Here is a 144179-nt window from a genome sequence, read left to right as displayed (position 1 = left end):
ATGCAAGTCCTTCAGTTCACGTGAAAAGTGTACAGGAGTCCTCTCGGCAGCACGGTGTGGGTTGGGAAGCTCAGAGTGGGACCATCTCAGTGGAGCAGCATTGGTTGGGAAGCCTGGAGTGGGACACTCTAGGAAGTGCAGCATGGGTTGGGAAGCCGAGAGTGAGATTCCCGAGGAGGTGCAGTGTGAGTTGCGAAGCCTGGAGCAGGACGCTCCAGCAGGTGTGATGTGGGTAGAGAAGCCTGGAGCAAGACACTGTACAAGCTGAAGTGTGCACTGGGAAGCCTGGAAAGGGACACTCTCAGCAGCATGCTGTCACATTGGTGAAGGAAAGTTTGTAGTCTTTTTCTAAGTTCTCTTTTCTTTATTTTAATTTTAAGATGGTGTGAATGGCACTAATACACAGCAACAGTATACACTTTGCACTGTTTTTCATATTGAAATCCACATGACAATAAATGTTACAATTTCTCAATCCAGAGCAGCTCTCTGACTGATTCATTAAAATTTGCAGCTGACAGGAATTGCTGAAAGAAAAATCAGATGACTTTCTTCAGGCTTAAAGTACTGTTTACTGCAGAGAACAGACAGACAGCTCTTGATCTGGTGCAGATCTGATGGTTTCTATGTCTCATTCCCACTCTCAAACTTGCTGAGCTCCCTGTGAGCTATTCACATTGTTATTGCAAGGCAGAAGGATTTTGTTATAAACAACTAACCACAGGTTCACAGAACAAACAGCTACATGTTGTTGGTTAGAACTCCACTATTACCAACCCTCCAACCTCATCCCCTCCCTCCCACCTCAAATCCCTCTTTCTCTCTCTCCATCCTCCTCTTCCACATGCTCTGTGAACACTCTCTCACTACTGTCCCAAAAGGCAGTTGTGTCAACTACACTTACAATGAGGGTCAGGTTACTTGATTTCAGAAGGTCCAGGAATCCCTCAACAATTCTTGATTTCTAAAGCAGTTAATTTTCCATTTCAGTCCACACTCAAAAATACAAAACATAAAAAATTGTACATTCCTTGACAGCTTGTGTCTCGAGAGGGAGATCAGGAAGACTGATCTTAGATCTCTACATGATCTCTCAGACACTCATGACGGGCTATTGGAGAACAGCTTAGTGTGGCTCATCTCCAATTAGCCCTCATGGTGACCAGCAACTGATCCTTCAGCAGTGGAAAAAAAACACTCAAATTACTAAATGAGACGTACTGGTCCAACTTGTTTTATGTAATTCAGAATCAGGGTTGAGTCTGACCGGGATGTTCATGTCCAAATGTTCCTGATTTTGTTCCTGATTTTCTCTCTTGGATCTAATTCTCTCTGTGAACTATATTCCTTTTCCACTCAGCTGTACTGTCGGCTGCCCGCAGCTATGATTCGAACACTGTATGGCAAATTAGTCACCTTGGTGGAAATAGAAACATTTCAAGACTAATTCCTGCCTCTGTCTAATCAGCATTCAGTCATCTCTCATTTCACAATGATTACTGAACACAATATTTATCATTTCCTTCTTATTACAGAATATGAAAGATTCTCCCACAGATTCTGACTCAATCTACATGGTAAATATCTAGCACTGCAATTAACATTCGGGTTTACAACATTCACCCTGTTCCCAAAGAGTCCTCTTTCTGCATTTCCATTGGTCCCATAATCTGACTGACATTTCTATCCACCAATCAAAATGAGTGGAAATGCGCTCAGTGCCTAGCAAACCGAAATGTCCACCCTGCTGAATTCCCAACTCAATTACTGAGATCCTCCTGTTCTCCACTCTTTGACCTCATTGATTTTCAATCCCAGAATCAGACCACCAGATACCAAGCCTCACCTGGACCCTCCAAGTTCAAGTCTCATCCTCTGCCACTTGCCCATTGGCTCTCTGCTATCCTTTCTTCACTCATACCCAGTCCATGGTCTCCTCAGTCACTGCCTACCTCAAGATCCAGCTGTGCTCAGCACTGCAATCCACAATTCACAGAAAGGAAATGTTTTTCCATTTATATCACTCCTCTCAGAACCCCAACATGGCCTGGGAGCCTTCACAATGACTGAAGTGTTTTGAAGTGTGGTCACTCTGATCAGAAAGAGAGGAACTGATTTAAACACAGCAAGGTCACTGGGAGAACAATGCTGCTTTAGAATATATGAACATATGAAATAGGAGCAAGTGCAAAGCTGACAACTTCTTCAAGCTGCTCCACCATTTGACACAGTCCTGGCGGATAATCTACCCCAATTCCACTTCCCCACCTACTCCTCATTTCCCAGAAATTCTCAGAGAAACCGAAGGTCTATCCCTTCCAACCTGAAATGCACTCAGCGATGGAACATTGTCAATTCTTTTGCAGAGAGAATTCCAGATTAACTACTTGAGTTTCTATCAAAAAGATCATTTACTTTCCTGCTCGGGAAGACAGGATTTCAGTTTGACATCTCATTGAAAAGCCTGTCCTGCTGACAGTGCTGCCCTGTCTCTGTACTGCACTGAGGGAGCAGCCTGGTTGGTACGATCAAATCTCAAGACTTGGCTTTCAATCCAAAATCTCCAGTCTCAAAATCAAATAGTTTTCCACTGAGCTGACACTAATGAATGAAGGAGGCTGTTAATATGAATCTGGTTCCAGGGAGGGAAATCCCTTTTGCCCATAAGCAGTAAATATTGTTTGAATTTGAAATAATTCTAAATAAGTCATCATTGTGTCCACGTTTTAGAGAATGTTTTAACATTTCTCTTTTTCCTGTTAGGCACTGCAGCAATGGGATCACTCTATTTACAGTGAGCTGAAAGGTATGTTTCTAGTTTTGCCTCCAACAGGATAGTTTACCGGGTGCAACAATGTTTATGCTATCTCTGAGAACATGAGAATCTGGGTGTGGGGATTGTGTTATTCATGAGTCTAAAGCTACTATTATGTACACTGCTTCAGAAACGGAGGAGACTCCTGACCTTCCTCAGGCTTGTCGATGTCAGGACTAACATTAGTGACTGGGTTACACAGAGCAGGATTATTTCCAGTACAGTCCCATGCTTCATGTGATCTGATAGAAGATGGAGTCAGAGATCGTTGTACTCTCAGGTCACAGGCTGTGATGCAGTGATGATGTCATCACATGTACAATCATAGAATCATTCAGTACAAAAGAGATCCTTCAGCCCATCGAGTCTGTTCCATCAATCATTACACTAAACTTCCGCGAGTTCAAATTTCAACCACTATGTTCACAGCCTTGAATATTATGACATTGCAGTTGCTTATCCAAGTTATTTCTGAAGGTTGAGGTTTCCCACCTCAACTACTCTCCCAGGCAGTGAATTCCATATTCCTGCCACTCTCTGGGTGACAAGACCTTTCTTCAAATCCCCTCTCATCCTCCAGCCTTTCATAGATTCATTGAATCATACAGCACAGAACCAGACCTTTCGGTCCAACTTGTCCATGCTGACCACTTTCCCAGTTGAAACTAGTCCAATTTGCATGTGTTTGACCTATATCCAATGAAATCTTTCCTGTTCATGTCCCAGTCCAAATGTCTTTTAAATGTTGCAATTATACCTGTATCTCCCATTTCCTCTGGCAGTTCATTCCATTATGAACCACCCTCCGTGTGAATATATTGTTCCTCAGTTCCCTTTTAAATCTTGCTCCTGTCACTTTAAAAATGTGTGCCCTAGTTTTGCATCCCTTACCCGCAGGAAATGATCTTTGCTCTTCACTCTATCTATGTTCCTCCTGAGTTTTAAGGTCACTCCCTCAACCTCTAATGCTCCAGTGATAAAAGTCTCAGCCTGTCCAGCCTCTCCTTTTGAGCTCCCCAAGCTCCCTCTGTCCCTCTGAGCTTCCTCGTGTCCTGTCATTCATTGAGTCCTCCATATCTCATAAAGCTCCCCTGACCCACTGACTGTGAGACTGAACACAAGAACCAATGTAGTGGAATTAAAAACCCAGCCTAATGGTGACCATTGAAAACTGGTCGATGGTCATCAATAACTTCCCAGGTAATGAACATATCTCTCAGGGAGGGAAACCTGTCCCTGGGCGGGTCTATATGTGACTCCAGACCCACAGCAATGTGATTGAGTCTAAACAATCCTCTGAAATGGCACTAACAAGACAGTCAGTTCAAGGGGCAATTCGGGAATGGGTAGTGAATGCTGGCCCAGTCAGTGACATCCACATCCCATGAACGAATAAAAAAATAAAGCATCACTCAACATGGCCCTGAGTTTATTGTATTCATTTTGCAAATGAGGGTATGGTTGGCTGCACCAGCTTTTGCAAAAGTGGGTACTGCAGATGCTGGAGATCAGAGTCAAGTTGAGAGTGGTGCTGGAAAAACATAGCAGGTCAGACAGCATCCGAGGAGCAGGAACATCGATATTTCAGGCAAAAGCTCTTCATCAGGAATGAGACAGGGAGCCTCCAGAGTGGAGAGATAAATGGTGTCATGAACTGACAGTGGGCAGTGAGTACAGTGTGGTCATAGGCTATTATTGGTCATGTCTGAGACACACACACACACTCGCTCACTCTCATAGCACCAAAGCATTTTAATAGAATCCCTACAGTGTGGGAACAGACCCTTCAGCCCAACAAGTCCACAATGAAGCTCCAAAGACTAACCCACCCAGACTCATTCCTCTACCCTATTATCCTATATTTATCCCTGACTAATGCACCTAGCCTACAAATCCCTGAACAAAATGGGCAATTGAGCATGGCCAATTCACCTAACCTACACATCTTTGAACTGTGGGAGGGAATTGGAGAAACTGGAGACACAGGAAACTCCACAGACAGTTGTCTGAGCCTGGAATCAAACCCAGTTCCCTGGTGCTGGTGTTGTGACCAACTGCAGCCTTGACTGACATTGTCTCTGGGATACATACATTCCCCACCAGCTGGTGAGACAAGCTGGAAGCTTCCAGGCAGGAATCTCTAAGTTATCTCCTGGATAAACCTATTACATGTGAAATTATCTTTTGTTGCTGCATTTCATGAAAAATTAATTTTGGAAATCAATAATGTTTTTAATTTTATTTGACAAGCCCTCAAGAAACTCCTGAAACCTAAACTACAGAATCAATCCTTCTGTGCAATACTGGAGTCCGGGAAAATAAGGATTATTCCCAGACTATGCACACTTATTGATAGATATTGTAAACAGTTGAGACCTCCGCACTGACCCTACAACAATCTCTGATTCTTACCCTGTCTGGCCTAATTTGACTTCAGAAACAGAGTTTAATTTCATTATTTTTTGTCTTCTCTCTGGGCACTTTGGAACAACCAATAAATGCTGGCTATCCATTAATGCCCAATATGTGAACAAGTGAAAGGTTAGTTTCACTAGTTACAGCCTGAAAATGACTCATTTATCACAGCTGTTTGTTGTTGTAAATCCATCCTCTATTCATGAAAAAAATTATCCTCCCTTTAATGTGAGCTGTTATTGGACAGCATAACCTCTGATGTGCTTTAGAAATAAAAATGTACCACATCGACAGATTGTTCTTTCTCAACATTGATTGTTATTTTGTCAACGAGCTGATGAATGAACCTTTTCACTTCCACAAAATCTCAATACAGAATGCTTGTCTGCACTGAGATTTCAAAGTCCCGTGCTATAACAGCCTTGGTAATCAATTTGAACAAATGTTTGGTGAACTCCTTATTGTTTTCTCCTGGCTTTGAAGTGATGTTGCAGGAGGTGGAGTTCCCATGTACCTGCTGCCCTTGTACTTCTACAAGTGGTTGTGAGTTTAGAAGATGCTGCCTGAGGACATGTGGTGAATTTCTGCAGTGATCTTGTCAAGGGTAAACATTACTGTTACTGAGGGTTGGTGGTGGAGAGAGGTGATGTTTGAAGGCATGGTACCATTCAAGTGGTTGCTTTGTACTGGATGGTATCAAGCTATTTTAACTGTTGTTGGGAAGCTTTAAGAAATCATTTGTGATGTAGATCACATGTTCACATTGCAATGAGTGACCAGTTCCTCCCAACCTCTGCAACTGAACAGCATTACAGTCTGTGTGCACTGTCCTGTGTCTGTAACTGTAAAAAACCTCACCCCTTGTGTACCTTTTTCATTGAAAATAATAAGTGTATTTTTAAAAAATTATCAATGTCCATATTGGATACAAATCTCTCCCTTCGCGACATAAGGAATATTTTTGATTCATTTTATTTTAAACCACCACCAAATGTTGTGTGTAATTAATTAAACTGCAATGAGGCAGGTTTAATCAGACCAACATCAACACTCTCAAGGACTGATTAAAAAACCCAGATCAAATGGAGTGTCGCTCAGTGACCCTGAACCAGCCCCTCCTCCGATTGCACATAGAGCTAAAGGTCAGACTTTGGGGAAATAATGTCAGTGAGCCCTCAAATTAGCATCTTCGTCACTGTTTATGAGTATATCTGGAATTTTCTGTTCTTACATAATTCCCTTACAACTTCCAATTATTTCAAATGTGCCTCATTTCTAAGGGGTGGGGTTTACAACACCATGCCACTATTTAAAGTGTGATGGGACACGTTGTTTAAAATATAGGCTCTGCACAGTACCATCTATCCTAGCTCCTAAGGTAAAACACAGAACATAGAACATTACAATATAGTACAGGCCATTCGGCCCTCGATGTTGCACCAACCTGTGGAACCAACCTGAAGCCCATCGAACCTACACTATTCCATGAACATCCATATGTTTATCCAATAACTATTTAAATGCCCTGAAAGTTGGCGAGTCTACTACTGTTGTAAACAGGGCATTCCACGCTCTTAATCTGAGTAAAGAAACTACCTCTGACATCAGTCTTCTGTCTATCACCCCTCAATTTAAAGCAATGTCCCCTCATGTTAGCCAATACCATCTGTGGAAAAAGGGTCTCCCTGTCCACCCTCTGATTATCTTATATGTATGAATTAAATCACATCTCAACCTTCTCTCTAATAAAAACAGCCTCGAGTCCCTCACCCTTAGCCTTGTGTCATAAGATCTTTCCATTATGCCAGGCAACATTCTAGTAAATCTCCTCTGAACCCTTTGCAAAGTATCCATATCCTTCCTATAATGCTGTGACCAGATCTGTAATCAATATTCCAAGTGTGGCCGCACCAGAGTTTTGTTCAGTTTCAATATGACCTTATGGCTCTGAAACTCAAACCATCTATCAATAAAAGCTAACACACCACATGCCTTCTTAACAATCCAATCATCCTGGGTGGCAACTTACAGGGATCTATGTACATGGACACCGAGGTCTCTCTGCTCATCTACACTATCAAGAATCTTACCATTTGCCCAGTACACTTTATTCCCCTTGCTCCTTCCAAAGTAAATAATCTCACACTTCTCAGTATTAAACTCCATTTGCCACCTCTCAGCCCAGCTCTGCAGCATATCCATATCCCTCTGTGACCTGCAACATCCTTCGGTAGTATCCACAACTCCACCGACCTTAGTGTCATCCGCAAATTTACTCACCCTTCCTTCTATGCCCTCATCCAGGTCATTTATAAAAATGACAAAAAGCAATGTCCCCAAAGCAGATTCTTGTGGTACACCACTAGTAACTGAACACAAGGGTGAACATTTCCCATCCAACACCATCCTCTATCTTCTTTCAGCACAGCAATTTCTGATCCAAACTGCTAAATTACACTCAATCCCAGGCCTCCATATTTTCTGCAATAGCCTACCATGGGAAACCTGATCAAACACCTTACTGACATCCATATACACCACACCAACCATTTTACCATCACCCACACTGTTTGGTCACCTTCTCAAAGAACTCAATAAGTTTTGTGAAGCACGACCTACCCATCACAAAATCGTATTGACCATCCCTAATCAAATTATTCCTTTCTAGATGATTATAAATCTGATTTGTTAGAATATTTTCTAACACTTGACCAACAAGTGAAGTAAGACTCACTGGTCTATAATTATCAGGGTTGTCTCTACTCACATTCTGGAAAAGGAGTCAACATTTGCTCTCCTCCAGTCTTCTGGCACTATTCTTACAGACAATGATGACATAACTATCAAAACCAAAGGCTTTGCAATCTCCTCCTTGGCTTCCCAGAGAATCCTAGGATAAATCCCATTCGACCCAGAGGACTTATCTATTTTCACACTTTCTAGAATTGCTCACACCTCCTCCTTGTGAACCTTAATCCCATCTGGTCTAATAGCCTGTTTTTCAGTATTCTTCTTGACAACATTGGTATTCGCACTGGAAAAAGACAATGAAAAATACTCATTTAGTGCTTCCTCTATCTCCTCAGACTCCATGCACAATTTTCCACTTCTACCTTTGATTGGCCCTATAATCGAAGGACGAAGCAATGAAGCTAAGCATGAAGTGTCTTTTTTCCCGCCCTGTCTACATGTGATGCGAACTTCAAAGAATCCTGTACCAGCATCCCGGAGGTCCTCAGCTGAACAAACATTCCTCACATCCACTTTCCTGGAAATTGATCATGAAGTTATCAGCCTCAGTCTTAAACATACATAAACTCTGCTCCTACAGCTCACTGGAGCAAGGAGCCCAAAGGCTCACAATTCTGTGAGAGAAGAAATCCATCCTCATCTCAGTCTGAAACTGGTGCCCCTTAATTCTGAGACTGTGATCTCTGATCTGAGACTCTCCCATGAGGGGAAACATCATCTCAGCATTTACTCTGCTAAGCCCCTTAAGAATCCTATACGCTTCATAGGGATCACCTCTCATTCTTCTAAATTCAAGTGCCTGGAATCCCAACCTGTTCAGCCTTTGCTCAAATGACAATCCCTCCATACCAGGGATCATCCTCGTGAACCTTCTCTGAACTGCATCCAACGAGATAATATCTTTCTTTAAATAAGGTGAACCAAACTGCTGACAGTACACATGATGTAATCCCACCAGCACCTTGTACAATTGCAGTGAGACTTCCCTACACTTTCACTTCAACTCCCTTGAAATACGGGCCAACATTCCTGAGTTTAGTGCACAAGTTTACCCAATCTCTTTGTGTTGCAGCTTTCTGCAATTTCTCTCCATTTAAATAATATTCTATTCTTTTATTTTCCATTCCAAATTAAACATTTGGACACATTATACTCCATTTACCAGGTTTTGCACACTTTTTAAATGATCAATATCTCTGTAAACTGTTTGCGTGTCTCTCACAAACTGCATTTTCACCTACTTTTGTGTCATCTTCAAATATTCCTACAGTACACTGGCCCCCTTTCTCCTGTTGTAATAAATTGTGGTCCTAGCACTGGAATCCCAATGGTCACCCTGTAAAAGAACCCCTTATCCCTTTTTGTTGTTTCCTGCCCATCAGCCATTTCTCTGGCCACAATAATATGCTCCCTCCAATATTCTTGGCTCTTATCAAATGAATTAAACTTTTATGAGTAACCTCACCAAATGCCTCCTGGAAGAACAAACACAACAGATTTACTGGTTCCTCTATCTCCACTCTGTGTGAGACTTTCTTGAAAAACTCAAATAAATTAGTCAAACACAATGTCCATTTCATGAAGCCACACTGACTATGCTTGATTAGATTATGATTTTCTGAATGTTCTGCTATTAATCCTTAATATATTTAAGTGATTTTTTTCCTCCATCTGGGAGGAAGGGATTGTCCTGATTGGAGTTAATAATGAAAAGAAGATTTGAAGCATCTCAGTTTCTTTGGGCCTTGACAGGGTGAATATGGCGAGAAGGTTGTTTCCTTTTGTGGGAGAGTTTGGGACCAGAGGGCAAAAGTTCATAGGAATTGGTCTGTGATTTAAGATAGAAATGAGGAGGAATTTCATCTCTCAGAGGAAGTGAATCTGAGGAGTTCTTTACCACAGAGGGCTGTTGAGACTGAGTCCTGAAGTAACTCTCAGTCTGATAGCGACAGAGTTTTAATCAGGAATGGAATCCAGAGTTATGGGGAAAAGGCAGGAAAGTAGAGATGGGGACTATCAGAGCAGCCATAGAACATAGAACATAGAAAGATACAGCGCAGTACAGGCCCTTCGGCCCTCGATGTTGCGCCGACCGAATCCTACCTAACCTACACTAGCCCAATAACTTCCAAATGCCTATCCAATGCCCGCTTAAATGACCATAAAGAAGGAGAGTTCACCACTGCTACTGGCAGGGCATTCCATGAACTCACAACCCGCTGTGTAAAGAATCTACCCCTAACATCTGTCCTATACCTACCACCCCTTAATTTAAAGCTGTATCTCACTGAATGGCAGAACCAACCCGATGAGCTGAATGGCCTAATTCTGCTCCTATACCCTTTGGTCTGAAGGCCCTGTTGTGGTATTTAATATGCTATTGGATGGTTATTTAAGTATAAACAATGTGCAGGATGGAGGGGAAAAGGCAAACATTGGCCCTAAGTTAAAGTGATCAGAGAGCACGTGCAAACACAATGTGCCCAATGGTTTCCTTCTTCATCAGACTATTCCTGTGATTTCTGGAATAGTGAGATTTCACTCTGTGCTGCAATTGTTGCTTCCTCTTTTCTATTTCCTGGGCTCAGTTTTCAGCTGGTATTTAGAAAAGACAACCTTCTCTCAGCCGAATTGTCAAAACCACATTTCCTGCAGCCGGACTCTCTCTTTGTTCTGTAGATGGTGAAATCCCCAGTTTGTTCTACCGCATTGTCTGTCCATTTTAACAGGGGGACACTCTACAAGCTCAGTGAGTGTGAGGGAGCAGCTTGAGAATTGAAAATTAATGTAAGTGTCAGCATGGGTCCGTTGGTGGAACTCACTCTGAATCACAAAGCTGTAAATGCACTAAGTTTGGAAAAATAAGAGGTTGTCTTTCAATCCACCCCAATGAGACCCACAGACTAATCCAATTCACCCCAAGTACACACCTTAATGCGCAGCATGTCCCTCAATCCCATTCTCCCTGTAAATGAACGACAGAAAAGGATGGGAGGAACGCTCCATTTTCCGGTCTGTGTTCCCAGCCTGTGGAGCTCTGTGTCAGCTGCATGAAATAATCCACAGACAGTGACAAATTCTCCTTGTGACTCTCCCCTCTAGTTCTCAATGTTCAAACTTATAGAATTCTCACAAACTCCACAGCAGCACAAACCACAGAAAGGTTATTTATAACAAGTTAAACTTTTCCAAAGCAAACACTTACCCAAAGCAATACAGAGGGACAGGGTCACAGAAAATAGAGTTCCACTGATCATCTCAACAGACCAGCTACCCTGTTTATCCACAGAGTTTTTTGTACATCCAGTTAATATATCAAAATACAAAATGTCCCAGCCAAATGCAGCTTCTTTAATCTCTCGTGTCTCAGAAGTTAAAGAAATTAAACTGTCAAGAGGAAGTTCAGCACAGTTCTCTAGTTTCTGTTGGGAGACTGCAATTTGAACACATTCCTTATTCCATTTCTTGTGAGTTTCTTGCTTTCACATCATTTCAATTCAGATTTAATATTTTTGCTGTGAACACTAAGGTACCTTCAGAAGGCATTTGATAAGGTGAGCTGTGAGAAAAACGTGGAGATGCTGCAGTGTGATTTGGACAGTCTGAGTGAGTGAGCAATGTTTCTGTTTAAGTTCTTTTTAACCCTTTGGTGAACAGACATTACTGAGTGGGCTTTCCATGAAGTGAATCTGATAATATTTGCTGTTGTTTATTTGTTGTCAGTGAATTTAACCGTTGAATTAAACAGCGACAGTTACAATCACTGTAACAATTACAACGACAATGCCTCCTAACACCAGATTATTTACAAACACATTAAAGGTTTTATGACAACATGTGCAAGTTAAAATTCCACATCACTGTGACTCTCTGGAAATCAAGCCCACTATTCCAGGAGTTGTCGCAGTGGGGAAAGATTTATTTAAACATTCCAAAGTCCTCAATTTGCCTGACCATGAAACTCAGGGCAAACACAGACCGGGCTACTGAAGTGAACAAGATAAACTTAAACTGATTACAAACTGCTTGATTTCACCTATGCAGAGTGGAAACTCAGTTTTTAGATTACTTACAATGTGGAAACAGGCCCTTCGACCCAACAAGTTCACACCGACCCGCCGAAGCACAACCCACCCAGACCCATTCCCCTACATTTACCCCTTCATCTAACACTACAGGCAATTTAGCATGGCCAATTCACCTAACCTGCACATTTTTGGACTGTGGGAGGAAACCGGAGCACCCAGAGGAAACCCACGCAGACACAGAGAGAATGTGCAAACTCCATACAGACAGTCACCTGAGACAGGAATTGAACCCGGGTCTCTGGCGCTGTGAGGCAGCAGTGCTAACCACTGTGCCACCATGCCACCCACTGTGCCATCGTGCAGCCCACCAGTTTATAACTGGATTTACCATTTCTGAATTTCTCCTCTCTCATCTGAAGGCAGTCATACAAGACAGAGCTGACATGGCTGTTAAGGGAAGAAAAGGAATGTAAAAATCAGGGAAACACAGTTCAGTCGCATCAATGTGGATCAGGAATTGCTTGCCTTCACATCATTTCAATTCAGATTTTATATTTTTGCTGTGAACACTGAGGTACATTCAGAAGGCTTTTGATAAGCAGCCACAGAAGAGATTAACATGTAAAATTAAAACCCATTGAGATTGGGATATTGCAATGAAATGGACTGAGAACTGATTAGCAAACAGGTGACAAAGAATCAGAATAATTGGGTCAATTTCTGAGTGACAGACCGCGATTAGTAGCATACCACAGGGATCAGTATTTGGATTCTATGCCTTCACAATATAAATTTATGATTTAGGAAAGTGAACTGAATTTAATGTCTCCAAGTTTGCAGGTGACAGAAAGTTGAGTGGAGGGTGAGCTGTGAGAAAAACATAGAGATGCTGCAGTGTGGTCTGGACAGTCTGAGTGAGTGGGGAAATGCATGACAGATAAAGTATAATGTGAAGAAAGATGACTGAAAGCAAAGAGTAGGAGTAAAAGTGTATCTCACATGAAGACCGACTGTTCCTTGTGGTGTACTGCATGGTTCAGTTCAACAGCTCGAGAAATGGTTTGGATGTGGGGCCCAGTTGGAATGGTTCCAAACTTTCTGATGATACAAAAAGTAGGTAAGATTGGAAGCTGTGAGGAAGATGTAAGGAGGCATCAAGTGGCCAGGTTCAGTGAATGGGAAAGGACAAGGCAGATGGAATATAACGTGAATAGATGTGAAGATAGCGACTTCATCAAAGGAAACAGAAAGGCAGAATATTTTAAAATAGTGACAGTTTGGGAATTGTTGGCATCCAAAGCGATCTGGGTTTCTGTGTTTAGGACTCACTAAAAGTCAGTGTGAGGCTGCAGCAGTCACTAAGGAAGGCAAATATCAGTCTTCACCACAAGGGAGTTGAGTCCAGGGGTGAGGAAGTCTTGCTGCAGTTGGACAAAGTATTGGGGAGACCACAGCTGGATTGTGGACAGTTTGTCCCCAAATGTAAGGAAGCACAGACTTACCATTGAGGGAGTTGTATGGAGGGTCAGCAGAGTAATCCCTGGGATGGTGGGTTTGTTGGATAGGAGAGAGTGAGGAAACTGGCCTGTACGCTCTCGAGTTTGAAAAATCAGAGGCGATTAAATTGAAACTTTCAACATGCTTCAAGGATACAACAGTGTGGATGTTGGTGGCAATGTTTCCCTTGGCTGGTGAGTCAAGATCCATGGGGCATTATCACAGGAAAGTAAGTCGTCCAATTGAGACTGAGATAAGGAGGAATTTCTTCATCCAGAAGGTGGGGAAATCTGTGGAATTCACTATCCCAGGGATGTGGGACCTCAGTCATTGAGTATGTTCAAGAAAGGAACTGAAAGATTTTGAGAGACCAATGAATCATGGATGTGGAGATAATGAAGGAAAGTGGCATTGAGGAAAATGACCAGTCAGGATTGAATTGATGGGTTGAATGGTTTACTCCAATTCATATGTTCCTCTGATTTTGTTTCTTGGACGAAAGGAATGAATGAAGGTTATAAGAAGGGAAGTAACCAGGGCGGGGGTGAGGAAGGGTTTAGATTAAAACAAGGACATCAGAGGTGGAGGTGGGAGTGTCATTGGACAGAACAGGAGCTGCAGAGGGTTGTGGGAAATGATGATCAAAGACCTGAGAGCTGAGAGTTTGCAATTTCCTGGATATGTTGCTCACATCTTAATGAGTTACACTGGAGCCCAATTTAAACTTTAATTGAAATGACTTTGTCATACAAATCAAACACAGTTCAGTTTGCCTTGATTTTAATTTCAGCTCCTATTAATTGTTCTGATCCCAGCTGATGTTGTTCCTGGTCATGTCTGACACAGAGTGAAGACTGTACTGATTGATTTTATTTTGTTGTGCTTTATTTGCTATGTTGGTCATTCACTGAAATTAAAGCCCGGAATGCTTGGTGCTCTGATTTTTCATCCCAAAGGGACCATGTTGGACCTGTACTCACCCCATTAACATTTTTGAACACCTCCCACTGTTCTGCTGCAGACTCACCATCAGCAAGCTGTTCCCAGTGTACTTTGGCCAGATTTAGCTTTATTTTTTTAAAAATCTGCTATAACCCTGTGAACAAGCAACCATGAGCCCAAAATTAGACATTCTGAATTGACCACTGTCGGAGAAATCAGACCTGACAGAAAAGTGGCCAAACTAAATTAACCAGCAGCCAGCAGCTGTCGGCTTCAGAGAACAGCAGAAGCCAAGGTCAAACCAGTCACAAAGGTTCTAGAGGAACCCATTACAACCAGACCAAGAGCTGTGTATTGGAGGAATATCGATCAGACTCTCAGGCAACTTGACTGACTGAGTGTGTGGAGAAAGTGAGAACTTACTGAATGTGTGCACATTACACCTCCCAGCACTGCAACAGTGAAGGAGTTGACAAATCCCATTGGATAACTTAAACCCAGCTTATGACCTTGAATGGCCAAAGGCCACAAAAATGTTTGGAAGGTCAAGGCCAAGAGGGGCGACAAAAGCACACGTCTTGACTCCACCACCTCATGAGGACACACAGAAACTTCAGTGAGGACACAGAGTAACCTCAGTGATGATTCAGTGAAAACTCAGTGAGGATTCAATGATGCTTCAGTGAAGACTCAGTGAATACTTTCAGTGAAGATGCACAGCAACACTCATGGCAGAAGATGATGAGGCAACCCAAGATGACCCAGGAGAAGATTTGCCCTGACCTGTGAAACCAGTTTTGTGGAAGAGAGCCAGCAATACATCAGAGAGAAAGGATATTCCAATGGGCAAGATCAAACACATGGATCATTATGGGTGATATCCTTTCTCAGATGGAGAGCTAAGTAAATGTTGGGAAATGGTTACATGGTGTTTTTAATAAGAAGCATTGTGTGAATGAAATTGTGTTGAACCACAAACTGATTTCTGTATCCCCTTTGTCCACTTCACCACCAAGAACATTTGGGTAAAGTGTTCTCAAAATAGAAATAGGCCAAAGCATGGACAACACCTCAATCCAGAACCCATTTTTGCGGACAACACTTTACCCAAATGCTCTTGTTGGTGAAGCGGACAAGAGGGATACAGAAAACAGTTTGTGATTTCAGAACAAACGGAAACCATTTGGTGTTGTGGTTCCTGGCATGACAATGCTCCCCCACTGTCACCTCAAACAGCTGTCCACCTCCGCTCCACCAGATTAGGTCCTGCACTGCATCCTCCCAGGTTGGACCTTTGACACAGCAATATAAAAAGCTCTCCTGTATACATTTTAAGAAATATGTTTCTCTAAAACCTTTATACTACTGTTATCCTAACTATTGTTGCAGCAGTTGAAATTCCCTGATATAATTATCAATTTATTACACACCTCAGTGAATTGAGGACATGTCGGCTCTTCTGTTGTCCACTGATTGTTGGGCATTGACAGTCCCAGTGTGTGGCTGTTCTTCTACCCACAAATCCTCATTTGAAAACCATTCTAAGATATTGTCCCTCCTTACTGCAGTATTGGACTCCTTAACACAACATAACATAACGCCACCTCCTCTTTGGCACCTTCCCCTTTCATGCCCAAAGATCCTGTGCCCCAGAATATTGAGTTGCCAGTCCTGCCCCTCACTCAACCATGTCCCTGTGTTTGCAATACCATGTGTCAATCCATGCCTTGAACCCATCTCTCTTACCCACCTTACTCTGAGCATAAACATACAGGCCATCCAGCCTGCCTTCCTCCCTTAAAACCCAACATAGCTGAACTCGATCTGCCTTTATTCCTTCACTAAAGTAGGCTGTGTCCCTACATACTTTATCCCCTCCCTCTGGGGAACTACTTTAAATTCCTCCCAAAGCACAAGCAAACCGACCCACACAGGGGTGTTGGTCCCATTCTGGTTCAGCTTCAGAGTGTCACATGAATGGTTTCCTTATGATTCAATGCTTCTACCAAATTGTTACACAGTGTAAACAGACTGATCAAAGGATTGTCTTCTCAGACACAAGTATTTCTGATGCAGTGAATAAACCCACTTCCTCCGCCCTGGCCTACTGAACCATAGAACAGGAGGCTATCAGCAGAAGTAATGTCCTTCTGAGAGAGGTTTTCATTACAAGGTGGTTTGGAATACAACAATAAAAAAGCCCTTTCCAACTGAGCACTGTGCGTGTATGAGCTCATTGAATTATATCAAAGATGAGATCCAGACAAAAGCCATTCAGCCCAATCAGTCGATGCTGGTATTTGTGCTGTTTTTCACCATGTGACCATCCTTCTGCAGATAAGCATCAGCAGCATAACTGTCCACTCTTCCCCTTTATTTGCCTTCCTAATTTCCCCTCAAGTGAACCTGCGCTATTCACTTCAACCACTCCCTGGGATAATGAGTTCTACTTTCCACTCCCTGGGATAATAAGTTACAGATTCTCAAATCTCTCTTTGGAAAGAGGTTTCTTCACAATTCCCAATTGGATTTGTGACAAAGTTTTCACCTCCCACATCACCCTAACTCACTATGTATTCATGTGTTATCAACAATTGCCTTGCAATAACAGCAACAGAAACGACAAATTGCGAAGGAAGAAAGGGAATGGGGGAGCAAAAGGCAGAAGAAGAACAGGAAGGCAGTGCAGATGTCTCCTGCAGTCATCTCTCTCCAAAACTGGTGTACCAGTTTGGATACTGGTGGGGAGATGGCTCACCAGGGCAACGCAACAGTCACCAGGTTCATGACACCGTGGCTGGCTCTGCTGTTCAGAAGGGAGGGAAAAACAGTGGAACAGCTATAGTCATAAAGGATTCAATTGTAAGGGGAGTAGATAGGCAGCTCTGTAGTCAAAAACGAGATTCCTGAATGATATGTTGTCTCCCTGGTGCACGGGTCACGGATGTCTCGAATCAGCTACAGATCATTCTCAAGAGGGAGGGTGAACAGCCAATTGCTGTGGTGCATATAGGCACAATATAGGTTAAAAAAAATAGGATGAGGTCCTACAAGCAAAATTTAGCGAGTTTGGAAACAAGTTAAAAAAGTAGGACCTCAGAAGTAGTAATCTCAGGATTGCTACCAGTGCTGGGTGCTAGTCACAGTAGGAATGATAGAATAAGCAGGATGAATGTGTAGCTTGAGAGATGGAGGAAGGGGTTCAAAGTTTTGAGACATTGAGATCAGTTCTGGGGGAGGTGGATCTATTACAAATTGAATGGTCTCCATCTGGGCTGGAGTGGAACCAATGTCTTTGGTGGCACTTTTGCTAACGCTATTGGAGGGCATTTCAATTGATGTGGCAGAAGGATGGGAACCAAATGAGGTTCGAGTATAGTAAGGAAGGAGTCGGCAGGGAGCAGATGATGAATGCAAAGGAACTGGTGGTCTCAGGTGCATTTGTTTTAATGCAAGAAGGGTAGCACGTAAGGCAGATGAACTTGGGCATGGATTAGTACTTGGACATATGATCTTATTGCTATTGCTGAGACTTGTTTGAGGGAAGGGCATGTTCAGCAATGCAATATCCCAGGATATCCATGCTTCAGGTGGGATAGAGAGGGAGGTTAAAGAGTTGGAAGCGTTGCATTACAGGTCAAAGAAAATATCAAAGATGTGCTGAAGGAGAGCACTATGGAAGACTCGAGTAGTGAGGCATTATGGGCAGAGCTCAGAAATAAGAAGAATGCAGTTACAATGTTGGGGCTGTACTGCAGACCGCCCAACATCGAACATGACATAGAGGTACAAACATGGAAATAGACCATGCAAAGATGTGGGAGCAACAGGGTGGTAGTGATAGGACATTTTTAATTTTCCCTACATTGTCCGGGATTCACTTAGTATTAGTATCCACTTAGATGGAGCAGAATTTGTAAGGAGCATTCAGGAGGGTTTTCTAGAGCAGTATGTGAATAACCCAACTCGAGAATGGGCCATACTGAACCTGGTGTTGGGAAATGAGCCCGGCCAGATGGTTGAAGTTTCAGTAGCGGATTGCTTCAGGAATAGTGATCACAATTCAATAAGTTTTAGAATACTCATAGACAAAGACGAGAGTGATCCGAAAGGAAGAGTGGTAAATTGAGGGAAGGCCAACTATAGCAAAGTTCGGAGGAGCTGGGGAATGTAGATTGTGAGCAGCTGTTTGAAGGCAAGTCCACATTCGTTATGTGGGAGGGTTTTAAAGAGAGGTTGATTCGAGTTCAGGAGAAGTATATTCTTGTGAAAGTGAGGGATCGAAATGGCAAGATTGGGGAAACATGAATGACAGGTGAAATTGTGAGACTAGCTAAGAGGAAAAATGATGTGTACATAAGGTGTAGGCTACTGAAGACAGTCAAAGCTTTGGAAGAATATCAGGAATGTAGGGCCAATCTGAAATGAAGAATCAAAAGGACTAAAAGGGGTCATGAGATATCTTGAGCAAACAGGGTTAAGGAAAATCCTGAAGCCTTTTTTTCAAAGATAAGAAGCAGAAGGATAATATTAAAAAGGGTTGGGCCACTCAAGGACAACGGAGGAAAATTATGCATGGAGTCAGAAAAACTGGATGAGATTCTTAATGAGTAATTTGCATTGGTATTTACTGAGGAGAGGGACATGACAGATTTTGAGGTTAGGGATAGATCTTTGAGTACTCTAGGTCAAGTCGGCAAAAGGAGGCAGGAAGCTTTGGGTATTCTAAAAGGCATTAAGGTAGACAAGGTCCAGATGGGATTAATCCCGGTTTACTGAGTGATGCAAGAGAGGAAATAGCTGGGGCTTTAACAGATATCTTTGCAGCATTCTTGAACACAGGTGAGGTCCCTGAGGACTGGAGAATTGCTAATGTTGTCCCCTTGCTAAAGAAGGGTAGCGGGGATATTCCAGGTAATTATAGACCAGTGATCCTGATGTCAGTGGTAGGGAAGCTGCTGAGGAAGACATTGAGGGGTAGGATCTATTTCCATTTGAAAGAAACTGGGCTTATCAGTAATGGGCAGCATGGTTTTGTGCAGGGAAGGTCCTGTCTTACAAACCTAATAGAATTATTTGAGGAGGTGACAAAGTTAATTGATGGAGGAAGGGCTGTAGATGTCATAAACATGGACTTTAGAAAGGCACTTGATAAGGTTCCCCATGGTAGGCTGATGAAGAAGGTGAAGTCGCATGGGGTCCAGGGTGTTCCAGCTCAATGAATAGAGAACAGGCAGGGCAACAGGAGACAGAGAGTGGTAATGGAAGGGAGTTTCTCAAAATGGAGACCTGTGACCAGTGATGTTCCACAGGAATCTGTGCTGGGACCAGCATTGTTTGTGATGTATATAAATGCATTGGAGGAAGTTATCGTTTGCCTGAATAGTTTGCAGATTACACCAAGATTGGTAGAGTAGCAGATAATGAAAGGGACTGTCAGAGAATACAGCAGAATATAGATAGATTGGAGAGATGGGCAGAGTAATGGCAGATGGAATTCAATCCAGACAAATGCAAGGTGATGCATTTCGAAAGATCCAATTCAAGAGCAAACTACACAGTAAATGGAAAAGTCCTGGGGAAAATTGGAATACAGAGAGATCTGGGTGTTCAGGTCCATTGTTCCCTGAAGGTGGAAATGCAGGTCAGTAAAGTGGTCAAGAAGGCATATGGCATGCTTTCCTTCATTGACAGGGTATTGAGTACAAGAGTTGGCAGGTAATGTTACAGTTGTATAGGGCTTTGGTTCTGCCACATTTGGAATACTGCATGAAGCTCTGGTTGCCACGTTACCAAAAGGATGTGGATGCTTTGGAGAGGGTGCAAAGGAGCTTCACTAGGTTGTTGACTGGTATAGAGAGTGCTAGCTATGAAGAGAGGTTGAATAGATTAGGATTATTTTAATTAGCAAGATGGATTTTGAGGCGGGGGGGACCTGATTGAGGTCTCCAAAATCATGAGAGGTAAAGACAGGGTGGATAGCAAGAACCTTTTTCCCAAAGTACGGAACCCAATTACTACGGGTCGTGAGTTCAAAGTGAGAGGGGAAAGGTTTAAGGGAGATGTGCATGGAAAGTTCTTTACATGGAGGGTGGTGGGAGCCTGGAACGTGTTGCCAACGGAGGTGGTAGAGGCAGGAACGATAGCGTTATTTAAGATAAATCTGGACAAGTACATGAATGGGCACAGAGCAAAGGGATACAGATCTTTCAAAAATAAGCAGCAGCTTTAGATAGAGGATCTGGATCCGCACAGGCTTAGATGGCCGAAGGGCCAGTTCCTGTGCTGTAATTTTCTTTGTTCTTTGTTCGCTGTTCATTGAAGCCACTTGTTTGAGAGGAGCTGCTGCCCTTGAGACATGTAACCAATGTCAGGTTCAGGGGGCTATGGCATGCTGGCAGTGTCCCTAACTGTAGACCACAAGGTCAGGGATCAAATCCCACTCTGTGGTACAGCACACCCCCACAAGAAATAATTTCATGTAGAACATAAAGAACAGTACAGCACAGGAACAGGCCATTGAGCCCACCGTGTCTGTACTGGTCATGATGCCATTCTAAACATTTTCATCTGCCTGAACATGCTCCATATCTCTCTATTCCCTGCCTGTGTATATGTCTGTCTAAATGCCTCTCAAATGTTGTTATTGTATCTATTTCAACCATTTCCTCTGGTAGCTTGTTCCAGACATCTACCATCCTCTGTGTAAAAACTTTGCCTCACACATCTCCTTTAGCATTCCCCCTCTCACCTTTAACCTATAACCCTCAGATTTCACATGTCCAACCTAGGAATGAGATTTCAACAATCCATTCTATCCCTGCCTCTCATAATTTTATAAACATCTGTCAGGTCGTCTCTCAACCTGTGACACTTCAGTGAGAACAATCCAAGTTTGTCCAGTGTTTCCTTATAGGCTAATTATTTCCAATCCAGTCAACACCGAAGATTTTCATGCAGTTTGCAAACTTTTCCAAATACATCAGTGATGCTGTTTCCCCTCGATGCACTTTGGTTGAGAGATGCTTGACAACCTCTAATAAAGTAGTCAGACACGATTTCCCTTTCATGAAGCCTTGCTGAGTCTGCTTGATAAGATTACAATTTTCAAATGTTCTGCTATTACTTCCTTCGTAACTAATTCCAACAGATTTCCAACAATAAATGCTCAGCTAACTGCACTTTAGGTATGTGCATTTTCCTCCCTCCCTTTGGGCTGAGAAATGGCAGATGGAGTTCAACCTGGATAAATGTGAAATGATGCATTTAGGAAGATTGAACTTGAATGCTAAATATAGGATTAGAGGCAAGATTCTTGGAGGAACAGAGGGATCTGGGTGTGCAAGTACATGGATCCCTCAAAGTTGCCACCCAAATGGATAGGCTTGTTAAGAAAGCATATAATGTTTTGGCTATCATTAACAGGGGGATCAAGTTTAAGAGCTGCAAGATTTTGCTGCAGCTCTACAAGTCCCTGGTAAGACCACACTTGGAATATTTGTCCAGTTCTGGTCACCCTACTATAGGAAAGATACAGAGGCTTTGGAGAGGGTGCAAAGAAGATTTACCAAGATGTTGCCTGGACTGAAGGGCTTGCCTTATGAAGAAAGGTTAAATAAGCTCGGACTTTTCTCTCTGGAGAGAAGGAGGAAGAGAGGAGATCTGATCGAGGTGTACAAAATAATGAGTGGAATAGATAGAGTCAATAGCCAGAGACTTATCCCCAGGGCAGGATTGACTGGTACAAGGAGTCATAGTTTGAAGATATTAGGAGGAAGATATAAAGGAGATGTCAGAGGTATATTATGTACGCGGAGCGTTGTGAATGCATGAAATGCGTTGCCAGCGGTGGTGATGGAAGCAGAGCGACTGCTGGACATGCACATGGATAGCAGTGCGTTGAGGGGTGCATAGGTTAAGTTACTATATTTTACATTAGGATTAAATCTCGGCACAACATCATGGGCCAAAGGGCCTGTTCTGTGTTGTACTTTTCTATGTTCTATGTTCTTTTCTATGAGTATGGCTGGCATATTGGCAGCTTTCAAATCCTCTTGTACTTCTCCAGAATGAAAGGAATTTTGGGAAATTCAAACGAATACATCTGCTATTTCTGTGGCTCCCTCTTTTAGAATCTTTGGGTGCAAGTCATCAGGGCCAGGGGACTGATCTGCCTGTCGCCCCAATAGTTTGTCTGACATGACTGCTTCAGTGACAGTGATGGACTTAATCTCTGCCCAATATCCTTTAGTTTTAATGGAATGTTTGAAGTATCTTCCACAGCCATTCACAAGGTTGCAGTAAATGTGTGAATTCTCATGGTTTAAGTGAATGAGCATGAGGAACTTGCACTGAATAAATAATTAGTACCACTGTTGAAATAAAACTCACTGAGTCATGAGAAAATTTAGCCAGTCATATCGTCCCTCAGAAGAGAGCAGCTGTTGGCTTACTGTCACTGCTTCTCCTTTACTGACACTTTAACTTCTTTAACCCCTGAGAAATGAGAGATTAAAGAATCTGGGAAACTTTGTCTTTTGATGTCTTAACTGGATGTGTCATAAACTGGATAAACAAAGTTGTCACTCTGTTGAGATGATCAGTGGAACTCTATTTGCTGTGACCCTGTCCCTCTGTGTTACTTTGGGTAAGTGTTTGCTTTGGAGAAGTTTAACTTGTTGTAAAATAACTTTCCATGGTGCTGCTGTAACATTTGTGTGAATTCTATAAGTTTGAACATTGAAAACTGGAGGGGAGTGTCACAAGGAGAATTTATCACTGTCTGGAGGTTGTTTGGTGCAGCTGACACAGAGCTCCACAGGCTGGGAACACAGACCAGAAAATGGAGAGTTCCTCCCATCTTTTTCTGTCATTCATTGACCATGAGGATGGAACTGAGGGACAGGGTTGCACATTACAGTGTGTATTTTGGGTAGGTTGGATTAGTCTGTGTGTTAACTGGTTCTTGCTGGGGTGGTTTTGAAAGACTGGTGAACTTACAGCTTTGTGATTCAGAGTGAGTTTCATCAATGGACTCATGCTGACACTCACATCAGTTCTCTATAATCAATAATATTTAATTAGTTCCCTTAAAACATCTCCAGGAGTTCACAAACTGTGAACCAGTTTGAAGTTCAGTATCTGTGACAGCACCGAATCCTGGGTCTGCTCCAAAGTGGGAACATTTCTGAAGGTGAATGTGCTGAATGCCAGCTCATGTTTTGTGTGATGGTGTTAATTGAAGGAAGGACGTTGATGGTCAGGAGACGGAGAGTATCTCCTGCTCTTTTTCACATTGTGTTTTATGATTTTTAAATCTTCAAACTGGAATCCTGAGACTCCACGCAACATCTGATGGAAACAAAGACAGAGTGCAATCTTCTCTCTGTTGCTGCTGTGTGTAGTCCCTCCTGCCAGATGATCTGTTGCCATGGTGCCACACTCATCTGTCTTGGACAATTTGCCTGAGATAGGGGTTGCCTTTCCTGAACACCAGCTGCAAACTGAGTCCAGGAAACAGAAAAGGGGAAGCAATATTTGCTGCGCAGAGTGGAAACTCACTGTTACCACAGTCACAGGAATGTTCTGATGAAGAAGGAAGCCATTGGCCACATTGTTTCAGCATTGGCTCTCGCAGAACGTTTACTTGAACCGCAGGAAATGGGTGAGATAATATACAAATATTTCACATCAATACTTAACGTGGAGAAGAATATGGAAACTGGAGAACTTGGGTAAACAACTCGTGAAATCTTAAAAAGTGTCTGAACGACAGAAGAGGAGGTGCTGAAAATCTCAAAATGCAGAATGTTGGATAAATCCTTTGAATCTGATCAGGTATACCCCAGAACTTTGGAGGAAGCAAAGAAAGTAATTGTTGGGCCCTTTGCTGTGATATTTGCATCATCAAGAGCCATGAGTGAGGTGCTGGAATGTAGTACCAGTGTTTAAGAAAGGTGGTTAGGAAAAGCCAGTGAACTAACAGAGCTACAAGTTAGCCAGGAAAGATCAAAACAGAGAGCTAAGAAGCACCAGGAAGGGAAGCGAGACGTCATTGGTGGATAGGATCAAGGAAAACCCTTGAGGCTTTCTATAAGTATGTCAGGAATAAAAGAATGACTGGAGTAAGATCAAGGATAGCAGTGGGAAGTTCCGCATGGAGCCAGAGGAGATAGGAGAAGAGCTAAATGAATATTTTTCGTCTGTATTCACACTAGAAAAAGACAATGTTGTTGAGGAAAATACTGAGATACAGGCTATTAGTCGCGATGGGATTGAGGTTCACAAGGAGGAGTTGTTAGCAATTCTGGAAAATGTGAAAATAGATAAGTTCCCTGGGCTGAATGGGATTTATCCTAGGAATCTCTAGGAAGCCAGAGAGGAGATTGCCAAGTCTTTGGCTTTGATCTTTATGTCGTCATTGTCTACAGGAATAGTGCCTGATGACTGAAGGATAGCAAAAATTCTCCCCTTGTTCAAGAATGGGAGTAGAGACAACCCTTGTCATTGTAGACATGACAGCCTTTCTGGAATTGTTGGTAAAGGTTATAAAAGATAGGATTTATAATCATCTAGAGAGGAATAAGTTGATTTGGGATAGTCAACATGATTTTGTGAAGGGTAGGTAGTGCTTACAAACCTTATTGAGTTCTTTGAGAAGGTGACTAATCAGGTGGATGAGGTTAAAGCCATTGATCTGGTGCACATAGATTTCAGTAAGGCTTTTGTAAGGTACCCACAGTTGGCTATTGCCTAAAATACGGAGGCATGGGATTGAGGGTGATTTAGTTCAGAAATTGGCTAGCTTAAAGAAGAAAGAGGGTGGTGGTTAATAGGAAATGTTCATTCTGGAGTTCATTTACTAGTGATGTACTGCAAGGATCTGTGTTGGGACCACTGCTGTTTGCCATGTTTATGAATGACCTGGAAGAGAGTTTAGAAGGATGGGTTAGTAAATTGGTGTATGACACTTAGGTCAGTCGAATTGTGGATCGTGTCAAACGCTGTTGTAGGTTAAAAATGGACATAGATTAGCTGCAGAGCTGGGCTGAGAGGTGGCAAATGGAGTTTCATGCAGAAAAGTGCAAGGTTGGAGGGTTGGAATATAAAAGCACAAGAAGAACTTATGCCCGAAACGTCGAATCTCCTGTTCTTTGGATGCTGCCTGACCTGCTGTGCTTTTCCAGCAACACATTTTCTGCTCTGATAATCCCCAATTTGACTTTCCTGTCCTTTCCCTGTATCTCTAGATTTACATTCTGTTTAAAAATCTGTCTTTCTCAACTTCATCAAACTGAATGGTGCAGCCTCAGTACCCCCATGTGGTGGAGTTCCCTTCTCAGTGAGGAAATTCTTTCTCCTCTCTACCTTCAGTATACATCCCCTTATTCTGAGATTCTGTCCACTGCTCCCAGACTCTCTAACAGTGGAAATTTTTTTTTTGCCTCTCAAGTCCTCAGGGAATCTTTTATGTTTCAATACTGTTGCCTCACATTTTTTCAATATTTCAGTGAGAACAAGCTCAATCAAGATAACCTCTCCTCATAAGACAGTCCCTCCATACCAGCTACCAGCCCAGTGATCGTTCTCCAGACAGCCTCCAATACCAGGACATCTTTCCTCAGATAAGGAACAAGAACTGTTCCACATTATTCCAGTTGTGGTCTAACTAGGGGTTTGTACAGTTTGGGCAAAACCTTCATAATTTTATTCTCCATTTTCTTTGAAATAAAGGTAAAAACAATGACTGCAGATGCTGGAAACCAGATTCTGGATTAGTGGTGCTGGAAAAGCACAGCAGTTCAGGAAGCATCGAGGAGCAGGAAAATCAACGTTTCGGGCAAAAGCCCTGTATCAGGAATACAGTCAGAGTGACTGAAGGGTGGAGAGATAAATGAGAGGAGGGTGGGGGTGGGGAGAAAGTAGCATAAAGTATAATGGGTGGATGGGGATGGGATGAGGGTGATAGGTCAGAGAGGAGGGTGGAGTGGATAGGTGGAAAAGAAGATAGGCAATAGGACAGGTCATGGGGACAGTGCTGAGCTGGAAGTCTAGAACTGGGCTGAAGTGGGGGAAGGGGAATTGAGGAAACTGGTGAAGTCCAGTTTGGGAACAAAGTGGTTAAAGATGCCCTCCAACGCATTCCATCCAAGGCCTAAAGGAGCCTTCCACATCCATCAAAGTTTAACATGCACAACCAACAATATAATTTATTGTATCCGTTGCTCCCGATGCAGTCTCCTCTACATTGGGGAGACTGGATGCCTCCTAGCACAGCGCTTTAGGGAACATCTCTGGGACACCCGCACCAATCAACCACACCGCCCTGTGGCCCAACACTTCAACTCCCCCTCCCACTCTGCCGAGGACATGGAGGTCCTGGGCCTCCTTCACCGTCGCTCCCTCACCACCCGACGCCTGGAGGAAGAACACTTCCTCTTCCACCTCGGAACACTTCAACCCCAGGGCATCAATGTGGACTTCACCAGTTTCCTCATTTTCCCTTCCCCCACCTCAGCCCAGTTCCAAACTTCCAGCTCAGCACTGTCCCCATGACCTGTCCTACCTGCCTATTTTCTTTTCCACCTATCCACTTCACCCTCCTCTCTGACCTATCACCTTCATCCCATCCCCATCCACCTTGTACTCTTTGCTACCTTCCCCCACCCTCCTCCCTGACCTATCACTTTAATCCCCACCCCCACTCATCTATTGTACTCTATGCTACTTTCTCCCCACCCCCACCCCCACCCTCCTCTCATTTATCTCTCCACCCTTCAGGCACTCTGCCTGTATTGCCCAAAACGTCGATTTTCTGCTCCTCGGATGCTGCCTGAACTGCTGTGCTTTCCCAGCACCACTAATCCAGATTTTGAAATAAAGGCCTACTCTCCATTTGCCTTCCTTCTCACCAACAGAAAGTTGATGGTAATATTTTGTGATTCATGAATGAGGACTCCCAAATCCTTCCATTCTGAAGCTTTCTGCAGTCTTTCCTATTTCAATAATATTCAGCTCCTCTGTTCTTCCAGACAAAGTGTATGGATCACATTTCTTCACATTATACTCCATCTGCCAAGTTTTTGCTTCCTCACTTCCAGTGTCAACATCCCTGGGCAGACTCTTTGTCATTACTTACATTCCCACCTATTGTTGTGTTATCCACATACTTGGTGACAATACATTCACATTCCTCATCCAAAACATAAATAAATACAGTAAGTAATTCTGGCCCCAGCACTGATTCCTGTGACACTCCAGTAGCTGCAGGTTACCATCCTGAAAATGTCCCCCTTATCCTCACTCTCTGTCTTCTTTTTCTAAGCTAATTTTCTATCCATTCCTGTAGACTACTGTCAACACCATGGGCTCTTTTTACTAGCCTAATGTGTGAGACTTTATCAAATACTGACTGAAAATCCCTCGATATTACATCCACTGCTTCCTCTTTGACAAAAGGCCAAATACTGCAGATGATGGAAACCTGAAGCAAACATGGAGAATGTTGGAGGAACTCAGCAGGCCTGGCAGTATCTGTAGTGAGAGAAACAGAGTGAACATTTTATGCCTAATCTGAATCTTCTTTACAAATTAACGCTAACCTATAAACCGTTATTTAAGTTATTTTGTCCTGAATACTCTGTGCATTCAAGAGCCCTGAACATTATTTCCCCTGGTGACCTCATTCACTTCTGTTTTTCTGTGTTTGCATCCTCTGTCTGATCCTGTCCCACTCTAGTTAAAGTTGTGCAAACAGCTACCCTATAATACTGCTGTCTCCTCTTGCTTTGACAGCCTCTGGATCCTTTCTCCCAAACATTGCTCCCTTCTAATTAATTTATAGCTCTCTCTATAGGCCTAGTTATTTGATTCACCAGGATACTGGTCCCAGCATGGTTCAAGTGAAGCCCATCCCGTTTATCCCAGTACTGGTGCCAGTGACCCATTTCATCCAGACCAAACTCTGAGTCACATACTGAAATGCTTGATGTATTTACCCAGTGCCAGTTTCCCTGCAGCTCAGGCAGTAATCCAAGAATTCTTACCTTGGAGATTCTGTGTTATAATTTAGCTCCAAACTGTTCAAAGTCTTTCAGTGAAACCTTCTTTCTTGTGTTCCCAGTGTCATTGGTCCCAACATGGACAACGATGACCTGATCTTGCTCCTCCCTTTTAAGGTTCTTCTCCAGCCCTGAGGAGATATCCTCTCCCCAGGCTGTGGGAAGACAGCATATCCTTTGGGAACAATGCCCATGTCTGTAGGGAGCAGGACCTACACTCCCCCATTACACTGCATCCTCCCACAATGACATTGCTATTTCCTATCCCCACTTGAAACACACCCAGCCCCAAGGTATCATGGTCAGTTTGCTAATTCTCCCTACAGACTGCACTCTTGCCCACACAGCTTGCAGGAACCTGATAACTGCCAGATAATTGCAGCAGCTCAGGCTTAGTGTGGTGTCATGGAAAAGCCAGGTTGTACAGTGTGTCAATCCTGTTCACACACCGGCCCCACACCTTCCCCATCATCACTCACCCATCATACCCCCCCATCATCACTCACTCATCACCCCACCCCCATCATCAATCACCCATCGTCCCCACCTATCCCATTATCACTCACCCACCATCCCCACCCTACTCCTATCATCACCCACCCATCAACCCCACCCCACCCCCATCATCACTCACCCATTGACTCCACCACGCCCCCATCATCACTCACCCATCATCCCCACCTACATCCCATCATCACTCACCCATCATCCCCACCCCACCCCCATCATCACTCACCCATCAACCCCACCCCACCCCCATCATCACTCATCCATCATTCCTACCCCCAACATCACTCATCCATGATCCCCATCTCCACTCCCATCATCACTCACCATCAGTCCCACCTCACCCCCATCATCACTCACCCATCATCCCCGCCCCACCTGCACCATCACTCACCCATCATCCCCACACCACGCCCAACATCACTCATCCAGCAGCCCCACCTTCGGAGATCTCTCTGCTGATTGAATGGATGCTTCTTGATCATTCCTGATTTACTATCTCTCCATCATTATTCTTTGTAATGGATTGGTTGTGATTCATGGACATGGACCAATGTTTCCCATCAGAGTATCTACAGGGACAAAATGTGGTGTAGTAGAGTTAGGAGATGTACGCTTCTAAGGTCTAAATCTGCGAATAAATATCAGATGGAGTAGAGATTGTCTCCAGTGTTTATGGCTTTGCAGATTAAAGTATTGTTGTTGTACCTTTATTTTTCTGATCACTGTTCTCTGGAATTGAATCTTTCAACCTCTGCATCTCGCAAACTCTCTTTCCTTCTTTAAAGGTTTCTTAAAATCCAGTTAATGAACTATTCATTGATTTTATTGTCAGTGTTTGAGGGACAGTCAAAGAATCACTGGACAAAAGCAGAAAATGCTGGGGTTCTGATAAAGAGTCATCAGACTCGAAATGTCAACTCTTTTTTTTCCCACAGATGCTGCCAGACCTGTAAAGGTTTTCCAGCAATTTCTGTTTATGTTTCAGATCTCCAGTATCTGCAGTTATTTCTTTAATCAAAGAATCAATGGGATGGATTAGAGGTCAAACAATGAATTCCTTTCATAGAGATTAGGGACATGGATGAGACAATAGATGTTCCCATAGTACATTCACCTTTCTGTGAAGTGCTGGCCTTGCTTTTATTTGCCTTCTGTTTCCGAGCTCCAGATTTCTGAATCTGTTTGTGGGAACTGCTGCCTCATCCATTTCCTGTTAGTTTGGTTCTGTCTGCTCCATCACGTTTTAGCTCAGCTTCGAATTTCATAATTTCATCTTCCACGACAGGAAACGGTTCTTCTGCTGTCTGTGAATCTGTTCCTGTTTTCTCTCTCTCATTGTTCGAATCCTGAGGCTGTCTTTTTGTCTGTCTTGTGTTTCTTCACATTCATTGAATGGTTATGACAAGGCAACAACAGAGAGAGGTGAGGGTTTCATTTCCCATTCCAGTAAACCCTGTCCACAATAGCTCCAGCTGTCTGTACAAGGGTTAACTGTCGTTTATGTTTCATCTTCTGTACTTTGCTGAATGAAAGCTGTTTCTCATTACCTAGTGGAAATTGTCCTGTGAGATAGTTGGAACCTGAAAGGGTTAACTCACATCACAAGATAAGCTCCACCATCAAGATAGAAAGGACAGTTCCTGAGAGAAGCTAACCAATTCTAAGTTCTTAGTTCAGTGGGATGGTCTTTATTGTGAAACAGTAACTTGTCCTTTTAAGTCCAGCCTGAGGTCTCCCAGAGACTCTCATGTCACTCAGATGGAATGTAACTCACTGTTCAGTATGATGTCATAAACCAACTCTGTTTATCAAGGCCGAGCCACTATTCTGCCAAAGAGTTCATGGGGTATCCTTCCCCACTTGCTCTCTGTACCTGAGAGGAATATCATGAAGAATGATTGTTGACACTGAATCTACACCAGCATCCCTGTTTTCACTCTACCTCTCTTCTTAAATAGTGGGGTTTCATTCACTATCCCCTAATCTATAGGGAATGTTCCAGAGACTGTAGAATCTTGGAAGATGACCACCGATGCATCCATTATTTCCAGGGCGACTTTCTTAAGTGTTCTGGGATTACTAAACCCTGGGGATTTATCGGCCTTCCATCTCATCAATTTCACCAATGCCATTTCTTGACCAATTTTGATTTCTTTAATTTCCTCCCTCTCACTAAAGCCTGCACACCTCATTGTTTCTGGAATGTACTTTACATCCTTCTTTGTGAACACAAAGCCAAATCCCTCTGTTCCTGACTGTAAGAGATTGACATTTATCTTCACTAATTTTTTTCTCATCATCAGAAGTAACACGATTCCAGGTTATTGTCCAATAGGTCACAAGTTCTTCACCTGAAGGTAAAGGACCAGTGCACTGAAAGCTAGTTATTTCAAGTAGACCCGTTGGACTGGAACTTGGTGTTGTGTGTGACTTTTGACATTGTGCACCCCAGTCTAACACTGGCACCCCCACAATCTTTTTCTCGTCACATTCCAACAGAAACCTTTACAGTCAGTTTGTATGTTCCCCTCAAGCTTACTCTGTTGCATTGCTTTCTCTTCCTGAATCAATCATTAATCAGTCACTACTTGGCTCTGTTGTCTTTTGGTGGAATTTGTTTGCCTCTTCCTGTTTATTTGCTGAGGCTGGAGAGACTGTATCTCTGTTGATCGTTGGGGAAATCTGTCCCTTTAAATGCTGCCTGGCTGCCTTTTCTATTGCAGCAGACCCTTCCCAGTTCCAATCCTCACATCTGCTGTGGATTGTCAGGAAGCCTTTCCCACTATGAATCATCCAGGGAAGAGGATTGCAGTGTGTGGCAAGTCAGCTTGTGTCAGACAGCGGTTCAACAGTGTGAGCTCAACATGTCACTGTTATAGCAACATCTGTATTGCTGTTCTCAGCACACAGTGACTGATAGTCAGGATATCAATCAGGAACAAACCATTACAACTGGTTCAATCTGACAACCTGTTCCCTCTCTTTAATGCTGGGACAGTCCCTTTAATTCCTCGCGGAAGTTTAGAAATATCAGACTGCGATTTGTTTATTGTTTTTTTTATTTTGAAGGTGCAAACGCCCCAGTCCTTCTCCAGTCTCCGATCCTGGAACGTGTCACTGAGGGTCACACTGTCCAGTTACAGTGCACCATGAGGAATGCTGCAGTGACAAACACCGATGTTTACTGGTACCGGGAGCAAGCAGGAAGGAGAGAGTGGATTTTGAGACATTCTACATTGAATTACGTACAGCGGTACTCAGGGTTCACTGAGCGATTCCAGTCTTCCAGAGACTCCTCCGGTAGCAACTTCATTCTGACCATCACAAATGTGCAGCCCAGTGACAATGGAGCCTATTACTGCTCAGTCTGGGGAAGTGTCCTTGGTGGAGGAAGCCTGCTCATTGTAGACAGTAAGTAGAGTTTACACAACAATCACCTCCAGTATTAACCTCTTGACCAGTGAATGAATTGGAGGTCACTTTGTGATCAGGAAGGTTGAGGAGGTGATGGAGAGTGATCTCGGGGATGGATTCACTGAGGGGAGGAAGCTGAGCTGAGGTTCAATGTTGCTGGGCAGCGGATGGTGGGAAGGTGATGTTTTGTGACAACGGGAGAAGGGTTTTGTGGGAAATGTGGAGCTTTATCCTGGAGAACGAGTGATATTAATTCCATTTGACTCACAGGAGTGTCAGTGCCATCGGGCTGGATGTGCAAAGTCAGGGAGATTGCTCTGTGAGGTGCAAGATCTGCAGGGGAAATCTCCCAGGGATTGGGAATGAACCATAGAGCAACAAAGGGTCACACACATCTCTCTCCATTCCAGAGCCGATTGGTTCAATCCAGGTTAAAAGGAACCACTCCACATCGATAATGGGGTAAGGGGAGGGGCTTGCTCTCCATGACTTCCACAGCTGAGACTGGGATTGAAGCTGGGATGTTGTCATTATTCTACATTATACTCCAGCCATCCAGACAACCTGAGTAGGGAAGAGGTCGGAGTTACCTAGATCTTTGTGTTGAATGTTGCTGACAGCCTGGTTTCAGACCCCATCCTGGCTCAGGTAATTCCTGGGGTTTTTTCTTCTACTTGTCACATTAGGGGAGAGTGGTCAGTCAATAGCAGGTCAGATGTAATGCAGAGAGATGTGAGGATACTCTATTGGATGAAGAAATAAGAGCAGTGCAGACAATTTTATTTAAAATTGCAATTCTAACAGATGTGCAGGAGCAGACAGAGGTGGAAGGATATTCCTTAGTTGAAAGAAAGTATCAACTTTATAAGAACTGCCCTTTAGAATTCTGTGTCAAAAGAGAACACTGAACAGAAACCCGTAGCGGAACAACATGAAAATGTATGGACTATGAGAAACTGGAATCTGGAACTGCTTGGCCTTTTCTTGGCTGAAGACCATTTATCACATGATCACTTGAATCTGAAAGATCAATATGTTGTAGTTTATAAATTTCAAATTAATTTTGAATCATTTGAGGATGTTAAGAACAGATAAGAAATGGGTTTATCACATTCTCTGAACTGTCAGTTTTTGAATGCAGTTGAGTGTGTTGCTGGAAAAGCACAGCAGATCAGGCAGCATTGAGGAGCAGGAAAATCAACGTTTCGGGCACTAGCCTTCATCAGGAATTATGTCCAAAACATTGATTCTCCTATTCCTTGGATGCTGCCTGACCTGCCGTGCTTTTCCAGTACCACACTCTCGACTCTGAGCTTCAGCATCTGCAGTCCTCACTTTCTCCTACTGGTTCTGAATGCAGCCTAGCAACAGTTTCTGACCTTCCGTTACTGTGTGTTTTCACAGACTGAAAGGACAGCAACTGAACCAAAATTGTTCAGCTGACCAAAAGCAATAAAACAGACCCTTCTCTTCTGATAAAAAGAGAAAACTTCAAGCGGGACCAGCTGTACAGTTTCTCCCTCTCAGTCAGTAAAAGATAAAGACAAAGCTGTGAAGGTCCCTTCATGAAGGATATTTAAAGGTAAAGTTTCCAATATCAAGGTTTCAAACTATTTCCCATTGGAATCTGAAATATGGTCTGACGATCTCCCATCAATGTATAACTTTCAGGAATCAGCATCATTGACAAGAAATTACAGGAACTCTGAGAAGCTAGCACATTCCCCCTTATGGATTTCTTTGTCCCACTGGAACGGTCTTTCTTTAAGATGTTTTGTTTAAAAACAGCCCAAACTATTTCTGCAGAGCCATGTTGCCTTGTCTGTAAATGAATGTATGTTTGAGATTAGTGAGGTATGGTTTAATCCCAAACTGAAATGTCATTGCTTATCACATTTTGTTCTTGCTTTCAGTATTTCTCTTGCTCAAAATGAATAAGTTATTCTTGAGGTCATTAACCAACTTGTGTTTTTTTTTTAAAAAAAACTTTGTTTCGGAAGACAAAGAGAGACAAATTGGCCACAAAGTTTTATACAATAAAGAATCCAAGCCCAATTTCCATCTGTGATCAATACTAACATCAACTGAGACCATAATCAAAGTGGTTGGAGCTGTTCTCCTTGGAGAAGGAAAAGCTGAGAGGAAATTTGATCAAAATGCCCACTTCCATTGTAATTGAAGATCACAGCCAATATATCGAGTAAAAAGTGAGGTCTGCAGATGCTGGAGATCAGAGCTGAAAATGTGTTGCTGGTTAAAGCACAGCAGGTTAGGCAGCATCCAAGGAACAGGAAATTCGACGTTTCGGGCCAGAGACCTTCATCAGGAATGAGGAGAGGGTGCCAGGCAGGCTAAGGTAAAAGGTAGGGAGGAGGGAGTTGGGGGAGGGGCGATGGAGATGTGATAGGTGGAAGGAGGTCAAGGTGAGGGTGATAGGCCGGAGTGGGGTGGGGTGGAGAGGTCAGGAAGAGGATTGCAGGTTAGGAGGGCGGTGCTGAGTTCAAGGGAATCGACTGAGACAAGGTGGGGGGGAGGGGAAATGAGGAAACTGGAGAAATCCGAGTTCATCCCTTGTGGTTGGAAGGTTCCCAGGCGGAAGATGAGGCGCTCTTCCTCCAACCGTCATGTTGTTATGTTCTGGCGATGGAGGAGTCCAAGGACCTGCATGTCTTCGGTGGAGTGGGAGGGGGAGTTAAAGTGTGAGCCACGGGGTGGTTGGGTTGGTTGGTCCGGGCGTCCCAGAGGTGTTCCCTGAAGCGTTCTGCAAGTAGGCGGCCCGCCTCCCTTGCAGCACGCTTCAGGACTCCTCTATATTGGGGAGACGGGCCGCCTACTTGCAGAACGCTTCAGGGAACACCTCTGGGACGCCCGGACCAACCAACCCAACCACCCCGTGGCTCACACTTTAACTCTCCCTCCCACTCCACCGAAGACATGCAGGTCCTTGGACTCCTCCATCGCCAGAACATAACAACATGACGGTTGGAGGAAGAGCACCTCATCTTCCGCCTGGGAACCCTTCAACTACAAGGGATGAACTCAGATTTCTCCAGTTTCCTCATTTCCCCTCCCCCCACCTTGTCTCAGTCGATTCCCTTGAACTCAGCACCGCCCTCCTAACCAGCAATCCTCTTCCTGACCTCTCCGTCCCACACACTCCGGCCTATCACCCTCACCTTGACCTCCTTCCACCTATCACATCTCCATCGCCCCTCCCCCAAGTCCCTCCTCCCTACCTTTTTATCTTAGCCTGCCTGGCACCCTCTCCTCATTCCTGATGAAGGGCTCTGGCCCGAAACGTCGAATTTCCTGTTCCTTGGATGCTGCCTAACCTGCTGTGCTTTAACCAGCAACACATTTTCAGCACAGCCAATATATCCTTAGTCTGGGGGGATAGAGGAATTGGGTGGGACAGAGTTTTGGAATTTGGTGCAAGGCATGTGGGTTTGAGAAACTGGATTCTGGATCTCTGAGCAGCTCCTGGCTATGCAATGACATTGGGTCAGTTGGTAATTAGGATAAACCCAGGGCCAGGGACACCCAGTCCCACTGGATATTCGGGGGCATTGTGTACAGTGGGAGGATTATGAGTAGTCAATCTCGGGGAAAAGTGATCATTCCGAGGAAAACAGTGAGCAGGATGGGGAGAGAATGAGGGATCTTCACATAAGAATCTGCAGTATCTGAGCAATGAGTGGGTCACCAGATGGGGCTGAGATCAGGGAGAAGGGACTGGATGACGTGAGGAGTTCGGAGCCTCTCGTGGGGACAGGAAGTGGGGAGAGCCTGAGGCTGAGATGCGTAATCAACAGCTGTCCTTTATTCAGGCAACGTCACTCTACACTCTGACCCAGCTGTTCCTCTTTATTTATTTACACTAATTGTTATGAAAGTTATTTAATTATTCAGGCATAGTTTGTTTGATCTGTTCCAACTCCACTGGTTCAATCTTATTTTTAGATTAGATTCCCTAATCTGATCAGGCCCTTCCGCTCAACCAGTCCACACCGACCCTCGAAGAGTAACCCATCCAGACCCATTTCCCTCTGACTAATGCACCTAACACTGTAGGCAATTTAGCATTGCCAATTCACTTGGCCTGCACATCTTTGGATAGTGGGTGGAAACCGGAGCACCCGGAGGAAACCCACGCAGACACGGGGAAAATGTGCAAACTCCACAGACAGTTGCCTGAGGCCAGAATCGAACCTGGGACCCTGGTGCTGTGAGGCAGCAGTGCTAGCCACTGAGCCACTGTGCTGCCCATCAACCTTATTCTGGTTCCCTATTTGTTACGCCTGAACTGTCCCTTTAAACAACTGGCAGTACATTGTAAACTGAAGATTTGATTCTTAAATTCTTGATGCTTTTTCCCCGAAAGGTGCATCTGGTCCAGTCCTTCTCCAGTCTCCGATGGTGAGACATGTCACCAAGGATCACACTGCCCAGTTACAGTGCACCATGAGGGACGCCTCAGTGGCACAGACCGATGTTCACTGGTACAGACAAGAACCAGGGAGTCATGTGAACCTGTTTTTAACACATTACAGAAATGGTTACATAAGACGGAGCCAAGGTTTCAATAATCGATTCCAGCCTTCCAGACACCATTCCAATAACAGCTTCATTCTGACCATCACAAACGTACAGCCCAATGACACTGGAGTCTATTACTGCTCAGTTTGGGGAAGTGTCCTTGGTGGAGGAAGTCTGGTCATTGTAAACCGTAAGTAGAGTTTCCTCTCCTCACAATCTCCTTCACTAATAACCTCTTGCCCAGTGAATGAATTGGAGATCAGTTTGTGATCAAGAAGATTGAGGAGGTGATAGAGAGTGATCGCCGGGATGGATTCACCGTGGGGAGGAAGCTGAGCTCAGGTTCAGTCATGCCCAAAGTTGCCCCTCTGTAGTTAAGCTTCGGGGAGTATCTTTGGGAGTTAATGCCATTTGGCTGCAGAGCAGAAGAGGATGTTTCATCTTCACTGTGTCCTCATGGGCCCCACGGTGGCTCAGTGGTTAGCACTGCTGCTGCACAGTGCCAGGGACCCAGATTCAATTCCAGCCTCGGGCAACTGTGTGGCGTTTGAACATTCTTCTCATGTCTGCGTGGGTTTCCTGCGAGTGCTCCGGTTTCCTCCCACAATTCAAAGATGTGTAGTTTAGGTGTATTGGCCATGCCAAGTTGCCCATAGTGTTCTGGGATGTGTAGGTTAAGTGCATTAGTTCAGGTAAATGTAGCGTAATAGGTTCCGCTAATGGGTCTGGGTGGGCTACTCTCCAGAAAATTGGTGTGGATGTGTTGGACTGAATGGATTCTATTCTATTCTGTTCTATTCTATTCATGTTGGGCAGATATTTGGAGAGAGTGGAAACAGCCTTGAGATGGTTGGAGGAGATAGAGGGACAATGCAGTGATGGGGGAGATGGAAAGGTTGAGCATGTTTCTGAGGGTGAAATGGTGATGGCAAGGTGCTCGGGAATGGTGCCCTAGGCACAGCACAGAGATGCTCAGAATCTGGAGGAGAGACCACTGGTGTTGGGAGGAACCATCAGAGGGGGACCCTGAGAGAGCAGTGCCGGGAACTGCAATGTGTTCTGAGACTTTCCAACAGAAGGTAAACTCAATATTTTTCAAATGAGTGGAGACCTGAGAGAGTAAGTGGATAGAGAGAGAATGAGACCCACAGTCACACTGAGATCGGTTGTGATGTCAATCAATGGAGACTCTGTGCTGGGACTGAGAGTGAATCTGGATTCCAGGATCTGGAACAGGGAGTGGATACAAGCTGGTTCCCCATTACAAGAGGCAAGAGGCAGTTGGATGGATGGTCTGGATTGTGGGGGCAGAGAGACTTTGTGTGGCGCTGCTGATTGGCCTGGGAAGGAGCATTGTTGAAGTGAGGGGTTCTGTGCTCATATTACCCTCATACAGGCAGTTGACTATTTGGATACATTTTCTGATAGTTCATTGAGTTTGTTAAGTAGCAGTTCCTTTTATATGGTATATTAGCAGCTTAGCTAAAGAAGGGTCACCAACCGTGACAAAGGGAGATAATTTACAGGGTCCAGACAGCAAACAGGATGTGAGTACACAGTGTTTCAGTCTCTTTGGTGCAGGTGGAGGGTAGCATCCAGAGAACATAGAGTCATAGAGATGTATAGCATGGAAACAGACCCTTCAGTCCAACCCGTCCATGCCGACCAAATATCCAAACCCAATCTAGTCCCACCTGACTGCACCTGGCCCATATCCCTCCAAACCCTTCCTATTCATACACCCTCCAAATGCCTTTTAAATGTTGCAATTGTACCAGCCTCCACCACTTCCTCTAGTAGCTCATTCTATACACGTACACTCTCTGTGTGAAAATGTTGCCCCGTAGGTCTCTTTCATATCTTTCCACTCTCACCTTAAACCTATGCCCTCTTGTTCTGGACTCCCAAACCCCAGGGAAAAGACTTTGCCTATTTACCCTATCCATGCACCTCATAATTTTGTAAACCTCTATAAGGTCACCCCTCAGCCTCCAATGCTCCAGAGAAAACAGCCTCAGATTGTTCAGCCTCTCCCTATAGCTCAGATCCTCCAACCCTGGCAACATCTTAGTAAATCTTTTCTGGACCCTTTCAAGTTTCACAACATCTTTGCGATAGGATGATCAGAATTGCACACAATATTTGAACAGTAGCCTAATCAATGTCCTGTATAGCCGCAACATGACCTCCCAACTCCTATACTCCATGCGCTGACCAATAAAGGAAAGCATACCAAATGTCTTCTTCACTATCTTATCTACCTGCAACTCCACTTTCAAGGAGTTATAAACCTGCACTCCAAGGTCTCTTTGTTCAGTAACACTCTCTAGGACCTTACCATTAAGTGTCTAAATCCTGCTAAGATTTGCTTTGCCAAAATGCAGCACCTCGCATTTATCTGAATTAAACTCCATCTGCCACTTCTCAGCCCATTGACCCATCTGATCAAGATCCTGTTGTAATCTGAGGTAACCTGCTTCGCTGTCCACTACACCTCCAATTTTGGTGTCATCTACAAACTTACTAACTGCACCTCTTATGCTCGCATCCAAATCATTTATGTAAATGACAAAAAGTGGAGGACTCAGCACCGATCCTTGTGGCACTCCACTGGTCACAGGCCTCCAGTCTGAAAAACAACCCTCCACCACCTCCCTCTGTCTTTGAGCCAGTTGTGTATCCAAATGGCTAGTTCTCCCTGTATTCGGTGAGATCTAACCTTGCTAATCAGTCTCCCATGCGGAACCTTGTCAAACGCCTTACTGAAGTCCATATAGATCACATCTACTGCTCTGCCCTCATCAATCCTCTTTGTTACTGCCTCAAAAAACTCAATCAAGTTTGTGAGACATGATTTCCCACGCACAAAACCATGTTGACTACCCCTAACCAGTCCTCACCTTTCCAAATACATGTACGTCCTGTCCCTCAGGATTCCCTCCAACAACTTGCCCACCACCAAGGTCAGGCTCACTGGTCTATAGTTCCCTGGCTTGTCATTACCACCCTTCTTAAACAGTGGTACCACATTCGCCAACCTCCAGTCTCTGGCACCTTACCTGTGACTATCGATGAAACAAATATCTCAGCAAGAAGCCCAGCAATCACTTCTCTTGCTTCCCACAGAAGTCTAGGATACACCTGATCGGGTCCTGGGGATTTATCCACCTTTACCCATTTCAAGACATCCAGCACTTCCTCCTCTGTAATATGGACATTTTGCAAGATGTCACCGTTTGGAAAAGTCCGGCATAAGATCAGGCCCTTCAGCCCATCAACTCTGTTCAGTCATGATGCCATTCTAAATTAATCCTTCCCAGTAAATGTTTCTGACTAAATACCTCTTAAACATTGCTATTGAATCTATTTAAACCATCTCCCCTGGCAGTGCAGTCCAGGCACCTACCACACTCTATGTAAAAACCTTTCCTCACACATCTTCTTTACACTTTCCCCACCCAACCTTAAAACTGCACCCCCTAGTATTTGACAATTACATCCTGGAAGAAACACTCTGACTATCCATTCTAGCCACGTCTCTCGTAATTTTGTAATTTCATCCCTCAGCCTTTGATTGTTTCACAAACACAATCTAAGTTTGTCCACCCTCTCCTTATAGATTAATACACTCCAATCCAGGCAACATCCTAGTAATCCTCTTTTGCACCCTCTCTAATGTCTCCTCATCTTTCCAATAGTGTGGTGACTAGAACATCACACAGTACTCCAAATGTGGCTGAAATAAAGTGCTATACAGCTGCAACATGACGTGCCAATTTTTATACTCAACAGCCCAACCAAAGAAAACAATAATGCCATATGCATTCTTTAGCACCTTATTCATTTGTAATGCCACTTTCTAGGAGCTATGGACTTGCATCTTAAGATCCCTTTGTATATTAATTCTTGTAAGGGACTTGCCATTCACTGTATGCTTTCCTGTGGCATATGACCTCTCAAAATGACTCACTTCACACTTGTCCAGATGAAACTCCATCTGCCATTTCTCCACCCAACGTTCCAACTGATCAATATCCCGCTGTATCCTTTGACAACCTTCCTCACCTTCCACAACTCCACCAATTTTTGTGTCATCTGCAAATTTACTGAAACATAGAAAATAGGAGCAGGAGTAGGACATTTGGCCCTTCAAGCCTTCACCATCATTCAATACAATTATTGGCTGATCATGCAATTCCTGGATCCCATTTCTGCCCTCTCTACATACCCTCTGATCCACAAGGGACCATGTTCAGCTCCCGGGAGAAAGTGAGGACTGCAGATGCTGGAGATCAGAGTCAAGGGTGTGGTGCTGGAAAGGACAGCAGGTCAGATAGCATCAGAGGAGCAGGAGAATTGACGTTTCGGGCCCGAGCCCTTCATCATGTCCAGCTCCCTCTTGAATATATCGAATGAACTGGCCCCAACAGCTTCCTGTGGGAGAGAATTCCACAGGTTCACAACTCTGAAGAAATTCTTCCTCATCTCAGTCTGGAGTGGTTTACCCTTTATTCTTAAACTGTGTCCCCTAGTTCAGGACTTCCCCAACATTGGGTATATTCTTCCCACATCTAGCCTGCCCAGTCCCATCAGGATATTATATGTTTCTATGAGATCCTCCTTCACTTATCTAAATTCCTTTGAATACAATCCCAGTCATTCTAGTCTTTCCTCATATGTCAGTCATGCCATCAGTCTGGTGAAACTTTTGCCGAATTCTCTCAAGAATGTCCTTCCTCGGACTACGAGAACAAAACTGCACACGACACTCGAGGCATAGCCTCACCAAGGCCCTGTATAACTGCAGCAAGACATCCTTACGCTGATACTCCAGTCCTCTCACTATGAAGGCCAGCACGCCATTAGCTTTCCTCACCACTTGCTGCACCTGCATGCCAACCTTCAGCGATTGTTCCACCATGACACCTAGGTCTCGTTGCACGTCACCTTTTCTGAAACTGTCACAATTCAGATAATAATCTGCCTTCCTGTTTTGTGACCAAAATGAATAACTTCACACTTATCCACATTATATTTCATTTGTCAAATATTTGGCACTCTGTCCAAGTCACCCTGCAATCTCTTAGCATATGTCCCACAGCTCACGTTGTCACCCTGCTTAATGTCATCTGCAAATATGGGTAAATGGCATTCATTTAATTCATTCAAATGGTTATTGTATATTGTGAACAGCTGGGGTCCCAGCACTGTATCTTGCTGTACTTCACTCGTCACTGCCTGCCACTCTGAAAAGGACCTTTGTATTCCAACTCTCTGCTTCCTGTCTGCCAATCAGTTCTCTACCAATGTCAATACTTCACTTCCAATACCATGAACCTTAAGTTTCCTTCCTAATATCTTGTGTGGGACTTTGTCAAAGTCTTTTGAAAGCCCAAATATGCAACATCTACTGCTTTACCCTTATCCACTCTACTGGTCACATGTTCAAAAAAAGTCCAGAAGATTTGTCAAGCCTGATTTCCCTTTAGTGAATCCATGCTGATTAGGACTGATTCTGTCACCACTTTCCAAATGCTTCAGTTATTACATCATTAGTTATTGACTCCAGCATTTTTCCCACCACTAATGTCAGGCAAACCAGCCTATAATTCCCCATTTTCTCTCTCGCTCCTTTTTTAAAGAATGGGGTTACATTAGCTACCCTCCAGTCCAGTGGACCTTCCAGGGTCTACAGAATGCTGAAAAACGATCAGGTTATTTCTAGGGCCACTTCCTTAAGTACTCTGGGATGCAGATCATCAGGGCATGGGGACTTATCAGGTTTTAATTCCATCAATTTCCCCAATACCATTTCCTGACAAATAAGGATTTCCTTCAATTTCTCCTTTATGGTTGACCCTCTGTCTCTGAGCATTTCTTGAAGAAAGATCAAAAGTATCTGATCAACCATCAAATGAAAAACAAAGGAATTATGGCTGCTGCAAATCCAAAACAAAAACAGAAGTTGATGGAAAAGCTCAGCAGGTTTGGCAGCATCCTTCAAACTGTTATGAGGCAGAATCACAGACCTGAAACATTAACTCTGATTTCTCTGCTCAGATGCTGCCAAAACCTGCCGAGTTTTTCCAGCAAATTCAGTTCTGGTATTGTTCAACTGGTCTCCCATCTCTTTGTTGTTCATTATGAATCCATCCAATTCTCACAGTAAGGGATCTACATTTGTCTTCACCAGTCTTTTGTTGTTTCCACATCTATCAAAGATTTTGCTGTCGGTTTTTACGTTTTCCACAAGCTTACTTTCTTATTCTATTTTCCCTATCTGAATTAAAGCCTTTGTCCTCCTCTGCTGAATTTTAAATTTCTCCCAGTACTCAGGTTTGCTGCTTTTTTCTGGTGAAGACAAATATAGATCCCTTACTGTGTGACTCAGATGGATCTCTTAAATATCCTTGGACAGCTTATCCTAGGTCATGCATGCCTCAAACATGCACACTCATAATAACTGCTGTTTCCTTACTGCATGCATCTCTAATTTACTGTTTGATTCAGTCCCCAATTTCACAATTACTATTTGGTGGGCTGTACACAACTCCCACGAACTTATTTTTCCCTTTGGTGTTCCCCTGCTCCACCCATACAGATTGCACAGGTCCAGTCTAATGTGCTCCCTTACTGTTATTTTAGTCTCTTCCTTAACTAGTAACACTATCACACCTCCCTTTCCTTTCCATCTATATTTCCTGAAAATTCAATAAACATGGACATTGAGTTCCCATTTTGGTCACCCTGGAGTCAGCTCTCTGTGATCCCAATTATGTCATATCCATTTGTAACTGTTTAAGCTATTAATCCATCCACCTTATTACATATGCTTCTCACAATGAGATATAAAGTTTTCAGGTTTGTATATTTTTGATATTTATAGTCCTTTTAGAATCATTGTGAGAAATGGCCCTTTCTGATATTTGTCTTTCATTTCTCTGCTATCCACTTGCACTTTCCCCCTTACTGTCCTTTGTTTTTGTCCACTCTATACTTCCCTCTGATTTCATGCGTTAGTTCCCATCCCCCTGCCATATTAGATTAAACTCTCCTCTACAGCACAAGCAAACACTCCCCTGAGGACATTTCTTCCAGTCCTGCCCAGATACAGACTGTCTGGTTTGTACTGGTGCTAACTGCACCTGAACCAGTTCCAATATCCCAGGAATTTAAATCCCTCTCTCTTGCACTATCTTTCAAGCCACACATGCACCTTGGCTATCCTACCATTCGTAAAAATAATTACCTCGTGTCAATAGTAGCAATCCTGAGATTACTACCTTTTGAGATCCGACTTGTTAGTTAAACTCCCAGCTCCCTAACTTCAGCTTATGGGACCTCATCCTGTCTTTTTCTTTACTGATACAATTGGTACGTACATGCCCTCCCACAGCTGGCTGTTCATCCTCCCTGTCCAGAATGTTCTGCAGCTGTTCTGAGACATCCTTGACCATTGGACCAGGGAAGCAACGTGCTCTCGTTTACAGCCGCAGAAACACCTATCTGTTCCCATTGAATCCCCAATTACTACAGCTCTAACACTCTTTTCCCTGCCCTCCTGGTGCAGCAGAGCCAGCCATGGTGCTATGAAGCCAGCTGCTGCCACCTTCCCCTCGTGAGCCATCTCCCCCAACAGTATCCAAAATAGTTATGCCTGATACGGAGGGAGATGACTACAGGGGACCCCTGCACTGCCATCCAACTCTTCCTCTATCTGTTGGTCACCCATTCCTTATCTTCCTTAGTAATTTTTATCTGCAGTGTGACCAACTTAAAAATCATAGATTCATAGAGATGTACAGCATGAAAACAGACCCTTCAGTCCAATTCGTTCATGCCGACCAAATGTACTAAACTAATCTAGCCCCATTTGCCAGCACTGGCCTATATCCCTATACACCCTTCCTATTCATATACCCATCCAAGTGCCTTGTAATTGTACCAGCCTCCATGACTTCCTCTGGCAGCTCATTCCAAACACGCTCTACTCCCTATGTGAAAAAGGTCCCTTTTATAACTTTCCCCTCTCACCCTAAACCTATGCCATCTAATTCTGGACTCCCTCATGCAATGGAAAGGACAATGTCTATTTATCCTATCTATACCCCTCATGATTTTATAAACTTCTATAAGGTCCCTCTTCAGCCTCTGGCACTCCAGGGAAAACAGCCTCAGCCTGTTCAGCCTCTCCCTTTTGCTGAAATCCTCCAACTCTGGCAACATCCTTGTAAATCTTTTCTGAACCCTTTCAGGTTTCACAACATCTTTCTGACAGGAAGGAGACCAGAATTGCATGTAATATTCCAAAAGTGGTCTAACCAATGGCCTGTACAGCTGCAACATGACCTCCCAACTCCGATACTCAATGCTCTGACCAATAAACAAAAGCACATCAAATACCTTCTTCACAATCCTATCTACCTGCGACTCCATTTTCAAGAAGCTATGAATCTGTATTCTAAGGTCTCTTTGTTCAGCAACACTCCCCAGGACCTTACCATTAAGTGTATTAGTCCTACTAAGATTTGCTTTTCCAAAATGCAACACCTCACATTTATCTGAATTAAACTCCATCTACCACTCCTCAGCCTATTGGCCCACCTGAACAAGATCATGTTGTACTCTGAGGTCACCTTCTTCACTGTCCACTTCACCTCCAACTTTGGTGTCATCTTACTGAATGTGCTATCCACGATTCCCTCAGCCTCATGGATGCTCCAAAGTGAATCCAGCCACAGCTCCAGAGCTGTCAAATGGTCAGGCAGGAGTTGCAGCTGGACACACTTCCTGCACGTGAAGGAGTCAGGGACATCGGAACGATCCCTGAGTTCCTGCATTGCACAGGAGGAGCATGACATGGGTCTTGAATCTCCTGCCATGGCTTAACATTTCAGTTAACAACAGGAGCACAGTGAAGAGAAGATGAGAGAGAAGAAAAACTGTTCACCAAACACTCACTTCCCCTCACGGGTATATGTCCTTCTGCTCCTCCTTTACTCTCAGGTCTTCAGCAGCTGCAGGTGTTTGATCCTCCTCCAACTGCCTTACCTCACTGCTGCTCATCCTCCTCACTGAGGCCCAGTATTGATGTAAACCTACACTTCAACCTCCAGCAGCAATTCACCCACAAAGCAGCCCTTCTCAAAATAATCACTCCGCTAAAGCTTGCCTTCCTTGTATTTACTCCTGGACGATTCCTCCCAGAATCCTTCTCAGCAGTGCCCTCTGTTGGATGCCCTTACACAGTCCTTCAGTACTCCCCTCCTCAATGGCAGTGGCTGAAATGACTCCTCCCAGAATCCTTCTCAGCAGTAACCTCTTGTCAGACGAGTGCATTTTATCCAAATAATTTGCATATATAACAAGCAACAGAGATTCCACCACTCATCCTTGCAGAATATGACTGATCACACAACTACAGATAGTAAAACACCACTCCACAGTAACCCTCTGTCTTCTGTGACCAAGGCAATTTTGTAACCAATCTGCCAACTCACCATGGATCCAATGTAATTTAATCTTCTGCACCTGCCTCCCATGAGAGACCTTGTCAAATGCTTTAGTGATGTTCATGTAGATAACACCCACTGTCTGATCTTCATCAGTCATGTTTGTCACTTCCTCAAATAAGTACACATCATGTTCTATATACAAAGCCATACTGACTCCTATCCCCAATAAGTTCATGCTTTTCCAAAGGCAAAAAAATTATTAAAAATATTCTCCAATTATTTCCCTACCACTGATGTAAAGCTCACCAGCCTATAATTTCCTAGATTATCCCTTTATCCTTCTTAAACAATGGAACAATATTAACTATTCTCCAGGCTTCTGGGACTTCACATGTGGCGAACGAGGATTCAAAGATCTCTTTCAGGCCCCAGCAATGTCTTCTCTTTCCTCCTATACTACCTTGGGACAATTCCATCATACCCTGGGGACTGACCTACATAAATATTTTTCAAGAATATCAAGTATGCCTCCCTGATTTTTCCAGCATGTTTCCTTCTCCTTTGTGAATATCAATGCAAATTAAGGACCACACCCACATCTTCTGACTCCATGCATACATTACCTCCGTTGCCCTTGAGTGAACCTTCCCTTTCATTAGCCACGTTCTTATGCCCAATTAATGTGTAAAATACCTTGGGTTTCTTCTTAATCTGGGGAGAAAGTGAGGACTGCAGATGCTGGAGATCAGAGCTGAAAATGTGTTGCTGGAAAAGTGCAGCAGGTCAGGCAGCATCCAAAGATCAGGAGACTCGATGTTTCGGACATGAGCCCTTCTTCAGGAATGAGGAAAGTGTGCCAAGTAGGCTAAGATGAAAGATAGGGAGGAGGGACTTGGGGGAGGGGCGTTGGAAATGCAATAGGTGGAAAGAGGTGAAGGTGAGGGTGATAGGCCGGAGAGGGGGTGGGGCAAAGAGGTCAGGAAGAAACTTGCAGGTCAGGAAGGCGGTGCTGAGTTCAAGGGTTGGGATTGAGACAAGGTGGGGGGAGGGGAAATGAGGAAGCTGGAGAAATCTGAATTCATCCCTTGTGGTTGGAGGGTTCCTAGGTGGAAGATGAGGTGCTCTTCCTCCAGCCATTGTGTTGCCATGGTCTGGTGATGGAGGAGGCCAAGGACCTGCATGTCCTTGGTGGGGTGGGAGAGGACGTTGAAGTGTTGAGCCACGGGGTGGTTGGGTTGGTTGGTGCGGGTGTCCCAGAGGTGTTCTCTGAAACGTTCCGCAAGTAGTTGGCCTGTCTCCCCAATGTAGAGGAGGCCACACCAGGTGCAGCGGAATCAATAAATGATGTGTGTGGAGATGCAGGTGAATTTGTGGCAGATATGGAAGGATCCCTTAGGGCCTTGGAGGGAAGTGAGGGGGGAGGTGTGGGCGCAAGTTTTGCATTTCTTGCGGTTGCAGGGGAAGGTGCTGGGAGTGGAGGTTGGGTTGGTGGGGGGTGTGGACCTGACGAGGGAGTCGCGGAGGAAGTGGTCTTTTCAGAATGTTGATAGGGGAAGGGAGGGAAATATATCCCTGGTGGTGGTGTCCGTTTGGAGGTGGCGGAAATGACGACAGATGATACAATGCATATGGAGGTTGTTGGGGTGGTAGGTGAGGACCAGTGGGGTTCTGTCCTGATGGCTATTGGCGGGGCGGGGTTCAAGGGTGGAGGAGCAGGAAGTGGAGGAGATGCGGTGGAGAGCATCATCGACCATGTCTGAGGGGAAATTGCAGTCTTTGAAGAAGGAGACCATCTAGGTTGTTCAGTATTGGAACTGGTCCTCCTGGGAGCAGGTGCAGCATAGGTGAAGGAATTGGGAATATGGAATGGCGTTTTTACAGGGGGCAGGGTGGGAGGAGGTGTAGTCAAGGTAGCTGTGGGTGTCAGTCAGTTTATAGTAAATGTCCATGTTTATTCCATTGCCCGAGATAGAAATGGAGAGGTCTAGGAAGGGGAGGGAGGAGTCTGAGATGGTCCAGGTAAATTTGTGGTCGGAGTGGAAGATGTTAGTAAAGTGGATGAACTGTTCAACCTCCTCGTGGGAGCATGAGGCAGCGCCGATACAGTCATCAATGTAGCGGAGGAAAAGGTGGGGTTTGGTGCCAGTGTAGCTGCGGAAGATGGACTGTTCCACATATCCTACAAAGAGGCAGGCATAGCTGGGGCCCATGCGGGTGCCCATGGCTACTCCTTTGGTTTGGAGTAAGTGGGAGGATTGGAAAGAGAAGTTGTTCAGAGTGAGGACCTGTTCAGTCAGTCGATGGAGGGTGTCAGTGGAAGGGTACTGGTTGGTACGCCGGGAAATGAAGAAGCCCGAGATAGAAATGGAGAGGTCTAGGAAGGTGAGGGAGGAGTCTGAGACGGTCCTCGAGTGCCACGGGCATTTCATGGTCACTTTGGGCCCTACTTTATTCCACATTTAAGTTATTTCTTGCTTCCTTTATATTCCTCAAGGGCCTTACCTGATTACAGTTTCCTAAACCCTACAGTTTCAATCACATGACCAGTCCAAAATCCAGCACAGCTTCTTTACACGTTGGACTGTCAACATTGTTTCAAGAAACCCTCCTGTTTGCACTGAACAAATTCAGTCCGATCAAAGTCCCTTTCACTAAGGTGAATCCACATCAAAGCTACAGATGTTAAAATCACCCACTGAACCAACCCCCTGTTTTTAGATTGAGAAATAGAGGTAGAGTCATCCAACCTAGAAACACAGTTTGGTCCAATTCATCTATGCTGACCAGACATCTCAATCCAACCTTGTCCCATTTGCCAGCATTTTTCCCATAAACCTTTAAATGCATCCTATTCATATACTAATCCAGATTCCTTTTGTTATGACAGAGGGTAAACCTCTCTGCTAATTTAAACAGCAATACTGAAAAGATTCACCCTGTGCTGTAATCTGTTTGCATTTTTGAGGGAAAGAACTATCCCAGAGGTCACTATTTAAAGTAAAAATTAAAACCTTTATTCTTTTTAAGTCCAACAGAGAATATTAAAAGCAACAACTATTTGCAATCACTTTCTCTTAAACCTATCTTCTACTTCCCACTCTCCAATACTGGTCAAAATCAGGTGGGTTTTGATGTTCTGCTGCACAAACTCCAGGAACCTTTCAGAGAGCTCTTGATCTAGTAGCCTCCATTTACTTGTCTTTTGGCAGTTCTCTCTCTAACTGTTCAAAATGTCCAGTTTTATACCCCAAAACATCAGATCATTTTATTGGTTTTAATCTTATCAAAATACAAAATCCAATGATTGGAATATGATATCTTGGGGCATAATTTAAACTGATTGGCTAAATTTGAATTTTTTTATTTTGTTTCATGGCAACCCAGATGCTGCGAGCTGTCTCAATCAAGTATTACATTGTTAACTTGTTCCGGATCTCAGTGTTTTGTCCTTGCTAGCTTTTCAACTCTCTTGAAGGTATAGAACCTTTACACCTTCATAACACTTTTAAATGTTGTAATTGTACCCACCTCCACCAATTCTTCTGACAGCTCATTCCATATGCACACCACCATCTGCATGGAAAAGTCACCTTTCAGGGCCTTGTTGAAAATCTTTTCCCTCTCACTTTAAATCTATTCCCTCCAGTTTTGAACACCCTATTAAAAAGATCTTAGCTATTCACCCTATACATTATCCTCATGATTTTATAAAGCTCCATACAATCACCTGTCAATCTCCAACTCTCTAAGGAAAACAACCCCAGCCTATTCATCCTCTCTCTTAGCTCAAACCCTTTCATCCCAGCTACATCCTCATAAATCTTTTCCACAACTTCTCAAGTTTAACACCATCCTTCATATAGAAGGATAATCAAAATTTAATGCAGTATTCTAAAAGTGGCCTCACCAATGTATTGTACTGCCATAACATGACATCCCAACTCCTGTACTCCATGTCATATTCTGAAATGTACACCTGGCTGATCTTGTCATAATCACGACATCCTTTCCCTTCTATGTCCAGGAACGTAGGCATGTTCTTTCTCTTGTAGCATCTTCTGGGATGTTTTCAGGTCTGTTTCCTCTGATTCAGACTTGGATACCAGCAGTAGATACCAGAGCACAGCCCACCTCATGTGTCTGGACTGTCTCAGAGGAAATTCATCCTCTTCTTCAGAAAGTAACGTCATCAAGGCTGCAAAATCTACTGTGTCCATCTCGGAGTCCAAGCTTTCTTCAATAGTAGGAGCGGGGAACCCATAGGTTCTGGATGCTGTACCTGATGTTCTGAGGGGCTGAGTATGTTTTGCTCACACACTGTTTGCGAATTTGCTGCTTTCATGTGGTCCACTTGCTTGTTCAGGACTGCCTCAATGACCCGAACTTAGTATGTCGCGGGAAAATCTCAGCAGGTCTGGCAGCATCAGTGAAAAGAGAAATCAGAATTCATATTTCGTGTGCATTTATATAAATTATTTGGATGCGAACATAGGAGGTATAGTTATTAAGTTTGCAAATGACACCAAAACTGGAGGTGTAGTGGACAGCGAAGAAGTACAATGAGATCTTGATCAGATGGGCCAATGGGCTGAGGAGTGGCAGATGGAGTTTAATTTAAATAAATGCAAGGTATTGCATTTTGGAAAAGCAAATCAAAGCAGGACTTGTACACTTAATGGTAAGGTCCTAGGGAGTGTTGCTGAACAAAGAGATTTTGTGGTACAGGTTCATAGTTCCTTGAAATTAGAATTGCTAGTGGATAGGATAGTGAAGAAGGCATTTGGTATGCTTTCCTTTATTTGTCAAAGCATTGCGTATAGGAGTTGGGAGGTCATGTTGTGGCTGTACAGGTCATTGGATAGGTCACTTTTGGAATGTTGTGTGCAATTCTGGTCTCTTTCCTGTCAGAAGGACTTTATGAAACTTGAAAGGTTTCAGAAAAGATTTACAAGGATGTTGCCAGGTTGGAGGGTTGAGCTACAGGGAGAGGCTAGATAGGCTAGGGGTGTTTTCTCTGCAGTATCGGAGGCTGAGGGGTGACCTTATAGAGGTTTATAAAATCATGAGGGTCATGGATAGAATAAAAACATTTTTTTTTCTCAGGGAACAGAGAGTCCAAAACTAGAGGGTATAGTTTGAGGGAGAGAAGGGAAAGATATAAAAGTGATATAAGGGGCAACTTTTTTATGCAAAGAGCTGCCAGAGGAAGTGGTGGAGACTGGTACAATTACAGCATTTAAAAGGCATCTGAATGGGTGTATGAATTGGAAGGGTTTGGAGGCAAATGAGCCAAGTCCTGGCAAATGTACATCTCCATGACTCTATCACCATTTTTCAGAACTAATGACAGCTTGGAAAAGGATGTTTTTTATACACAAGATATGGTGGGAGAAGGGCAAGAGTAAATAATAGGTGCAGATAGAACCCAGTCAGAGAAAAAAAGTTTGTTGGACAGACAAAGAAGTAGTTAAAGGTCAGTCTTGGGGAATGAGCAGCCACTGACGGGACAATTAGTGACCGACAATGGGTAATGTGGATGGTAGCAACCCATACAATGACAAGGCCTGGTGTGTGAGGGAAGGCATAAGCATGGAGAAAGCTACCTCAAACACTAAAATTGTTAAGCTCGATATTGAGTCCAGGTGGCTGTGGAGTTCCCAAGCGGAAAAAAAGGTGCTGCTCTTCGCAGTATAAACAGCAAGCGAGAGACAGAGCGAAGCAATCCCACAGCCAATAGGTCAGATCGAAGCTTTGCAGTCCTGCCACATCCACGTGACAATGGTGCTCGACAATTAAGTAACTCACTGGAGGAGGAGGAACTTCCACAAAAATCCCCATCCTCAATGATGGAAAAACCAACACATCAGTGCAAAAGATAAGGCAGAAGCTTTTGTAGTCAGAAGTGCCGAGTGCATGATCCAGCTCGGACTCCTCCAGCTGTCCCCAGCCAAACTTCAGCCAATTCGATTCACTTCACGTGATATCAAGAAATGGTTGGAAATACTGGATATTGCAAAGGATATGGGCCCTGACAACATTCCAGCAATAGTACTGAAGACATGTGCTCCAGAACTTGCTGCTCCCCTCACCCAGCTGTTCCATTAAGATTACAACACTGGCACCTACCCAACAATGTGGAAAATTGTCCACATATTGCCTGTTTATAAAAAGCAGGACAAATCCAACCTGGCCAATTACTGCCCCATCAGTTTACTCTCGATCATCAGTAAAGTTGGAGGGCTTCATCAACAGGGCTATCAAGCAGCACCTGCTCAGTGATGCCCAGTTTGGGTTCTGCCAGGGCCACTCAGCTCCTGACCCCATTAAAGTTTTGTTTCACACATGGACAAAAGAGCTGACTTCCAGAAGTGGGGTGGAAGTGATAGCCCTTGACATCAAAGCTGCAGTTGATCAAGTGTGGCATCAAAGATCCTCAGCAAAACTAGAATCAATGAATTTCTGGGGGCAAACTCTCTGCTAGTTGGAGTCATACACAAAGGAAGATGGTCGCGGTTATTAGAGGTCAGTCAGCTCAGCTCCAGGGCATCTCTGCAGGAGTTCCTCAGGGTAGTGTTCTTGGCCCAAACATCTTCAGCTGCTTCATCAATGACCTTTCCTCCATCTTAAATTTAGAAGTGGGGATGTTTGCCGATGATTGTACAATATTCAGCACTTTTTGGAACTGCTCAGATACTGAAGCTGTCCATGTTAAATTGCAACAAGATCTGGACAATATCCAAGCGTGGGCTGAAACGTAGCAAGTAACATTTGCATCACAAAAGTGACCATCACAAATAGGAGACAAGCTAACCACTACCCCCTTTGCATTCAACAACGTTACCATTACTAAATCCCCCATTATCAATATCCTGGGAATTATCATTGACCAGAAACTCATCTGGATTTACCACATAAACTCAGTGGCTACAAGATCGGGTCTGAAGCTCCGAGTACTGTGGCGAGTAACCCACCTCTTGACTCCTCAACGTCTGTCCACCAACCACAAGATACAAGTCAGGAGGGTGATGGGATACTTTCCACTGAATGAGTGCAATCCCAACAACACTCAAGAAACTTGACACCATCCAGGATATACCAGCCCCCTTGATTGGCACTACACCCACTCCCTCCACCACCAGTGATCAGTAGCAGCAGTGTGTACTATCCAAAAGATGTACTGCAGGAACTCACCATCTTCCAAACCCGTGACTATTTTCATCTAGGAGGACATTGGTAGTAGATGTATGAGAGCATCACCATCTTCAGGTTCCCCTCCAAGACACTCACCATTCTGAATTGGAAATTTATCACCATTCCTTTATGTCATTGGGTCAAAACGTTGGAAATACCCCCCAAATGACATTGTGAGTCAACCCACAGAAGGTGGACTGAAGAAGGCGGCTCACCTCCACCTTCTCAAGGGCAATTACGGACAAGCAATAAATGCTGGGCACAGCCAGCGATGATCACCTCACACAATGAATAAAATTTTTTTAAAAACCTGACATTGCATCAACCATGCCTCTTACCCATGCAATGATCCTGAGATTCTAAATGGGTACATTTCCTCAGCATCCACCCAGGAGAAAGATATGGAAGATAGGGAGATCTGTGTGAAATGTACTAATATGCTGATATGCAAAATGTCTTCATTGTGGAAGCAGGCCATTCAGACCATTAAGTCCACGTTAACTCTGAAGAGTGACCCACTCAGACCCACCTCATCCTATTATTCTGCATTTCCCATTGCCATTAACTAGGACAGACCAATCAAAACATTCTTAAGCAGGCAGTCCCAGACCATAACTTTGCAATTTGTTTCAGTAAGTGCACAGTGAAAATTACCCCGAGTAAGTTAGTTTGGTTCATGACTGGTATTTAAAACGGACAAAACTTTATTCACAAAATTACACAATGAAACACAAAGAACAGAATAGAGAACCCCTACAGAACTCAGTCTATCCAAACTAGGCTCAGTTATGCTGTCCTGAATATACACAACAGTCCCAATAAGCAAACTCCCTTTAAAACCCAGTATAAATGGAACATATGCTTACAGGTTAAAGTTGAAGGAAAGAGAGAGAGAGAGGAAGGAAATTGAGACACGTCAAAGAAACCCACACAGACACAGGGAGAATATGCAAACTCCACACAGACAGTTCCCCGAGGCTGGAATCAAACCTGGGTCCCTGAGGCTGTGAGGCAACAAAGACAGTCACTAAGCCATCATACTGCCCGTTGCCACAGCACTTTGAGATCAAGAAAGAAATGCTGGATCTCTTCATGAGCATTAAAGTGCATAGATCTGCAGGGCCCGATGTTATTTATACCAAGTAACTGAGAGAAACAAGGGAGGAGATTGCTGGGACCTTCACCAAGATTTTTGTATCATTGCTAGCCACTGGAGAGGTCCCAGAGGACTGGTGAGTAGCTAATGTTGTTCCTCTATTCAAGAATGGAAATAGGAATAATCCAGGAAACTACAGACCAGTGAGTCCTACATCGGTGGTTGGGAAGATATTGGAGAGGATTTAATTCAAGCACATTTGGAAAAACATGACCCAGTTACGGACAGTCAGTATGGCTTTGTGCAGAGCAGATCATACCTTACTAACTTGACTGAATTTTTCAGGAGGTGATGAAGGTGATCGATGAGGGTAGAGCAGTGGACGTTGAGTAAGTGGATTGTAGTAAGGCTTTTAACAAAGTCCCTCATGGTAAGCTCATCCAGAAGATTAAATTGCATGGAATCCACAGTGACTTGGCTGTGTGGGTTCAGAATTGGCTAGCCCATAGAAGGCAGAGTGTCATGGGAGAAGGTTGTTTTTCCGGTTGGAGGTCCATGACCAGTGGTGTTCTGCAGGGATCCATCCTGGGACCTCTGCTCTTTATAATATTCATAAATGACTGGGATGAAAATGTCGATGGGAAGTTTAGTAAGTTTGCAGATGATACAAAGACCTTTGGAGTTGTAGACAGTATAAACGATTGTCAAAAGATACCACGGGTTATAGATCAGTTGCAGAAAAAGGCAGACAAATGGCAGATGGAGTTTAATTTATATAAATATAAGGTGTTATACGTTGGGAGATCAAATGTTCAGAAAAGATATAGTTAATGGCAGAACCCTGAACAGCACTGATGTACAGAGGGATCTTGGGGTTTAATTCCATAGCTCCCTGAAAGGCATTATGCAAGTAGAGGGTGGTAAGGAAGGTATATGTAATGCTTACCTTTATTGGTCAGAGAATGAAATACAAAAGTCAGAATGTCATGTTCCAGCTTTATAAAAATTTGATTTGGCCACACTTAGCGTATTATGTGCAATTCTAGTTGCCCCATTCCAGGAAGGATATGGAGGATTTGGAGAAGGTGCAGAAGGGGTTTACCAGGATGCTGCTTGAATTAGATGGTATGAGCTATAAGGAGAAACTCAGAAAACTTGGAATGTTTTCTGTGGAGCAGTGATGGCTGAAGTGAAACTTGATAGATATTGTATAAGATCATGGGATGGATTGATAGTGTTGACAATCAGAATCTTTATTCCAGAATTTAAATCTCTAAAACTAGGGAGTGTGCATTTAATGTGAGACGGGTAATGTTCAAAGGAGATGTGAGGGGTTGGTTTTTCACACAGAGACTGGTAGGAGTGTGGAACATACTGCCAGGGGTGGAGGTAGAAGCAGATCCAATAAGGTGTTTAAGAGATTTTTAGATAAGTACATGAATATACCACACACGGAGGAATATTGACAAAGGACAAGTAGAAGGAATTTGTTTCATTTAATGTCATTTTTGACACAACATTGTGGGCTGAAGGGGTCATTCCTGTGCTGTACTGTTCAATGGTCTATGTATTATGTTCTATGTTTTACCCAGGGCCATTTCTGTGGTCCTAGTACCCAGTCCTTGTTCCCTGAAGTAAACTCTCGTTCTCGCTGAGTGGAGTTTTGAGTCCAACATTGGTGTTTCTGATGTTATTTCACCCTCCCTCCCAGGTCTGGGAATATCAGGTTTAACCTGTTACGAAGTCTTCTTTCCTTCAACATCTCTGCTGGAGCCATCCCTGTCAGTGCAGGAAGGATAGTCTGAAAATTAAATAGGAGCCCAGGACCGTTTGGTATCAAGTATAAGTTGACAGCTGTTTCTTTAAGCCTGGCTTCAAAGTTTGGACTGCTCTTTCTGTCAGAGAATTAGATGATGGGACATGGAGCTGTCCATGCATGCCATGTGCCATTTGACTTTAGGAAATACCTTAATCCTCTGCTAGTAAATGATGGATCATTATCTCTGATCAGCACCTTAGGGAGACCATGTATTTCACCAGATACTCACAACCTTTTTACCATTGGCCCCACGTTTGACAATTGTGGCCGATGCATGTCCAATCATTTTGAGTGGTGTCCACACTGACTGAAAATACAGATCCTGTGAAAGGATTGACATAGTCGATGTGGAACTAGGACCAGGGTTCACCCAGCCAATCCCATGAATATGAGGGAGCTGCTCGCGGGAATATTTGTCCATGCTGGCACTCTGGGCACTGCTCACTAATGCGGCTGTGTCTCCATCCAATCCTGGCCACCAGACATTACCTTCCACCACATTTCCATTTTGGACACCCCTGGATGGCCCTGGTGAGTTCAGCCAGTATCTGGCGGTGACCTTTGCTCAGTGCAATCACTCCTGCTCCCGACAGTAATCTGCCATCCTCTACGGTAATCAGGACTCAGCCGGTCCGGAAAGATTTCAGTTCAGGTTGTGATGACCCTTTAACTTCCCCCAACAACACCAGCTGTTTAGTTTCACCAGGATCGGATCTTTTCGTGTCCACAGTCAGCTCTGGTCAGCGGTGACCAGAAGGATATCCAGAACGTTTATAATTAGAACAGACTCTTCCAATGACAGCATCACCGGTGGATTAATCTGCCAGCAGGAGGTGGCTCAAGGGATCACATTTACCACTTGGCCTTCTGGATAGTTTTCTGTCACCAAGTGCCCCTTTATTTACACATGTTTAGTACGTGACACTGATCCAGCTCCCTCAGAACCAACCCTCAGAGTGAACAGAACCTCTGACACTCCTGTTTATTTTTTTATTTTTTATTTTTTTCTGTTTTACCCCCACACTACCGCCTAATTGTGGTTGTGTTTATTTTTCCCCAGCACCCATGCTGTGTCTGTGTGCAGGTGTGAGACACAGTGAAAGACACAAGGTGCACGAATCTTTATTCAGTTTCTACCACCAGGAAGAAAGGAAACATCTAAGTGGCCAATGACAAGCAGTGCCCTTCACATCAAAAGGCAATATTGCATGATCAAACAGTTGTTCCTGTTTCCATCTGTCAGCCAGGGCCTCCTGATTGGACCAGATTAACAGCCCCAATCAGGGAACTCACATTCTATAAGGTCTACCTGGCTGACCTCATTGCAACCACCACACAGGGTCCTACCATTTAGTGGATTCACAGTAGTTTCTCCAGTTTACTCATTTCCCCTCCCCCCCATCTTGTCTCAGTCAAATCCCTCGAACTCAGCACCACCTTCCTAACCTGCAATCTTCTTCCTGACCTCTCCGCCCCCACCCCCACTCTGGCCTATCACCCTCATCTTGACCTCCTTCCACCTATCGCATTTCCAACCCCCTCCCCTAAGTCCCTCCTCCCTACCTTTTATCTTAGCCTGCTGGACGCACTTTCCTCATTCCTGAAGATGGGCTCATGCCCGAAACATCGATTCTCCTGCTCTTTGGATGCTGCCTGACCTGCTTTTCCAACAACACATTTTTAGCACCTACCATTAAGTGTATAGGTACTGCCCTGGTTTGCCTTACCAATGTGCAATGCCTCACATTTATCTGAAATGAACTCCAATTAAGAAACCCTTGCACCACTGGCCCATCTGATCAAGATTCTAAGATAATGATCTTCACTGTTTACTATGACATCTATTTTGGTGTCATCTGCAAACCTACCAACCATACCTCCTACATTCACATTCAAATCATTTATATAAATGATGAAAAGTGGATCCAGCACCAATTCTTGTAGAACATTGCTAGGCACAGGCCTCCACCACCACCCTCTGTCTCCTCCTTTCCAGACAAGTTTGTAACAATTTACAAGCTCCCCCAGATCCCATGTGATGTCACTTTATGAACCAATCAACCATGCAGATCCTTCCTCAGTATGAGCTGGCTGTGAATTTACTCCATTAAAGGTCTGCGTTTTGTTCCTCAGTGAGAGACGTCATCACAAATCCTCCCTCTGAATTATCTTCAACTTCCAGGAGAGTTTTAGCTCCCCTTTCATTTGTTTGTAGTGTCACATCAACCTTTACTGATGGATTTTCTTTATCTATTGCTCAGGTTCCCACACATGATGGATAGATCCAAGAAACCTGTTCCTGAAGGTGTTCTGTTTCTTGAACATGAGAACCAGGAGCAGGAGTAGGCCATCTGGCCCTTTGAGCCTGCTCTGCCATTCAATATGATCATTGTTGATTATTTCATGGTCTCCGCTCCACTTGCCTGTCCCCTTACCATAACCCTTAATTCCATTACTGTTCAAAAATCTATCGATCTTAGCTTTAAAAACATTCAATGAGGAAACCTCAACTACTACACTGGGCAGGGAATTCCACAGATTCACAACGCTCTGGGTAAAGAATTTCCTCCTCGATTCCGTCCTAAATCTGTTCCCCATTATTTTGTGGGTATGCCCACTTTTCTTAGTTTCACCCACCAATGGAAACATTCTCTCTATTTCTATTCTATCACTTGCCTTCATAATCTTATGTTTCAATAAGATTCCCCCCTCATTCATCTGAATTCCAATGTACATAATCCCAGTCTACTCAGTCTCTCCTCATAAGCCACCCCCCTCAATTCCAGGATCAATGTAGTGAACCTGCTCTGCACCCCCTCCCATCCCAGTACATCCTTTAAACTCTTTTGGACATTTTATATTTGTGGGTGAAGCTACGAGCTTTCGTCCAGTCAAGCCACTTCCCAGAAGTGAGTCTACATTTATGAGACCACGGAGGGAGCTATGTGGGTGTTGGGGATGGGGGGGGTGGGGGCATGTGATGGGGAATTATTTGTGAGAATAGTGGGAGAAAATGAAAGGGAAACGTGGAAGTGATCCGGGGATTGAAAGCGATATGAATAATATCATGGAGAGTTGGGGGAGAATGGAGTGTGAAGTGACACCAATGAAAAGGACCATGCTCCAGGGATAAATGTTAGAAAGAGAAGTGTTGAGAATCAGGCTAATGAAGATAATTATTTGGGATAAACATTCTGCCAGCCCTTTCCTGACTTTGGGAAAAGGGAGTGTGTGAGACGGATGGCAGGATTGGGGCCGTTGCTGATATACAGTATTTGCATCATTGCTTACCACGGGTGAGGTTCCGGAAGACTGGAGGATAGCAAGTGTTGTGTCCTTGTTCAAGAAGGGCTGCAAAGAAAAATCTGGGAACTATTGACCAGTTAAGCCTAACATCTATGGTAAACAAGTTACTTGAGAAGATTCCGATGGATAAGGTGTATATATATATCTAGAAAGACAGGGTTTGATTTAGAGTAGTCAACATGGACTTGTGAGTGCGAGATCAAACCTCACAAAATGTTAGAGTTCTTTGATGAAGTGACCAGGAAGGTTGATGCAGGCAGGGCAATAGATGTAATCCATATAGATTTCAGTAAAGCCTTCGATAATGTTCCAAAAGATAGACTAGGGGGATATGGCAAATTGGATACACAATTGGTTTAATGGTGGGAAGGAGACTGTAATAGTGGAAGGATGCTTGTTGGATTGGAGACCTGTGACGAGTGGAGTGCCTCAGGGGTCGGTCTAGGCCCATTATTGCTTGTTATCTACCTCAATGATTTGGATGAGAATGTACATGGCATGTTTAGTAAGTTGCAGATGACAGTTCAGGTACACAGTCCTCTGAAAGTGGAATCACACCTAGACAGGGAAGTGAACAAGGCTGTTGGCACACTGGCCTTCATCAGTCAGGGCATTGAGTAGATAAGTTGAGAAGTTATGTTGCAGTTATCCAGGACATTGGTGAGGCCTCACTTGGAGTATTATGTTCAATTTTGGTCACCTTGCTCTCGGAAGGATGTTATTAAACTAGAAAGAGTGCAGAAAAAATTTACAAGGAAGTTGCCAGGGCTCAAGGGACTGATTTATAAGGTGAGAAGATTTTTCTTTAGAGCATAGGAGACTGAGGGGGGATCTTTCGAAGTATATAAGCATGCATGGATATTTTGGTTGGCATGGACCAGTTTGGGCCGAAGGAACTGTCTCCGAGCTGTAGGACCTTATGACTCAATGATTCTATGATTGATTTGGACAAGGTACCTGGGAGCAGGAGTATGAAGTGTGTTAGGACACAATGTAAACCTCTCTGCCAACTTAAACCAACAATGCTGAAAGGATTCACCCCGTGCTGTAATCTGTTAAAATTCGAGAGGCAAAGAACTATCACAGAGGTAAGTATTTGAAGTAAAAATTAATAACATTACCTTTTAAGTCCAACATAGAATATTAAAACGAACAAATATTTACAACCTCTTTCTCTTAAACCTATCTTTTGCTTCCCACTCTCTAATACTTGTCGATATCAGGTCGGTTTTACCTCCCACTCGACAATAATTGTCCAATAAAAAATTTACAAAACAATAATCAGGTTTTAAAACCAGTCAGCTTTGTTGAGTTACCCCTGTAGATTTTCCTCTGTAGATTCTCTGTCCAGGTCGGTTTCAATGTTTTGCAGTGCAAACACCTTCCCCACACAAGTATGTCTCAGTTCTTAAACTAGCTGCCTACATCTCTTGGTCTTTTGGCAGTTCACTCTAACTGTTCAAAATATCCAGTTTTATACCCAAACCATCAGATCATTTCATTGGTTTTAATATTATCAAAATACTAAATTCAAACCTGATTGGAGTTTGGTATCTTGGGACATAATTTAAACTAATTGTTCGAATTTGAATTTGATTTTGTCTCATGGCAGCCCAGCTCCTGCTATTTGTGCTGACCATGTGTTAAATTGTTACCTTGTTCAGAACACTTGGTGCTCTGTCAGGCAGACCTTGCTAGCTTTTCAACTCTCTTATGGATACAGTATCGCTACACCTTCAAAACAAGTGTGTGTGTGTGTGTGTGTGTGAAAAGCTGGACCCAGGGTCTCTGAGCAGCCTCTGGGCACAGTCCGGCACAGGTCAGTTAGTAGTCAGGTGATTACCAGTGCCAATGAATACTCAAGGGTTCTGTGTACATGGCAGTGAAAGAATTTTGAGGCTTGAGGGTCAGGATCTGAGGAGAGCAGTGTCTATAATGATCATGAGACTGGATATTTTAATAAGATATGACAGTAAAATACAGGAATAGAAGTAGGCCATTTGGCCCATCTAGCCTACTCCACTAGTCAATGTGCTGTAGGTCAATCCACAATGCCCTGAGGGAGGGAATTCCGGGATTTAGAACATAGAAACGTATAGCACGTAACAGGCCCTTCAGCCCATGATGTCGTGCCGAGGATCAATCCTCATGTAAAATAAAATAACCAAACCAAGCACCCCTCAATTCACTGCTGTCCATGTGCATGTTCAGCAGTAGCTTAAATGTCCCCAATCACTCTGCTTCCATCACTACTGGGAGGTAAAACCGACCTGATATCGACAAGTATTAGAGAGTGGGAAGGAAAAGATAGGTTTAAGAGAAAGAGGTTGTAAATAGTTGTTAGTTTTAATATTCTCTGTTGGACTTAAAAGATAATGTTATTAATTTTTACTTCAAATACTTACCTCTGTGATAGTTCTTTGCCTCTCGAATTTTAACAGATTACAGCACGGGGTGAATCCTTTCAGCATTGTTGGTTTAAGTTGGCAGAGAGGTTTACATTGTGTCCTAACACACTTCATACACCAGCTCCCAGGTACCTTATCCAAATCAATCATAGAATCATTGAGTCATAAGGTCCTACAGCTCGGAGACAGTTCCTTCGGCCCAAACTGGTCCATGCCAACCAAAATATCCATGCATGCTTATACACTTCGAAAGATCCCCCCTCAGTCTCCTATGCATTCACAACTCTCTGCAGAAAGAACTTACCTCTGACGTTCCCTCTATACTTTTCTCCTAATATCTTAAAATTATGATCCCCTGTGCCAGTCAATCCTGCCCTGGGGATAAGTCTCTGGCTGTTGACTCTATCCATGTCTCCCATTACCTTGTCTCCCTCGATCAGGTCACCTCTTTTCCTCCTTCTCTCCAGAGAGAAAAGTCAGAGCTTAGTCAACCTGTCTTCATAAGACAAGCCCTCCAGTCCAGGCAGCATCCAGGTAAACCTTCTTTGCACCCTCTCCAAAACCTCTGTATCTTTCCTATAGTAGGCGACCAGAACTGGACACAATATTCCAAGTCTCACCAGGGACTTGTAGAACTGCAGCTCTTAAACTCAATCCCCCATTAATGAAAGCCAAAACACCATATGATTTCTTAACAACCCTAGTCACTTGGATGGCAACTTTGAAGTAACTATGTACTTGAACACCAAGATCCCTCTGTTCCTCTACACTGCCAAGAATCCTGTCTTTAATCCTATATTGAGCATTTGAGTTTGACCTTCCAAAATGCATCACTTCACATTTATCCAGGTTGAACTCCATCTGCCATTTCTGTGACATGGCTAAGAAATGGCCCTAGCTGTCTGTAGTCACTTTTCAGATCCTCAATCCCTTTCCTGGCTATATCATTGGTGCCAATATGTACCACAATTGCTGGCTGCTCACCCTCCCCCTTCAGAATCCTGTAAAACTGATCGGCGACATCCCAATCGGAATTAACCCAGTCAATCGTGGTCGATTTTGACATAGTGACCATTACAGATGAAGTAACTCCACAGAAGTTGGTATCTCATCACCAAGTCACCCTTCATTTACATGTGCAGAGTCTTTGACACTGATCCATCTCCCTCAGGGCCAGCTCTCAGAGTGATCATATGATGATGATGCTTATTTAGCAAGGTTTTGTTGTTCTTGGAGCTGTTTTTCGCAGACATCGTAAAGACACAAATTCTGAAAAGTCTGGGTTTGGATGGGTTTTAGGGACAGTTTAATTAAAGTGAACAGATGCTGCCTCAGTCAAGAGGCTTTTACATTTTAAAATATAAACACTCGTACAATGCGTAGGGAGTGGCCAATTCTCCCAGCTCAGCTTGCTCTGGTTTGGTTTGATTTGGTTTTGGCAGTCTGGCTATTCACTGAAAGCAGTCAGGCAGTTCTAAAACCTGCTGGACCCAAAGAAGCAGGTCCATGCGGATCCTCTCTCTGAATTCTCTCCAGTCAGACACTGTGTTGATTTTACCTTTTGTGTCAAGAGGTGTTTATGGAGATTATTGCAAATATTTGGAACAGCATCATTAAGTTGGGATGATCTGCTGAGTTTTTGGATAGGTTAAGTTATTGATTATTCTGTTTTCTTTTGTTTGTGTTTCATTCATTTTGTTTTGTTTCAGACTACTTGGTTTGACAAACTGCATCCCTCCAGGAATATCCATGTTACACCTACTTAAAACAAGGAGCAAGGTTAGGGTCTGGCCCACTTTCTTGAAATGTTTTGAGAGGGTCTGGTCTCATAGCAGATTGGGAGTCCTTTGCTGGATTTGTTCTTTCTTTCCGATTTGGGATTAGGTTTGTTGGACTTAAAGGTGGAAAGTGGGAGTTGTTAGTGTTCTTTGATCCAGACGTTGAATTCGGTTGGTTGAAACAGTGCTTGGGTTAGCAATGGCTCTTTCAGTCACCAAGAGTTTTCTAGGTTTGGCAGAAGTCACCTTGGGGGTTTTACAAAATGGGGTTAAGGCCAAGCTGCTGGAGTTAGCAGACAAGCTTGGGTTGGAGCTAACTCCTTTCCTGAGGATAGGAGACATAATTACATCAATAACTCAGCATTTACATTTGCTGGAAACACCATATGAATCTTTAAGGATGGCTAAAATTTAATTGAAAATGAAACAGTTTGAATTTTGATGAAAAGCAGAGGCAAGAAAAAAAGAATGAATCACATTAGCAAAATAATAAGCAAAAAATGGATCACATTATTGAACAAAAAGAAAAAGAAAAGAGAAAAAGAGAGAGGAAAGGAGATAGAAAGAGAGAGGGAAAAGCAAGACATTGCAAGAGAAAGAGAGAGAGAAGAGAGAGAAATGAGAGAGAGGAAAGGAGGAAAGAGAGGGGGTTTGATCTTCAGAAATTGGCACTGAGCCTGGAAAGTCAGCTGAAAAGGATGGAGCTGTAGGCTGAAGGTAAGCTGAGTGAGGAAGAGAGTGAGGATGAGCAAACTCATGGTAGCTAAAGGCCTGGTGAGAAACTGTTTAAATTTATTCAACAAATGTGATGGCCAATGACCATATGGCTTTTGTTGATCAAAACAAAACTTGTAGTTAGAGTGAGTGAGGTATTTGTGCCAGAAGCCAATAGGCAATGTTTCAGGAATGTAAGGAGGGAACATACAAACAAAGTACTTTTGAGAGGTGGATAAGGGCATTAAACACTGAGCAAATGTATGACTCTCTTCAATTATTTTGGAGGAGTTTAAAAATTCACTTCCTGAGGTAGTGAGAACTCATGTGGAAGAGCAGAGAGTTATAAAGGCAAGATAACCGCTGAAGTGGCTGATGATTATGAGTTGGTTTGTAAATCAAAGTTTGGCTTCAAAACCTTTTTTAATCCATGAAATTGGGGATAGAAATTGGGGAAAAGAGAAATCCTTGCATAGAAAGGGAAAGGTCGATCTTGGTGATGATCATAGGGATAACTTACCGCAGGTTAAAAATGAAATCCTTGAAGGGGAATGATAAATTAAAAAGCTTCAGTGTTTTAACTGCAATAAAGTAAGCCACATAAAATCACAGTGTCGCTGGGTTAGGAAAAGCACTGGGAAGCCAGATAGAGGAAAACTGGATAAGCCAGTGATTTTTTTTTGAATTGGTAATGGAAAGCACAGTGGAGGCTGGAAAGCTGCACCAGAATGTACAAGCTGGTCGGAGGTTGGTTAAGGAGGAAGTGCCAGATCTTCTTAAACCATATACCTGCGAAGATAAAATTTACCCACATAGGCCAGGAGCAGCAGGTAAAGACATTACAACATTAAGAGATACAGAATTGTCTCAAGCTGTGATGCTGAAAAATGAGGATATATATGTACTTCTGAAGGGCTGTTACCAGAAAATGTGCTAGCAGTGGGAATTCAAGGTGAGACAAGAAATGTTCAATCTTGTAAAGTGATCTTAGATTGTCCGGTGAAGAATAGGTAAGTCATGGTGGAAGTACTGGACTAAACTCTCAGCTCTAGGAATACAATTTGTCCCTGCTAATGATATAGCTGGGTCACAGGTCAGAGTGCTATCTATGGTAATTGGACAGACGGTAGAAACTCAGACAATTGAATGACTGCAGGATTTTTCCTGACTGTTTGGAAATGAGGTCACAAAGTCACCAGTTGATACAGAGGGAGCAAAGATTTCAGAGAAGAAACTTGAAGTGGAATTAGCAGAGACCCTGTTTGTTCAGATGGTGGACACAAACTGAGAGCAGATGGATGATAATGCAGACATCTTTAGCTCAGATAAATGAACTGAATTACAGCAGAAAGATGAACATTTAGAGCAATTGTATCAAAAGGCATAAACAGAAAAATAATTTGAATGTATCCTTGAATGTTATGATCTTAAAAATGATGTCTTATTGAGGAAATGGATACCATCACGTATTCAGGCAGATGCGAAATGGGCAGATGTTCAAGTCATATTGCCACTTGGTTATAGAACGGAAGTGTTGTGAGCAGCACACGAGTTGCTACTAGAGGGACATTATGGAGTGAGAAAACGTCAAGTTAACATCCAAAATATTTTTACTGGCCTGGACTGTACAAGGATCTCATTGAATTTTGTCAGGCATGTCATAAAGGTTCCTGATGAATGGTTTTTGCCCAAAACGTCAATTCTCTTGCTCCTCAGATGCTGCCTGACCTGTTGTGTTTTTCCAGAACCAGACTCTCAACTCTGATCTCCAGCATCTGCAGTCCTCACTTTCTCCTATGTCATATATGTCAGGTAATCGGAAAACCACATACAATAATAAAACCCTCGCCTTTAATACCTATTCCTGCATTTGAGGAAACTTTTCCAAGAGTCTTAATTGATTGCATAAGAACCCTACCTAAAACAAAAAGTGGGAATCAGTATTTGATAACAATAATGGGTGTGTCTTCTCGATTTCCAGAGGCTATTTTATTTCACAGTATCAGAGCTAAAAGGATTGTGGAGGAATTATTAAAATGTTTCATTAGTTACGGACTTCCCACAGAGATGCAATCAGATCAGGGGTCAAACCTCATGTCTCATTTACTCAAGGAAGTTATGGACAGCTGAAGACTAAAACAATTCAAATTTACTGCATACCATCCTGCGTACCAAATCTAATATGGCCACGTCCCTTGTTGGCCTGTCTACATACTGTGTCTAGAAACCCTCCTGCATACATTGGACAGAAACAGACCCATCTAAAGCACTTGAACTATAGTAATCTCAGTCAATATTGGAAAGTTAAAGTCCCCATGATAACTATCTTGTCACTTTTGTTCCTATCGAGGATCATCTTTGATATCCTTTCCTCTATGTCTCTGGAACTATTTGGAGGCCAACAGAAAACTCCCAACAGGGTAACCTCTCCTTTCCTGTTTTTCAGGCCTTACTACCTCAGCAGAGGAGTCCTCAAATGTCCTCTTTGCAATCATAATACTGTCCTTGACACACAGTGCCACACCAACCCCTCTTTTATGATTTTCTCTGTTCTTTGTGAAACATCTCAATCCCTGAACCTACACAAACCATTCCTGTCCCTACTCAATCCATGTCTGTAAAATGGCCACAACATCAAAAGCCCAGGTAACAACCCATGCTGCAAGTTCTTTTTCTGGGTGTTCCTGGCATTGAAGTAAACACACAGCAAACCAACTCCTTGCCTGCCAGTAGCTAATTGGATCTTGAAATCTTAGTTCTCACTTCACCCTCCAGTCCACTCAAACAACAAATTTGGTTCTCATTTCCCTGTTGAATGACTTTAAGCCCACCTGAAATGCGTTAGCAAATTTCTCCTCCAGAATATTTGTACACCTTTGTTTCGGGTGAAAACCATCCTCTTTGTAGAGGTCGCAAATATGACAGAAAGAGCCCCAATTATCCAGGAAACCAAAACCCTCCCTCCTGTATCATCCCTGTATACACGTGTTCAACTCCTCTCACTCTCCCTATGTCTTGCCTTGCTAGCATGTGGCACATTCAACAAATCAGAGACAACAATTCTGTTTGTTCTAGCTCTAAGCTTTCACCCTAGCTCCCTGAATTTCTGGCTTAAATCCCCATTTCTCTTCCTACCTACGTCACAGTGTCTATGTAGACCACAAATTGGGGCTGATCCCCTCCCCTGCAAGAATCCTGAAAATACAATCAGGGACATCACGGACCCTGGCACCTGGAAGGCAACACACCAAACGTGATTCAGTCTTGTTACTACAGAACCTCTTATCTATTCCCTTAACTATCAAGTCCCCAATGACTACTGCTCTGCTCCTCTTCCCCCTTCCCTTCTGAGCAACAGAGACATACTCTGTGCCAAACTCCTGTGCCGCATTGCTTACCCCTCATACGTCATCCTCTCAACAGTATACAAAACTATATACTTATTGTTGAGGGGAAGGGCCACAAGGGATCCCTGCGCTGCCTGCAATTCTTTTTCCATCCCCTGATGGTAACCCATCTCCCTTCTTCTTTTACCTGAAGTGTGACTACCTCCCTGTAACTCCTCTCAATAACCCACTCCACATCCCAAATGATCAAAAATGAATTCAGCTCCAGCTCCAGTTTCTTAACACAATCAACGAGGAGCTGGAGTTGGATGCTGTTCCGCAGATGAAGTCAGCAGGGACAGTAGTGGTGACCCTTACCTCCCCCATTCTGCAGGAGGAACATTCAACCGCCCTAACCTCCATTCCCATTATTCTAAATTTTCAGCGAGATTACTGGAAAAACTAAAAATAAAGAAACCAGTCACGTCACCAATTGGTGCACGCAACATTTTCTTTGGTTAGAGGCACAGTACAGGTGGGAGACACTGTCTGAGTAGTGTTTTGGGTAAAGCAACCACCCAAGTATAAAGCCTCACTTACCCAGCAGACCCGTGTCTGCTCCTGCTCAGTGTACGCTCCACCTATACGTGAGGTAAACCTTTATACTTTTTAAAATTTACCTTCTGTCAGGCCTTTGGTCCTCACTGTCACTCCTCCCATTCCAACTGCTGCCGATAAAAAAGATGACCTGGTGATTTTTAGTCACACTTGGAAGGAACATTTGCAACATTGATCAGAATTGTTCGATCGATTTCAGAAGGCAGGCTTGGTGACAAACATAGCCAAAAGTCAATTTGCCAAAGGCCAAGTCACCTTCTAGGCCATGTTATTGGACATGGACAAAGAGCTCCATGGGATGGAAAACACAAGGTAAATGGAGATTTTACCATACCATCAACAAAAATAGTAGTGCTATGATTCCAACATTGAAAATTATCACAAATTCATACTAAATTTAGCATTGTGGCTGTTCCACCCACTGAATTGTTAAAGAAAGACAAGAAGTGGGCAGCACGGTGGCACAGTGGTTAGCACCCCTGCCTCACAGGGCCGGAGACCTGGGTTCAATTCCCGCCTCAGGCGATTTTCTGGCAATCCAAGAATGTGCAGGTTCGGTGATTTGGATATGCTAAATTGCCTGTAGTGGTAAATGTAGGGGAATGGGTCTGGGTGAGTGGTGGGTCGGTGTGGGCTTGTTGGGCTGAAGGGCCTGTTTCCACACTGTAAGTAATCTGTAGGTTTCAGTGGACTCTTTGCTTATTGATAGTTCATTTTATTAAGGGGAAAAGGTGATACACAACGCTCTCTGATTTGATTTGGTTTTAGCAGTCTGGCTATCCACTGAAAGCAGCCAGGCAGTTGTAAAACCTGCTGGACCAAAAGAAGCAGGTCCATGCTGATCCTCTCTCTGACATCTCTCCTGCATTTGATTTTACCTTTTGTTTGATTTTTGATGTGTTTGATATTACCTTTTGTGCCAAGAGTGTTTATGGGAATTGTTGCAAATATTCAGAACAACATCATGAAGTTGGGATGATCTGCTGGGTTTTCAGATAGGTTACGTTATTCTGTATTCTGTTCTCTTTTGTTTGTGTTTCATTCAGTAATCTAATAAATTAATTTTATTTTGTTTAAAACTACATGGTTTGACCAACTGTATCCCTCCTGGAATATTCATGTTATACCTGCTTAAAGCAATGAGCAAATTTAGGGTCTGAACCACTTTCGTGAAATGTTTTGAGGGGGTCTGACTTTGTCCATAGCAAGCAGAACGTCTGATACTCCTGTTCTTTACTGTAAGCCAGGGCTCCCTGATTGGACCAGGTTAACAGTCCCAATCAGGGAACTCACGTCCTGTGACATCCACCTGGCTGACTTCATTACAGTCACTACAAAGAAACAATGATGCATTCTAAGACAGGGTGATGAGTGTTTTGGAGGGTAGCTTTCCGAGGGTGGTGTTCTCATCTATTTGCTGCTCTTATCCTTCCAGATGGAAATGAACCTGAGTTTTGATCCTGCTGTAGAAAATGGGCATGTCCAAAATGTTGATCAGATTCTGACAAAAGTTCAGAGACATAGTTTAACACTGTTTTTTATAGTTATTTCTGTTAATGTTGATGGATTTTTTAATCTGAATCAGTCACAGATGCATCTCAATTGTTCAGTGTAACTACGTGTTCTCTCTATTTAACTCAAAACTCCTACCACCCTTTCAGATCCTTTCAATACGCCAGAACAGAGAATCTGCTCTTGTGGGAATAAATGTATTGTTATTTTTCTTTAAAGGTATCACTGGTCCAGTCCTTCTCCAGTCTCCGAGCCTGGAACTTGTTGCCAAGGGTCACACTGCCCGGTTACAGTGTACCATGAGAAACGTCACAGTGACACACACTGATGTTCACTGGTACAGACTGTCCCCAAAGCAAATTATGGAACGTGTTTTAACACATCCAGGAAATGGTTCCACACAATGGAGCCCAGGTTTCACGAAGCAATTCCAGTCTTCCAGAGACTCCTCCAGTAACAGCTTCACTCTGACCATCACAAACATGCAGCCCAGTGATACTGGGGTCTATTACTGCTCAGTCTGGGGAAGGATCTATGGGAGAGGAAGCCAAATCAATATCACCAGTAAGTAGAGTTTACATGACAATCTCCTCCAGTAATAACCTCTTACCCAATGAATGAATTGGATATCAAGAAGATTGAGAAGGTGATGGACAGTGATCTCAGGAATAGATTCTCTGTGGGGAAGAAGCTGAGCTCAGGTTCATCAATTTATTTAATTGTTTTGTGAGATGTGGGTGTCACTGGCTGGGCCAGCACTTATTGCCCATCCTTAATTGCCCTTGAGAAGGTGGTGCTGAGCTGCCTTCTTGAACCACTGCAGTGACCCATTGGTTGCCATTCCTGGGTTGTGGTCGTGCTCCTACACGGTCTATTAAGACCCTGCTAAACGGTTCTTCAAAAGCTGCGATCAGAATTAAAGGTGAAGCTTTAATTGAGGGTTGGAGATTCCCCAAGTCCCGACATGGAGCATCTTGTCTGCTAAAATTTAACATCTTTATATAATCCTGACCAATAAAAGCGCTTTAATATATTAGATTATTGTTCCTCATCCTTAAATGAGCTGCCATTGGTATTTCATGAGCTAGTTTGCAAAATTTCATTCTGTGACCACCTGACAGACCATTGTCTATTGCTCATCTCCTGGTATTTGGGATGGTCTTTATTTCCTTACTAATACATTGTGCTTCAAACAATAACAGTCAGAGACTCCTTCTGATTCCATTTCGGGGGATAAAAACAAAAACTGCTGGAAAATCTCAGCATTTGTTGAGAGAAATCAGAATTAATATTGTGGGTCCAGTGACCCTTGTACAGAACTAATGGCACCAAGGAAAATGATGGTTTTTATACAGAAGATGGGGTGGGGAGGATGGTGAGGGTAAATGATAGATGTAGATAGAGCCCAGTGTGAGAGAAGGACTGTTGGACACACAAAGGAGTGGGTAATGGTCAGTCTGGAGGAATGAACAGCTGCTGACGGAGCAATTAGTAACTGACAATGGGTAGTGTGCTGTAGCTGACTGTATAATGACAAGGCCTGGTGTATAGAGGAAGGGGAAAGCATGGAGTAAGGTGCTCAGTCTCTAAAATTGTTTAACTCAATATTAATTTCAGAAGGCTTCAGGGTAACCAAGTGGAAAATGAGGTGCTGTTGTTCCAGTTTGCTCTGAGCTTCACAAGAGCACTGCAGCAAGACTGAGACAGAGATGTTGGCCAGGGAACACGATGGTGTGTTGGAGTGGCAAACACCTGGGAGGTTAGGATCATTTTTGCAGACATAATGGAGGTGTTCTGAGAAGGGGCACCCAATCTGTGTTTCATTTCCCAAATGAAGAGGAGACCACATTATGATGAGTGAATAAAGTTTGTCTCATCACAGAATACTCAGAGGTCTGGATAGAGTGGAGTTGGAGAAGATGTTTGTTGGAGAGAGTACGATCCAGGGCACAGCCTTACAGTGAAGGGATGATCAATAACAGCTGAGATGAAGAGGGATTTCTTCAGACGAAAGGTGGTAAATCTGTGGAACTCATTGCTGCAGAGAGCTGTAGAGGTCAAGTCATTGTGTATATTCAAGACAAAGATAGATAGGCTCTTATGAGCAAATGAATCAATGGGGAGAGAGCAGGAGAATGGGATTGGAACTTATCAGCCATGATCGAATGACAGAGCAGACATGATGGGCTGAATGGACCAATTCTGCTTCTATATCCTGCAGTCTTATGGTCTATAATGTCATATATATTTTGAATAATTAACCCCACTGGTTCACTCTGATCCTCTTACCATCTCTTTCTCATTAACTCTAAGTTGGAGTCCTTCAGAAAGTTCAAATGAGTTTTAATTTATTCAGATGTTTTCTCTTAAAGGTACAAATGTCCCAGTCCTTCACCAGTCTCTGTGGCTAGAACGTGTCACTGAGGGTCACACTGCTCGGTTACAGTGCACCATGAGGAACACTGCAGTGACACACACCAATGTTCACTGGGACCGGCAGCAACCAGAAAATAAGACGGCATGGGTTTTAACACATGACATGAGGAACATTATACAATTGAGCCCAGAATTTACTGACAGATTCCAGTCTTCCAGAGACCCCTCCAATAACAGCTTCATTCTGACCATAACTAACACACAGCCCAATGACTTTGGGGTCTATTACTGTAAAGTGTGGGGAGATATCTGTGGGAATGGAACCCAACTGACGGTAACAGGTAAGTTTTGTTTACCTTAGAATAATCTGATACAGTAATCATTTCCACATGGACTTATTGGAGAGAAGAATGTGTTAAATTCCTCTGGTAAAGAGTAAGCAGAGAGCTCGATATAAACATAGAACAATTCTCGGCTTTTACTCACAGATAGAATAAACTGTTTCTTCTCTTGGACCAGTTCCTCAATCTCAAACTCTTTCTCTTCTGTCTGTCTTTCTGCTTCTCCGTCTCGTTTATTCTCAGTGTTGGATTCTCCTGTCTCTGTCTGGCTTTGTTTCATTCACTCTTATGATGGGGCCAACACTAGCCGGGCTGGTACTTGTCCATCATGAATGGCCCTTGAGAAGAAATGTTTTCTCTGCCACAGGAAGCAGCTTTGGCCAAAACATTGAATGTCTTCAAGGGAGAGTTAGATATAGTTCTGAGGGCTGAAGGGTTCAAAGCGTAAGGGGAGAACATGGGAACAATGGACTGAGTGAGATGATCAGCCATGATTGTGTTGAAAGGCAGTGCAGGCACAATGGGCTGAATGGCCTACTCCAGGTTATATCTCGTATGTTTTGAGAAGGTCATGGTGAGCTGCTTTCCTGAGCTAAAAATTTTACACAAGTTATACACAGTATTTCTAAGTTAGGATGGGGAGTGCCTGGAGGAGAACCTGAAAGAGATGCTGCCTCATGTACCTGCTGCCTTTGTCTTTTCAGATGAGATAGGCTGTGGATTCAGAAGCTGCTGTTGGTGGAGTCTTGGTGAGTTACAGAGGGGCATCTTGTAGATGGTACACACTGTCCATCAGTGTAAAAGGGAGTGAATGTTGAAGGTGTTAGTTGTGGTGCCAATCAGGTGGGCTGCTTTCTTCTGGATGGCATGAAGCTTCTTGAGTGTTGTTGGAGCTGCACCCATCCAGGCAAGTTGTTCCATCACCCTCCTGATTTCTGCTTTGTCGATAGATGGTAGACAGGTTATGGGAGTCAGAGTGTGAGTTACTCACCTTGACTTGCTCTTGTAGCCACAGTATTTGTGAACTGCTCCAGTTAATGGACAGGTTAGTGTGGGTGTTGTTGGAGCTGCACCCATCCAGGCAAGTTGTTCCATCATCCTCCTGATTTCTGCTTTGTCGATAGATGGTAGGCATGCTGTGGGAGGCAGAGTGTGAGCTATCCACCTCGACCTGCTGTTGTAGCCACATTATTTGTTACACTGCTCCAGTTAATGGACATGTTAGTGTGGATGCCCAGGATGTAGTTCATCAGGGAATTGTTTTCCATTTTTCTGACGGGGTGTGGGCATCACTGGCAAGGCCAGTATTTGTTCCTCATCCCTAATTGCCCTCAAACTGAGTTACTTGCCTGTTCATTTCAGAGGGCAGTAAGAACAAACCACATTGCTGTGTGTCTGGAGTCACATGTGGGCCAGACCAGGTAAGGATGGCAGATTTCCTTTCCTGAAGGACATTAGAAAACCCAATGGGTTTTTACAACAATTGATGGGAACATCATGAATTAAGGTGATATATTTCCAGCACTCACTTAGCCTGTAATTGTTATGTATTATTGTCTTATGACTTATGACATTCAATGAAGAAATGTTCTTGTCTTGTTTGGGGAAGCTGTTTCCCATGAGAGGTCTGGGTGGTATAAGGGGTGACTCTGTAATTATCTAACACTGTGTTCATGTGTTAATGTCCTTTTTGTTCCACAAATCTGGACGACACAAGTTTCTGGACAACAGTAGATGCTTTATTATCAGACAACCGGCAAGAGATTCTTAATGCGACCAGAAGTAATCCTTTATCAATTTGTGGTGACACTTCTCTATGAATCTCGGCTCCACACACAAAGGCAGTAATTTTTAACAGAATTAAACAAACGGTCTATAAGTCACATGGCTGATTTTCATTACATTATTTAAGATAGGCAATTAATATGTTACAATGCCCAGTTATTGTCGATGTCCTGTGATAATGAGTGGATAGAATATAGGGACTGATTATTATATTCTTCATCAATGGGTGTTGATGGGAAGAGATTAAAACAGGAGGGCTTTACTTATTCTCAATGTGGGATTCACATACCTATGTTAATCGAGAGAAGAAGCAAGATAATGGGAGCAGAAGGCAGTTAATAGAGTTATAGCCAAGGATGTCAGTCTTGTCCAGAGAGGACAAATACCTTTGCCAAAGGCTGCAAGTGGATTCCACATGTATGGTTCCAGAGGATTCAGTTCTCTGAGAGTCAGCCAGCTCCCTTCTGAGACATCCTGTCTCATTTTGTGAAAGGCCAGACATGCAATTGATTCTTCAGTAAGTCCTCTTAGCAATGGAATGTTTAAACTTTGAGTCATGAAAATATATGCCATGAAAAACAAGTAAAAGATGGAACTGATCACTCTGTAACTTTCTAACTTCCACACACGTAGTGAAGGGTTTGGTGCCAAGGCTGCACACAGGAGATCACCAATATTCCATCAGCCTATATTTATCTTTAATTGGAGAGTTTAACAGAATACAAAGGGAGTTGTTTTGTAGAAACTTGTTGTATTACACATACATTCACTTCCATGAGTCAGTTCCACATTAAAACGGATCTGTTTCTCAAAGTCATTTAAACTAAAGGTTAAACTGGGCTCCAGTGGAACTCAGTAAGATGTGAGTAAGTAATTTGGGAAATTTCAAACATACAGTCCTCAAGTCTTTAGGCTGTTGTTTCCCACAACCCCCTGCAGCTCCTGTTCTGCTCAATGACACTCCCACTTCCACCTCTGATGTCCTTGTCCTGAGCTAAACCCTTCCTCATCCCAACCGGATTACTCTCCTTACGACTTTCATTAGTCCAGGAGGCACAGACAGAGGGACATAGGAACAGGAGGAGACCATTTAGCCCATCATGCCTGCTCTACCACACAATCAAATGATGGATGATCTGATATTAATCTCAACTGTACGTTCCTACATATCTCTGGTCACCTTTCACCCCCGGGTCATCAAGAATCTCCCTCCCTCTGCCTTAAAAAAACATTTCAAGATTCTACATCCACTGTCTTTTGATGAAGGGAATTCCAAAGACTCACAGCCCACTGAGAAAAACATTTCCTCATCTCTGTCTTCAACCTGCAATCCCTTATTTTTAAACTCTGACCCTAGTTCTAGATTCTCCCTGAAGAGGAACCCAGTCAAGTCCTGTCAGGATCTTACAGGTTTCAATGAAGGCCCCTCTGAGCCCAATGGGATCCAGAGTGAACACATCTGGAAGAAGGGTTTGCAACTCAAGGAAGTTTGGATCTGAGTTGAGGAACTGGAGTCTGAGCTGCAGGAAAGGGGAAAGTTCCCTGGAAACATTTCTCCTGAGGGTGTTCCCACCTCAGGGATTTGGGCATTGGAGATGAGTCATGGATCAGGGACAGGAGGCTGTGACTGCAGGTGGGGATGTTATGGGTCCCAGGCCTTTCTAACAGTGAGCCCAATGTCACAGGTTTGTATTTGGGACCTGACTCCAAGGATTCCCTGACCCTGGGATAATAACCCAGGTCAGGAATGAAAGGGAAAGTCGGAGGTTTTGATCAGATGGGTATCACTTTGCCCATTGCTGACTCAATTCCAGGCAAGTGCAATCAGGGTCTATCAGGCTTAGAGATAAAATCAGAGAATCACAGAAACATTCCAGTGTAGAAGGAGACCATTCAGCCCATCCTGTCTGCACTGACTCTTCAAATGAGCATCATTCCTGACTGCCAATGTCCTGCTCTCTTCCCACAACCTTGCACAATGTTAGGATACAGAATCGAATGGAGCAACAGTGAATCTGAGAAGGTGTTCTCAGGGAGAATCGATTGCAGGCTGTTAGAAACTTTCGACTTTATTCTTTTGGTTTTCTGTGAGAATGAAACTTTTTAAATGGCTGCTCTGTCTCTTCCAATCAATCAGCTGTGAGCATCGTGAAATTCTCCTCTCAATAATTTATTCACAAAATGAATCACAACAGCAAATTGGAAAGCATTCAGTGATTGACATGTTTCAAATCATTCCCTCTCAAATTACAAACAGCAATATCCACACAGGAAGCTTCGGTTCATCCTCTGCAAATCATCATTTAAACAGGAGGAGATTTTATAAAATATTACAAATCCAGTAACCTTATTTTTTTATCTTCAAAATGAACAGATCCATTGGCTGATCCAATCCTAATTCAGGATCCAGTGGTCAGCAAGGTAGCAGAGGGTGAAACTGCCGAGTTCCAGTGTGCCATGTACAATGCCAGTGTGATTGACACTGATGTCCACTGGCACTACCAGCGACCTGGCAGCAACAGGGAGTGGGTGATAAGCCACTTTGTGAATGGCACCCTCACCAAGGCCCAGGGTTTCCACGATCGGGTTCAGCTTTCCAGGAATGTCAGCAGGAACAGTTACATTCTGAGCCTTGTGAATGTGACACTCAATGATACTGCTGTGTACAGCTGCAGTGTGTGGAGCTACATCTATGGAGCAGGGAGCCAGCTCAATGTAACTGGTAAGTCAATGTGAGGGAACACTGGTGTGGCCAGGGAAAGGAGCACCCGGCTGCTGTGCTTCATCAGTGGAAGGGCAGAATGGTCATCAAGGCCAGATATTCCCAAGGCTGGATGGGGAATTGCAGGGGTGGTGTTCCCATGTAGCTACTGCCCTTGTCCTTCTCGATGGAGGAGGTTGTGAATTTTGAAGATGCTATCTGAGGATCTTTGCTGATTATCTGCAGTGTATCTTACAGATCATGTGTAGCAGGGAGTCAGTGGTGGAGGGAGTGGATGTTTGTGGATGTGGTGTCAGTCAGATGGGCTGCTTTGTCCTGGGTGATGTTAAGCTTCTTGAGTGTTGTTGGAGTTGTCCTCATCCAGGCAAAGTGGGGAATATTCCGTCACATTCCTGACTTATGTCTTGTTGATAGTGGGCAAGCTTTGGGGAGTCAGAAGGGGTGGTGCCTATCCTGAGGAGCTCAAACTTAATGTTTTTGACAATCTTGAACATTTGTCAGACTGAAGTGACTGTGTGTGTGACATTCTGATATTTTACAGAAGAATCTTCCCATGGTATTCCCTGGACTTCAGATCCCATTTTAATCATTGGCACCATTCTGGGCTTTGCTGTCTTAATCTGCATTGTCCTGCTCACATTTTACCTTTGGAAACAAAACCTGTGCTCATCAGTAAAGGACTCCACACAAGGGTAAATGTCATTTCTTCTTGGGTTTGATTCTGTCACTGCACAGTTATTGTTTTCGACATTGGGGGTGATTGTTTTTAGTGAGTGCTGATATTCCCACTGCAGCGTACAGATCTATTGTAAATCATGAGTCAGTGACTGTCGAGACCATGCCACACATCCAGATGCCCAATCATTGCCAGTTTGCTCCATCTCCGGTATAACACGTCCTTCAGTGCCAGGACATAGGTTCCTGCTGTTGACAGTCAGAAAGCTTTGAATGGGTCAGGCATGGGGGACATGGTGGCTCAGCAGTTAATGCTGCTGCCTCACAGTGCTAGGGACCTGGGTTTGATTCCTACCCCAGGTGAATGTCAACCTGGAGTTTTCATATTCTCTCGATGTCTGTGTGGGTTTCCTCTGAGCTCCGGTTTCCTCCCACAGTCCCAAGATGTGCAGGTTAGGTGAATTGGCCATGCTAAATTTCCCATACTGTTCAGTGATGCTTAGGTTAGCTGCATTAGTCAGGGGTAAATGTTGAGTAATACGGTTGGGGAATGGGTCTGGGCGGGTTACTCTTTGGAGGGTTGGCTTGGACTTGTTGGGCCTAATGGCCTGTTCCACACTAGTGATTCTATGATTCAATAATTCATTAGACATCACATGCAAGACCCCCAGTAGGTACCGGATCATTACCTACTGAGGCCAGAGTCAGGGTCTGCCTTAGAGCTGGGGGTCATTGGCAGTACAACGCCTCCTGCTGGGAAGACCAAGGGCATTCCAGACAACTCTGCCCAACAGCCTTTGCTGGCCTTTCACCTCCACATCACATTTACTTCCACACAGCTCAAATCACATTTTCCTTTCCTGTTCCCCCATCCATTCAATCCTCTTTATTCTCACACCCCTCTCCAATCAAATTCTGAATGTTGACATTTTTTATTCGTTCACAAGATGAGGAAGTCACTGGCTAGGTCAGCATTTATTGCTCATCCCTCATTCCCCAGAGGGCAGTTAAGAGTCAACCACATTGCTGTGGCACTGAGGTCACATGTACGCCAGACCAGGTAAGGACGGCAGATTTCCTTCCCTGAAGGATATTAGTGAACCAGATGGGTTTTTCCAACAATCAACAATGGATTCTTGGTTATGATTGGATACTTAATTCCAGATTTTGTTGCATTTAATTTTCACCATCTGCCATTGTGGTATTAGAACCCTGGTTCCCAGAACATGACCTGGGTCTCGGATGAACAGTCCAGCAATAAAACCACTAAACCATCACATTGATCCTACACCTGCCATTAGTCTGGATTGACTCCCAGGGCCTCCCCACCCTCTGGATGAATGGATTGCCTAAGTGTCTGGACTCAAAATTTTCTGTTGTATTTTGTATCCATGATGCCTTGTTCTTCATTCCCTCAATTGTCTGCTGCCATCTCATTCATTGCCCTTTGAAAGAATTTTTAAGACTTTGATTGCAGCCTTACAGTCTGTGTCCTTCCAAATGATATAACGACATTCTGAAGTCTTTATTCAGATTTGCATGTGCTTATTCCAGGCAGCATCCTAGTGAATTGGAGCAGTTTTCTCTCTCAGTATTTTCTCAGTCTGAAGCAACGTGGAAGTGCAACAAATTTCTTGAAGAAATCTCTCCCTTCCACAGTTGGAAACAACAACAACTTTGCCAACATTCCCAGAATTCCCTGTGACTTTGTTCAAATTCTTTCACTTGTTGTTCACACAAATTCTGCTCTTTTAACAAATGTTCAAAGTTGTGAGGTCATCCTTTCACCTCAAAGCTAGTCTCAAATGTTCACGATGAAAAGTGTAAAATCCATTAGCCTCGAGAGTGTGAAGATTATAATGTTGTTCTATGGTAAATGTGCAATAAATCTAATATGTAGCTTTTATTTAGGAGCCCTGTTGAAGACCAGAATGCTGTGTATGAAAATGTAAATGGTAAGCAAACTAATTCCATCATTACCACAATATTTGGCTGGTATTTCTCTCTGTTTCAAATTTCCCTTTTAGAGTCAGATTCCTGATGTGATTAATAAGTAAATGGTTACAGCAGGTCAGGTCTGATGAACACAATTAACCATGAAAGGTGGTGAACCCACAGCCAACAGAATGAAAGTGGTAGGTTCCCCCTGGGCTTTTAGCTGCAGCTTGAACCTGCCCCACAGGACGGCAATGCTGTAAAGGGCGACCCCGAAAATGCTTGGAATTTCAGACACCAGAAACAGACTTCTGTAGTCCACCAGCCAACAGAGACAGACCTTTTGACATCTGTTATACTCCATTCAGAACCATTCTTTATTGAATATCTTTTGAAAATCTAAATAAAACACATTACCAGTTCTAGCTAAAAACAATGACTGCAGATGCTGAAAACCAGAGTCTGGATTAGTGGTGTTGGAAGAGCACAGCCGTTCAGGCAGCATCCAAGGAGCAGTACAATCGACGTTTCGGGCAAAAGCCCTTCATCAGGAATACAGGCAGAGAGCCTGAAGGGTGGAGCTAATGTCCATCCATTCTAGTGGGACTTCCTGTTAAAACTGTAATGAATTAGACACAGTTTTCCTTTCATGAAGCCATGCGAACTCAACTTGATTAGATTCTGCTTGACCAGATTAAATCACAGAATATTAATGTATTCTGAAGCCAGATGGTGGGACAGAAAGTGAGGTGAGAGAAATTGAGGACTACAAATGCTGGAGATCAGAATCAAAGAGTGTAGTGCTGGAAAAGCACAGCAGGTCAGGCAACATCCGAGGAGCAGGAGAGTTAACGTTTCATGTATAAGCCTTTCATCAGGAATGAGGCTTGTGGACAGGGCGTCTGAGAGATAAATGCGAGGGAGGTGAGGTTGGGAGTAAGGTAGCTGGGAATGCAATAGATAGATGAAGATGGGGTGTGAAGGTAACAGGTTTGAGAGGAGGGTGGAGCAGATAAGTGAGAAGGAAGATGGACAGGTAGGACCATTCAAAATGGTGGTGCTGAGTTGGAAAGTTGGGTCTGGGATACAGTGGGGGAGAGGAAATGTAGAATCAGTGAAATCCATATTGATTCTGTGTGGTTGGAGGATCCCAAAACATTCTTCCTCCAGATATCAGGTCATTAGGTTTTGGCAATGGAGGAGTCCCAGGACCTGCATGTACTTTGGTGGGATTGGTCAGTATGGGTGTCCCAGAGCTGTTCTCTGAAATGATCTGAAATTTGGTGTCCTATCTCCTCGAAGTAGAAGACACCACATTGGGTGCAATGGATGAAGTAGATGATGTGCTTGGAAGTACAGGTAAATCTCTGTCAGATATGGAAGGATCCTTTGGGGCCTTGAACGGAGGTGGGGTACAAGGAGTAGGTACAGATTTTGCACTTCTTGAAATAGCAGGGGAAGTTGCTGGGAGGGGAGGATTGATTGGTGGGGGCCATGCACCTAACAAGGGAGTTGTGGAGGGAATGATGTCTCAGAGTTGCAGACAGTGGTGGGGAGGGAAATGTAACTCTGGTTGGGTCTGTTTGTGAGTGGCGGAAATAGCAGAGCATGATTTGGTGGGGTGGAAGGTGAGGACCAGGGAGGTTCTGTCCTTGTTGCAATTGGAGGGATGGGGTTCAAGGGCAGTGGTGCGGGAAGTAAAGGAGATGTGTTGGAGGGCATCATCAACCATGTGGAATAGGAAATTCCAGTCTTTCAAGAAGGAGGCCATCTGGCATGTTCTACGGTGGACTTGTCCCTCTTAGCACCAGATACAGTGGAAGTGAGGAATTGTGAATAAGGGATAGTGATTTTACTGGAGGCTGTCTGGGAGGAGGTGTAGTCCAGGTAGCTGTGAGAGGTGGTGGGCTTGTAGGAATGGAGATGGGAAAGTCCAGGAAAATGAAGGAGATGTCTAAGATGGTCCACAGGAACTTGAGGTCAGGTGCAAGGTGTTGGTGAAATTGATGAACTTTTCAATCTCCTCATGGGAGCACAAGGTTGCACCAATACAGTCATTGATGTAGTGAAGGAAAAAGTGGGGAATGGTACCGGTGTAACTGCCGAAGATGGACTGTTCCATGTAGCTGATGAAAAGGCAGGCATTGTTGGGGCCAATGTGGGTGCCTATGGCTACCCCTTTAGTTTGGAGGTAGTGGAAGGATTGGAAGGAGAAGTTGTTGAGAGTGAGGACCAGTTCAGCCAGGCGATGAGGGTGTCAGTGAAAGGCTACTGGTTGGGTTGGCATGAGAAGAGGAAACAGCTGGTTTGAAGTCTTAATCAGGGCAGATAGATGGCATGGTGCAGATAAGGTGTTGGGGGCCAGGGGAATGAAAATGGTGGAGGAGGTGGAGTGCATGAGTGGTGCCCCGAATGTAGATGGAGTGTTCCTGGACTAAGGGAAACAGGACGGTGTGAATGCATGCAGATACAAGCTCAATGGGGCAGAAGCAGGCTGAGAGAATAGATCAACCATGGCCGTCAGGTTTGTGGCAGCCGCAACAACTTCTGCCCCCACCGACGCAATTCACCTGAACACAGCTGACGACATGGTCCATGTTATGCATTACGTCAATTCCAGCCCTGCAGTTGCTGCCACCACCACAACCACAACTATTACAGTGAACAATGACATCATGTCTGCCTCCGCTGCCACACAGACAGCACCCACTGCCAACTATGCTCCTTCTGAGATCGCCAGCCAGACAACCTCCTCCGTGATCACTACAAGATCCACCGCAGATGAAACCAACACGAGTTCCAACGAAAACGTCACTTCCACCCCCGTTGTAGCCAGCACCGCAACCACGTCTGCCCCCACCTGAACACCGCTGACAACATCGCCTTTGTCACGTGTTACATCACTTCTGTCCCCGCGGTTCCCACTGGCAGCACTTCGGCACCCCTCACCCCCAACGTTATCGTTACTTCTGTTGGTGACATCATCTTCGATCACACAACCAAGCCCAATTCCAATACAGTCTCTACCCCTCCTTCCAGCTCCAGCCATACACCAGGTCCTAGATCCCACCCCAGCCATGTTTTCACCATTCCCCAGACCACCCCCTCAGTGAGGATGAACAATCAGTCCTCAGTAAAGGCCTCATCTTCATCCCCCTATGCTCCCGGATCAATGGGTTGGACACTCATCGTGACATCGAACATTTCTTCCACAACCTCTGTCTCCAGACCCACTTTTTCAATCAGGACTCCCACCCACTCTCTGAGGACCCCTTGTCTTGCCTCCAACACACCCCATCCACCTGGACATCCTGTACTGGTCTCTTACCCACCCTTGGTCTCTTCATTGACAACTGCCACTGGCCATTGGCAGCCACAACATGTCCACCCCCATCACCCACTCCAACCTCTCACCATCACAATGCACAGCCCTTCACTCTCACTGCTCCAACCTCAACTCACCATCAAACCTGCAGACATGGGGGTGGGAGTGGTGTTGGGGGGGGGGGGCGGGGGGGCGCGGGCGGGAGGGGGGTTGTTGAGGTGCGCAATTGTAGTTTGACACACCAAACTCTGCACCGCTGAAGCCAAGCACCAACTCACGGGCACCTGCTCCTACTGCCCCCTCGACCACGACCTCACCTCCCATCACCAGACCATCATTTCTCTGACCATGCACAACCTCATCATCTCTGGGGATCTTGCATCCACAGCCTCCAATCTCATTGCCTGTGAACCCCACACTGCCTGGCTCTACCTCCTACCCAAAATTCACAAACCTGACTGCCCCAGTCAACTCATTATCTCAGCCTGCTCCTGTCCCACTGAACTTATCTCTACGTACCTTGACACTGTCCTGTCCCCCTTAGACCAGGAAATCCCCACCTACATTCAGGACAGCACCCATGCCCTCCACCTCCTCCACGATTGTTGTTTCCCTGGCCTTCAATGCCTTATTTTCACCATGACATCCAGACCCTGTACATATCTATCTGCCATGACAAAGGCCTCCAAGCCCTCCATTCCTTCCTCTCACACTGACCCAACCAGTATCCAACCAGCTGGCCTCCCTCTTCAAAGGCCAAAATTTCCCCTCTCACATGATTGATGATATCCTCTTCTCCATCTTCTACTGCCCTCTCAATCACGACCTTCTCCACTGCCTACACTTCTGCCCTTGAAACCCCACCCCTCTGATCACAATAAGGACAGAACCTCCCCTGATCCTCACCTTCCACTTGACCAATCTCCAGATACACCGCATCATTCCCTGCCTTTTCCACCACTTACAAATAGACCCTTACAAATATTTCCATCCCCACCATTATCTGCATTTCGGTGCATCTCTCCCCGACTATCTTGTCAGGTCCATGCACCCCAACAAACCACCCTCCTCTCCCAGCATCTTTCACTGCCAAACCAATAAGTGCAAAACCTGTGCCCACACCTCCCCCCTCACCTTAGCCCAAGACCCCAAAGGATCCTTCCACATAGGACAGAAATTTACCTGTACTTCCACAAATGTTATTTACTGCATCTCTTGCACCTAATGTGGTCTGCCCTGAATGCTTCAGAGAACATCTCTGGGGCACCCACACTAAACAACCCCACCACCCCAAATACTTTAACTCCCCTTCCCACTCCACCAAGGACATGCAGGTCCTGGCCTCCTCCATCACCAAACCCTAGCCACCCAGCGCATGCAGGAAGAATGCCTTATCTTCCACCTTGGAACCTTCCAACCACAAAGGATCAATGTAGATTTCACAAGTTTCCCCATTTCCCCTCCCTCAGCCTTCCAATGGGCATTGCCCTCTTGAACAGTCCTACCCATCCATCTGGCTTCCCACCTATCTGCTCCACCCTCCTCTCCAAGTTATCACTTTTACCACCATATTCATCTACCTTTCGCATTCCCAGCTCCTTTCACCCCAACCCCACTGGCCTTCCATTTATCTCTCAGCCTCCTTGGCCCACAAGCCTCATTTCTGATTAAGGACTTATTCTTGAAACATCAATTCTCCTACTCTTTGGATGCTGTCTAACCGGCTGTACTTTTCCTGCTCCACACTCTTCGAGAAAGCCAGGTGCCAGTCTTTTCCATCTCCTTCTGTAGTTTCCTTCATTAAAAGCAATATACTTTTCTTATTTCATTCCCCAATCCACAATAAAGACAATTATAAAGATGTGGTCTTTATGGGGAATGTTCTCCACAACATCCCAGCTGCCTATTTGTGATATTTGATTATTTGTCTCACAGACTCACTGACAGCAGCTGGTGACCAGTGTCTCCCTGGAAGTTACAGAAACCCTCCTTCAACAGGACACAGACGGGTGAGCTTCACTGTTCTTCACTGTACATGTTTTTGGAAAAGGAAGGAACTGGTGTCATGTTCAACTTATGATTCCAAATCAATTTCTCCTACACAGTCAACCATTTGTCTTAAGCCCTTTGTTACACATCACTGGGGTAACACGCTGGAAATGGAGGCCACCTATTAATGGACTAGTCACAAACTTTAACAATTTTTCCAAACCACATGCAAGTCCCTCATTTTCCTATCCTTTAGACGCAGGGTGACAAAATGCACAGACCAGATTTCTCTCCTTCACACGAGTTCCTATTTCTTACACAGCAATAGAATCTAGTTACTGGGAAACAATGACATATAATCTTCCAGTTAAAACTCATACCCTCAAATAAACTCCCTCTTTCACACACACAGACTGACAAAGACAGATTTAAAAAAAAACATTGGTATTATGGACCGAGGGAAAGATTGGGTCCACATGGATTTCTAACTTGATTCTTGTGCTACTCAGGTGCTATTTCTGAATCTTCCTTCTTCAGATGCTTTTGCTTATTTACAGGAGGCACGGGGGAACAGATTCACACTGACAGCAGCTCCCAGACTGATTCACACTGACAGTGGCCCCCTGACTGATTCACACAGACAGCAGCTCCCTGACTGATTCACACAGACAGCAGCTCCCTGACTGATTCACACTGACAGCAGCTCCCAGACTGATTCACACTGACAGTGGCCCCCTGACTGATTCACACAGACAGCAGCTCCCTGACTGACTCACACTGACACCAGCTCCCTGCCTGATTCACACTGACACCAGCTCTCTGACTGATTCACACTGACAGCAGCTCCCTGACTGACTCACACTGACACCAGCTCCCTGACTGATTCACACTGACAGCAGCTCCCTGACTGATTCACACTGACACCAGCTCCCTGACTGATTCACACTGACAGCAGCTCCCTGACTGATTCACACTGACAGCAGCTCCCAGACTGATTCACACTGACAGTGGCCCCCTGACTGATTCACACTGACAGTGGCCCCCTGACTGATTCACACTGACAGCAGCTCCCAGACTGATTCACACTGACAGTGGCCCCCTGACTGATTCACACTGACAGCAGCTCCCTGACTGATTCACACTGACAGTGGCCCCCTGACTGATTCACACTGACAGCAGCTCCCTGACTGATTCACACTGACAGTGGCCCCCTGACTGATTCACACTGACAACAGCTCCCAGACTGATTCACATAGACACCAGCTCCCTGATTGATTCACACTGACAGCAGCTCCCTGACTGATTCACACTGACAGCAGCTCCCAGACTGATTCACACTGACAGTGGCCCCCTGACTGATTCACACTGACACCAGCTCCCTGACTGATTCACACTGACAGTGGCCCCCTGACTGATTCACACTGACAGCAGCTCCCAGACTGATTCACACTGACAGTGGCCCCCTGACTGATTCACACTGACAGCAGCTCCCTGACTGATTCACACTGACAGTGGCCCCCTGACTGATTCACACTGACAGCAGCTCCCTGACTGATTCACACTGACACCAGCTCCCTGACTGACTCACACTGACAGCAGCTCCCTGACTGACTCACACTGACACCAGCTCCCTGACTGATTCACATTGACAGCAGCTCCCTGACTGATTCACACTGACAGCAGCTCCCTGACTGACTCACACTGACACCAGCTCCCTGACTGACTCACACTGACACCAGCTCCCTGACTGATTCACATTGACAGCAGCTCCCTGACTGATTCACACTGACAGCAGCTCCCTGACTGATTCACACTGACACCAGCTCCCTGACTGACTCACACTGACACCAGCTCCCTGACTGATTCACACTGACACCAGCTCCCTGACTGACTCACACTGACACCAGCTCCCTGACTGACTCACACTGACACCAGCTCCCTGACTGACTCACACTGACACCAGCTCCCTGACTGATTCACACTGACACCAGCTCCCTGACTGATTCACACTAATTCACACAGTGTACACTCTGGTGAGAACCCTTCATTTTCCTCCTGCCTTACTTTTCAGATATTACCTTCTGAGGATGATATGCATAAACCCACATGATGTGCTACTGCCTGGTCCCACACCAGCTGCACAATGAGAAAGTGGAATCTCTTGTAATTGCTGCAAATTCTTCAGTTCACATGAAAAGCGTGCAAGTACTGGAGTCCTCTCGGCAGCATGGTGTAATGGGGAAGCCCAGGATGGGACTCTCCAGGAGGTGCAGCATGGGTTGGGAATACCAGAACGGAATACTCTGGGAGTCATGGTGTGGGTTGGGAAGCCTGAAACAGAACACTGTACGGGGTGCAATGTGGGTTGGGAAGCCCAGAGTGGGATACTTTAGGGTGTGCAGTGTGGTTTAGGAAACCCAGAGTGGGACATTCCAGGGGGTGAAGTGTGGGTTGGGTAGTCTGGAGCGGGAACACTCTAGGGGGAGCAGTGTGGGTGGAGAAGCCCGGAGTGGGATGCTCTAGTGGGTGCAGTGTGAGTGGGGAAGCCCTGAGCAGGACACTCTTGGGGGTGTAGTGTGAGTTGGGAATCCTGGAGGGGATACTCTAGGAGGTGCAGGGTGGGTTGGGAAGCCTGGAGTGGGACATTCTAGGGAGTGCAGGGTGGGTTGGGAAACCTGGAGTGAGACACTCTAGGGGCTGTAGTGTGGGTTGGGAAGCCCTGAACAGGACACTCTTGGGGGTGCAGTGTGGGTTAGGAAGCCTGGAGAGAGACACTGTCAGGGGTGCAGTGTGGGATGCTGTAGCATGCTGTAGCATTAGTGAAGCAAAGTTTGTGGTCTTTTTTAAGTTCTCTTTTCTTTATTTTTATTTGACGTTAATGTGAACAGCACTTATGTATAGCAATGGTACACACATTTCACTGTATTTTATATTGGCATACATGTAACAATAAATTTCACAATTTCTCAACCCATAGCAGCTCCCTGACTGATTCATTAGACATTGCAGCCGACAGGAATTGCTGAAGGAGAAATCAGCTGCCTTTCTTCAGGGTTAAAGTGTTGTTTACTGCAGAGAACAGAGAGACAGCTCCTGAACTGGTGGCAATCTGATGAATTCTCTGTATCTTGTCGCAATCTCAATCCTGCTCAGCTCACTGTGAGCTACTTACATTGTTATTTGAAGGCAGAAGTCTTTTGTTATAAATAACTGGTTCACAGACTAATCAGCTACATGCTGTTGGTTTGAACTCGACTATTACTTGTCCTCCTGCCCCATCCCCTCCCTTCCATCCTGACTCCCTCTCTCTCTCCACACTCCTGCTCGACCTCCTCTGTAAACCGTCTCCCACTACTGCCCCGATAGGAAACTGTGTAAACAACACTTACAATGAGAGTCAGGTTACTTGATTTCATAAAGTGCAGGAATCCCTTGACAATCCTTGGATTCTAAACCAGTTAATTTTCCATTTCTGTACACACTTAAAATTACAAAACATCAAAACATTTCCTCTCCTCGACAGCTCATGTCTCCAGAGAGAGACCAGGAATATTGATTCCAGATCCCTACATGATCTCTCAGACATTCATAAGGGGTTATTGGAGAGCAGCTTAACATGGCTCATCTCCAATTATCCCTCTTGGTGACCAGCAACTGATCCTTCAGCAGGAAAACTAAATCACTCAAATTACCAAATGAGACATAGTGGTCCAACTTGCTTTGTGTAATTCAGAATCAAGGTTGAGTCTGACCGGCTTGTTAAGGTCCAAGTATTCCTGATTTTCCTTCTGGAATGTACTTCTCTCTTCCACTCAGCTGTATTGTCAGCTGTCCACTGACAGAAACTGTTTGCCAAATCAGTCACCTTCATGGAAATAGAAATGTTTCAAGACTAATTCCTGACTCTGTCTAATCAGCATTCAGTCATCTCTCATTTAACAATGATTACTGAACACAATATTTATTATTTCCTTCTTATTACAGAATGTGAAGGATTCTCCAGCAGATTCTGACTCAACCTACATGGTAAATATGTAGTACTGCAATTAACGTTTGGCTTTGCAATATTCACCCTATTCCCAAAGAGCTCTCCTTCTGAGTTCCCACTGGTCCCTTCATCTGACTGTCATTTCTATCCACCAATCATCATTAGTGGGAATGGGCTCAGTGTACAGCAAATAGGAATGTTCACTATATTGGATTTCCAACTCGATTACTGAGATTTTTCTGTTCTCCATTCTCTAATCTCATTGCTTTCCAATCCCAGGGTCAGACCACCAGATGCTGAGCTCCTCCTGGACCTTCCAAGTTCAAGTCTCATTCTCTGCCACTTGGCCCTACTGGCTCCTTGCTATCACTTCTTCCCTCAAAGCCAATTACTGGTCTCCTCAGTCACTGCCAACCTCAGGAGCCAGCTATTGTCATCACTGCATTCGACAATTCTCAGAAGAAAAAATTTCTTCCATTTATATCACTCCACTCACAACCCCATCATGGCCGTGGAGTCTTTACAATGACTGAAGTGCCTTTGAGGTGTGGTCACTGTTATTAGAAAGAGAGCAACTGATATAAACACAGCAAGGTCACTGGGAGAGCAATGTTACTTTAGAATATAAGAACATAAGAAATAAGAGCAAGTATACAGCCGACAGCTCCTCCAAGCTGCTTCACCATTTAATACAAGTCCTGGTGAATAATCTGTTCCAATTCCACTTTCCCACCTGCTCCTCATATCCCAGAAATTCTCAGAGAAACCAAAGGTCTGTCCATTCCAACCTGAATTGCTCTCAGTGATGAAACATCACCAACTTTTTTGGAAGAGAATTCCACAGATTAACAACCCTTTGATGAAAGTGGATTCGACCAAAAAGATCATTTGTATTCCTGCTCGGGAAGACAGGGCTTCAGTTTGACATCTCATTGAAAAACCTGTCCTGCAGACAGTGCTGCACTGCCTCTGTACTACACTGAGGGAGCAGCCTGGATGGTACAATCACATCTCAGGACTCCACTTTCAATCCAAGCTCTCCAGTCTCAAAAACAAATGTTTTTTCCACTGAGCTGACACCAATGAATGAAGGAGGCTGCTAACATGGATCTGGTTCCAGGGAGGGAAATCCATTTTGCCCATAAGCAGTAAATATTGTTAGAATGTGAAATAATTCGAAATAAGCCATCACTGGTTTTAACATTTCTCTTTTTCCTGTTAGCCATTGCAGCAATGGGATTGCTCTATTTACAGTGAGCTTTCAGGTATGTTTCGAGTTTTGTCTGCAACAGGGTTGTTTACCTGATGCAGAAATGTTTATGCTATCTCCAGAACATGAGAATCTGGGTGTGGGATTGTGTTATTCATGAGTCTGAAAGCTACTATTATGTACAGCTGCTGGAAAAAATGGAGGAGACTCCTGTTATATGCAAACATGACCTTCCTCAGTCTTGTCAATGTCCGGATTAACATTAGCAATTGGGATACACAGAGCAGGATTATTTCCAGTAAATCCCATGCTTCATATGATCTGATACAAGATGGAGTCAGAGATCTTTGTACTCTCAGGTCACAGGCTGTGATGCCATGATGATGTCATCACCATATGAAGTCATGGAATCATTCAGTCCAAAAGAGACCCTTCAGCCCATCGAGTCTGTTCCATCAATCATTACACTAAACGTCCATTAGTCCAAACTTCAACCACTACGTTCACAGCCTTGAATATTATGTCATTGTAATTGCTTATCCAACTTAGTTTTGAAGGTTGAGGTTTCTCACCTCAACTACTCTCCCAGGCAGTGAATTCCATAGTCCCACCTCTCTCTGGGTGAAAAGACCTTTCCTCAAACCTCCTGTAAACCTCCGGTCTTTCACAGATTCATGGAATCATACAGCACAGAAATAGACCCTTTGATCTAACTCGTTCATTCCAACCACTTTCCCAGACTAATCTCGTCCAATTTGTATGTCTTTGGCCCATCTCCAATGAAATCGTTCCTGTTCATGTACCTATGCAAATGTCTTTTAAATGTTGCAATTATACCTATGTCTCCCATTTCCTCTGGCAGTTCATTCCATTATGAACCACCCTCCGTGTGAATATATTGCTCCTCAGGTCCCTTTCAAATCTTGCTCCAGTCAACTTAAAAATATGCGCCTTAGTTTTGCATCCCTTATCCTCAGTAAACAATCTTTGCTCTTCATCCTATCTATATTCCTCCTGATTTTTAAGGTCATCCCCTCAACGTCTTACGCTCCAGTGAAAAAACTCCCAGCCTGTCCAGCCACTCCTTTTAGATTAGATTAGACTTTTTTAGATTAGACTTACAGTGTGGAAACAGGCCCTTCGGCCCAACAAGTCCACACCGACCCGCCGAAGCGAAACCCACCCATACCCCTACATTTACCCCTTACCTAACACTACGGGCAATTTAGCATGGCCAATTCACCTGACCCGCACATCTTTGGACTGTGGGAGGAAACCGGAGCACCCGGAGGAAACCCACGCAGACACGGGGAGAACGTGCAAACTCCACACAGTCAGTCACCTGAGTCGGGAATTGAACCCGGGTCTCAGGTGCTGTGAGGCAGCAGTGCTAACCACTGTGCCACCGTGCCGCCCACTAACTATGGACAAACTCCCCAAGCTCCCTCTGTCCCCCTGAGCTTCCTCGTGTCCTGTCATTCATTGAGTCCTCCATATCTCATACACCTCCCCTGACCCACTGACTGTGTGACTGAACACAACACCAATGAAGTGGAATTTAAAATCCAGCTTCATGGTGACCATTGAAACCTGGTCAGTGGTTATCGATGACTTCCCATTTAATGAACGCATCTGTCAGGGAGAAAAGCCTGTCGCTTATAACTGGGCTGGTCTATATGTGAGTAAAAAATGAGGTCTGCAGATGCTGGAGATCACAGCTGCAAATGTGTTGCTGGTCAAAGCACAGCAGGCCAGGCAGCATCTCAGGAATAGAGAATTCGACGTTTCGAGCATAAGCCCAGGGCTTATGCTCGAAACGTCGAATTCTCTATTCCTGAGATGCTGCTTGGCCTGCTGTGCTTTGACCAGCAACACATTTGCAGCTGGTCTATATGTGACTCCAGACCCACAGCAAGGTGATTGACTCAAAAAAACCCCTCTGAAATGGTGCTTACAAGATAGGCAGTCCAAGGGGCAATTCAGGAATGGGTAGTGAATGCTGGCCCAGTCAGTGACATCCACATCCCATGAATGAATAAAAAATAAACCACCACTCAACATGGCCCTGGGTTTATTGTATTCATTCTAGGGATGTGGGTGTGGTTGTCTGCACCAGCTTTTATTGACCATCTTTTGTTGTTCTGGTGATGGTATGAACTGACAGTGGGCAGTGAGTGCTGTGTGATCACAGGTCATTCGTGGTCATGTCTGAGACACACACACACACACACACACACACACACACACACACACACACACACACACACACACACACACACACACACACACACTTTTCCAATTTTCCCTTCATAGCCCTGAGGTGTTGTGACCAACTGCAGCCTTGACTGACATTGTCTCTGGGATACATACATTCCCCACTGGCTGGTGAGACAAGGCTGGAAGCTCCCAGGCACGAATCACTGAGTTATCTCCTGAAATAACCCAGTACATGTGAAATTATCTTTTGTTGCTGCATTTGATGAAAGATTAATTTTGGAAATTAATAATATTTTCAATGTTATTTGACAGGCCCTAAAGGAACTCCTGAAACCTAGACTACAGAATCAATCCTTCTGTGCAATACGTGGGTCCTGGAGCATAAGGAAAATCATATGCTGACTGCGGGACACTGTTCCCAGACTATACACCCTCATTGATAGAAATTATAAATAGTTGAGGCCTCAGCACTGACTCTGTGACAATCTCTGACTCCAGAACCACAGTTTAATTTCATTAATGTATGTTTCCTCTCTGGGCACTTCGGAATGGCCAATAAATGCTGGCTCGTTATTAATGCGCAATATTCATGAACAAGTGAAAGGTAGCCTTCGCTAGTTACAGCCCGAAAACGACTCATTTATCACTGCTGCTTGTTGTTGTAAATCTATCCTCTATTCATGATAAAATGATCCTCCCTTCAATGTGAGCTGTCGTTGGATAGCATAGCCTCTGATGTGCTTTAGAAATAAAAATGTACCACATCGATAGATCACCTTTTCTCCTCATTGCTTGTTGTTTTGTCAACAAGATACTCAATGAGTCATTAATACTTTCATTTTCACAAAACCTTGGTGACTCTGTCTGTCTGCACTGAGATTTCAAAGTCTCTTGCTATAACAGCCTTGGTCATGGATTTGAACATTTTCTCCTCGATAAATGTTTGGCTAACTCTTTGCTATTTTCTTGGCTTTATTACTTGCTTGGAAGTGAACTTGTAGAGAGTGGTATTCACATATATCTGCTCCCCTTGTGCTTCCAATGGAAGTGGTCATGAGTTTAGAAGATGCTGTCTAAGGACATCTGGTGAATTTCTGCAATGCATCTTGTATCTAGTACACACTGCTGTTACTGAGCATCGGTGGTGGAGGGAGGAGATGGCATTCAAAGGTGTCATTCAAGTGGTTGGTTTGTTCTGGATGGTATCAAGCTTATTTCCTTTTGTTGAGCTGTTTAACGATGACATCATGTACGCCACACATTCCTTAACTTCTGCCCCTGTAGCTGACGCCACCACCGCCACTTCCACCTCCATCGACATCACTCACCTGAATATCAATGATGACATCACGTGTGTCATATGCGATGTCACGTTCTCCCCCTGTGGATGCCACTGAAGGCATCACTTCCAATCCTCTGAACCTCAAGGTGAGCATCACTTCTGTTGGTGACATCACCCATGATGCTATAACCACACCCACTCTTGAGAGAGTCTCTACCCCACTCCCAGCTCCAGCCCACACAAGGTCCCACCTCCCACCTCCAGCCCCACGCCATGTACTATCTCCCATCTTACCATCCCCTTGTCCACTTCCTCACTGTCCATGAGTCATCAATCCTCAGTAAAGGCCTCACCTTATTCCCCCTACGATCCTTGTTCAATGAATTGAACACACATTGCAAAATCAAACACTTCTACTGCCTTCGCTTCCGATTCCATGATTACATTTTCCATGAGGACTCCCACCCACCCTCCAAGGACCCCCTTCTCCCACCTCCAAAGCAACCCATCCACCTTGACTCCCCATGCTGATCTCTTACCTGCCCTTGATCTCTTCATTTCCAACTGCAGCCTGGACATTGACTGCATCAACCTGTCTGCTCATCTCACCCACTCTAACCTCTCACCCTCGCAATGTGCATCCCTCCACTCCCTCCACTCCAACCTCAATCTCACCATCAAACCAGCAGAGAAAGGGAGTACAGTGGTAATTTGGTGCACTGACCTCTACACCGTGAAGCCAAGCACCAATTCATGGACTCCTCCTCCTATTGCCCCCTCAAGCACAACCTCATCTCCCATCACCAAACCATTAATTCCTAGACCATCTACAAACCCAATCACCTCAGGGGATCTCCACCCACAGGCTCCAACCGCATCATCCAGGAACCCTGCACTGCCTGGGTCTACCTTCTACTCAAAAATTCACAAACCTGACTGCCCCAGTTGACCCGTTGTCTCAGCCTGCTCCTTTCCTGCTGAACATATCCATGCATATCTTGACAACGCCCTGTTCCCCCTTGGTACAGACACGCCCCACATATGTTGGGGACATCACCCACACACTCCAACTCCTCCATGACTTTAATTTCCCTGCCCCCAATGCCTCACCTTCACTATAGATATCCAGTCCCGGTACACATCCATCCGCCATGACGAAGGCCTCCCAAGCCCTCCGCTACTTCCTCTCACAAGCACAACCTCATCTCCCATCACCAAACCATTAACTCCCAGACCATTCATAAACCCAATCACCTCAGGGAATCTCTCACCCACAGGCTCCAACTGCATCATCCGGGAACCCTGGGTGGCACGGTAGCACAGTGGTTAGCACTGCTGTCTCACAGCACCAGAGACCGGGTTCAATTCCCGCCTCAGGCAACTGTCTGTGTGGAGTTTGCAAATTCTCTGCTTGCCTGCATGGGCTTACCCCCGGTGCTCTGGTTTCCTCCCACAGTTCAAATATGTGCAGGTTAGGTGAATTGGCCATGCTAAATTGCCCGTAGTGTTGGGTGAAGGGGTAAATGTAGGGGAATGGGTCTGGGTAGGTTGCTCTTCAGAGGATCAGTGTGGACTTGTTAGGCCAAAGGGCCTGTTTCCACACTGTTAGTAATCTAATCTCACACCAATCCAACCAGTCCTCTTTCACTGACATCCTCATCCAATTGACTGAACTAGTCCTCACCCTCAACAACTTTTCCTTCGAATCCTCCCACTACCTCCAGACCAAAAGGGTATACTTGGGCAACCACATGGGTCCCAGCTGTGCCTGCATCTTCACCGGCTATGTGGAACAGTCTATCTTCCATAACTATACCAGCACCATTCCCCACCTTTTCCTCTGCAACATCGATGACTGTACCGGCACCACAATGTGATCCCATGAGGAGGTTGAACAGTTTGGTTGAACAGTTTGTCAACCTCACTAAAACCTTCAATCCTGACCTCGGCTCACCTGGACCAACTCAGATACCTTCCTCCCCTCCTGGACCTCTCCATTTCCATTTCCGGTGACTGACTCAATATGGGCGTACAGTACAAACCCAATAACACCCACAAGCTATGTGGATTACTCCAAGCCTGCCCTCTTAAAATCACTATCCCTTATTCCCAATTCCTCTGCCTCTGCCACACCTGCTCCCAGGAGAAACAATTCCACAATAGAACATCCCAGATGGCTTCCTTCTTCAAAGACCACAAAATCCCCTCCCATATGCTCAACGATGCCCTCCAGCATATCTCCTCCATTTCCCACACCAACGCCCTTGAACCACACCCCTCCCAACACAACATGGACAGAATCACCCTACTCCTCACCTTCCACACCCTCAGCCTCCAGATACATCGTGTCATCCTCCACCATTTCCACAACCTACAAACATACCCCATCACCAGGGATATAAATCCGTCCCACCCCAATCTGTGTTCCAGGGAGAACATTCCTTCTGTGATTCCCTTATAAGATCCATGCCCCAAACAACCACCCTCCACTCCCAGCACCTTCCTTGCCACCACAAGTAGTGCAAAACCTGCACCCACACTTCCCCCTTAACCTCCATCCAAGGCCTCAAAGGATCCTTCCACATTCAGCAGAGATTTGCCTGCACTTTCACACACGTCATCTACTCTATCTGCTGCTCCGATGTAGACTCCTCTACACTGGGGAGAGAGGACACCTACTTGTGAACCATTACAGAGAACATCTCTGGGACACTGTCCCTTGGCCGAACACTTTAACTCTCCCTCCTAATCCGCAGTGGACATGCAAGTAGTGGGCCTCCTCCACCACCAAACCACCTGACACCTAGAGGAACAACACCTCAATTTCCTCCTTGGGACCCTCCAACCACACGGGATCAATGTGGATTGCATCAGTTTCCTCATTTACCCTGCTCCCACCTAATCCCAGATCGAACCTTCCAACTTGGCACCACCCTCTTGAACTGTCCTATCTGTCCATCACCCTTCCCATCTATCCACTCCACCCTCCTCTCCGACCTATCAACTTCACCCCCGCCATCAGCTACCTATCGAATGCCCAGCTACCTTGCCCCCCAGCTCCACACCCCTCCCATTTATCTCTCAGACCCCTTAGACCACAAGCCTCATTCCTGATCAAGAGCTAATGCTTGAAACATCAATTTTTCTGCTCCTCGGATGCTGCCTAATTGGCTGTGCTTTTCCAGCACCACTCTTTTCAACTCTGATCTGCAATCCTCACTTCCTCCATGTTTAAAGTAGTGTTTTACGATATAGATCACATGGCTCACATTGCAATGAGTGATAGTTCCTCACGACCTCTGCAACTGGACAGTGATATAGTCAGTGTGCACTGTCCTGTGCCCTGTAACATATAACGTCTGGCCCGATGTTTGTGCTTTTCATAGAAAATAACAATTACATTTTTAAAGTTATCAACATTCACATTGGAGATGAATCTCTCTCTTTGCGAAATAAGGAATATCTTTGATTCACTTATTTTAAACTGTCCCAAAACTCAAGAGTGAGAGGGTAGTTGTATGGGGGACTTTATTTTCCTAAATATTGACTGGGAACACTATAGTTCAGGTACTTTAGATTGGTCAGATTTTGCCCAATGTGTGCAGGAGGATTTCTTGACACAGTATGTAGACATGGAAATAAGGGTTGAGGCCACATTAGATTTGGTACTGGGTAATGAACCCGGCCAGCCGTCAGATTTAGCAGTAGGTGAGCACTTTGTTGATAGTGACTACAATTTAGTTATGTTTACCTTGGTGATGGAAAGGGATAGGTATAAACCATAGGGCAAAAGTTATAGCTGAGGGAAAGGCAATTACAATGCGATTCAGCCAGATTTAGGATGCTCAGGATGGGGAAGGAAACTGTAGGGGGTGGGCACATTTGAAATGTGGAGCTTATTCAAGGAACAGCTGCTGCGGGTTCTTGAGAAGTTTGTATCTGTCGGGGAGGGAGGAAGTTGTCGAGCATGGTGGGGAGTGGCGTGGTTTACTAGAAAGTTGAATCTCTCATGTAGATGAAGAAGAAGGCTTATGTTAGGATGAGATGTGATGGCTCAGTTAGGGCACCTGAGAGTTACAAGTTGGCAGGAAAGACTGAAAGAGAGAGCTAAGAACAGCCAGGAGGGGACATGGGAAGTCATTGGTGGATCGGATTAAGGAAAAATCTAAGGCTTTCTATAGCCATATCAGGAATAAAAGAATGACTACAGTAAGATTCGGGGCAATCAGGTACAGTAGTGGGAAGTTGTGCGTGAGTCAGAGGAGATGGGGAAGTCTAAATGAATACTTTCGTCAGTATTCACATTAGGAAAAAAAAATGTTGTCGAGGAAAATACTGATATACAGGCTACGAGACTAGATGGGATTGAGGTGCATAAGGAGGACATGTTAGCAATTCTGGAAGTTAAAGATAGATAAGTCCCCTGGGCTGGATGGGATTCATCCTTGGATTCTCTGGGAAGCCAGGGAGCAGATTGTCGAGACATTGGCTTTGATCTTTAAGTTATCATTGTCTACAGCAATAGTGCCAGAAGACTGGAGAATAGCAAATGTTGTTCTCTTGTTCAAGAAGGGAAGTAGAAACAATCCTGGAAATTCTCGAACTGTGAGCCTTACTTCACTTGTAGGTAAAGTGTTGGAAAGGATTGAAAGATATAGGATTTATAATCATCAATGGAAGACTAAGTTGATTAGTCAACATGATTTTGTGAAGGCTAAGTTGTGCCTCACAAGTCTTATTGAGTTCTTTGAGAAGGTGACCAAATAGGTGGATTGGGGTAAAGCAGTTGATGTAGTATAAATGGATTTCAGTGAGGCATTTGGTAAGGTTCCCGTGGTAGTCTATTGCACAAAATGCGGGGGCAGGAGATTGAAGGTGATATAGCAGTTTGGCTAGCTGAAAGAAAACAGAGAGTTGTGGTTGTTGGGAAATATTCATCCTGGAGTTCAGATACCGCAAGGATATGTTTTGGGCCCACTGTTGTTTGTCATTTATATAAATGATCTGGATGAGGACATAGAAGGATGAGTTAGTAAAATTTGCGGATGGCGCTAAGGTCGGTAGAGTTATGGATAGTGATGAAGGATGTTGTAGGTTACAGAGAGACATAGATAAGCTGCAGAACTGAACTGAGAAGTAGCACATGGAGTTTAATGTAGAAAAGTGTGAGGTGATTCACTTTGAAAGGATAAACAGGAAGACAGAGTACAAGGCTAATGGTAAGATTTTTGGGAGTGTAGATGAGCAGAGAGATCTCGGTGTCCAGGTACACAGAGCCTTGAAAGTTGCCACCCAGGTTGATAGGTTTGTTCAGAAGGCATACGGTATTAGCTTTTATTGGTAGTAGGATTGATTTTCAGAACCATGAGGTCAGGCTGCACTGTACAAAACTCTGGAGTGGCCACATTTGAAGTATTATGTACAGTTCTGGTCACCGCATTACAGGAGGGATGTGGAAGCATTGGAAAGGGTTCAGAAGAGATTTACTAGGGTGTTGCCTGGTATGGAGGGAAGGTCTTATGAAGAAAGGCTCAGGGACTTGAGGCTGTTTTCATTAAAGAGAAAAAGGTTGAGAGGCAACTTAATTGAGACATATAAAATGATCAGAGGGTTAGATAGGTTTGGACTGTGAGAGCCTTTTTTCTCTGATGGCGATGGCTAGCATGAGGGGACATAGTTTTAAATTGAGGGGTGATAGACATAGGACAGATGTCAGAGGTAGTTTCTTTTCTCAGAGAGTAGTCGGGGCATGGAATGCCCCGCCTGCAACAGTAGTAGACTTGCCAACTTTAAGAGCATTTAAATTGTTATTAGTCAGGCATATCAATGTTAATGGAATAGTGTAGCTTAAATGGGTTTCAGATTGGTTCCATAGGTCAGTGCAACATCGAGGGCCAAAGGGTCTGTACTGCACTATGGCGTTCTATGTTCCACGTTATGTGTAATTTATTTAACTACGATGTAGCAAGCTTGATCAGACTACATCAACACTCTCAAGGACAGATTAACAAACCCGGGTCAAAGGGAATGTTACTCAGTGACCCTGAACAAGCTCCTCCCACAACTGTACACAGAGCTAAAAGTGTTCTTGGTCAGGCTTTGGGGAAACAATGTCTGTCACCCCTCAAATTTGCATCTTCACCACTTTTTCTCTGAGTACATCTGGAATATTTCTGTTCTTACTTTAGTCCTTCAAAATATCTAATTATTTCAATTGTGCCTCCTTCACAAGGGGTGGGTTTTATAAGACCCTGCCACTGTGTAATATTTAAAGTTGGGGCAGTTACACGGTAAATAAAATGGAGTCCCTGCCCTTTGCCTTTGAGTCCAGCTCCTAATTGAGGATGGGTTGTGTCAAATCTGCTTTGGGAGTACCCTGTGCCCATTGGCACTCTCTGCGATGACCCATTCCAACTTGACCCTCCTACTCCAGCCTCTCACCTTACCCCTTCCCCCTTCCCCAGCTAGCTGGGGCTCCAATCCCAGCATGACTACAATACTCAGGTTAAGGGTCAAGCCCTTGCTCCACACTCCCCACCCCACGGGGCTGAGAAGACAAATAATGAAATGAAGTGAGAATGGGGCAGGAACCTGTCTTATACAGAAAGAAAGAATATGTTCAACCATCAAATAATACACCACAGAAGGAGGTTCTTTGGCCCATTGTGACAATATCAACTCCTTGAGCCAGATGTCCAATAAGCCCCACTATTCAGTTTCCAACCTCATCAAACCCATTATTAAACTGTAGGGAACCTTTACTCAGTGTTATTTATTTACAGAGTGAAACAATATAAGCACAGACCTCTGAACCCAACGCAATCAGTTTTAATACTCTTTATGTTTCTGAATCTGAAATCGAGGTCCTGCATCTACATGCCCTCTCCAAAGCCTTCACATCCTTCTGGTAGCGTGCTGACCAGAAAAGTATATAATATTCTGAATGTGACTGAACTAAAGTTCTACCTAGCTGCAACATGAGCTGCAGCTTCATCTAACAGGCAGCTCTCCCCCATTCCCACATCCCGTTGTCCTGCAGAGGGAAACACCAACACAAACTTGGTTCAATCATTTGACACCCACACAGATATTTAAGAAAGCATTTCTTTTTAAAGGTTCACTGAGTGTTGATGTGGATTTGAGTGAAACCAACAAAGGCGCTCAGTTTCAATCTCTGCCCAATGTTGCTCAAAGTGACCCCAATCACAATCTTCCTGAATGCTCTTTAATTTCTTTGTGTTATCCACTGTCACATCCTGGGAGGTGCATGCTTGGGGAGGACAGAAGCTGACTCACTGGTGATGGGACTCAGGTAGAACTATTTGCCAGATCTGACTGTGTGGGGTCACAGCCTGACTCAGAATTTGCTGAATGAATGTTGCTGCATGGATCAATCCAAGGGGCAGTCATGAGGGATTTGGGGCAGATTCCAGCAAGCTAGTTTGACCGGCACCAATCTCTGGGAGGATTGACCTGAGAGATTTTGATGTTCAAACAGAGCCATCAACAATCCAGCACATTTTTTCTGTTTAAATAATCATTTAGACCCCTGTTAAATGCCTCAATTGGACCTTAAAACCAAAAGATAAAGGAGGAGAATTCGGCCATTCAGCCCCTTAAACCTGCTCCATCATTGAAAGAGATCATGGCTGTTCTGCTAAACCCCATTTCTGCTATCCTGCCTTTTCCCCATATCTCTTAATTCTGTTAATCATTAAAAATCTGTCTCTCTCAAACTTGTAGATACTTCATGACCCAGCATCAACAGCCCTCTGCAGTAAAGAATTCCACAGATTCACTTTCTCAGGGAGAAGAAATTCCTCCTCATCCCATCTTAAATCGGACATTCGTCCTTCTGAGATTTCACCCTCTGGTCCCAGGGACTCTTCGTTTTCACCTTATCAAGGCCCAACGAGGCTGAGAGGTTTCAAACCTTCTTTTCATTCTAAAATCCAGTCAGGACATGTCTCTGTTCCTTTGGAGGGAGAATAAAGCTGCGTAAACATCATGCAATTAGCCTTACATTTATTGTTGGAAAATTATTGTTATCAGTTATTATCAGCAGAACACTTGGAAAACATAATCTGATCAAGCAGAGTCAGTGTGGCTTTATAAAAGAAATCTCATGTTTCACTAATTCATTAGTTTTTCAAGAAAGTCTCAACAAGAGTGGATAGTGGGGAAATCTGTTGTGCTTGGATAATATTGGAAGGTGTATATTGGCATGGCTACAGAATTGGCTTATGGGCAGGAAACAGTGAGGGAGATTAAGGGCTCTTTTTCAGGCTGGTGACTCATGGTCAGTGAGGTTGCACAGGGATCTGTGCTGGGACTTCAACTGTTTACAATTTATATTAATGACTAGGAGAAAGTGAATGTACTGCAGAAATATTTCTAAATTATGAAAATACATGAAGTGGCATTTTGTGTGAAAGACACAAACATTTTATGGAGAGATATTGGTAATTTAAGAAATTGGGAAAAAGAATCTGGTCGAGTATAATATGGGAAAAAGTGAAGTTGTTCATTTTGGAAGGGAGAACCAAAAAAAAGGTTCTCATTTAAACAGCCAAAAATTGCAGAAAGCTGCAATACAAAGGGACTTCAGCAAATTTGTGCAGGTAATATAAAAGCTAGCAGACAGGAGCAGCAACTAATCAGGAAGACAAATGATATGTTGGCCCTTATTTCAAGGGGGTTGTACTATAAAAGAAGGAAATTCTTACTGCATCTGTAACATGTGCTGGCGATGCCACATCTGTAGTACTGTCAGCGGTTTTTGTTCCAATATTTAAAGAAGGACATTGTTTCATTGGAGGCAGTTCAGGGATTGTTCACAAGGATCATCTGTGGGATGGAAGGATTGGCTTATGAGCGAAGGCTGAACAGTTTGGGACTCTACTCACTGGAGTTCAGAAGAATGAGAAGTGATCTAATTGAAACATACAGGACCCTGAAGGGCCTGATCGGGTAAATGCTGAGAGAACATTTCCCATCATGGGAGAGTCTAGGACCAGAGGGCACAGTCTCAGAACAAAAGAGTACCAATTGAAGACTGAGAAGAGGAAGAATTTCTTCTTTCAGAGAGTTGGGAGTCAGTGGATTCCTTGCCAAAGAGAGCTGTGGGAGCAGCGTCCTTGTGTAGATTTAAGGCTGAGAACGATAGACTCTTGATCAGTTGCCAGGAAAGGGTAGGAAAGTACATGTGAGTAATGTCAGTTCAGCCATGATCCTACTGAATGACCTACTCCTATTCCCACTAATGCAATTCTTATGGTCAACCTACTCAATTATTTCTACTCTTCCTGAAAAATAGGCAGTTTTGCATTTTTCAACATTATACTCCATTTGCCATTAATTGCTCCATTCACATGTCTCTCTCTTTCTCTGCAGACTCTCTGTCTCCTCTTGACATCTCACTTTCCTCCTTATGTTGGTGCCATCACCAAATTGATCTTCCACCCAGAATCAGAGATTGCTGTGCTGGAGTCTTTCATTCTTCACCCAGAATGGTGTTCCTTCAAATCTGTGCTGCACCTCCTCCTTCATTTCCTCTGAAGTGGGATGGAATATTGCTGGACAAGGGGACACAACCTTCCAGTGGGACCTACCCTAACTCACTTACTGAGCTGAAGTTCCCTTGGCCTGATCATGGGACCATCACTGGCTCCATGCCCTCAACCCGGAGCTGGAGGGGAACATCTTGTAACCCTCACATTTGCCTCCAATCTGCCCAAGTTTACCCCATTTCCCTCAGCCACCCTGTAGTTGGGGGAAAGACTGAACAATCAAAGACTGATATTCATTTATTGGTAATTTTTATTCTGAAGGTACAAATATCCCAGTTCTTCTCCAGTCTCTGGTCCTGGAATGGATCACCAAGGTTCATGCTGCCTGGTTACAGTGCACCATGAGGAATGCTGCAGTGACACACACTGATGTTCACTGGTAGCGCATTCAAAAACAGGTTACATTGTTCTGTGTTTAAACACATGATGTGAGGACCATCACACAATGGAACCCAGGATTTTTTGAGTGATTCCAAGCTTCCAGGGGCCTCTTGAACAACAGCTTCAGTCTGACCATCAGAAACATGCAGCCCAGTAACACTGAGGTCTATGACTATAATGTGTGGAGAGATATCAGTGGGAATAGAATCCAGCTGACTGTAATGAGTAAGTCCTGTTTGCCTTACAATAATCTGACACAATAACCGCTGCCTCGTGGATTTACTGGAGAGGCGAATGTGTTAAATTGCTCTGGCAAAAAAGAAAGCAAAGAGCTCAACATGAAATTAGAACAGTTACTGTCTTTTTTTTCTTCACAAATAGAAAAACCTGTTTTACCTCTTGGTGAAAGTGAGGACTGTGGATGCTGGTGATTAGAGTCAAGATTAGAGTGGTGCTGGTAAAGCACAGCAGGTCAGACAGCATCTGAGGAGCAGGAAAATCGATGTTTCGGGGAGGATCCCTTAGTCAGGAATGAGGCTGGAAGCCTCAGGAGTGGAATAATGAATGGGAGCGGGTGGGGCTGGGGAGAAAGCAGTTGGGATTACAATAAGTGGATGGAGGAAGGGGTAAAGGTGATAGGTCAGAGAGGAAGGTGGAGCAGATAGGTGGGAATAAGATTGACAGGTGGGACAGGTCATGAGGATGGTGCTGAGCTGGAACAGGGGTAAAGTGGGGGGGAAGAGGAAATGAGGAAACTGTTGCAGTCCACATTGATACCCTGGGGTTGAAGGGTTCCAAGATGTAAGATGAGGCGTTCTTCCTCCAGGCATTGGGTGGTGAGGAAGTGGCAGTGGAGGGAGGTCAGGTTCTTCATATACTCAGCAGAGTGGGAGGAGGAGTTGAAATGTTGAGCCACAGGGTGGTGGGGTTGATTGGTGCAAGTGACCGAGAGTTGTTCCCTGAAGTGTTCTGTGAGAAGGCGTCCATTCTTCCAAACGGAAAGGAGAACGCATTGGGAGGACCAGATATAATAAATGACATTTGTGGAAGTGCAGGTGAAACTTTGATGGATGTGGAAGGCTGCTTTGGGGCCTTGGATGGAGGTGAGGGGGGGGAGGTGTGAATGCAAGTTTTGCAATTCCTGCGGTGGCAGGGGAAGGTGCCAGGAAGAGAGGTTGGGTTGTTGGGGGTCATGGACCTGACCAGGTAGTTACAGAGGGAACGGTCTTTGTGAAAAGTGGATAGGGGTGGGAAGGGAAATGTATCCCTGGTGATGGGGTCCATTTGAAGTTAGCAGAAATGTCAGCAGATGGTATGGTTTATGTGGAGATTGGTGGGGTGGAAAGTGAGAACCAAGGGGATTCTGTCCGTGTTGCAGTTGGAGGGGTGGTGTTTGAGGGCGGTGATGCAGGACGTGGATGAGATGTGTTTGAGAGCATCTTCAGCTATGTGGGAGAGGTAATTACGGTCTTTAAAGAAGGAAGCCACCTGGTGTGTTCTGTGGTGGAGCTGGTCTTCCTAGGAGTAGATACGGTGAGGCAGGGAATTGGGAATACAGATAGCATTTTTGTAGGAGATAGGGTGGGAGGAGGCTTAAAACAGGTAGCTGTCAGAGTGAGTAGGTTTGTAAGAAGTGTTGGTGTTGAGTTGGCCATCATTGATGGAGATGGAGAGGTCCAGGAAGGGGATGGATGTGTCTGAAATGGTCCATGTGAATTTAAGGTCAGGGTGGAATGTGTTAGTGAAAGTATGAACTGCTCAACCTCCTCATGGGAGCACGAGGTGGTGCCGATGTAGTCATCAATGTAGCGGAGGAAGAGGTGGGAGTGGTGTCGGTGTAACTACGGAAGATGGACTATTCTACGTAGCCAACAAATAGGCAGGCATAGCTGGGGCCCATAAAGGTGCCTATGGCTACCCCTTTCATCTGGAGGAAGTGGGAGGATTCTAAAAGAAATTGTTGCGGGTGAGGACCAGTTCAGCCAAACGAATGAGAGTGTCAGTAGAAGGGTACTGGTGGGGACGTCGTGAGAGGAAGAAACGAAAGGCTTGGAGGTCATGGCCATGGTGGATGGAAGTGTAGACGAATTGGATATCCATGGTGAAAATGAGACATTAGGGGCCAGGGAAACAGAAGTCTTGGAGGGGTTGGAGGTCGTGGGATGTGTCCTGAACGTATGTGGGGAGTTTCTGGACTGTGGGGGTATAGCACAGTATCAAGGTAGGTGGAAATGAGATTGGTAGGACAGGAGCAGGCTGAGATGATGGGTCAGCTGGGGTAGTCAGGCTTGTGTGTCTAGGAAAGGAGGTAGAATCAGGTGGTGCAGGGATCCCGAAGTATGAGGTCGGAAGCTATGGGTGGGAGATCTTGCAGGGTTCCCAAACTATGTGGTTGCAAACTGAGGATTGGAGATCGACTCAACTCTTTACAAACCCACCAACTGCCACAGTTACTTGGATTACACCTCCTCCCACCCTACCTCCTCTAAAAATGCTATCCCGTATTCCCAATTCCTCCGCCTCTGTCTTATCTGCTCCCGGGAAGACCAGTTCCACCACAGAATACACCAGGTGGCCTCCTTTTTTAAAGACCATAATTTCACATCGAACATGGTTGAAGATGCCCTCCAATGCAGTTCATCCATGTCCTGCACCTCCACCCTCAAACACCATCCCTCCAACCGCAACAAGAACAGAATCCCCCAGTCTTCACCTTCCACCCTACCAAACTCCACATAAACTGCCTCATCTGTCGACATTTCCACCACCTACAAATGGACCCCACCACCAGGGATATATTTCCCTCCCTACCGCTATCTGCCTTCCGTAAAGACCATTCTCTATAAATACCTGGTCAGATCGAAGCTACCCAACAACCTACCCTCTCTTCCTGGCACCTTCCCCTGCCACCGCAGGAATTGCAAAACCTGCACCCATACCTCCGCCCACACCTCCATCTAAGGTCCCAAAGCAGCCGTCAACATCCATCAAAGTTTCGCCTGCACTTCCACCAATGTAATTCATTGTATCCATTGCTCCCGATGCGGTCTCCTTTCCATTTGGGGACACTGGACACCTTCTCGCTGTGCACTTCAGAGAACATCTCCGGGATTCCTGCACCAATCAACCCCACCACCCCATGACTGAATATTTCAACTCCTCCCCCCACTCTGCCAAGGACATGCAGATCCTCGGCCCCCACCACTGCCAGTCCCTCACCATTCGATGTCTGGAGGAAGTATGCCTCAAATTGCACCTCAGAACCCTCAACTCCAGGGCATCAATGTGGACTTCACCAGTTTCCTCATTTCCCTTTCCCTCACCTTACCCCAGTTCCAAACTTCCAGCTCAGCTCCATTCTCATGACCTGTCCCACCTGTCAATCATCCTTCCCAGCTATCTCTTCCACTTTTCTCTCCAGCCTATCACCTTTACCCTTTCCTCCATCCACCTATTGCACTCCCAACTATTTTCTCTTCAGCATCCCCCCCCACCCCCCACCTCCCCTCCCGCATTTATCTCTCCATCCCCAAGGCTTCTAGCCTCATCTCTGACGAAGGGCCCCTGCCATAACATCAATTTTCTTTCTCCTTGGATGCTGCCTGCTTTTCCAGCACCATTCTAATATAATTTCTCCTCTTGGACCAGTTCCTTAATCTCAAACTCTTTCTCTTCTCTCTATCTTACTGTTTCTTCATCTTGTTTGTTCTCAGTGTTGTATTTAACATTCTTCTGTTCCTAGGTGAAAATGAGTACTGCAGATGCTGGAGATCGGAGGCAAGATTAGAGTGGTGCTGGAAAAGCTCAGCAGGTCAGGCAGCATCAGAGGAGCAGGAAAATTGACATTTCGGGCAAAAGCCCTTCATAAAGCACGGTGGCACAGTGGTTAGCACTGCTGCCTCACAGCGCCTGTAGACCCGGGTTCAATTCCCGACTCAGGCGACTGACTGTGTGGAGTTTGCACGTTCTCCCCGTGTCTGCGTGGGTTTCCTCCGGGTGCTCCGGTTTCCTCCCACAGTCACAAAGATGTGCGGGTCAGGTGAATTGGCCATGCTAAATTGCCCGTAGTGTTAGGTAAGGGATAAATGTAGGGGTATGGGTGGGTTGCGCTTCGGCGGGTCGGTGTGGACTTGTTGGGCCGAAGGGCCTGTTTCCACACTGTAAGTCTAATCTAATCTAATCTAATCTAATTTTTCTGTCTCTGTCTGTTTTGTTTCATTCATTCTTGGGTGTGGCTATCACTGGCTGGGCCTGCACCTGTCCATCTTAAATGGTCTTTGAGAAGAAATGCCTTCATCCAGAGAGTGGTGACAATGAAGACAGTGCCAATACAGCTAATTCAGTTCAATACTGGCTTCCCGTGCACCACTGCTAACACTATCCTTTTATCTCTTCTACCTTTTTAATCAAGCAGAGGTACTGAATAATTTATTGGTAATGCTTCCTGCATAATGTCATCGTAGTACTTTAATTTCTATTGATTAGGTTTGAGACATTAATCTTTGTGAAGTATCACACTTACTGGGTTCCATGATAAGTGTTGTGCCACTTATAATGTAATGCTATTTGTACATGTTCCTCACACAGTCCTTACACAGATTAACAAAAACACCCCAGGGCAGGTAAACATGTGGAGTAAATAGATAATCAGTGATCAATGGTGATTACTTGATTGGCTCCATAGATATATTTGTTCATCTTCCTAATATAAAATTAGCTTCTTCCAATATTCACACACTGCTAAAGGAATCATTCAGCAAAAGTCTCCAAAAGAACAGCTTCAGTATAATTCTGCTCTGACCTGTCATTAGATTTGACTACACAACATGTCCTGTGTTGATTGTGAAAACTATCTCACCTCAGGCGCCTTGGGCCTGTGTGGAGTTTGCATATTTTCCCCATGTCTGTGTGGGCTTCCTCCAGGTATTCTGGTTTCCTCCCACAATCCAAAGATGTGCAGGTCAGGTGAATTGGCCATGCTAAAATTGCCCATAGTGTAGGGTAGGGGAATGGGTCTGAGTGGGGTACTTTTCAGAGTGTCAGTGTGGACTTGTTGGGCCAAAGGGCCCGTTTCCATACTATGGGGAATCCAATATAATATAACATAAACTGTATTAGGTATAAATTAATTAACAACTTTTTTTGACCTGTTTATAATGTGAGAAATATTGAAAAATATGCGGAAGGATGACAATTTCTAGAACAGCTTGTAAGGTCTCTCAGAAGGTTTCCAAAGTACCCCTCAATGTGTTACAGTCTCTGACATCCTCCTACATTATCACCCAAGATTTGTTTATTTTGTTGAGGGACTGTGGAATCTGTCAGTCTGGGCTGTAAGACAAGTGGAAGACAAAGCAAGATTCCTCAGAATTTTCCCTGACTTGTTTCCAGTTCCTTAAATATTTTTCTATCCAAACTGTATGTGTCTGTTTCACTTTCCTGTAAGTAACCTCAGGAACTGCTGCTTCTGTCTGAGGCTTTTATGATTGCAATTGAGATTAGTATGATTTTGATCAAGCCTTCAGTAACATTCAGGATTTATATTCAAAAATGTGTTCCTGCTATGCTATGATCACAAATGGCCTTGATATATATTTTGGTATTTAACTGATTTCATACAACATCAAACCTAACATAATGAGGTAAATCTTGAACACACTCTCTCTGACTAAAAGAAGTAAAGTTGAAACCTTTGAGTTTTAAATGGCCAGTTAACATTGCACATTATTTGATCGATATTTATAAAGTGTCATCAACTTTATACCTGATTCTTCTTCATAGTTTGAACTCTTAACAGGGTCAACAATGTATTTTCCAAATATAATTTTTCATAGCCTCCAAAATGTACACAGTAATGTATCACTTAAGGAGTCCTGATTTCCAATGCACTATTGCCAGCAATCTATTCTCATTGTCATTTCACTGATGGAAAATTAGTGAAGAATTTAATTCTCATATTTTCTGCCCTGTTCCTGGAAGATTTGAATTTTCTCCAATCAAATTTATGACCCTGTTCTCTTAAATTACAACATTTAATGGATTCCACAAAAATGAGCCTGTACTTCCCATCCAACACACAGCCTGATATTGCCTGACAAAAACCTGTCACAGTGAATAAGCAATCTGCCTCTCAGAACAATGAAATTTAAGTGAATGAGAGCACATTCTACATGAGAAGGAAAGTGAAATGCATTGCTAGCTGGACTCTCAGTTCAGTTATCTTGATCCGTGTCTTCATTTTATTTTGTCTATCTCCTTTCATGCAATCCAAAGAAGCAAGGATAACCAGGTGTCGTACAGAGAGACCCATTTACTCCCACCCCATCCACCCACACAATGCACAGACTGATCTATTTACAAGCAGTACACACACTCATTTACACAAGCAACAAAACTATACACTACATGCATAACCATCTACACACATGCAAACAATACACACAACAACACCCACTCATGTACACACACACATATTCTTACTCACATACATGTACACATATACTCATCTACACGCACACACAGCATACAACTTGTGTACCTTGTTTCTTACACATGCTCACATACACTAACTTTGCACACCCCAGCACACACACTCTCACGCATAAACATATTTTCTCTCTTATGCACACACACAGAAAGACAGATGCATGCAGACACTCAAAACACACAAACATGCTCAAGTAAACACATACATACATACTCTGAGAAACACACACATAAACTCTCAGACACACACACACACACACACACAGACTCTCCTATACGTATACACACACAAACACACAACTCATGTACACACGATCTCACACACACTCAGAATCCCTACTGTGTGGAAATGGGTAATTTGTCCCATTGAGTCCACACTGACTCTCTGAAGAGCATACCACTCAGATGCATGCCCTACTCTATCCCTGTCATCCTGCATTTCCCTTGGATCATCTACCTACCCAGAACATGGGAAATGCAGGATTATGCCTGAATACTACAAACAATTTAGCTCACAATTCAACTTGACCTGCGTATTTTTGGACCGTGGGAGGACACTGGAGTACCAAAGAAAACCCATGCAAACATAGGGAGAATGTGCAAACTGCACACAGTTTCCTGATAGTGGAATTGAACCTAGGTCCCTGGCACTGTGACACAGCAGCCCTAACCACTGAGCCACTCTGCCACCCAACATACACACACACAGACACACTCACACTCACACTCTCTGTCTCTGTCTCTCTCTGTCTCTCTCTCTCCATTGTTTTGGTGCTTCTCCTGAGTTAAGGGAGGGCTGAGAGTGCAGTGTCTCCACAAATTCCTCTTTCGCTTCATTGACTATCATCGGTTACAACTTAGCTGGTCCTGGTATCTCCTCAACTTGGAGAAACAATAGCTTATCCAATAACTTCTCCTCATCAGTTTGCAACAACTTATCACCTGCTTTGTCACCAGCTAGAATTGTGTTGTGAAAATGTTGGAAGATTTCAACGAAGGAAGTTATGTGTTGAATTGTCACATCAGTTTGAGATGGGCAGCATATAAGTTATTTCTATAAATAATTATGTAACCATCCAATTCCATAAAAAGAAGAAAATTACATTCAATCTATACGTATGTCAATGGCGGCAATTTTACCCAGCAGTCCCTAGGGTTAAGGAACTCTTCATCTCGTCAGCCTAGGATATTGTACTGCACACGCGCGGCACGGACCTATCTTAATGCTGCTGAGTGCCGGAGTCACGACAATTGGTAGACTTGGACTTAGTGGCTACATGTGGAGCTTTGCTGTTTCTTACCTGACTGCAATATCTGTCCTCTTCATAATGTTGTACCTACCACATTTTTATTCATTGTAAGTAATGCTTCTGCTCCCCTTCAAAATCTCTGTATAGTAACATTTGTTTTTACTTATTAATATCTGTACCTAAGATGGCGCCAGTAAAAGGCACCCATTGCAAAATCTTTTCACTGTTCTCCTGTACTGGAGTAAATGTGATAATACAGTATATTCTATACTACTTCCTCTGGCAGGTCATTCGACACAGGAACCACTGTCTGTTTTCCCTCATGTCCTTTTAAAATCTTTCTCCTCTCACCTTGAAAATAGTCCTCCTAGTTTTGAACTCCCCCATCCAAGGGAAGATACCTGTGCTATTCACCTTATCTATGACCTTCATGATTTTACAAAACTCTATACAGTCACCCCTCAATCTCCAGTGCACCACTGGAAAAAGTTCATCTGTTAGAAAAAGCCTATTTTTATAATTCAAATCCTCCATTCCTGGCAAAATCCTGGAAATGGTTTCTGAACCCTTACAAATTTAAGTATCCTTCTTATAGCAGGGTGGCCAGAACTACAAACTACTCCAGAAGAGGCCCAGTTTGAGGGTTCCAGTGGGATGATGCTGTTTATTGTAGAAAAAGTGGCAGCGTGGGGAGGGTAGGGGATGCAACAAGTAGATAACTGATCTGTGGAGTGATGACCAGTGACAAAAGCCTTCTTTTACTTTGCTTATTCATGGGATGAGAATGTCGCTGGCTAGGCCAGCATTTATTGCCCATCCCTAATTGCCCAGGGGCAGTTAAGAGTCAACCACATTGCTGTGGGTCTGGAGTCACATGTTGGCCAGACCTGGTAAGGATGGCAGAGGATGGGTTGGTGGGGGTGTGTGAATCTAACGAGGGAGTCACGGAGGGAGTGGTCTTTCCGGATCATTGATAGAGGAGGGGTTGGGAAATATATCCCTGGTGGTGGGGTCTGCTTGGAGGTGGCAGAAATGACGAAGGATGATACGATGTAACTGGAAGTTGGTGGGGTGGTATGTGAGGAGTTTCAAGAACTCCCCACCTACATTCGGGACACCACCCACGCCCTCCACCTCTTCCATGATTTTCGTTTCCCTGGTCTCTAACGCCTTATCTTCACCATGGACATCCAGTCCCTATACACCTCCATCCCCCATCACAAAGGCCTCAAAGCCCTCTGCTTCTTCCTTTCGTGCTGAACCAACCAGTACCACTGACACCGTCCTTCAACTGACCGAACTGGTCCTCACTCTGAACAACTTCTCTTTCCAATTCTCCCACTTCCTCCAAACGAAAGGAGTAGCCATGGGCGCCCGCGTGGGCCCCAGCTATGCCTAACTCTTTGTTGGATATGTGGAACAGTCCATCTTCCGCAGCTACACTGGCACCATCTTTTCCTCCGCTACATTGATGACTGTATCAGCGCTATCTCATGCTCCCACGAGGAGGTTGAACAGTTCATCCACTTTACGAACACCTTCCACCCCGACCTCAAATTTACCTGGACCATCTCAGACTTCTCCATCCCCTTCCTCGACCTCTCCATTTCTATCTTGGACGACCAACTCAACACGGACGTTTACTATAAACCGATTGACTCCCACAGCTACCTAGATTACACTCCTCCCACCCTGCCCCCTATAAAATGCCATTCCATATTCCCAATTCCTTCACCTTCGCTGCATCAGCTCCCAGGAGGACCAATTCCAATACTGAACAACCCAGATGGCCTCCTTCTTCAAAGACCGCAATTTCCCTCAGACATGGTTGACGATGCCCTCCACCGCATCTCCTCTACTTCCCGCTCCTCTGCCCTTGAACCCCATCCCTTCAATCGCCGCCAGGACAGAACCCCACTGGTCCTCACCTACCACCTCACCAACCTCCAGATACATCATATCATCCTTCGCCATTTCCCCCACCTCCAAACAGACCCCACCACCAAGGATATATTTTCTTCCCCTCCCCTATCAGTGTTCTGGAAAGACCACTCCCACCGCGACTCCCTCAGCAGATCCACATCCCCCACCAACCCAACCTCCACTCCCGGCACCTTCCCCTGCAACCGCAAGAAATGCAAAACCTGCGCCCACACCTCGCCCCTCATTTCCCTCCAAGGCGCCAAGGGATCCTTCCATATCCATGAGAAATTCACCTGCACCTCCACACACATCATTTACTGCATCCGCTGCACCCGATGTGGCCTCCTCTACATTGGGGAGACAGGCCGCCTACTTGCCGAACATTTCAGAGAACACTTCTGGGACACCCGCACCGACCAACCCAACTGCCCCATGGCTGAACACTTTAGTTCTCCCTCCCACTCCACCAAGGACATGCGTCCTTGGCCTCCTCCTTCGCCAGACCATGGCAACATGACACCTGGAGGAAGAGCGCCTCATCTTCCGCCTCGGAACCCTCCAACCACAAGGGATGAATGCAGATTTCTCCAGCTTCCTCATTTCCTCTCCCCCCATGTTATCTCAGTCCCAACCCTTGGACTCAGCACCGCCTTCTTGACCTGCAATCTTCTTCCCGACCTCTCCAGCCCCACCCCCTCTCCGGCCTATCACCCTCACCTTAACCTCCTTCTACTTATCGCATTCCCAACGCCCCTCCACCAAGTCCCTCCTCCCTACCTTTTATCTTGGCACACCCTCCTCATTCCTGAAGAAGGGCTTATGCCCGAAACATCAACTCCCCTGCTCCTTTGATGCTGCCGGACTTGCTGCGCTTTTCCAGCAACACATTATTAAGCTGTGTCCACCCCAGTCCAACAACAGCAGCTCCACATCATTGCTGGCTGAACAGCTTGTGAATGTGAATGGCTATAGCCAGAAGCCATCGGACCTCTGGAAATTGAAATGGAGTAATTTTCTCTGCAGTAAAAGCCAACTAATGCCCAAAGGAAACCAGTTTATTTTCCCTTAGCAGCTGCTGCAAACTGTTGTTTTTAAGCAGAATTTTTAAGCAGTCATTGTATGTTTCCTACAAGGGAGTGGAGAACACTGAGCGAGAGAGAGAGAGATATCAACAAAAATCAAATCCTGATGTACAAAATGCACATTCATTCACAGACAAGGCAACATGGTTCTGCAGAAATAGATTGTGTCATTTTTAAAAAATACCTGAAAGAAAGACCATTCCAGTGGGGCAAGGAAAACCCGTCAGAAGGTTGAATGTGTTAAATTCTCAGAGTTCTTTCAATTTCCTGTCAATGATGCTGATTCCAGAAAATGAAACATTGATGAGAGATCCTCTGACCATAATTCAGATTCCAATGGGAAGTAGTTAGAGATCCTGATATTGGAAAAGATTTCTTTGCAAATACTTCATGAAGAGATTTTATCAGCATTTCCCTTGTCTTTTACTGACTGAGAGGGATAAACTATGCAGTTGGTCCTTCTTGAAGATCTCTTCAGTTTTGATGAAGAGACAGGGATCTTTTTTTCCCTGCTTATCATCAGCTTGACAATTTTGCTTCAGCTGCTTTCAAATCTCCAAACAGTTCCACATTCCAGCTTCTCATAGCTCATGCATTTTTATGTCACCTTCATATGTGTTTCTGTTCAGTGTTTACTTTTTGCGATGGAACTTTAAAGGGTGGTTCTGATGTTACTGATATAATTCATGACTTTTTTGCAACTGAAGAGTATACTCCCAGCTCCGACTGCTCCTGCACACCTATTAGAATTACACTTTTAAATAAAATTGTCTCCACTGTTCATATTTCTCCACCCAATCTGAGTATCCTCACATCTCTCTGCATTATATCTGATCTGTGATTGGCTGCCCACTCTCCCCCAATAGGACAAGTAGTAGAGAAAGCCCAGGACCTACCTGAGCCAGGATGGGGACTGAAGCTAGGCTCTCAGCAACACTCAACATGAAGCTCCGGGTAATTATTTTTATTCTGGAAACTCCCAGAGTATTATAATCAGTCTTCCCTGGTCAGTTGGCTCGAATGGCTGGAATGTAATGTAGAATTATAACAACATCTCAGCTTCAATCCCAATCTCAGCTGTGGGTGCTCATGGAGAGAGAGTCCCTCCCCTTTCCCTTGTGCTCAATGTGGAGTGTTTCCTTTAATCTGGATCGAACCAATCGTCTCTGGAATGGCGAGAGATGTGTATGTCTCTTTGTGCTCTATGGTTCATTCCCAATCCCTGGGAGATTCCCGGGCAGATGTTTTACCTCACAGAGCAATCTCCTTGACTGTGCACATCCAGCCCAATGACACTGACACTCTTGTGAGTTGAATGGAATTAATATCACTCACTTTACATATTTCCCACAAAATCCTCCTCCTATTGTCACAAAAAAAGTCCCCTTTCTCCCAAACACACCATCAGCATTGAAACTGAGCTCAGCTTCCTCCCCAGAGTGAATCCATCCCCAAGATCACTCTCCATGTCTTCCTCAATCTTCTTGATCACAAACTGACCTCCACTTCATTCATCAGGCATGAGATTGTTGCCGGAGGTGATTGTCGTATAAAATGCACTTACTGTTTACCATGAGCAGGCTTCCTTCATCAAGGGCACTTCCCAGACTGAGCAGTAATAGACACCATTGTCACTGGGCTGCACATTTGTGATGATCAGAATGAAGCTGGTACTGAAGGGTTGTCTGGAAGGCTGGAAATGCTCAGTGAATCTTGGGCTCCATTGTGTTTTATTAAAAATTTATGAGATAGACATCTTGCAGTGGTTGCCATTACAGAGTTGTACAGTGTTGTGATCAATTTTGTCCTGAAGACTGGGCAGTTTGCTGTGAACAATGATCTGTTTAAGGTTTGATGGTTATTTAGAGATGAGAATTGGAGAAGTGGGGAAGGCCACTACAAGATGTGTCAGAGAATTGACACGGCTACCACCATTACGTGAAGGGACACCCACCCACCATGTACGTGGCAGCTATTCATGTGAATCGGCCTACATTGTTATGTGCTGTAAGTAACGATGCCCCAAGGCACACTACATTGGCGAGACCGAGCAGATGCTATGGCAACAGATGAGTGGAAAATGCACAACAGTTCCCAGTCTGAGAACACTTCAACGTTTTTTTTTCTTTCTTTTTTTCTTTTTTCCCCAGCACCCATGGTGTGTGGTGTGTGCAGGTGTGAGACACAGTGAAAGACACAAAGTGTGCAAATCTTTATTCAATTTCCACCACCAGGAAAATAGGAAAACACCTGAGTGGCCTGTGACAAGCAGTGCCCTTCACATCAAAGAGCAATGCTGTGTGATCAAAACAGTGAAGGGGTGGGCAGGGACTAAATCAAAATAGAGTTGGAGAGGGAACACTTCAACATTAGGGACATTCAGCCTTGGACCATCAGGTGACCATCGTCCAAGGCGGATGTCAGGACAGACAACAACGCAAAGTGGCCGAGCAAAGGCTGATAGCCAAGTTCGGTACTCAAGGGGATGGCCTCAACTATCACACTACAGGTGAACCCAGTGCACTTTAAACACACACATACACACTCTTACGTACTCTCACACTCATGCAGACCCTTTCTCATACACAAGCTCTCTCTCTTATGCACACACATACACCTCCACACTCACACGCGCACGCACATACCCTCTCACAGGTTTATACCCCATCACACTCACACACAAACACATTTCCAAGCTTGCACACAAGCAAACACCCACTCTCTTGGTGGCACGGTGGCTTGGTAGTTAGCCTCACAGTGCCAGCAGCATGGGTTAGATTCCAGCTCAAGCACCTGCCTGTGTGGAGTTTGAAATCTTCGAGTAAAAAATGAGGTCTGCAGATGCTGGAGATCACAGCTGAAAATGTGTTGCTGGTCAAAGCACAGCAGGCCAGGCAGCATCTCAGGAATAGGGAATTCGACGTTTCGAGCATAAGGGCTTATGCTCGAAACGTCGAATTCCCTATTCCTGAGATGCTGCCTGGCCTGCTGTGCTTTGACCAGCAACATATTTTCAGCTGTGTGGAGTTTGCACATTCTCCCAATGTCTGTGTGGGTTTCCTTTGGGTACTCCAGTTTCCTCCTGCAGTCAAAGATATGCCGGTCAGGTGAATTGGCTATGCCAAATTGCCCATAGTGTTCAGGGATGTGTAGGTTATATGCAGTACTCAGTGGTAAGTATAGTATAATAGGTAGGAGAATAGGTCTGGGTGAGTTACTCTTTAGAAGGTCGATGTGGACTTGCTGGGCTGAATAGAAAGTAAATTTGTGATAAATTCTGTGTCCTATGATCCTGCACCACTAGATACCTGATGAAAGAGCAGTGTTCTGAAAACTTGAACTTCCAAATAAACCTGTTCGACTGCAAACTGGTGTTGTGTGATTTTTTAACTTTGTCCACCCCAGTTCAACACCAGCACCTCCAGATCATAACTAATAGAAGACGGAGATCGAGGATAATGACAGCATTTTCAGGATGGCAACCTGCAGCTGTTGGATTGTCACACAGATCTGTGCTGGGCCAGTGATGAGCAGGGTGCAGCAGGGCTCTGTTCTTGGGCCTCTGCTCTTTGTAGTTTTTATAAATGACTTGGATGAGGAGGTTGAGGGGTGAGTTAGTAAATTTGCAAAAGACACAATGATTGAAGGTGGTGTTGATAGTATCGAAGGCTATTGCAGGCTGCAGCACAACATAGACAGGATAAGAAATGGCAAATGGAGTTCAACCTGGATAAATGTGAAGTGATGCATTTTGGAAGGTCAAACTCGAATGCTGAATATAGGATTAAAGACAGGTTTCTTGGCAGTGTGGAGGAACAGAGGGATCGTGGTGTTCAAGAACGTAGATCCCTCAAAGTAGCCACCTAAGTGTTTTTAACAGGGGGATCAAGTTTAAGAGCCACAGAGGTTTTGCTACAGCTCTATAAGTCCCTGGTGAGACCACACTTGGAATATTGTGTCCAGTTCTGGTCGCCCTACTATAGGGAAGATACAGAGGTTTTGAGAAGGTGTAAAGAAGGTTTACCAGATGCTGCCACTGGAGGGCTTGCCTTATGAAGAGAAGTTGACTAAGCTTGGACTTTTCTCTCTGCAGAGAAGAAAGAAGAAAGGTGACCTGATCAAGGTACATAAGATAATGAGTGGAATGGATGGATTCAACAGCCAGAGACCTTTCCTCAGAGCAGGATTGACTGGCACAAGGGGTCATAGTTTTAAGATATCAAGAGAAAGGTATAGAGAGAATGTCAGAGGTAGGTTCTTTATGCAGAGAGTTGTGAATACATGGAATGTGTTGCCAGCGGTGGTGGTGGTGGAAGCAGAGTCATTAGGGACATTTAAGCGTTTGCTGGGCATGTACTTGGATAGCAGTGAATTGAGGGGTGCGTAGGTTAAGTTATTTTATTTTACATTAGGATTAATCCTCTGCACAACATCATGGGCCGAAGGGCCTGTTCTGTGCTGCACTTTTCTATGTTCTATCTTTTATAATTATTGCATTCTGTTTTCTGGTCTATGTTTCCAGCCTGTGGAGCTCTGTGTCACCTGCATCAAACAATCCATAGCGTGATAGATTCTTCCTGTGACACTCCCTTCCAGTTCTCAATGTTCCAACTTATAGAATTCACACAAACTCCACAGCAGCGCAAACTATGGAAAAGTCTTTTTTAACAAGTTAAATTTCTCCCAAGAAAAAGTTAGAAATCACACAGCATCAGTTTATGTTAAACATCTTTATTTGTAATCGCTAGTTTACAGAGCACTGCTCCTTCATCAGGTAGCTGTGGAGCAGGACCATAAGATACAGAATTTATAGCAAAAGATGACAGTGTCATGCAACTGGCATGATATTTTGAACAAACCTAGATAGCTGTTAAGTCGTTCATATTTTAGAATGCCTTGCAAGTTTCAGTTCATTAATATGTAAATCTAAGAACTCCTTTTAAATCACATTCTCAAGATACCTTAAGGTTCAAAGTTTGTGTGAAGATTTGTAGCTCGGGTGCTTGTTGTAGTGGTTCTGTTTGCCGAGCTGGAAGTTGTTGTTGCAAACGTTTCGTCACCTGGCTAGGAGACATCATCAGTGCTGTGGAGCCTCCTGCGAAGTGCTTCTTTGATGTTTCTTCTGGTATTTATAGTGGTCTGTCCTTGCCGCTTCCGGGTGTCAGTTTCAGCTGTCCGCTGTAGTGGTTGTCCTAGATAGTGTTTTGTGCAGTCCTTGCATGGTATTTTATAAACTACATTAGTTTTGCTCATGTTGGGTATTGGCTCCTTTGTTCTAGTAAGTTGTTGTCTGAGCGTGGCTATTGGTTTGTGTGCCGTTATGAGTCCTAAGGGTCACAGTAGTCTGGCTGTCAGTTCTGAAATGCTCCTGATGTGTGGTAGTGTGGCTAGTCCTTTTGGTTGTGGCATGTCCTCGTTCATGCACAAAAAAGCACAAGACCTACTAGCAGACACCAACACCTACCAAATGAAGGATTCTGACCCCACACCACAACTCACCAATAGAATAAATAACACACTAAGGAATCTACAAAAAAACGGACAGATAACCAAAGCAGACCTACGAAGAATGAAACCGGAAAGCAACAACACCCCCAGATTCTATGGACTACCCAAAGTACACAAAGCAGACATCCCACTCAGACCCATAGTATCACTACCAGGGACACCAGCATACAAACTGGCCAAAGAACTACAACAGAAACTGAAACACCTGGTCAGCATCCTCAGGAAATATCCCTCATCCCCTCCTCATCCTTCTCACTGCTTTCTTCAGAATGATCGCCTCTCCCTGACTCTGACTCCTTGCAATCCTCCTACTGCCATGTGCACAGTTCCCTGAGTATTCACTGGGACCGGGTATCCCTGGCACTGAGGATTCCTAATTGTGAACTGATCCCATGTTGCCATGTGCCCAGGAGTGCTCATAGAACTAGAACCCAATCTTTCAGATGCACGTATCTTGTAACAACTCACAAACATCCTTTCCCAACCAATCAAACCATCCCTCTCTGGCCCAGGATAAATTTGTTATCATCTAAGAAGAGAATGGCCCCCTGAATGGATGGGCTATTTCAATCAAATCTCTTTTCAACTTTTCCTTCTCCAAGTGGAACAGTCCCAGTCACTTTGATTGGTGTTGTTAAGGTCCCAATTGATGTTAGTATTGGACAAGTTTGGTTCCAGACTGAAATCTGGCTTGGATTCTTTTTTGTATAAAACTAGTGGGTGTTTCAGTGAGAAAGGAACACACAATGCAGCAGACTTGGTTTCAACAGGAAGAAAAGTTTTTTTTATTTTTATGAAGTTTTTTTTGTTAAATAGAACTGTCAAAAAATATAATGAAACAAGCTATATACATAAAACACTATTTCAAAGACTGAGAAGCAGACAACGAAATACAATACTTTAAACATTCCAACAGTACCTCTTTACATAATACAGACAGTAGAGAGACTACCCTTCTCAGTTAATCCTATAGGGGTTGACATAACTCCAAGAACTGTTTCTGTCATATATTTTTGTTAAAAGAAATCATAACTTCCGAAATATTCATATTTTGATTTTTAAGTCCCATCATAGTCACAAGGGTTAAAATCTACATAGCACTAGCTCAAAATTCAAATTCAAAACTAAATAATATTAAAATCATATAGAAACCACACATCTCACATCACAGTGTTAAGTCTAATGTGGGGAGTACACTCGTAATTGATCCCCAATTAACCAAGGGCCTTACTAAGTGTGTTACTGAATCAACAATACAGCCAATTTGCCTCTTTTCTGTCCTCCAATCCAATGGTTAAAAACAAAGCAATTTAATTCATGATCTCAAAATTAATTTATGTATTATGATCAAGACTGATTGTTTAAACAAGCAGAACATGTGATGAATGTTACGACACAGTGATGAACTCCTCTGTTAATTAAACCAAACACCCAGAAAAGCTCATCTCGCCTCATAATCTGTTAAAATATGAGTGACAGAGAGCTCCCAAATTCCACTATTCAAAGAAAATAATATCAATTTATTCTTTAATTTAAAAATGAACATTAAACAATAACTATTCACAACTCTTGGCTCCCCTTTCTCTTAACTGCTTATTTTCTGCCTCCAACTCTGTATCAATATGCTGTTCCAATAACACACTTATTAAAATTACATCAACCTAATTTCAAAATCACACAGCCACTGTCATCTTCAGTGTCTATCTTTTTCCAGCTGAAGATCTCCCGAGGTCATCTTCTTTCTTTTTACTACAAATCTGTTACATATGAAAAGGTACACTTGATGGTGAGTGTTTCCAAACTTCTTTGCTTTCTCTCGACGTCAGTTGTTCTGTCTCTAATTTTCAAAATGTCTGCATTTTTATATCCCCAATATCTCATTGGTTCAATATTGGCAAAACAGTAAATTCAAAATCAATTGGGTTTTATCATTCTGGGGCATAATTTAAACTGATTGATTAAATTGGAATTGTTGTCAAGACAGCAACCAACTCAGATATCCATTTCGCGGCCAAATCTCATATATTTCCAATATTCCAGTACATTGTGAGATTGCCATCTAGTCAGATCACACAGGTGCTTGAAAGCTATCTGTTCATAACATCATTCACTCTCTCTTAAAGTTACAGTGTATGCCTTCAACTTCATAACATTAGCAACGATATTTCTATTTGGGATAAAACCATATCCCATTAACCTCAAACATAAATTCATTTATAGACAATCAACACAGCTCTGCAGAAATAGTTTGGACTGTTTTTAAAAAAAGCCTTAAAGAATGACCATCCCAGAGGGGTATAGAACTCACATCAGGTGGTAGAATGTGCTGGCTTCTCAGAGTTCCTTCAATTTCTTGTCAATGAGGATGATTCCTGCAAGTTGTATATTGATGGGAGACCTTCTGACCATATTTCAGATTCCAATAAGAAATAGTTTGAAACCCTGATATTGGAAACATTATCTTTTTCTTTGTCTTTTACTGAATGGGAAGAAGAAATTGTGCAGTTGGTCCTGTTTGAAGATTTCTCCTCTTTTTATCAGAACACATGGATTTTGTTTTTCACTGCTTTTGGTCAGTTTGACAATTTTGCTTCAGCTGCCCTCCTTTTGATCTGTGAAGGCACACAGTGACCTGAACCCAGAAACTGTTCCTGAGCTATATTCAAATACAGTCAGTCCAGCAACTTAATGATAAAACCCATTTTTTAAAAACAATTCTTAACATGGCTGATTCATTCAACATTAATTTGAATTTTGTAAACCACAACAGATTTTGATTTTTCATATCCAAGTGGTCATGTGGTGAATGCTCTTTATATGTCCTGCAGTCGTTCAGTTGCCTGAGTATCCACTGGCTGTCCATTCACTGCAGGTAGCTCTCCGACCTGTGAACCAGCTATATCATTAGGTAAAAGAGGTAGAGGAGTGACATTGCTAATCAGAGAGAGTATTACCGCTGCACAAAGGTGGGTTGTTGAGGAGGGTTTGTCTTCTGAGTCATTATGGGTGGGAGTCTGAAACAAGGAAGGAGCAGTCACTTAATTAAGAGTTTTCTACAGGCCTACAAACAGCAACTGAGACATGGAGGAGCAAGCTGAGAAACAGATTTTGGAAGGACACAGACGTAACAGGGATGTTGTCATTGGTAACTTTAAATAGCATAATATTGATTGGAACCTTGTTAGTTCAAATAGTTTGGATGGAACAGTTTTTGTAAGGTGTGTCCAGGAAGGGTTCCTGACACAATATGTAGATAGGCTGACGAGAGGGGAGGCCATTTTGGATTTGGTGCTTGGAAACGAACCATGCCAAGTTTTAGATCTCTCAGTGGGAGAGCGTTTCAGTGGTAGTTAACACAACTCCATGACTGTTACTATGGTCATGGAGAGGGATAGAAGCAGATGGTATGGGAAAGGGAATTACAATGTTATTAGACAGGAACTCATGCACCTAAATTGGGAATAGATATTCTCCGGGAAATACATGACAGAAATATGGATGTTGTTCAGGAAACAATTGCTGTGAGTGTCGGACAGGTTTATCCCACTGAGGCAAGGAAGGGATGTGAGGGTGAAAGAACTTTGGGTGATAGGGAATGTGGAACATCTAGTCAAGATGAAGAAGGAAGCTTATTTAAAGTTGAGAAGGCAAGGATCACACAGGTCTTTATAGGGTTACAGATTTAACCAGGAAGGAACTGAAGAATGGACTTAGGAGAGCTAGAAGGGGACATGAAAATCTCTAGTGGATAGGATTAAGGAAAACCCTGAGGTGTCCCAGACTTACGTGAGCAACAAAAAGGATGGCCAAAGTGAGGGTAGGACTGATTAGGGATAGTGGAGGGAACTAGCACCTGGAGTCAGAGGAGGTAGGGTAGATCCTTAATGAATACTTTGCTTCAGTATTCACTACTGTGAGACCAAGACATTTCTGAGGATGGCGTGAAACAGACTGATAAGCTGGGACAGGTTGATGTTATGAAGGAGAATGTGCTGAAATTTTCCAACTGCATAAGGCTAGATAAATCCCCTGGGCAAGACAGGATAAACCCTAGGTTACTAACAGAAGTGAGGGAAGAGATTGCTGCGCCTTTGACAATGATTTTTTGCATCCTCAATGTCTACTGGAGTAGATGATTGGAGGGTGGCAAATGTTATTCCCTTGTTCAAGAAATGGAAAAGGGATGATGCTGGAAATTACAGGCCAGTTAGTCTTACAGCTTTGGTGGTGAGAGTGTCAGAGAGGATTCTGAGAGACAGGAGTTATGATCATTTGTTGAAGCATAATTTGGTTAGAGATAGTTTGTGTGGCTTTGTGAAGGAGAGGTCATACTGCACAAACCTTATTGAATTCATTGAGCAAGTGACAAAACACATTGATGAAGATAGAGCAGTTGATGTGGTGTACATGGATTTTAGCAAGGTATTTGTTAAGTTTCCACATTCAGTAAAAAAGGAGGCATGGGATACAGGGAAAACTGGCTGCCTGGATCCAGAACTGCTTGGTCCATAGAAGATAGAGGGTGGTAGATGGAAAGTATTTACTCAAGAATATGATGACCAGTGGTGTTCAGTTCTGGAACTTCTGCTTTGATGGCGGTGAGTGGAAACGATGGGTGAGTGATAATGAGGTAGGGCTGATGGGTGAGTGATGTTAGGGTGGGGTGGTATGGGGATGATTGGTGAGTGGTGATGGCTGAGTAATGATGGGGTGGGGTGGGGTGGGGATGACGGTTGAGTCATAGTGGAGGTGGGGTAGGGATGATGGGTGAATGATGATGAGGGTGGGTAGGGATGATGGGTGAGTGATGATGGGGTCAGTTGGGATGATGGGTGAGTGATGATGGGGGTGGGGTGGGGCTATTGGGTGAGTGATGATGGGGTGGAGATGATGGTTGAGCGATGATGGGGTTGGAGATGATGGTTGAGCAATGGTGGAGGTGGAGTGGGGCTATTGGGTGAGTGATAATGGGGATGTGGGAATGATGGGCGAGTGATGATGGGGATGGGTTGGGGTTGATGGTCAGTGATGATGGGGGTGAGGTGGGGATGATGGGTGAACAGGATTGAAACGTGTACGACCCGGCAGTTCCAGAACATCACAATCAGCCTGAGCTGCTGCAATTATCTGGCAATTATCAGGTTTCTGCAAGCTGTGTGGGCAAGACTGCAGTCTGCAGGGAGAATGAGCAAATGGACCATGATTCCTTGGGACAGGGAGTGATTCATGTGGGGAGAGGAAATAGCAATGTCGTTGTGGGAGTGGACAGTGTAATGAGGGAGCGTAGATCCTACTCCCAATAGAAAGGCCATTGTTCCTGAAGGATGTGCTGCCTTCCCAGTGCGAAGGGAGAGGATATCTCCTCAGGGCTGGAGAAGAACCTGAAGATGGAGGAGAAGGATCCAATCATGATTGTCCATGTTGGGACCAATGACACTTGGAACACAAGAAAGAAAGCTTCACTGAAAGACTTTGAACATTTCAGAGCTAAATAGTAAAGCTGAATCTCCATGGGAAGGATTTCTAAGCCATGGGCAAACTGGCACAGGGTAAAAACAGTCAAGCAGTTCAATGCATGGCTCAAAGTCTGGTCTGGATAGAATGGGTTTTGGTTTGTGGGGCACTGGCACCAATCCTGGGGTTAAAACTAGCTGTTCTTCAGGGACAGGTTTCACTTGAAATATGCTGAGACCAGTATTCTTGTTAATCAAATAACTCAGGCTCTCAAAAGGGCTTTAAACTGATTAGAAGGTGGCAAGGTTTAGGAGAAAGGGGATGGAGTCTGATAAAGCAAGAGGAGACAGCAGCTATTTGGCTAACGATACCCAGAGTGGAACAGGAATAGACAGAGGATACAATACAGAAAATCAGCAATGAATAGGGTCACCAGAGGAAATACTGTTAATGACTACTTACTTAAATGCACAAAGTATACAGAACAAAATAAGTGAAATAATGGCCCAATTATAGATTAATGGAGAGTTTTTAAGAAGACTCACATTAGGTATAAAATGTTCACTCTGTTTCTCTCTTGACAGATACTGCCAGACCTGCTGAATTCCTCCACCATTCTATGTGTTTGCTTCAAGTTTCCATCATCTGCAGTATTTGGCCTTCAGAAGAGGCAAAAACTTGGCAGATGGAATATAATGCGAAGAAATGTGAGTCCATACACTTTGTCTGGAAGAATAGGGGAACTGAATATTATTGAAATAGGAAAGAATGCAGAAAGCTATAGAACCGAGGGATTTAGGAGGCCTCATCCATGAATCACAAAAAGTTAACATTCAAGTTCTGTTGGTAATAGGGAAGGCAAAGGTAGAGTCTCCTTTATTTCAAAGGAAGTGGAGAATAAAATTGGAAAGGTTTTGCCAAAACTGTACAAACCTCCCGTCAGGCCATACTGGAATACTGTGAAACAGTTCTTGTTCCTTATCTGGAGAAGGATCACTGGGCTGATTGTCAGTATGGAGGGACTGTCTTACGAGGAGAGGTTATCTTGATTGGGCTTGTTCTAATCAGAATACCAAAAAAAAATTGAGGCAACAGTATTGAGACATAAAGGATTCCTAGAGGACTTGACAGGGTAGATGCAAAAAAAATGTTTCTACTGTTAGAGAGTTTGGGAACAGAGGACGGAATCTCAGAATCAGGGAATGTACATTTAAGGCAGAGAGGAGAAGGAATTTCCTCACTGAGAAGGGAACTCCGCCATACAGGTGGACTGAGGCTGCACCATTCAGTACGATGAAGTTGAGATAGACAGATTTTTAAATAGAAAGTAAATCTAGAGCTATAGGTAAAAAGAGAGGAAAGTCAAATTGGGGATTATCAGAGCAGCCATGAACGGACTTGATGGGCAGAATGGCCTGATTCTGATCTTCCATCTTCTGCTCCAATGGCATTAAGGTCCAATTGAGGCATTTAACAGGGCACTGGATGATTATTTACACAGAAACAATGTGCAGGATGAAGAAGGAAAGGCAAGAGACCGACACTAAATTATAGAGTCATTAAGTCATAAAGGTGTACAGCACAAAAATGGACTCATTGGTCCAACTCGTCCATTCTGAGCAGATATCCTAAATTAATCTAGTTCTGTTTGTCAGCATTGTATTAATAATGAAAAGCAGTGGACCCAACACTGATCCCTGTGGCATTTTGCTGGTCACAGGCCTCCAATCCAAAGAAAAACTCTTCTCAACCACCCTTTGTCTCCTGCCGTTAAGCCAAATATGTGTCCAATGGATTGCCTCCCTGGATTCCAAGTGAGGTAACCTTGCTAACCAATCTACAGTGGCAAACTTTGTCAAACAATTTTCTAAAGTCCAAATAGACAGGGTCCACCGCACTGTCTCCATCAATCTGATTTGTCACTTCTTCAAAAACTCAGTCAAGTTAGTGAAACACAAAACCATGTTGCCTATCTCTAATCAGTCCTTGCTTTTCCAAAAACCTAAATTATCCTGTCATTCAGAATCATTTCTGACATCTTACCCACTACAGACTTAAAGCCATCAGTCTATAGTTCCCTGGCTTTTCCTAACCACCTTTCTTAAACAGTGGTACTACATTAGCCAACCTCCGATCTACCTGCACCTCACCCGTGACTCTTGATGATGCAAGTGTCACAGTAAGCAGCCCAGCAATTGTTTCCTTTGCTTCCTGCAAAGTTCTTGGGTATACATCATCAGATTCAAGGGATTTATCCAACATGCTGCATTTTGAAATGTCCAGCATCTCCTCGTCTATAGTTTGGGCACTTTTCAAGGTATCACTAGTAATTTACCCAACTTCCCTCATTTCGATATTCTTCTCCACATTAAATACTGACGTGAAATATTTGTTTATTATTTCACCCATTCTCAGTGGTTAAAGTTAAAGTGTTGAGAGAGCCAGTGCAGATAGAATGGGCTCAATGGCTTCCTTTCTCATCAGAACTTTTTGTGATTGTGGAAACAGTGAGATTCCACTCTGTGCAGCAAATGTTGCTTCCCCTTTTCTGTTTCCTGGACTTAGTTTGCAGTTGGTGTTCAGAAAAGTCAACCACTATCTCAGGCAAATAGTCAAAGCCACATTTTGTGCAGGTGTTCCCTCTCTTTGATCTATAGATGATGAAATCCCCAGTTTGTTCCACATTATTATCTGTCCATTGAACAGCTGTGAAATGGTGGGAGCACAGAGGAACACCCTACACTCTCAGTGAGTGTGAGGGGGCAGCTTGGCTCAATTGGTCTCTCCCTCTCGCACATAGGACAGGAAGCTATGGCTGTTAAAACTATTTCTGGAGCTTAGCTCAAAGCTGATACTTTGGTGGACAAGGCAGATGTCACAGAATGGTTTCCGACGAGCTACAGTGGATGGGTGAGGCTGGTACAAGACAGATAAGTGTGGCACATGGCAATAGCCATGTGTATAGCCCCTCTGGCAGGAGGGGCTATACATATCAGCAACAGAGAGAAGATTGCACTCTGTCCTTGTTTCCATCAGATGGTGTGTGGTGTGCTCAGGCATCCAATTCGAAGATTTAAAGATCACAAAGCACAATGTGCAAAAGAACTGGAGATACTCTCCATCGCCTGACCAACAACATCCTTCTTTCAATTAACACCATCACACAAAACATGAACTGCCATTCAGCACATTCATCTTTGGAAGTGTTCCCAGTTTGGAACAGACCCAGGATTCGGTGCTGTCACAGATACTGAACTTCAAACTGGTTCACAGTTTGCAAAGTTCTGGAGGTGTTTTAATGGAATAAATTCAATATTATTGATTGTAGAAAACTGATGTGAGTGTCAGCATGGGTCCATTGGTGGAACTCACGCTGAATCACAAAGCTGTAAATTCACCGACCTTCAAATCCACCCAGCAAGACCCAGTGAACACACAGATTAATCCAATCCACCCAAAATACACACTGTAATATTCAACCTGACCCTCAATCCCATAATCTTGGTCAATTAATGACAAAAAAATATGGGAGGAACTCTCCATTTTCTGGTCTGTGTTCCCAGCCTGTGGAGCTCTGTGTCAGCTGCATCAAATAATCTCAAAAAAGTCAAGAGTGTGACGCTGGAAAAGCACAACAGGTCAGGCAGCATCCAAGGAGCAGGAAAAGAGAAGTTTTCAGGGCTTTTGCCTGAAATTTTCCCGCTCCTCAGATACTGCCTGACCTGCTGTGCTTTTCCAGCACCGCACTTTTGACTCTAAACTCCAGCATCTGCAGTCCAAACTTTCGTCAAAGCTCTCGACAGTAATAAATTTTCCTTGTGACACTCCCCTCCAGTTCTCAATGTTTAAATTGACAGAATACTCACAAACTCCACAGCAGTGGCGTGGAAAGGTCTTGTACAACAAATTAAACTTCTCGAAAGCAAACACTTACCTAAAGTAACACAGACGGACAGGGTTACAGCAAAAACAGTTCCACTGATCATCTCAACAGAGCGACTATGCTGTGTATCCACACTATTTATTGCACGTCCAATTAATGCATCGAAACACAAAGTATCCCAGCCAACTGCGGCTTCTTTAATCTCTCGTTTCTCAGGAGGTAAAGAAGTTAAAGTATCAGTAAAGAAGAAGCATGGACAACAAGTCAATGGCTGCTCTCTTCTGAGGGAGGGTATGACTGGATGGATTTTCTTGTGATTCAGTGAGTTTTATTTCAACAGTAATGCTAATTATTTACTCAGTGCAAGTTCCTCATACTTAGACACTTAAACATTGAGAATTCACACATTTGCTGCAACCCTGTGAATGGTCAAAATATTTATGGAAAAACATTGGATTGGTCTTTTCTGTGGAATATGCTTCAAACATTCCAGTGAAAGTAAAGGATATTGGCAGGGGGTAAGTCCCGTCACCATCACTGAAGCAGTTGTGTCAGAAAAACTAATGAGGTTCAAGGCAGATCAGTCCCCTGGCCCTGATGGCTTCCATCCTAGGATTCTAAAAGAGGGAGCTACAGAGATAGTGGATGCATTGGTTCTAATGTCCCAAAAAATCCTTGGATTCTGGAGGAGTACCAGAGAATTAGAAAACTCTCAATGTGCTGTCTGTATTCAAAAGAGAGAGAGGAAAATATTGGGGAATGAGCCAGGCCAGGTGGTAGAAGTTGTGGTGGAGGATTTCTTTGGGAACAGTGACCACATTCTGTAAGTTTTAGAATACTCGTAGATAAAGAAGAGAGTGGTCCTATGGGAAGAATTCTAAACTGGGCCAAGGCCAATTACATCAAAATTAGGCAGGAGCTAGGAAATGTGGATTGGACACAGCTATTTGAAGGGAAATTCACATTTGATATGTAGGAGACTTTCAAAGATAGATTAATGATAGTGCGGGATAAGCATGTCTCGTTCAAAACAAAGGATATGAAAGGCAAGATTCATGAGCCGTGGATGACAGGAGAAATCGTACAATGAGCCAAGAGGAAAAGGGAAGCATACATAGGATCCAGGCATTTAAGAACAGAACGGGTCCTGGAGGAATATCAGAAGAGTAGGACCAGTCTTAAACGTGGAATCAAGCGGGCTAAAAGTGGTCATGAAGTAGCTTTAGCGAGCAGAATTAAGGAGAATCTACTTAAGGAGAATAAAGCCTTTTATTCTTATATAAGAAGCAAATGGGTTACTAAAGAATAATGAAGGAAGGCTGTGTGTCGAACCTGAGAGAATGGGTGAGATTCTGAATGATTATTTTGCATCAGTGTTCACTGAGAGAAGGACATGATTAATGTTGAGATTAGAGATAGAAGTTGGTTGGAATATGTGGTCGACATGGATGGTTTAGACCGAAGAGTCTGTTTCCATGCTGTACATCTCTATGACTCTACTCTGGAGCACATTGATATAAGTAGGGAAGATGTGTTGGGTAGGCTAGAGGTTATTAAGGTGGACAAATCCCTAGGACCGGTTGGGATCTATCCCAGGTTGCTGAGGGAGGCGAGAGAGGAAATAGCTAGGGCCCTGACAAATATCTTTGTAGCATCCTTAAACACAGGTGAGGTGCTAGAGGACTGGAGGCTGCTCATGTTGTCCCCCTGTACAAGAAGGGTTGTAGGGATATTCTGGGTAACTGCAGGCCAGTGAGCCTTATGTCAGTGGTGGGAAAGTTGCTGGAGAAGGTACTGAGAGATAAAATCAATATATATTTGGAAAAGAATGGGCTTATCAGTGATAGGCAACATGGTTTTGTGTGGGGAGATCATGCCTTAACAACTTAATAGAGTTCTTTGAGGAAATGACCAAGCTGATAGATGAAGGACAGGCTGTAGATGTCATATACATGGACTTTAGTAAGGCACTTGATAAGGTTCCCCATGGTAAACTAATTGAGAAAGTGAAGTCACATGGTGTTCAGGGTGTTCTAGCTAGGTGGATAAAGAACTGGTTGAGCAACAAGAGACAGAGAGTAGTAGTTGAAGGGAGTTTCTTGAAATGGAGAAAGGTGACCAGTGGTGTCCCACAGGGGTCAGAGCTGGGGCCACTGTTGTTTGTAATATACATAAATGATCTGGAAAAGGGCACTGTTGGTATGATCAGCAAGTTTGCAGATGACACGAAGATTGGTGGAGTGGCAGAAAGCATGTAGTCAAGGAATACAGGAGAATATAGATAGACTGGAGAGTTGGAGGGAGAAGTGGTAGATGGAGTTCAGTCCAGGCAAATGTGAGGTAATGCGATTTGGGAAGTCTAATTCTCCAGCGAATTATACAGTAAACGGAAGAGCCTTGGAAAAGTTAATGAGGAGAGAGATCTGGGAGTTCAGGTCCATTGTACCCTGAAGGTTGCTGCACAGGTGGATAGAGTGGTCAAGAAGGTATATGGCATGCTTGTCTTCCTCAGACAGGGTGTTGAGTATAAGAGCTAGCAGGTCATTTTAAAATTGTACACTACATTAGTTAGGCCGCATTTAGAATACTGTGTACAGTTCTGGTCGCCACATTACCAAAGGATGTGGATGCTTTGGAGAAGGTGTTGCCTGGTATGAAAAGTGCTAGCTATGAAGAGAAGTTGAGTAGGTTAGGTTTATTTTCATTAGAAAAAAGGAGTTCGAAGGGGGACCTGATTGAGGTTTACAAAATCATGAAGGGTATAGTCAGAATAGATAGAGCTAAGCTTTTTCCCAGGGTGAGGGATTCAATAACGAGAGGTCACACTTTTAAGGTGAGAGGTGAAAAGATTAAGGGGGATGTATGCGGCGAATATTTTACGCAGAGGGTCATAGGTGCCTGGAATGCATTGCCAGCAGAGGTAGTAGAGGCAAGCATGGTAAATTCATTCAAGATGCATCTGGACAAATGCATGAGTAAGTGGGGAGCAGAGGTATATAGATGCTTAGGAATTGGGCGACAGGTTTAGACAGTGGATTTGGATCATCTCAGGCTTGGAGGGCCGAATGGCCTGTTCCTGGGCTGTAAAGTTTCATTGTTCTTTGTTAATGAAAAGTGGATGTCTAAAGTGCAGTTAGTTGAGTATTTATTGCTGGAAAAATGTTGGAATTAATTATGAAGGAAGTAAGAGCAAAATATTTGAAAATTGTAATCTTATCAAGCAGACTCAGCATGCCTTCATGAAAGGGAAATCGTGTCTGACTACTTTATTAGAGTTTGTCAAGCACGTCTCAACCAAAGTGTGTAGAGGGGAAACAGCATCACTGACATATTTGGAAAAGCTTGTAAACTGTGTGAAAAATCGATGGAGTTGCCTGGATTGGAGATAATTAGTCTGTAAGGAGAGGCTGGACAAACCTGGTTTGTTTTCACTGAAGTGTCACAGGCTGAGAGTTGACCTGACAGACATTTATAAAATTATGAGAGACAGGGATAGAATGGATTGTTGAAATCTCATTCTTAGGTTGGAAATGTGAAATCTGAGGGTCATAGGTTTAAGGTGAGATGGAGAATGTTTAAAGGAGATGTGTGAGGCAGATTTTTTTACGCAGAGGGTAGTAGATGCCTGGAACAAGCTACCAGGGGAGATGGTTGGAATAGATACAGTAACAACATTTGAGAAACATCTAGACAGACTTATTTACAGGAAGGGAATAGAGTTCTACGGAGCATGTGCAGGCAGGTAGAATGGTTCAGTGGGACAAAGTGGCTGTTCCTGTGCTGTACTGTCCTTTATGTTCGACATGAAATTATTTCTCAGCAACCTGTGGGGGTGTGCTGTACCACAGGGCGGGGTCTGATTCCTGACCTTAAGGTCTACAGTTAGGGACACTGCCAGCGTGCCACAGCCCCCTGACCCTGACATTGGTTACACATCCCACGGGCAGCAGCTTCTCTCAAGCAAATGACTTGAACCATTTGTTATTTCTGTTGCTGTTCATTCCAAGGCATTTTCTGATAACACATCAATACGCAGTGGGTTAGGATGATGTTGGAGGTGAAAACTTTGTCACAAATCCAATTGGGAATTGTGAAGAAACCTCTTTCCCAAGAGAGACTGTTGAGAAAGTGAGATTCATTATCCCAGGGAGTGATTGAAGTGAATAGCACAGGTTCAATTCAGGGGAAATTGGGAAAGTAAATGAAGGGGAAGAGTGGACAGTTATGCTGCTGATAATTATATGCAGAAGGATGGTCACATGGACAAGTTCAGCACAAACACCAGCATCGACTGATTGGGCTGAATGGCCTGTGTCAGGATCTCATCTTTGGTATAATTCAATGACCTCATGCACACACAGTGCTCAGTTAGATAGGGCTTCTTTATTGTTGTATTCCAAACCTCCTTGTAATGAAAACCGCTCTCAGAAGGACATAATTTCAGCTGATAACCTTCTGTTATATGTTTTAGCAGGACAGGGCAGAGCAGAGGAAGTGGGTATATTCACTGCATCAGAAATACTTGTGTCTGAGAAGACAATCTTTTGATCAGTCTGTTTACACTGTGGAACAATTTGGCAGAAGCATTGAAGTGAAGCATAAGGAAACCATTGATGGGACAGGCTGCACCTGAACCAGAATGGGACCAACACCCCTGTGTGGGTGGGTTTGCACGTGCTCTTGGGAGGAATTTAAAGTAGTACCCCAGAGGGAGGAGATATTTTGTGTTAGTATGTAAGGACATAGCCTACTTTAGTGAAGGAACAAAGGCAGATCAAGTTAAGCTATGTTGGGTTTCAAGGGAGGAAAGCAGGCTCATGCTCAGAGTAAAGTGAGTCAGAGAGTGAGTCAAGGGCATGGATTGACACCTGGACTAGGATGTTGTTGCAAACACAGGGACATGTTTGAGGGAGGGGCAGGACTGACAATTCAACATTCTGGGGCAAAGGATCTTCGGGCAGGACAGGGGAAGGTGCCAAGAGAAGTTGGTGTTATGTTATTTATAAAAGAATCCATTACTGCAGTAAGGAGGAACAATATCTTAGAAAGGTTTTCAAATGAGGCTTTGTGGATAGAGGTTAGGAACAGTCACACACTGGGAGTGTATTGTCAATGTCCAACTGTCACTGGGCAATAGAAGAGCCGATATGTCCACAATTCACTGAGGTGTGTAATAAATGGATAATTATATCAAGGAATTTCAACTTCCTCAACATTGATTAGCCTAACAATAGTGTAAAGGTTCCAGAGGAGCAGATTTCTTAAAGTGTACACTGGAGAGCTCTTTATATCAATGTGTAGAAAGTCCAACATGGGAGGGTGCAGTGCGGGACCTAATCTGGTGGAATGAAGCTGGACAGCTGTTTGAGGTGACAGTGAGGGAGCATTTTCGTAGAAAGGAACAGGATGGTCTACAAAAATGGGTTACAAATTGAGGTATTGTTCGTTTGATCTGTTTCTGTTTTGAAAACATTTTACCCAAAACTCCTGCTGATGAAGCAGACAAGGGAGGTACACTGTCACAAAGCTTATCCCTTTTTTTGCTAAAAGCTGTTACTTGGCTCAAGGATACTCTCTCCTTGATTTTTTCAAGGGGGTAATAAACTGTGCCCCACTCCAATCAGTCTGGTTTGGTACAGAGGTGAAAAGGATTTTGATAGGCTTTCTGTTTACATGTAAATCAATGAGACTTTAGGCCATCCCCTCTCAGCCTTCTCCTCTCCCATGAGAACAGACCCAAGTGTCTCAGCCTTTCCTCATAAGACCTTCCCTTCAGACCAAGCAACATCCTGGTAAATCACCTCTGCACCTTTTCCTATGCTTCCACATCATTCCCGTAATGAGGCGACCAGAACTGTATGCAATATTCTAAGTGCATCCGCACTAATGTTTGGTATGGCTGCAGCATGACATTACCACTCTGAAACACAATCCCTCTATCAATAAAACTTAGCACACCGTATGCCTTCTCAACAGCATTATCAACCTGGGTGGCAACTTTCAGTGATTTATGTACATGGACTCCAATATTCCTCTTCACATCCACACTACCAAGAATCTTTCCATTGACCCAGTATTCTGCCTTCCTGTTATTCTTACAAAGTGAATTGCCTCACATTTCTCTGCATTCCATTTAAGACCATAAGACCATAAGACATAGGAGTGGAAGTAAGGCCATTCGACCCATCTTGTCCACTCTGCCATTCAATCATAGCTGATGGGCATTTCAACTCCACTTACCCGCATTCTCCCCGTAGCCTTTAATTCCTTGAGGCAACAAGAATCTATCAATCTCTGCCTTGAAAACATCTAGCGTCCCAGCCTCCACTGCACTCTGCGGCAATGAATTCCACAGGCCCGCCACTCTCTGGCTGAAGAAATGTCTCCGCATTTCTGTTCTGAATTGACCCCCTCTAATTCTAAGGCTGTGTCCACAGGTCCTACGCTCCTCGCCTAACAGAAACAATTTCCTAGCGTCCAACCTTTCCAAGCCATGTATTATCTTGTACGTCTCTATTAAGTCTCCCCTTAATCTTCTAAACTCAGTGAATACAATCCCAGGATCCTTAGCCATTCCTCATATGTTAGACCATCCATTCCAGGGATCATCCATGTGAATCTCCGCTGGACACGTTCCAGTGCCAGTATGTCCTTCCTGAGGTGTGGGGACCAAAACTGGACACAGTACTCCAAATTTGACCCTGTCAGCCCAATTCTGCAGTTTATGCAAGTCCCCCTGCAAACTGCAACATTCTTCCTCACTTTCCATACTCCACCGACTTTAGTGCCATCTGCAAACTTACTAACCCATCCACCTATACCTGCGTCCAAGTCATTTATGAAAATGACAAACAGTAGTGGTCCCAAACAGATCCTTGTGGCAAATTCAACAGGGAGCTGTGTGTAAATGCTCTCTCTCTTTCTACTCTTCCACTTCAAGCTGTAGACATGTGTTCCATTTATACTGGTTTTTAAAGAGAGTTTGTTTATTGGGACTGTTGTGTATATTGAGAACAGCATACTTAATCTATTTTGGATAGACTGAGTTCTGTAGGGGTTCTTTATTTTGTTCTTTGTGTTTCATTGTGTAATTTTGTGAATAAACTTTTGTCTGTTATAATCTAGTAGTCAATCTAGCTAGCTTACTCCGGGCAATTTTCACTGTACACTTACTGAAACAAATTGCAAAGTTACGGTCTGAGCTGTCTGCTTAAGAATGTTTGGCCTAGTCCATAACAGTAACATTTGAATGGAGTGGATTTGGCGAGTGCATCGATATGCTACATGCCATTTGGACACTCGGTAAGTAGATGCAATGACAGAAGACAGCACCCACCCAAAGGGAAGCAGCTCAAGGTGACATTGAACAGTAGCAGAGGTTTCGATCACTCCTGATGAAGGGCTTGTGCCCGAAATGTCGAATTTCCTGTTCCTTGGATGCTGCCTGACCTGCTGCGCTTTAACCAGCAACACATTTTCAGCTAGTCCATAACAGATTGGGGGCTCTTTGTGGGATTTTAAACAGTAAGTAATAGGTGCAAGTGTCTTCATTTCAGGTGTTGCTTTGGTTGAGTGGATAAAGTTTGGGAGAGGAACGGCTCTTTCAGACACCAAAAGTTTTCTGGAAGTGGATGCAGTGACTTTGGAAAGTTTTCAAAAAGCAAATAAGACTAATTTGCAAGAATTAGCTGAGAAGTTGGAATTGGAACTGTCTGCTTCTGTGAGAGAAGTAGAGATAATTACAGCAGTAGCTCAACATTTAAACTTGCTGGAGAAACCATCAGAATCTGTCTATGTGCAAATGAAGCAGCTTGGATTTGAGATGAGAGATAAGGAAAGGGCAGCAGAAATGAAACAGTTTGAGTTACAATTAAAAACAGAAGAATGGGGAAAAGAGAGAGCAGCAGAACAGAGAAAAAAAGAGAGAGCAGCAGAATAGGGGGAAAAGTGAGAGCAGATAAATAAAAAGAGAGAGTGTTTGAACTCAAAAACTGATACTTAAAAGGAAAGTCAGCTTAAAAGGCTGGAGGAGAAAGTGAGGACTGCAGATGCTGGAGATCAGAGCTGAAAATGTGTTGCTGGAAAAGCACAGCAGGTCAAGCAGCATCCAAGGAGCAGGAGAATCGACGTTTCGGGCCATAAGCCCCTAAAAGGCTGGAGATAAAGGCTGAGAGTAGACTTAGTGAGGAAGTAGTGTGAACCCATGTTGAAGAACAGAAAGTTGAAGCAGCAAAGTTAGCAGCTGAAGTGACTGATGATTATGAGCTGGTCAATAAAACTCAGTTTAGCTTCCAGAATCAAATTCAGTCCATGAGGGATAGAAACTGGGGCAAAGAGAAATCCTCATGTGGAAAGGGAAAGGTAGATCTCAGTGAAGAGCATAAGACAACATACCACAGGATAAAAAATAAACCCTTGATTGGGACAAAGAAGTAAAAAGGCACCAGTATTTTAATTGATATAAAGTGAGCCAGACACACAAAATCACAGTATTGCTGGACTCGGAGAAAGACAGATGTAGGAAAATCAGACAAGCCCGGATGTTTTGTTGGACTAGTAACAAAAAGCAAAGGGAAGTTAGACAACTGCTTCAGAATGTACAAGTTGTTCAGAATTTGATTAAGGAGGAAGTGCCAGAACTGCTTAAAAAATATACATGCAAGGGGAAAGTGTATTCACAGAGGCCAGGAGCAATAGGTAAGGAGGTGCCAATATTAAGGCACACAGGCTTCTCTCAGTCTGTAATGCTGAGGGATTAGGAGATATGCATTCCCGAGGGACCATTGCCAAAAAAGATGATAGTAACAGGAATTCATTATGAGACTAAAAGTGCTCAATTATGTTAAGTGAGGTCAGAGAGTCCAGAGAAGAGTGGAGAATTTGTTGTAGGAGTACTAGACAAACTCTCAGCTCCAGGAATAAAATTTGTCCTTGCAAATGATATAGCTGATTCACAGCTAGCTGTGCTACCTACTCTAGTTGAAAAGCCAGTGAGACGCTGGCAACTGAATAAATGAAGGACCTTCATCCAGGAATTTTCTCTGATTGTGTGATCGCAAGATCACAGGGGCACAAGCTGAAGCAGGAGAAATCAAAAGGCACAGATACAAAACATCTTTGATCAGATAAGTGGAACAGAGAAGGAGTAAATAAGTAAACATGGAAGTATCTTCAGCTCTACTATGCTTATTGAATTACAGCAGACAGATGAGGAGTTAAAAACAGTTATTTCAAAAGGCAAATACAGAGAAGGAGAGTGAATGCCTTCCTGTATGTTATTACTTTACAAATTATGTCTTAATGAGGAAAAGGAGACCAACACGCATTCAAACAGATGACAAATGGGCAGAGATTCATCAAATTGTTTGTGCCAGTAGGGTATCAAAAGAAGATGTTGCGAGTGGCACATGAGCTACCACTTGGAGGTTATTTAGGGGTGAGGAAAACACAGGCTAAAATCCAAAGACATTTTTACTGGCGTCAACTACGCAAAGATGGAATTGAATTTTGCCAGATGTGTCATAAATGTAAGCTAATTGGAAAGCCATAGGCAGTAATAAAACCTGCACCATTTATACCTAGTCCTGTATTTGATGAAGTTTTCACTAGAGTCTTGAGTGATTGTGTACTTCCACTACCTCAAACAAAGAGTGGGAATAAGTATTTATTAACAACAACTGAATTTCCAGAGGCAATCAAATTACACAACATCACAGCTAAAAGGATTGTAGAAGAATTACTTTTTTTTTACTAGATATAGACTGCCTATATGGACCCAGTCAGATCAAGGATCAAACTTCATATCCAAACTATTCAAGAAGGTTCTAGATAACTTGGGAATAAATCAATTTAAATCAACTGCAAGCCATCTGGAATCACAGGGAGCACTAGAGAGATGGCATTAAAAACTAAAGACCATGTTGAGCGCTTTTTTGTCAGGATTATCCATATGATTGCAATAAGGGAGTTCCGTTTGTAGGTTTTGTGATCAGAGATGCGCCGAATGAATCAACCAAATTCAGTCCAATATGAATTAATTTTTGAGTATGAAGTAAGAGAGCCATTAAAATTTATTAAGGAGAAATTAATAAGTCAGAATTCACAGAACACCTATTAGGACTATGTGTCAAATTTTAGAGAACAATTAAATAGAGCTGGAGGGTTGGCTAGACAATATTTAAAAGTATCACAATATACAGTAAAACAGGAAGTGAGTAAGAAATCACAAATTCACAATTTTGCAACAGGTGAGCCTTTAAAAGTAAGGTTTGGTAGACCTTATCAAACTGAGAAGAAATTGAGTGAGGTAACTACGTAATATGGACTCCAGACAGGAAGAAGTCTTGCACTGTGTGTTATGTGAATATGCTCAAAGGTATTTTGATAGGGAAGGAAATCAAGAGGAGAAGGTGTTCATGATTACGTCTCAGAAAAAAAAACAAAGTTCATAAGGCTCTGAATTGGACATTCCTCAAATCAAATTGGACAATGAGGAAGTTGTCAAAAATTCTGCTATATCATTGAATTACTTTCCACAAGGAAATCAAAATGACCTGAAAGAGTTATTACTATCACATGGGAAGATATGCGGAAATGAAGTGGGAAGTACTAAACTAATTGTGCATGATGTCAATATAGGAGATTGCTGTTCCGATTAAGCAATATTCTTATAGGCATAGATGGCAGAGATTCAGAAGGACATAGAGCGTATTGTCTAAGATGGCATAATTGAAGTGAGTTACAGTGATTGAAGCTCATCCATAGTGATGGTGCCAAAGCCAGATGGTACCCAATAGCTATGTGTGATCTATGGCAAAATTAATACCGTTACAAAGACTGATGCATATTTAATTCCATGGATGGAGGACTGTGTCAAAAAAGTGCAACAAGTAACTTACATTTCTAAGTTGAACTTGCTCAGAGGCTACGGCAAGTATCTCTGACAGAGAAAGCAAGGGCAATTTCAGCTTTCGTAACACCAAATGGACTATATCAGTTCAAATTCATGCCATTTGGTATGAAAAATGCTCCAGCCACTTTTCAGAGATTAACTAATAAGATCATCTCCAGATTACTCATCTGTGTGTTGTATAAAGGTGACCTGTTGATTTTTAGTCACTCATGGATGGAACATTCACAGCATTTATTGGAATTGCTCAATTGATTTCAGAAGGCAGACTTGGTGATAAACATGGTTAAGAGTGGATTTTCCAAAGTCTAACTCATCTTCCTGGGCCATGTTATTGGACATGGACAAATGGTCCCATGTGATGTGAAAACAAAAGTAATTGGGGAATTTCCCACACCATCGACAGAAAAAGCAGTACTATGGTTCCTGGAGTTGAGTGGATCTTACCGAAAGTGGATTGCACTGAACTTTAGCAGTTTAGCTGTTGCACTCACAGAATTGTTAAAAAAGGGCAAGAGATTTCAATGGACAGTGGACTGTCAAAAGGCATTTGACAGCCTAAAAACTGTGTTAAAAACTTCCCCAATCTTAGCCACTCTGGATCACACAAAGCCTTTCGAGGAATTTATTACACTCCTCCCACTGCTTTGGTGTAATTAGACTGGTTTGTAATCTCTATGAATGCCTCCATTTACAATTTTCTCCTTCATTAACTTCTCTGGAAATCAAAGAGGACCACCAGGCAGCATCAGTGACTGACATACCCAAAAGCCTCTCAAGATATTTGTTTTTTACTTCCTTACTTTGAAGCAGAAATACTCCCCTTTGAGATACAATACTCAGACCCTCCAGTGGTCTCACTGTCCTTGATAATATCCAAAGAAAAATTCTCAGGAATGTCCTGAACATCCTCTCCCTCATTGGTACTTTCAAAGGATCATGTTCTCTCTGTCCTACCCTATCATAACAGTGATTAATTTTGCAATGTCCCCTTCTCTGAAGATTCCTTCAATATTCCTGTGATTGCAATCAGTCTCCTGTTTACTTTCTGGCAATTGACACAAAAGCAGCATTCAAGAAGCACCTGGGTGAATACATGAATAGGAAGGGAATAGAGGGATGCGGATTCTGAAAGTGAAGACAGTTTTAGTATGGTAGGGTGAATGTATTGGTGCAGGTTGGAGGGTCAAAGGGCCTGTTCCTGTGCTGTGTTGTTCTCTATTCTTTGATATGTCTCTTATCCTCACCCTAACTGTCTGTATGACATATGTCAGGGATCTGCCTGAACCCCTGCCTTGCTCATCCTGAATGCTTCATCATCATCAAAACAAGCCTTTCAGTTCTCTGAGTTTTCCCCTCATTCCATTCTCATTAATCTCGCTGCAGCAGCATGATCTGAATCCCTGGCCTGACCATCTTGTTTTATCTTACACCAATACTCAGGTCAGTTTATTTCTTGTAGTACTGATTTGATGGATTCAGTTATCATTATTTTTTCTAATGAGGTGGTCTTTCACTGTAACAAACACACAAGGCTCCAGATTTGGTATTCACAATGAAACAGAAGTTTATTACACATAAGACATTCAGATAAAGTAGAATAAACTAAACTATTTGCATATAACCTGATTCAATGAAATTTGAAAACAAAACCAAAGAGAACAAAGCACAAAGAAAATTTACAGACGAGGAACAGGCCATTTGGCCCTCCAAGCCTGAGCCGATACAAGTCCACTGTCTAAATCTATCATCCAATTCCTAAGGATCTGCATCCCTCTGCTCCCCACCTACTCATGCATCTGTCTAGACCTACCTGAAATGAAGCTACCGTGCCTGCCTCTACTACCTCTGCTGGCAAGGCGTTGCAGTCACCTACCATCCTGTACCATGTAAAGTACTCACCATGTATACCCCTCTTAAACATTTCACCTCTCACCTTGAACACATGACCTCTCATTTTTGAATCCCTTATCTTGGGAAAAAGCTTATCTCCATCTCCAGTGTCTATACCCTTCATGATTTTGTAGACCTCAATCAGCTTACCCCTCAATTTCCTCTTTTCTAATGAAAACAATCCTACCCTACTCAACCTTTCTTCATAGCTAGCACCTTCCATACCAAGCAACATCCTTGTAAACTTTTTCTGCACCATCTCCAAAGCATCAACATCCTTTTGATAATGTACATAGTATTCTAAATGCGGCTGGACCAAAGTCTTGTACAATTTTAACATGAACTGCAGCTCTTCTGCTCAATACCTTGTCCAATGAAGGCAAGCACACTATATGCCTTCTTGACCACTCTATCCACCTGTGCAGCCATCTTCAGTGCACAATCGACCTGAACGCCCAGATCTCTCTGCTCATCAACTTTTCCCAAGGCTCTTCTATTTACAGTATAGCACATGGAAACAATAAAATCCCATTTATTCTAACACCAGCACTCTTCAATATTCACCTCCAAGGGAATATCCTTTTCTATCACATTGATAAATTTAACCTAACTCTTTCTGTATTCAGAGGCTTGGGCTGCTGAAAGGCTATCCCTTGATTATTCATATAAATGAACTGAATGAGAAAGTGAGGACTGCAGATGTTGGAGATCAGTCAAGAGTGTAGTGCTGGAAAAGCACAGCAAGTCAGGCCACATCCGAGGAGAAGAAAAATTGACATTTCAGACAAATTATCTTAAACTTTCTTAGTTTTAAGTAATCCCTTTAGACATCAACATTAATTCTGACATTGTGACATTACTCTGAACACACCCAATAGCTTATGACTTTGTACTTTCGAGCTGTCTGTGTCGGTGAAACTGGAGACTCCTGAATGACATTTCCTTCTAATTCGCAGAGCCCTGCCAAGTTAATTTATCCCCAGCCCCCTCTAGGCACCAGCTCACAAAGTCTGGCTCTTGTTAGGTGCAACTTGCTGTCCTAGGCCCTTTCTGAAAAAGGGCTTATATTTGAAACGTCGATTCTCTTGCTCCTCGGATGCTGCCTGGCCTGCTGCGCTTTTCCAGCATCACACTTTTCAACTCTGGTCTCCAGCATCTGCAGTCCTCACTTTCTCCTGTAACTTGCTGTCCTCTCCAGGTGTCACCTTCTTATGAATCCCCAGGATCACAGTTGCAGACATTTCACATCGTCCTCCCACCTGCACCATTTCTCCAATCACCTTTCCATCTGCTCGTTCCTTCTGTTGATCTACTCACTTGTCCATGGTACTAAGAGGAAATGCAGTTTCCTTTCTTAGCTTCCTAAACTCTGACTGCTTGAGCACGGTCCTATTTCTGCTTCTGTCATTGTGATATATTTGGAGTGGGACTGCTAACTGTTTAACCTCACCCCTTTCAGAGCGCTCTCCAGTCACTTGATAACATCACTGACAGTTGGACCAAATAGATAGCACGAACAATGGGTTCCTTTCTGAGGGTGCAGCAATACCTTTCTATACTTCTACACATTGAATCCATTGTGATGCTCTTTTTCAATGAATATTATAAGCCCCTGATATAGCTAGGGTTCCCATGGTAATATTGACTTGTTTCCCCAGGATGATCATAATTCACACCAGTCCCCAGAGCAGAATATTGGCTGGGAAGTGAGTTACACTCAGCGGGGCACGGTATATATGGTGTTACATCACAGGGTAAACCCTCCTGCTTAACTTAAACTGGTAACGCAGAAAAGATTTATCCCA

General features: G+C 43.9%; 1 protein-coding gene across 1 annotated transcript; it reads left to right on the top strand.

Annotated features, from left to right (window-relative positions):
- Nucleotides 1-24036: 24036 nt before the first annotated feature.
- LOC132819311 (roundabout homolog 1-like) lies at nucleotides 24037-93489 on the top strand. The gene is made up of 11 exons (XM_060830758.1): nucleotides 24037-24112; nucleotides 32088-32429; nucleotides 36814-37158; nucleotides 70411-70755; nucleotides 77068-77415; nucleotides 77957-78107; nucleotides 80002-80045; nucleotides 85286-85359; nucleotides 89324-89365; nucleotides 90550-90592; nucleotides 93067-93489. The coding sequence occupies exons 1-11, from the start codon at nucleotides 24037-24039 to the stop codon at nucleotides 93090-93092; spliced, it is 1836 nt and encodes a 611-aa protein (XP_060686741.1). The 3' UTR covers nucleotides 93093-93489.
- Nucleotides 93490-144179: the final 50690 nt, after the last annotated feature.

Source organism: Hemiscyllium ocellatum, chromosome 10 (genome assembly GCF_020745735.1).
Source record: "Hemiscyllium ocellatum isolate sHemOce1 chromosome 10, sHemOce1.pat.X.cur, whole genome shotgun sequence".
NCBI classification, from domain to species: Eukaryota; Metazoa; Chordata; class Chondrichthyes; order Orectolobiformes; family Hemiscylliidae; genus Hemiscyllium; species Hemiscyllium ocellatum.
Note: the sequence above shows the minus strand (reverse complement) of the source record. Positions and strands in the feature narration are given on the sequence as shown.

Bases quoted from the DNA above. Each gene is read 5' to 3' on its own strand.
- LOC132819311 (XM_060830758.1), top strand. From the start codon at position 24,037: ATGAAGAAGGAAGCCATTGGCCACATTGTTTCAGCATTGGCTCTCGCA. The intron at 77,416-77,956 runs GTAAGTCAATGT...GATATTTTACAG, and splicing joins GAGCCAGCTCAATGTAACTG to AAGAATCTTCCCATGGTATT. The intron at 80,046-85,285 runs GTAAGCAAACTA...TTTGTCTCACAG, and splicing joins TGTGTATGAAAATGTAAATG to ACTCACTGACAGCAGCTGGT.